General features: G+C 33.2%; 20 protein-coding genes across 23 annotated transcripts; 12 read left to right on the top strand and 8 right to left on the bottom strand.

Annotated features, from left to right (window-relative positions):
- Positions 1-22,641: 22,641 nt before the first annotated feature.
- Positions 22,642-23,640, bottom strand: LOC122592224. The gene is made up of 2 exons (XM_043764419.1): positions 23,031-23,640; positions 22,642-22,871 (listed from the first exon to the last, which is right to left on the bottom strand). The coding sequence occupies exons 1-2, from the start codon at positions 23,638-23,640 to the stop codon at positions 22,642-22,644; spliced, it is 840 nt and encodes a 279-aa protein (XP_043620354.1).
- Positions 23,641-26,216: 2,576 nt separating this feature from the next.
- Positions 26,217-28,667, top strand: LOC122593294 (U-box domain-containing protein 17). Its single transcript, XM_043765686.1, has one exon. It carries the CDS (start codon positions 26,354-26,356, stop codon positions 28,547-28,549), a length of 2,196 nt encoding a protein of 731 aa, XP_043621621.1. The 5' UTR covers positions 26,217-26,353; the 3' UTR covers positions 28,550-28,667.
- Positions 28,668-32,136: 3,469 nt separating this feature from the next.
- On the top strand, positions 32,137-33,192 carry LOC122594450 (transcription repressor OFP4-like). Its single transcript, XM_043766900.1, has one exon. The coding sequence runs from the start codon at positions 32,234-32,236 to the stop codon at positions 33,065-33,067; it is 834 nt and encodes a 277-aa protein (XP_043622835.1). The 5' UTR covers positions 32,137-32,233; the 3' UTR covers positions 33,068-33,192.
- A 741-nt stretch (positions 33,193-33,933) lies between these two features.
- Positions 33,934-37,699, bottom strand: LOC122593401 (pentatricopeptide repeat-containing protein At4g18840). 2 transcript variants are annotated; one of them, XM_043765807.1, is made up of 3 exons: positions 35,794-37,699; positions 34,466-35,226; positions 33,934-34,362 (listed from the first exon to the last, which is right to left on the bottom strand). In XM_043765807.1, exon 1 carries the CDS (start codon positions 37,684-37,686, stop codon positions 36,109-36,111), a length of 1,578 nt encoding a protein of 525 aa, XP_043621742.1. In that variant the 5' UTR covers positions 37,687-37,699; the 3' UTR covers positions 33,934-34,362; positions 34,466-35,226; positions 35,794-36,108. The 2 variants fall into 2 exon arrangements, with proteins under 2 accessions (XP_043621742.1, XP_043621741.1); XM_043765806.1 differs by having other exon boundaries at positions 33,934-35,226.
- Positions 37,700-41,348: 3,649 nt separating this feature from the next.
- Positions 41,349-43,331, bottom strand: LOC122592935 (heat stress transcription factor A-4c-like). Its single transcript, XM_043765269.1, has 3 exons — positions 43,228-43,331; positions 42,463-42,872; positions 41,349-42,355 (listed from the first exon to the last, which is right to left on the bottom strand). The coding sequence occupies exons 2-3, from the start codon at positions 42,676-42,678 to the stop codon at positions 41,504-41,506; spliced, it is 1,068 nt and encodes a 355-aa protein (XP_043621204.1). The 5' UTR covers positions 42,679-42,872; positions 43,228-43,331; the 3' UTR covers positions 41,349-41,503.
- A 1,896-nt stretch (positions 43,332-45,227) lies between these two features.
- On the bottom strand, positions 45,228-45,938 carry LOC122592223. The gene has a single exon (XM_043764418.1). The coding sequence runs from the start codon at positions 45,936-45,938 to the stop codon at positions 45,228-45,230; it is 711 nt and encodes a 236-aa protein (XP_043620353.1).
- An 11,985-nt stretch (positions 45,939-57,923) lies between these two features.
- Positions 57,924-62,486, top strand: LOC122593329 (BES1/BZR1 homolog protein 4-like). 2 transcript variants are annotated; one of them, XM_043765722.1, is made up of 3 exons: positions 57,924-58,267; positions 60,931-61,661; positions 62,146-62,486. In XM_043765722.1, the coding sequence occupies exons 1-3, from the start codon at positions 58,052-58,054 to the stop codon at positions 62,147-62,149; spliced, it is 951 nt and encodes a 316-aa protein (XP_043621657.1). In that variant the 5' UTR covers positions 57,924-58,051; the 3' UTR covers positions 62,150-62,486. The 2 variants fall into 2 exon arrangements, with proteins under 2 accessions (XP_043621657.1, XP_043621658.1); XM_043765723.1 differs by lacking the exon at positions 62,146-62,486 and having other exon boundaries at positions 60,931-61,665.
- Positions 62,487-66,752: 4,266 nt separating this feature from the next.
- Positions 66,753-68,042, top strand: LOC122592222 (aquaporin NIP1-1-like). The gene is made up of 5 exons (XM_043764417.1): positions 66,753-66,872; positions 67,074-67,295; positions 67,396-67,593; positions 67,696-67,757; positions 67,850-68,042. The coding sequence occupies exons 1-5, from the start codon at positions 66,753-66,755 to the stop codon at positions 68,040-68,042; spliced, it is 795 nt and encodes a 264-aa protein (XP_043620352.1).
- Positions 68,043-69,300: 1,258 nt separating this feature from the next.
- On the top strand, positions 69,301-70,455 carry LOC122593618 (aquaporin NIP1-1-like). Its single transcript, XM_043766043.1, has 4 exons — positions 69,301-69,587; positions 69,650-69,847; positions 70,088-70,149; positions 70,263-70,455. Exons 1-4 carry the CDS (start codon positions 69,342-69,344, stop codon positions 70,453-70,455), a joined length of 699 nt encoding a protein of 232 aa, XP_043621978.1. The 5' UTR covers positions 69,301-69,341.
- A 276-nt stretch (positions 70,456-70,731) lies between these two features.
- Positions 70,732-72,978, bottom strand: LOC122593616 (seipin-2-like). Its single transcript, XM_043766042.1, has 2 exons — positions 71,820-72,978; positions 70,732-71,531 (listed from the first exon to the last, which is right to left on the bottom strand). The coding sequence occupies exons 1-2, from the start codon at positions 72,813-72,815 to the stop codon at positions 71,055-71,057; spliced, it is 1,473 nt and encodes a 490-aa protein (XP_043621977.1). The 5' UTR covers positions 72,816-72,978; the 3' UTR covers positions 70,732-71,054.
- An 11,079-nt stretch (positions 72,979-84,057) lies between these two features.
- LOC122591129 (probable LRR receptor-like serine/threonine-protein kinase RFK1) lies at positions 84,058-91,641 on the top strand. Of its 2 annotated transcripts, XM_043763343.1 has the most exons (24): positions 84,058-84,243; positions 84,844-85,018; positions 85,581-85,652; positions 85,734-85,802; positions 85,887-85,958; positions 86,068-86,139; positions 86,237-86,308; positions 86,402-86,473; positions 86,599-86,670; positions 86,779-86,850; positions 86,924-86,995; positions 87,090-87,158; positions 87,253-87,318; positions 87,408-87,470; positions 87,731-87,778; positions 87,868-87,911; positions 88,734-89,128; positions 89,234-89,429; positions 89,526-89,669; positions 89,748-89,866; positions 89,949-90,159; positions 90,417-90,654; positions 90,759-90,909; positions 91,053-91,641. In XM_043763343.1, the coding sequence occupies exons 1-24, from the start codon at positions 84,159-84,161 to the stop codon at positions 91,431-91,433; spliced, it is 3,030 nt and encodes a 1,009-aa protein (XP_043619278.1). In that variant the 5' UTR covers positions 84,058-84,158; the 3' UTR covers positions 91,434-91,641. The 2 variants fall into 2 exon arrangements, with proteins under 2 accessions (XP_043619278.1, XP_043619279.1); XM_043763344.1 differs by lacking the exon at positions 84,058-84,243 and having other exon boundaries at positions 84,878-85,010.
- Positions 91,642-96,210: 4,569 nt separating this feature from the next.
- LOC122593104 (protein NRT1/ PTR FAMILY 4.6-like) lies at positions 96,211-100,312 on the top strand. The gene is made up of 6 exons (XM_043765459.1): positions 96,211-96,274; positions 96,350-96,449; positions 96,706-96,923; positions 98,232-98,675; positions 98,792-98,919; positions 99,014-100,312. The coding sequence occupies exons 1-6, from the start codon at positions 96,260-96,262 to the stop codon at positions 99,909-99,911; spliced, it is 1,803 nt and encodes a 600-aa protein (XP_043621394.1). The 5' UTR covers positions 96,211-96,259; the 3' UTR covers positions 99,912-100,312.
- A 1,186-nt stretch (positions 100,313-101,498) lies between these two features.
- LOC122592221 (protein NRT1/ PTR FAMILY 4.6-like) lies at positions 101,499-104,677 on the top strand. The gene is given in 5 exon segments (XM_043764416.1): positions 101,499-101,613; positions 101,723-101,940; positions 102,635-103,078; positions 103,562-103,689; positions 103,777-104,677. Coding segments are annotated over 5 exon segments (1,806 nt in total).
- Positions 104,678-105,660: 983 nt separating this feature from the next.
- LOC122594678 (oil body-associated protein 2A-like) lies at positions 105,661-106,843 on the top strand. The gene is made up of 4 exons (XM_043767104.1): positions 105,661-105,947; positions 106,217-106,299; positions 106,392-106,506; positions 106,596-106,843. The coding sequence occupies exons 1-4, from the start codon at positions 105,665-105,667 to the stop codon at positions 106,841-106,843; spliced, it is 729 nt and encodes a 242-aa protein (XP_043623039.1). The 5' UTR covers positions 105,661-105,664.
- Positions 106,844-107,285: 442 nt separating this feature from the next.
- On the bottom strand, positions 107,286-108,265 carry LOC122592220 (oil body-associated protein 2A-like). Its single transcript, XM_043764415.1, has 2 exons — positions 107,903-108,265; positions 107,286-107,657 (listed from the first exon to the last, which is right to left on the bottom strand). The coding sequence occupies exons 1-2, from the start codon at positions 108,263-108,265 to the stop codon at positions 107,286-107,288; spliced, it is 735 nt and encodes a 244-aa protein (XP_043620350.1).
- Positions 108,266-110,159: 1,894 nt separating this feature from the next.
- LOC122593304 (cyclic phosphodiesterase) lies at positions 110,160-112,279 on the top strand. The gene is made up of 3 exons (XM_043765696.1): positions 110,160-110,634; positions 111,812-111,866; positions 111,949-112,279. The coding sequence occupies exons 1-3, from the start codon at positions 110,233-110,235 to the stop codon at positions 112,152-112,154; spliced, it is 663 nt and encodes a 220-aa protein (XP_043621631.1). The 5' UTR covers positions 110,160-110,232; the 3' UTR covers positions 112,155-112,279.
- A 641-nt stretch (positions 112,280-112,920) lies between these two features.
- Positions 112,921-113,494, bottom strand: LOC122593305 (monothiol glutaredoxin-S1-like). The gene has a single exon (XM_043765697.1). It carries the CDS (start codon positions 113,448-113,450, stop codon positions 113,142-113,144), a length of 309 nt encoding a protein of 102 aa, XP_043621632.1. The 5' UTR covers positions 113,451-113,494; the 3' UTR covers positions 112,921-113,141.
- A 4,597-nt stretch (positions 113,495-118,091) lies between these two features.
- On the bottom strand, positions 118,092-118,400 carry LOC122592219 (monothiol glutaredoxin-S1-like). The gene has a single exon (XM_043764414.1). It carries the CDS (start codon positions 118,398-118,400, stop codon positions 118,092-118,094), a length of 309 nt encoding a protein of 102 aa, XP_043620349.1.
- Positions 118,401-128,725: 10,325 nt separating this feature from the next.
- On the top strand, positions 128,726-133,276 carry LOC122593767 (integrin-linked protein kinase 1-like). Its single transcript, XM_043766212.1, has 12 exons — positions 128,726-129,155; positions 129,500-129,574; positions 129,805-129,900; positions 130,000-130,085; positions 130,168-130,288; positions 130,382-130,461; positions 131,304-131,366; positions 131,487-131,605; positions 132,080-132,165; positions 132,330-132,451; positions 132,683-132,794; positions 132,976-133,276. The coding sequence occupies exons 1-12, from the start codon at positions 128,820-128,822 to the stop codon at positions 133,066-133,068; spliced, it is 1,389 nt and encodes a 462-aa protein (XP_043622147.1). The 5' UTR covers positions 128,726-128,819; the 3' UTR covers positions 133,069-133,276.
- Positions 133,277-138,314: 5,038 nt separating this feature from the next.
- On the top strand, positions 138,315-143,681 carry LOC122590646 (floral homeotic protein AGAMOUS-like). The gene is made up of 7 exons (XM_043762825.1): positions 138,315-138,601; positions 141,987-142,068; positions 142,675-142,736; positions 142,861-142,972; positions 143,096-143,137; positions 143,346-143,387; positions 143,481-143,681. Exons 1-7 carry the CDS (start codon positions 138,315-138,317, stop codon positions 143,679-143,681), a joined length of 828 nt encoding a protein of 275 aa, XP_043618760.1.
- Positions 143,682-144,179: the final 498 nt, after the last annotated feature.

The following is a 144,179-nucleotide window of genomic DNA, read 5'->3' as shown; positions in this document are numbered from 1 at the left end:
GGAAAATCGGTTTTTCTATTTTCTAAATATAGCAACAATTATAAAAAGCACTAAAATGAAAAGGACTTACCAAGATAAACCTTAAATCGATGCATAAAAATTGGTAGTTAGCTAGACTTCCTCGAGGTACAACTTTAACATAAATGTATTTTACATAGATATACAGCAAGTAGGCCCCATATAGATCCAAAATGGTATCGCCAATCATGCGAGCATGTGGAATCCTTCCCAAGCCAAAGAAGACCAGAACACACACGGCAGAGTACGCTAAAGGTGTTCTAAAAATATACGCTACTTCAAACCTCATACCAAGATGTCTGAGATACCAGACATGAGTTGCAATCATTTTCATTGTCCCGACCAATATAGCTGTCTGAGATACCCCATATAGTACCAACCAATTCAAACGGCTATATTTGTTGGGACAATGAAAATGATTGTAACTCATGTCTGGTATCTCAGACAGTTTGGTATGAGGTTTGAATTGGCGTATACTTTTGGAACTCCTTTAGCGTACTCTGTCGTGTGTGTTCTGGTCTTCTTTGGCTCTGGAAGGATTCCACTTGCTCGCGTGATTGGCGATACCATTATGGATCTATATGGGGCCTGCTTGCTGTACATCTATGTACGATACCTCAACAACATTTATACCAAAGTTGTACCTCGGGGAAGTCTAGCTAACTACTAATTTTTATGCATCGATTTAAGGTTTATCTTGGCAAGTCCTTTTCATTTTAGTGCCTTTTATAATTGTAGCTATATTTAGAAAAAATAATAACCGGTTTTCCTTTTTTAAACGGCCCCAACGGGTTACTTTTTCTTTTAGGTTGCTTCCTTGGTTGCGCCGAGCAATCACACAGTACATTGCCATCAGAGCTATATGCTTTCTTGTTTTACTAGGGTTAGAAATACGGTTTGGTGACACGGATTCCCCACGTTGGCTCGTTGTTGTGGTCAAAGTGTTTACGGGAATAGCTAAAGGAGTCCCGACTTATTTAGTTGTGTTGTTTAGAGCTGAAGTAAAGAGTCATGTTGGTCTTTTCATGTCGGAACTGGCTACTACCTAATAGTTTGGATACTACGGCTGGCAGGTCTTCAGGTTAGTCTTTCATGCCAGTGCTCATCCAATTGTTTAGTTTCATGTCTCTTTAACTTTAGGGATAAGTGCCCCGGAATGCAGTCAACTAATGCTCAAAATTTATTATGTGCACGAACTCTAGGTCAGCTTTATTGTGTTCAGGAAACTTGAAATTATGTTTATTGTGAACATATTACGGGATTATGGCTATGTGGGACCGGTTACTTCACGTTTACCCGTTAACTGCTTACGTGGCATGCACACAATAAATTTTTGGGATTAGTTTATGCATACAATTAAAATAAACAGATAATTTTTTCCAAACTCGCCGGAAACTGCAGATACTCGCCGGAAAACTTAAAATCCGATTAAACCTTCATTTTTCGAATTAGACCACGAAATTAGCACCAAAATACTCAAAAATCAGCCGCCAACAAAAGTTAAATCGATTGTGTGTATATATATTACATCAAAAAGAAGTTTGTGGCAGTGGTTGTGAATAAAAATGTTGAGAAACACTAAAAGGTTTTGACGGTTACTATTTCCAACGAGAATCGTTTTTCCGGCAAGGATCTGATTGAGATTGTTTTGAGTTAGGATTTGTGCGAACGTCAAATTTGAGCAATTTGGTGTTGGTTTGAAGTCGAAACTCGAAAAAACAACAAAGTTATGGCGATTTTAATTTTCCCAGCGAGTTAGTGAATTTTCCGGCGAGTCTCAATCGGTTTAACTTTTGCTAGCGGCTGATTTTTGAATATTTTGGTGCGAATTTCGTGGTCTAATTCGAAGAAACGAAGAATTAATCGGACTTTTAAGTTTTTCGGCGAGTATTTGCAGTTTCCGGCAAGTTTGAAAAAAAAATCTTTTTTTTAATTGTATGCATAAACTAATCCCAAAAAGTTATTGTGTGCATGCCACGTAAGCAGTCAATGGGTCAACGTAAAAGTGGTGACCGACTAACTTTTGACCCGGTCACTTTTGTATGCTATAGAACTATTGAACAAGTTTCCTAAATACAATAAAGCTGACCTAAAGTTCGTGCACACAATATTTTTGAGCATTAGTTGACTGCATTTCGGGGCACTTATCCCTTAATTTTATGCTTACATATTTTCTCAACTGCAGCCTCAGTTTTTAATGTTTTTCAGATGGGTCTCAACAAAACTGGTCAAACAATATCGCTTTACATATATGCCGCCCAATGTTCAGTTTTTTTTTTCTGGAAATGAATTATTGAACACTCACAGTTGTTTAGTGATATTGGAAATGCTCATTATCCATTTGGTGATGCTCTTCCGGTATGAAGACAGAGACCATGGCCATCATCGTCGTCCGTTGGCCACTCTTACACATAATCGACATGCTTCTGATACCCTAGTGGCTCCTTCTGACCATAATACTTCTTCTGTTGGTCAACCTTTTCCTCGTGAGAATACTGCAGCTTCTAATGGCCCGGATCCTCTTTCTGCTTGTGTTAATGATGACGATGTCACAGTCTCTCTCTTCAACCATACTGGTGATGCCCAACTTATTATTTCAGATCAAGTTACCGATGGTTCCCCGGATTCTCTGTCTGACCATACTGCTGATGCCCAACCTACAGTTTTTGATCAAGCTACTTATAATGATGATTCTTCGGTCTCTCTTTCAGACCATACTGCTATGTGATTGTTGCGCTGTAGTTGAATGTATTCAACTATGTGACTTACCAAATGCATTGTGAATTAAATTAATATGCAATTAATTTTGATGCAAAATGGAAGTTATTATCTATATTGTAAGTCCCCTTGACGCGGATCGTTAATAGTTTGATCCCGAAATCCAGAGGTGCGGAATCCCTCTTCATAACGTGGTGATTCACAACGAAAGCCCCTAGATCACCTGCTGTCTCTCGGGTCTTCTTCGGGCTAGCGGAACGACCTTTGACCTATTAACCTGCACAAATATGTTTGATAATTCGACAAATGTTCGACCCTAATCTCTGTTAGGGTTCTGGTATTTATAGGAAACACCCGAATGGATTTCCAGTGAGTTGGCCTCGCAAATCCAAGCCTAGCCCGTCACTTTTACGAGGTCGTAATTGTGATTGGCCTCGTATTTGACCCTGCAAATACGGGGTCGTATTCCTATAGGCCACCTCGTAATTGTCCCTGCAATTACGAGGTCGTAATCCCTCTCACGCAGATTAATTATACATTCAATACTCAAACTTAATCTAGCATTCTATGCATAATACAAAGTTCATTAATGACAATTACAATGACAAAGACATATTACAATATAAGTCCAAACAATCTAGACTGCTATTGACATAGACGTACACTTACATCTATATATTATCGCTGGTTTTATTTTTCTGTTTGAATTTCTTATGATCGTAATTAAGAATAATAAATAGGGATTAGTTTCCTGGAATGTAAGAAACTTTGAACGAATGTCTATAGTAGGAAATAACTAAAGTTGTATGTATTGTATGTAAACAACTCGAAATAATGTTTATTGTATGTAAGAAATTCGTTTCAGCCAATTAAAATCTGACAAGTGGCACCTGTATATGGTTGTCACGTATGTTTTCGTACATACAATAAACATTTTTTCGAGCTGCTTACATACAATACACACAACTTTAGTTTTTTTCCTACTATAGACATTCGGTCAAAGATAGTTACATTTCAGGAAACTAATCCCTAATAAATATGTAGGTATATTATTGGTTAACCTATGAAACAACCCATTTTACTATAACGTTTGCATTATAAAAATAAAAATCTATCTACAAGGCTCAAAACGAGGCAAGCTCAAGTTTAGACGAGCCCGAGCTCGGCCCGGGCTTGTTTTTAGCCCCACAAAATCATAACATCCCACGATCATATTCATACCAAAACCTACTATAAGGATTGTATCGTTATTTTAATGTATGAGAAAGTGGGAACTTTTGAAGTTGCGATGCCAGTTTGATTAGGAGAGGAAGTTGCTAAGGATATTTGGGAGACTAACAGGAATTTTCTCTATCAACAACAAATAACAGAGCAAATTATCCTTTTTGATGAAAAATGCAAGCTTCAAAGCCGAATTAAGTTATGCAATATTGCAATATAAATCTGGTATATATTCTATGTCAAACTCTGTTAGCAGTTTGCTAGTTTCAAAATATACTTACTTAAGAGGTTCCATACTTCACATTGCAAACGTTTTATTATAGCCATTCTGTCCAGTACTGTTTCTAGTTACTGTATTGTGACAAGAGATCCCCACGAACTAACATTTGATACCCCCTTATGCCTTTGGCCTAATTTCTGCGGCTCCAATCTCATCTTTTAGATGCTAATTACCATTTGTCTCCGGTTTTGGTAGTTTTTGGATTCACTGGAATAGACCACTTCAGACTAGGGGATTGACATTCAATTGAAATACTAATCCAAATAATGGTGTGGTCTAATGGTGGTTGAACAAGTAACGTTTCTTTTTAAAGATATGAGCAATACGTGTGGAAGGTCACATATTGAAATCCTAATCCAAATAAGAAATCCACTTCAAGAAAATTCATTTCTACTGTTGTGTTTAATTACAACTTATTATAGCCGTTGAACACTACTATTACAAGGCCAAAACTACCTATTTAAATAATGAAATTCGTGTAAATATTGTCTTCACGTGATTCGTCAACAAGAAAAAAACTAACAGCTATATATAGCTTATATATGGGATAAATAAACAAACAATAATTTCTTGCTTTCAAAATGGTTATCAACATACCATTTTTTTAAAACCAAATTTTATCAATAGAAGGCTATGATGAATTTTATTTTTTTACTTTTGTATCTAGTTTCGTTCTATTTTTTAACTTTCAGATTTAATTCAAGATCAAATTTTATTTTTATATTCTTTTTCTTTTCTTTTTTTTGAAAAACGACATATTATTTTACTCTACTCCTGTATTACATGAATGCTTGAAATGAAAACTAGTTTTTTTTTATAAAAAAAAACCCATATTAATTCACTCTCATAATTGTGGGATTAGGTTTCGAACCCATTCACATTTACTTAATTTCATGGCTAAAGGATTAAATTTCAAAGTTATAAAATCTAATTTTAATGATAATTGATGTAACCTTCAATTTGTGTACATGGCACACCGCCATCTTTCATGATCTAAGGCCTGGGGACACCCCCCAGATCTTGGATATAAACATCTTACTTACAATGTCCTTAACTAGATCAAGAGCTTTCCCTCTTACCTTATATGTTCATCTACTGTAATCATGAACACATGATCAATATTTATATAGGTAACACTCCGGTAATAACAGTCTTAAAATAAGAACAGTGAGAACACTTAAAATCATCGTTTTCATGCATTAAAAGTCCAAAAAACTAACATAGTGTATAACTAGTTATCATTATTTAAATGTTTAACAATACATTGGTCGGTCAAAATCGAGAAAATCATGTTTTTGTTTTGTGCATCCATCTTGGATGCATATTCATCAAAATGATGCATCCACCAAAAAACGTGATTCGAGAAAATCACTACTACCTGCTTCTTTTGACTTTCTCTTTGTATCTTGACCTTTTAGCTTTCGGATAATCTGATCCAGAGTCTAAGTACTAAATTCGGGATTTTGCTAGATAGAAGTAACAAACCATTCCCACTTAGCTGGAAGAGAATCCAACAACTCCTCGATCACTTCATCTGAATCAAGCTTGTACCCAAAATATACAAGCTCAACTAGCAGATGACTGTAACGAATCAATGTCTCATCAAGAGATTCATCCTTGAAGCTTGTGAAAACGTAATACTGTTTCTTCAAGAAGTCATTCTTTCTCTTCTTGAGATCTTTGTCACCTTCACAATGCTCTTTGAGTGCATCCCAAAAGCCTTTTGCACTTTCATACTTTTCAAACAAGTGCAAGAATTCCACTTGGAGAGCTATTCTGAGTGATCCTAAAGCCTTACTTTCAGCCTCATAGTCCTTTTGATCGACATTCATTTGCTCATAAGTAGCTACTTTCCTACCACTCAAACTAGAAGTATCCTCGTCATTTGTGACATCAGGATGAACATAACCATTGACAATACAAATCCACATCCTGACATCCTTAAGTCTACAATATGACTCGAATCTGCCCTTCCAATTGAAATATATGTCCAGGCTTATCAACTTGGGCGGTGAATTGGCCTTTCCGGTTTCATGATCCAACAGAATCAATTGATTCAGCAAAGCTTGATAGTTTGCTGGTAACTCAGACGTCATTTTCTCCGAGCTACCAAAATTATACGAAATGTTCAAAAATAAACGAGGTCTCAAATTTAAACGAGGTTGTAAGAAATAGGAGGTCGCAATTAGAAATCGAGGTCGTAATTGAACTGGCGATGTCTTAAAGAGCTCACGAGGTCGCAAACGAAATACGAGGTCGCAATTGAACTTGCGAGGTCGTAAATTAGCTACCAGGTCGCAAAAGCAAGCTGGATGAGGTCATACGAGCTGGCGAGGTCGCAAACGATGTTGTATCCTTTAATTCTCTTGAATTCGAAACCCTAATACCCAACAAAGCACCTACGACTGCTGCAAACACCAAAAGTGGTCACAAAACAGGTTTTCGATCGTAAACTCGTGAAAGAATCACATATAAATGACCCTAAACCAATGTTGTCTGTCACCAACAAACTATAATCTTCTGATATGAAACCAAGAGGCTCTGATACCACTTGTAAGTCCCATTGAAACGGATCGTTAAAAGTTTGCTCTAGTTATTTTGAGATGCGGAATCCCTCACTATAACTTGGTGATTCACAACAAGCCTTCAGATTATCTGCTGCCTCGCAGATCTTCATGTTCAAAGTGGAGGTTAGTTTTTCACATTTCACTTATACTCTTATGAAAGTTGTTATTATTATTTCTAGTTTTTTTGCAAAATAACAATAGAACATCCTGTAAGTGGGCTCCCTTTCTCTTAATGAGAGCTTCTAATGAGCTAAAATGTATATGAAATAAAGATGATGTGAATAAGATATGAGACTTTCTTGATGAGAGCTTTGCAAAGTAAAAAGAGTAAATTACATGTATTATGGTACTTAAAGTATACTCGAAATTATTTATTTTGTAACAACCGCCGTACGAATATTCTAATTAAGTTCTTAGATCATACTTTCGCCATCTGAACGGCTAGACAGTCCAATCTATTTAAGTTCTTGACGTACTTTAGACTTAAAATATGTGCTTATTTGAAGGTCAATTTGATCTTAAATCTTGATTTATGTGACGGATTATGAATTAATTTGATAAAATATGAAGGTTCGGTTCATAAATGTTCATGCCCATAATTGTTCTAGTGCAAAATGTTCACAAATAGTCCCTTGGAAATACCTAGTGCATTCATTTGGAAAAGGTATAAATAGAATATTGTAGTGTGAGAAAATTCACTATTCATTCATCACCTCCAAACACCTCTCTCTCCCTCTAAAAACACATAGTCAGACATATAAACACACAAAATCACCACCTTGATTTTGGGTTGTTTGAGTGAAATCGTTTGTACTTTCGGGTTCCTTGTGACGATCAAAACACGTTTCTAGAATCAAATCACAGGTAATAACAACATCTTTTTGAGAATTTGATCAAAATAGAAGTGTACTTTTATGTTCTTGTTCTTAATGATTTGGTCCGATTTTTGTTAAGAAATCATGTTTATAAGCAATGGGTTTGTGTCTAAATGTGTTTAACATCATTTTGGTGAACAAATTTGGGTCATAACGTGATTAAATTGCAAAACCCATTTTTCAAATATGAACATAACTTGTTCTTGAAACCACCAAGTATTCATGTGTTAGTTTGATTCTGAAATCTGGAAATGTGATAAGAGAGTAGTGTTATTATGATAATATATACTAATAAAAATGTTCTAACACGTTCCAAGATCGACTTAGACCTCTATAGACTTGATTTCTTGGTTGGTTGGGCTCATGTTCATGTTCTTGAGCTGCTATTGCTGCTGCTCGTTGTTGTTATGGTTCAAGTGTGGTTCGGTCTTGGTTCACATAGGGGTAACTGATCAATGATCGGTTTTGCTCAACTATTATTTTGAAAACGATCTTGTTTTGTTTACGAATTGGGTAAAACGACCTAAGAGCTTTGACAGTAAAACGATCTAAATGGCTGAATTGTGGAACGACCTAAACTGATGAGAGGTGAAACGATCTAAACTTGTGAGCATGAAACGATCTAAACTTGTGAGCATGAAACGATCTAAACTTGTGAGCATGAAACAATCTAAACTTGTGAGCATGAAACGATCTTATTGACCTGAACCAAAACGATCTAAATAGGCTATGCAAGTGAAACGACCTAGATGGTTAAGCAGAGGGACGATCTAATTGAGCCACACTAAAACGATCTAAGTTGTGCAACAATGGGACGATCTAAATAACAAATTTGAGACGATTTTGTGCATTGGACTTGAATTAATTTGCTTACATAAAACCCCAGTCGATCCTGTTCCTAATCTCTCTAAAATGATCTTAGTTCTTAAACCCTAATTCAATCAAGATGCACACTTGATTAAGTATGTTCCAGACTATAGCTTGACGACAAAGCTAGTTCATAAATCGAGCCAAACAACGTTCAATGTACAAACCCTATGTAAGTGCACCAAAAACATAAGTTGTTTTCGATTATCAAAGTGAGAGTGCTATGAACAAATAACTGAGTTCTTAAGACTAAAAGTTCATTATCTAAGACTTGCTCAACTCATTGACACAATAAGTACTAGTGTGTGAGTTCTATAACGTCCAGTTCGAGTCAAGTACACGTACTTAAAGTTCATTTAAACTCTTTTGAGTCAAAATGTTCAAAGATCTTCATTGGACCCAAATCATCGGATCATCAAGAACATTTTTGTGATTAATTAATCACCAAGTCTAATATATATATACGTATCATGTGTTCAACAACGTGTACTTAGGTTTCTGTCAAGGTGTGCTTGGATCTTGATAGATATAACCTATCTATCTCTGTGCGTGCTCTTTGTGCTCGATAACTGTTTGTATACCTGATCACTGTGAGTTCACTTATCCCCTTTTCGTACATTTTGTTCAAAGTTCTTTATCGGGGACTGAAAAGCATGAAAACTATTTTGTACTTAAATATGTATATAAATACATATATGTTCTTAAACTGTTCTACGTACTATTTTATGATCGTATGAAATGCTTATGAAATAATTCTGAATTATCCTCTAAAGTGTATTTAGATCTTGAATGGGCAGGATCTTGAATACATTTATATTACTACAAAGGTTCTCTATTATGTACTTACTGATTTATGTACGAGATCTACTTTTACTGCTATCAATTCATATCCCACAGTTCAGGGAATGAACCGTAGGTAATTATGGACAGCGCTGTTAGGGTACGCCCACCCTCATTCTCTACAGTTCTGGAGGATGCATATTATTTGTACTTGTTCTGATCTAGATCATATTTAGCTCCTTGGTTATGTGAGCTTACTGGTATCTTATTGTTCATCATTGGCCAATCGGGTTAGCAGTAATTCTCTACATACATACAAAGTGCATTATTCGTTCCTAAACTATTCTTACTATTATAAAAGTACTTCTGACTTACGTGCAGGCACATAACTTGTTCCTAATATACATATTGTTATTATGTATATCTATTAAGTTCTTTATGTGAACCCCACCAACTACTTTCATAGTTGACCCTTTTGAACTTACATGCTTTTCAGGCTAGGCTATTAGATCCTTTAGCATAGGAGTCTTCCCTCTCTCAGCTCATTCCTTTGGTGATTGTTCGTACGTTCAAGATCAGTAGCTGTGAAGACTTCCTTTTGCTCATTTCAGTACAAGACTTGGTTCTGTAAAAACAATTGATCCGTCTTTTTGACATTGACTATTCTGGGTATACCCCATGTTCTGTAACGACTTATGATACTACTTATCTTTTAATGTTATTGGCTGTGTTTGAACTTGTACTGTGCGTGCTTGTGCTTACCTGTGCATCCCGCATATTCCGCTTTAGCGGGGTGTTACATATTTAATACAAAACTTTGAAATTTTATTTAGATCATACCAAAACTTACACTTTTCCTTTTGTACTATATTTATGGGTGTGACTGGTGTTATATTAAAGTTGATAACTTTTATAGTAAATTACACAAATGAGACATGTGGGTACAGTTCAAGTGGAAACATGCAAGTTTGGGTATATGGTGTAACGCCCCAACTAAGGCGCAACAATGAGATCTACAAAAAGTCAAGTATTCAAAACAAAGGATGATAAATAAATATTCACCATAGCTTAATTTGATAAAAAGAGTTTACAAACGCACAAGCAGGTGAACCAATCCCCAAGTACCATGCGTCCACCGTACTTAGATATTAAGTCCACGGAACAAATAACAAATACATGAAATGATATATTACAATGGTCAAGGCGGATTCCATTGCCCATCACAAGGTTTGATCTTTGACTCCAAAGTGCAATGCAAACAATCATGATGCATATAATTCCTCATAGCTTATGCTAAATCCTGAAAAGCATGAAGAAAAAGTGTACGAAAACGTAGTCGGTGAGTGCATAGGTTTTTAACTAAATCTCGTTACATAACCATTTTAAACTCTTAGAAAACATGTTATTAGATGTCAACATACCCAAACCACATTACCGACAAAATTTACATATCATATTATCAAGTTTAGCTTGAGCCACTACTAAGACCCTTTCACGTCGCAAACCAACATAATATATCCCATCGATATAACCATAAAGCACATGTTGTCAATCACGTGCGTTAACCATAATTGGGTCGTGCCATGGAGACGACCAATAATAAAAAGTAGATTAGAGCACCCCTAGGTCGGCAGCCGTTGAGGGCAGCCACGTAGGCGGCCCATCAACCTGTCACCATCTTCGTGAGTGAGGGAACGAATCCTAGTTGCGCAACTCTTTAACTACAGGCCTCAATGAGTTAATAGTAGTGTAGCGGGACTAGACTTTGACAATACTCAAGCTCATCATATAACATAGATCACATTGAACATACAACATATATTCCTTATCATAAACATCCTTTCAAAATATCATTTCACAAAAGAAAACAATTTTATTTATCATGCTTTTCACCCCAAAAGTAAAACACATAAAAGAGTTTGAAAAGGGGCTATGACTCACATGATTTGAGAGTGATAAGGGCTGATCAAATACGAGTCCTTCGCCTAGTTTTGTTGCTTCCCAAGCAAGCCTAAACCATAATATGTATATATTCACGACGTAAGTGCGTGTGACATAAACTAGTGAGCTAGATCATGAGATGTATACTAGTAGACTTGCCCATCTTTGGTTGTTGTTAGATTATGAAACTGTGAGTGCATTATATTGCTCACTCATTTGATTAGAAGAGATTTGGTGGAGAAAGTCATTTTCTCATTTTACGTATTTATACGTTTGTTGGAATTTCGGTAACTTGGCTTTATCTGTCATGGTTTCCATTGTATGCTTTGCTTATTCATAATATTTGACATTAGTAATCTTATATTATTGGTATTTATGTATATTTTCTGATTTATAATCATTTATTTTATTTAATATTATTTAATTAGTTATTTACCCATTTTATAGATTTATTAATTAAATAATTCCTTAAAAATACTTTTAAGTGTCATATTTGTCTTTGTAAATTATGATTAATTGTATTTGACTTATATTATGATTTTTATACTTTTTAACTTATAATATTATGCTTTATATATTATTTATGAAAATTTTCCATTAATATAATAATAGTGATTAATTGGTGATTTTTAGTTAATTATATACCTTTAAATTATGTAACACTTGTTTCTTGACTTTTAATCATTTCACTATAGTAGGTCTTAGTTATTTTCATAATTGGTTATGAAGTTTAAACCAAATTCATGATTTACATAATTTATTTTTTATATATCTTTTAATTACTATTTAAATTCAATAAATCATGGAAATTCTTAGAAATTACCACACAACCTTATGAACAAAAATCTCAGGCCTTTTAGGCAACTTTTATCAAGATAAATTCATATCAATTCAACCTCTTTTGTGTCTTCCTTATTTTGAGAACTTTAAGCTTGAAAATCATTTATCAAAATAGTGATTTTAGCCTCATTTCTTAATTAATTAAAGTGCTTCAAAATGGATTTCATCCTTGTTTCAATATTTACAGAAAGTTAATCATATTTTAGTGTTCCAAGTCCTGATGGTGGTGATGGTTTGATATGTGCAACTTAGAGCTTTTGATTAGTAATTATTTGACCCGAAAAGGTAATTTTTGAGCTTATTATTGCAATGATATTATTGCAATGAACCATACAAGTTGAGTTTTTATAATATTTATATCACTCTTTCACAGTAACTTTGTGATATTTTGATGATTCTTTGAATATGGTGCATGTGTGTGTTAAAAATGCATTATGAATGATTTCGGTTTATGATTTCTAGCTTATTTTAACATGTTTTCTCCAAGCTTCATATCTTTGATATTTCATCAATTTTTCCAGAATATTATCATCAAGATTAACATATTTTTCACTCAAAACAAGTCCATATTCATCTCATAATCCAACAAAAGATCCAACTTTCTTAAAACTAGCATGTATGCATTCATCTCATCATTTTCAATACAAATCTTTGTAGGTCTTTAATCTAACAACATAAAAGCTTTACTTTATGAAAATTCCAGAAATATATTCATTAAAATATATAAAAAAATATATATAACAATCTTTCTAAGGAAAAATCACTTTAAAAGCTACTAATCTATAACAACACTTTTGGGTCTTAAACTTGTTGAATCCTTGAATCTTCCTTCAAGATTTCAACATGCATGAGCATGAGGAAGGAGATTCTATCAACTTTCCCTCATTAAGTTTGTTTTTCAAAGAAATCAAGAAGAAAACATAAGCTCTTTATAAAGATCTTTGAATATGTACAAAAACAAGATTAATCTAGTAAAGAAATAAATTTATTCCCTTCAAAAACTCGGTTTTGGAGATGTTTTTGGGCAGATTTTCGTGACCCTCTAAGCTCCTAATAACCCTTATACCTTGCTTGTAATAACCCTTAATCTTATCTTGACTCAACCCTTGATTATCCTATCATAAACCCTTATTATTATTATTATTATTATTATTATTATTATTATTATTATTATTATTATTATTATTATTATTTTAGATTGATTTTTGGTCCTTGTTTTCTTCCTTTTTCCATGAGCCGTGAAAAACAAGAAGAAAAAGAAAAGAATGGAGTGTTTTGAGAGAGAGAAATGTGTTTGTGTGTGTATGGAAAAGTGTAAGAGTGATTATGTGTGTTTAAGGAATGTTGAGTGTAATGTGGGGGTGGTGTACCTTGGAAGTGTAAGGAATAAAAATTGATATAGGTACAATTGCATGCAAAATTCAAAAGAAGCATGTGTTTTGGGAATGGTTTTGGGAATGGGGGAAGGAGCCGTAAATTGCATGCAAAATTCAAAAGAAGTATGTGTTTTGGTAGTTGTTTTGTATGTGTATATGTACAATATGTACAAATAAAGTACTAGTGCTTGAGGCTTTTAGGTACAAAGGCATGTTCCCACATGTATTTATATGTGTATATTTTTTTGTGTTTTTAATTAGTCACTTAATTTTTTGTTTATAAACTTGTATTTATTTTAGTTATATATGCACTTATTATTATTCATGCATTTTTATGTGTCTATTAATTTATAAATATATATTTGAGATAGTCATTTATTTTAGATTTAATTACTGAAATGGTACTTAATGTTTGCGTCATATTACTGGTTTCATACCTTTCCTTTCGAAATTACGCTAATCATACCCAACGTATGCAAATTTCCATTTGTACCATACTAGAGGCTAACGACGTCACGTGGCCGTTAAAAACCCCCCATGTGACTTGCATGTGGGGGGTAAAGATGTAATATCACGTTTCTTAATTACTCAAATGTTATCTAACGTTTGCACGATATTGTAGGTTTCATACCTAATGTTTCTTAATTACTTACATGGTACCTAATGTTTAATTATTAATTTTTGTTTTCTTTTGAAAGGTGAATTCCATTTTAACCCAATGTCTTAAAAATTGGTATTTTAGTCATACTGGTGTGTAAAAATTTCTGGTATTATCGGTATTACCGAAAATACTGGCTCGTACGACTATTTTTAATTTGTTTTATTTTTTCTTTTATGAAAATTTTCCAAAACTTGATACAATTTAACGAAAATAATCAAAATGCACTTATAATCCAATTAAAAATAATACCAAATAGGTTTTTCATAACAAAATATACGTTTAAATTCACAAATAACCAAAAATAGCAATAAAGTATCATAAAGATAATTTTATAAAAAATTCAAATTTTCATTTTTGAAAATATTGGGAATACCGCAACGGCAATACTAGAAACATCCAAGAATACCTGAAATATCGGCCGGTATTTACCGGTATTTAAAACATTGCTTTAAGCTTCATGTCGCAGTAAATACTGATCGGTATTTCTGGTATTCCTGGAATATTCCGGTATTACCATTGCGGTATTTCCGATATTTTCGAAAAAGAAAATTTGAAATTTTTTTAAAATTATTTTTATGATAATTTATTGCTATTTTCGTTAAACTGTAACAAGTTTTGAAAAATTTTCATAAAAGAAAAATAAAACAAATTAAAAATAGTCGTATCGGCCAGTGTTTTTGGTAATACCGAAACTTTTTCCACACCAGTATGACTAAAATAACAATTTTTAAGACATTGGCTTAAAACGGAATTCACTTTTCAAAATTAAAAAAAAAATTAATAACTAAACATTAGTGCCATTTAAGTAAATTAAGAAACATTAGGTATGAAACCAGCAATATCGTGCAAACGTTAGATACCATTTAAGTAATTAATAAACGCGATATTACATCTTTACCCCTCACGTGCAAGTCACGTGGGGGGGGGGGGTTAACGGCCACGTAATGTCGTTAGCCTCCAGTATCGTCCGAGTGAAAATTTGCATACGTTGGGTATGATCAGCGTAATTTTGAAAGGAAAGGTATGAAACCAGTAATATGGCGCAAACGTTAAGTACCATTTCAGTAATTAACTCTTTTTTTATTATTATTTTCATGTCATATTTGCTTAAACTTTGCTTATGAGACTTACATTATCACTTATATAACTTGATTGATTAACAAGAAATTTTTATTCAATAGTATTATTATTTCTTTTATTATTAAATTTAATTTAGAACTAAATAATAGCTTTAGTATTGCTAATTTAGAGACATTATCTATTAGCTTCTAATATAACTATGACTTGCGGGATCATAGGCAACCTAACTAGTACATATATAATATATAAAAATGAGGGTTGTTACAGTCTTGAATGACTATAGTTTTGTTTATGGCATTTATAAGGCAACTACCTTTCTTTTGGCATTCTATTGAAGTAGAGGGCAAATATCACCATGCCCTAAATGTCTAGAAGGTCAATTCTCTTATAATGCATGCATGATATATAGATGAACAGTAGTCATTAAGCTATATTACCATATCGTCGCTCGTGTTATTTCACATTAAGCACCCGATAATCCATATTTGTTGGTTCGCTCAATACGAACAAAGGTAAGTTGTATCTTGTACCTGCAATTTATGGTAAAAGTGAACCAAGGTCGTAAAATTGTGTTTACGTATGAATACATATAAATTCAAATACATAAGTGGACGGGTTGATTGATTTTTCTTGGATCATAGGAGTTAAGTGGGCTATGGGCTCCCTCCGTTCGCCATTGAATTGAAGCGCCACGTGCAGAGTGCCCAACAGTATATTAGTTGACAGTGTCATAAAAAAAAAAGAAGATAGTATTAATTAGCCTATATATGGAGACTTTAAGATATTACCACAATCATCATAGCAGACGGACATGTCTTGATTCCCTAGTCTGATTTTATGATCATCGATAAGTTTTTGTGCAATTAGTAAATCGCTCTCAGTGGCTTCTTTAAGTGCTTCCCAAATCTCTAACAATCATCATCAAACAAAAATTCTTAAATTTCTTTCATAACCATTATATATAACGTCAACTATAGCTAGAGGTTGAATTGAAGCTAGCTAACTAACTAACTTCATAAATTTGGCCAATCATAGATAATACCCGGTCGGCTGCTAGATCGTATAACATTTTGCCAGAACTCATTACGCATCTCTTGAAGCTCAGCCTGAGATAGCGGACCACCAAGATACCGCCAAGGCATAGGTCTTCTAACTATGTTCGGCCGCATATCAAATCTGGTGTCGGGAGTTTCTGGGTCCAAAAACAATTAAACAACCCAATATATTAAGCTCAATATACTTGCATTCTCAGTATAGATTTAAGCAATTTACTTTATATTTAATAAAGCAACAAAGTGTTAACACAATTGAAAGATCCTTAAATATTGATAAGACTAACCGAAGCCATTGGCACTTGATGATGACATAACACAACCCATTTATGATCGTGAATTAATTGTATATAGAAACGGAATTTCAGTATTATGAACAATGTCATATTAATTAGTAATAACCTACATGTCCAATTTCAAAGCTAATTAAGGTTCCTACATAGCTGCACAACCCTACAAACCAGGACAAAAGTAGGATTCATTCAAATTAAAATTAATATACAGTCAATATATAGTATTAGAAAAATCCACGTCAACACATTAGTATTTTGAAGAAAGATGAGCACGTTTGAGCCACAAAATATATATTAGGGCTAAAAAACAAATTAAATTTCCTTGAGGGATTTAATTTATGCTGTTATCATACTAAATTCTAGGAATTTTATATATATATCCCTTCTACTAGATGACTACTTTTTACAAACTCATCATTCATAGTTTTTAACCTTCTTTTTTATCATTGTAATTATCTACTTTTTTTCTTCACTTACAAGTTACAACCCAACACATGCAAACAGCGCACGGTGTTTAAGACTCATTCATTCATGAAATAACAATTACACAGCCCAAGCTGTTATTGGGACTAACATATTTACAACCCGGTTTATCCTGTCCAATTCATCTGAACTCGAAGAACCCAAGTTCTTACTTACTTTTTCTTTAAACGGCCCGCTTATGAATAGCTTTTAATATTTTATGACATCTTTGATCTTATCAAATACCAATTGTACACATAATAGTGATAACTAGTGAGGTTTGCCCCGCTTTGCGGGGCTTCAATTGTCGTGTTAATGCGGGTTTATTATTATAGTCTACCTGAGAACACAAAAACAAGAAAATTATGGAAAAAATCAAGATAAAACCCCAAATGGGATCCGATATGACAAAGTGATGTTAAATATATGATGAACCAACAGAATATAACACAAAAGCAAAAAAATTGTACAATAAATTAAGCAAAACCGAAAGAAAAAAAATGAACGGGATCCGATATGACAAAATTTGAGTAGTAACGCGGAGTGTGTAGAAAAGTGTAACTTGGCGGTGGTTGAGAACACAAAAGCAAAAAAAAAAAAAACTATGAAAAAAATGAAGAAAAAACAAAAAGGAAAATAAAAACCTAAATGGAATCCGATATGACAAAATCCAAATATTGATGCAGGATATAAAATAACTCAATCAAAAAGAACACAAAAGACAAAAAAAATTTGCATGAAACCAAGAAAAAAGGGGGGGGAAGCCGAACAGGATCTGGTATGACAAAGTTTGAAACCAAAATAAAAAATCTAAACAGGATCTAATATGGAAAATTCCAAATAATAATGTAGGGTTATAAGACGAACCAATAGAGAAGCACACAAAAGCAAAAGAAAATATTTTTTGCAAGAAACCAAGAAAAACCGAAAAGAAAAAATATCAATCCAAAACCGAAAGGAAAAAACTACAAACAGGATTTGATATGGCAAAATCCAAATGATGATGTTGGGTTATAAGACGAACCAATAGAAAAGAACACAAAAGAAACTTTTTTTTGCAAGAAACCAAAGTATACCGAAAAGAAAAAAAATCAAACCGGATCCGATATAACAAAATCCGAATATTAACGCGGAGTATACGTGGGCTAATAGAACAGTGCCACTTGGTGGTGACACTGTTCATTAGCACCACCGTTAATGATATTACAATACATGTATACACAATACGAAAGACACTTTTGATGAAGAAATGATTAAGGGTATGTTTGGCAAAATTAGCTGATAGCTGGTGACTGTAAGTTGGTAACTGGTAACTGTAGCTAAAAACTGGTAACTGCAGTTGTTTAGATGTATTTATGTGTTTGGCAGAGTAGCTTGAGCTTTTAGTAAAGTGTGTAAATGACAAACATGGACAAAGTAAAAAGAACTTAATACTAAACATATAATTATTATATATTATATACATATTTTTTTTTATCCTATCTTCTATATAAAATTTATTTAACTTTTAACCCATGATAATATTTGTCACACTACACTGAGTGTGGTGTAATATGCGTAAGACATATATTATATGATATTTGTAATAAAAGGTTTTATTATATTATTTATTTGAGCATATCTATTAATATTGATGACAATAACAAATTGGAAGTGTGGATGACATTTTCTTTTAAGTTCATCCATACCCAACAAAAGCAACACCGAAATTGCTAATAAAATCTTGGAAGGGTGTTGAAGTAATTTAATAAAACAAAAGCTTTCAGCTAGTGTCAAACGCTACAATGCTACATAAATGAGCGTTCAAATAAGCTTTTAGTCCAAACCTGAAAGCTTCAAGCACTTTTAACCAAATAAAGTTTTTCATTAGATAAAAGTTTTTTCATAAAAGCTCTTGAAAGCTTTTAAAAACTCTTTGCTAAACATACCTTAAAAGTTAATTTCTATCCAACTAAATTTAAAGGAGTAATAAATAAGAAATTTTTGAATTTTTTTTTAATGAGCCGTATAAAATAACGAAAGAAAGGATTTGATCATAATTAATGTTAAATTGTACATGACACATCTACATCTACATTATATATATATATATATATATATATAACAAGGTCCTAAAATATTTTATAATATTTATAATCTATTTTTAATAAATATAATATAATATAATAAGAAATCTTATTTAAAAATAGCTATATATTAAAAACCTCAATTGGACTCTGATGAAATTTTTAAAAAAAACTTTCAAAATTTATTGCATAACATAATAATTACAAAAGGTTTAAAAAATAATTATATTGATAATATAGTCGCACATAAGATTATGATTGAATATATGATATATGATACATTATAGCATGATACAAATTAACCAAAATACTAATTAATATATAACATCATTTGTTTATATTTGTCAATTTATGATATCATAATAATTTTATGTCGATAAATATATATCTTTACTCATGTATTACGCGGGATAATAATCTAGTTATTAATTAAAAGAAAGAGAAAGAACATTTTTCATTTAATATAGATAAGGAGTTTCTGAAAATATAATTTTAAAATTTCTCAACCTGTATTCTAAACTTTTTGATAATTTAAAATAGATATAAGGTAACTTTGTAATTGAAAGTTTTTCTGTTTTACATTTTTAAAGAGTAATATAACAAATAGTACAATTACCGTCTCCCCGACTATTAAACCATGTGTAAAATTGCATAGAAATTCGTTGGAGCATACCAATATCAATTATCTATATCCACTGCAAAACCAACAATCTAAGTCGATCTGTTGATAGTTACCGAGTAATGATATAAATTAATTCTAAACGAACTCACTGTTAGTTAAAGTGTTAATTACTCTTTTAGAGGACCCAACGATGAAACTTAAATCATTGTCAATTTGTGTACCCAATAGGGACATCAGATCTTTACCGAATTAAGACATCTTACAGTTTCCATCACGAAATTTCTATTAATTATTTTTTATAAATATAATAATATGTCACCGCCGGGGTTTTGACGTTTAACACCGTCTTTGACAGAGTCTCTCATAAGACTTGTTTACACACACACAGACAAGACACCCATTACGTGGTCTATTTTAACCGGTCTCCTTATCCCTCTCCTTGTTTTTTTTTTTCTTCTTCCCTTTTGTCATTATTTTTAACTTATTATTTTGTCCTTTTATAGACTTCCTACAACTAGTACTAGACTACTACTTTCTTCTTTCATCACCACATACAAGCTTCTATTTCACATATAGGATATATATATATATATATATAGCTAAACTATACCTAGAACAATACTCCGTATAATGATACTATACACCGGATTAGTGAAATAAACTAAACTATTTTAGATTGTTTGACTGTTAGCATCGTAGTCAACATTTGTGTTGATTTTGGAAGCGTGGTGACAAATGTTTAAATGAGATTGTAGAATATAAATTACTACACCAAATTGTCAAAAATAATGTATGCCTCTAACTTAATTTCGAATGATTCAATTTAACTTTTCTTATAGTTTATTTTTATTAAACTTTTTATGTCGATTATTATTAAGCCAATAGGGTTGGTGGTCATTGTTAAGGTCTTTGACCTTGGAAGATCTATCTGGGTTCGAGTCCCACTTTCAACAGTTGTGGAGTGGATTAATACGGATTTTTCAAGAAGTCTTAGATTTCATCTCAGGCATGCGTGTAATTTAGGATTATAAATAGATTAGAATGTCGTTCTAAAAATAAAAATAATAAATATATAACAAAATTTAGAAGTTCCGCCAATCTTGTTAATGAATTGTCTATAACTAATTATAAGAAACTATGTGTCATGAAAGTCCATTTACCACCGATCAACGAGATTAAGAAATTAATGTATGAGTGCGGAAATTCTAATACAAAAGCAATCAACAACATGAATATGAATATGAACTGGAAGCGTATATTACTTCAATAGATGCAATTACAAGTAAAATACCGAGTTCAAAAACTGAAATACCAAAACAATACGACTGAGAGATTAACCCTTAAACATAAGGTTAAACCTGTATTTATACTAAACTAATGGGTCTCTCGAGTTTCTTGGTCCATGGGCCGAACCCAAAACGTCTGATCATCCGAGCTCGTGCAGGTCAACACGAGTTTGACCAACTCGAGTTTGATTTATTACATGGTAAGACTTAACGTTTGACTTTATTACATAAACTAAAGACTCAAAACTATATTTTTTGAATGTTGTTGTCATTAGAAAATGCACCAACATGTCACAAGAATCGTATATATGAAGATGTAGTATTCTCTGCATATTTTTATAAATAGTGATATTCATATATTTTTTTTTATCTATCATAATATACAACTTATACGCAAACCGTATAAGTTGCTAATGCAGTAGTGTGGTAGATGTATTATAAACAGTGGTACATTATCGTCCCATTGGGTCCATGATTAAATTAAGCCCACGTTATTGTTTGAAGAGTGTAGATAGATGAAGAATATATATTCAAAGTGTCGATAAAGTCTTAAGCTCAAAGCATTAATTAATTGAGCTCATTAGGCCCACCTAGACTCGATTTGGAGAAAGACCGTGGATTTGGGGACCTAGACATGGATGAAATTGTATGTGATTCTAATTTTATTTAATATTGTATTATTGTATTTAATGATATTTGTATATGATCATTTTCTTCTCCTTTTAGACACGTGTTTTAGAATATTAAAAGTTTACGTATAGTGTTTTAGACTGTTTGCGGCAATCTCGAATCACACATCATCAAGTTGAACTTTGAAACATATTCAATACTTAAAGCTTATTTATACATTTCGATGCCTGGTATAATAATTTATTTATTAACATGCATTTCCATAATAATAGTCGACGTATAGGTTAAGTCTACATTAAACATACTATTTGACTACGAATCTTAATTAATTATTGGGTGGTGGTGTATACATTAACAAACTTTGTCATATGCCACTAAAATTAGGTGGTGTTGAATATGTTAAATATGAAAAATAAAAAATTTATAATACACTATTTATAAGGGGGGTGGGAGTGATTTCTCCAACCCCAAACTTCTCTAAATATCCACATCACCATCTTCCAATAAAAACTCTCCACCTCAAACTTCTCCAATTCACCCCAAATCACCCTAAAATGGTGGCGCCATTTACCCCAACCCCAATTTCCACATCATCCTTTTTATTTCCATTTATTTTTACTTAACAAATTCACAAACTATATTAAAATTAAAAAACATACCCTTTTATTATATTAAAAACTAAAAAACATTACATAATACTTAAAAAAAAAACATTACATAATACTTAAAAAAAAGAAACATTACATAATACTAAAAAAAACTAATCATCGAGATACGCCAAATCTTGAGCCCATACGTGCTCCGTAAGATCATATCGAAGGCGATGGTGAACTTCTTCGTCTATCAACTCCGCATACACACTTTCATCGTACACCGGTTGCACTGGCGGGTCCATTATATGGACCGGTGAGATTGTCCTCCCGTCCCTCTTAATGATCATGTTGTGTAAAATAATACATGTATGAACATACTTCCCAATTTTGTCTTTCGTTTGAGGTCGAAGAGGTCATTGAAGAATTTTCCATTTACCTTTGAGAACACCAAAAGCTCGCTCGACATCCATTCTAGCCGCCTCTTGCAATTTCTTGAATCTTTTTTCCTTAGGGTCGGTTGGATACGGGTATGCTTTAACAAGTGTTGACCACTTGTTGTAGATCCCATCACTAAGATAGTAGCCACATTTATAATCTCGGCCATTCACGGTGAATGAAGAGTCTGAAGCCGTTCCGTTACGCGCTGTGACATACAAATCGGATGTATTCAACACGTTGATGTCGTTGTCCGACCCCGGGACACCGAAAAAAGCATGTCAAATCCACAAATCTTGTGACGCGGTGATTTCAAGCATAATAGTTGGACCGTTGTGGTCACCCCTCGTGTATTGCTCTCTCAAACATCTAGGACATGCCGACCACTCGACATGTGTGCAATCGATCCTACCAAGCATCCTGGGCATATGATGTCGAAGCTCATGGGCCTCGAAGATGCGCGCAACGTCGTGTGACGTTGGCCTGCGTAGGTACTCTCGGCTATACAACCGAATGATGACATCACAAAAATAATCAAGAGTTTCGCGTGCGGTTCTGGTTGCCATGCACAAATACTCGTCGTACTCGTCTGGTGTGTTACCCGTCGCGAGTTGCCTAACGGCGGATGTGCATTTCTGTATCGCCGTAAAACTTTTTCTTTTTCTTGCATCGTAACCTTCTTGGAAATACGGGAAGTTTGCTTCAATGTTACGCACGATATCTAAAAACATGGTCTTGTCCATTCGAAACTTCTTACGAAAGTAATCGTCTTCGTATTTTGGTTCTGGAACGAACCAATCGTTCATAAGGGTGACAAGACCAATTTCCCGACGCCGGTCCGTATACCGGCGAGTTTGAGGATCACTAGAACTTGTCGTATCTTCAAGAAAGTCTAACGCTTTAAGAAAGAATTGCATAGAACTATCATTTGATTCGTCGGGAGAGTCGCTCGAATTATCCAAATTACCGGAAGCCATATTTTTTTTTATGGATGTAAGAATTTAGTGATGAAAAGGTTAGGGTGTTTGAATTTTTATAAAAATGTAGTGAAAATAGGAGTAGTTGGGTGTTGTTTTGGGAAGAAAAAAGTGTATATATATAGAAAAAGAGGTAAAGATTAAAAAAAAAAAATTCAAAAACACCCCGAACGGCTAGTACCCCGCTCCCCTCGCCACGTGTCCAACCCCCATTCGCCATTTTCCTGCACGCGGTCCCCACCTTTTCTTCTCTCTCCTCGGGCTCACTACACCAATTCCCTTCCATTTTACCCCACCCCAAACCCCTGGCGGAGGTGTGCCCACGCGGGGCCGGGGTTCCCCGCATCCACTCCCACCCCTCTAACTGTATTATATCTCATATACATTATACAATTTTTGTTACAAATTTTGATAAACAAAATTGATGATATATGAGCTATAAGTTTGGCAATTTTTAGCCATCTATATATATTATTTACTGAGGCTGTATTAAACGTCGTTACAGTAGTCTAAATAAATTACTATCCCAACAAGTATTGTAAAAGCCAGAGGCATTCATTTATCATGAGTCTATGCAGCAAAGACGATTCGTGCCAGCTCTTCTCTTCTTTAACTGGTTACATGAATTAAAATATTGGGCTAGTTTACTGAGCTTAATTTCAGTCTACATAAACTTTATTCAAGTCTTAATTTAACAAGAAAGGGAAATGGGCTTACTATTGTTTGAGCTGTTCTAGAGTCAGTAGTTTGATCAAATGGGAAGGTCATCCCATGCCTCCCTTGTTCCCATTCGCTACTCCAGCTCGTTGAGGAGATTCCAGCCTAGCTACAGTCAAATTCAGGGTCGGAAAGAGTGACAGGAATAATAAGACAAGTAGCCCTAAGGTAAGTGACTTCAAGAGAGTCTTAATTCTTTGCATATGGGCAAATTACAGTTTAATACGATTAGTATTTAAACTACTACCCGCATGTGAGTTGTCATTAATCTTAACGTTTTAAGGCCATTAATATTAATTCTTTTTTTCTCTCATAATATTCATATTTTTCTGTTGATCCTTTTAAGTTTATAAGGGTCTACATAGCCTACCCTCAACGGTGATTAGTTAGTGTGCATTCAACGATGTTTTAAGCATACGCATCGAAAAATGGATGATCCACAATCCGGAACCTGTGTGAGCACAAGCTTTCAATTTGCAAAGGTAGGTGAAATATGAGAAATTCGAGGGGGTTTCCCTCACCTCCACCAATGTTTTTTTTCCTATGCATATTTTTAAAAATATTAAAAGTGGATGAAAGATGGATGTTTTGTATTTCGTGGTGGATGAGGTTAAAGGTTTACGATTATGTAAGAAAGGGAGTGTGAAAGATGAAAAGGGAGCTTAAAGGTTTACTATTGATTTCTACCTTTAAATGCACCGAGTGAGAATAATTTTGTTTAAATACAATATGCTCTTTTTTTTTTATTTCAACTAAATATATAATGATAAATTGTATTTTATTTTATTCTCTATTTGTCTATATCTTGACTAATAGTTTATCTATAACCCTAACAACTATATATGTTAACTAGTTTTGCACCCACACGATGCGACGAGATATAGAAAAAAAACGATGGTTAATTAGCGGTACCCACTCGATTACCGAATCGCAGTACTTATGGCTATGTGTGTTTTAGACAACAAAGACGACGACGGTTCTGGGGGCGGTGACTATGTGTGTTTTAGAGGGATCGCAGTACTTATGGCTATGTATGTGTGTATTTTGTTGGGGGGGGGGGGTATGGGTGTGTTTTTTGGTATAATATGTGAGCAGCTTCAGGGGAAGGGAAGGGAGACAAATTGGGCGCAAAGTTTTCTTAAGAGTATTTTTGATATTTCAGGATTAAAGTGTTTGGTGGTAGTGTAAATTAAAAAGGTAAAATAAGGAATTTAAAGGTAAATTGTTTAATTTAGAGAGAGATAGTTTGTTTATATAAAGAGTATAAATATAGATGAAATAAGAAAAAATTGTTATGTTAATGTAACAGAAACAAGTTTTGGTTGGATAGTAACTAATCGTTTTTATTTCCTTTTTGAGTGGCTTATAATTTGCACTTAATTTCTTAAATGGTTAACTTAAATGAGTCAATCATGTTTACACCTTTTAGCCGTTACACATAATTACATATAAACTTTCTTTTTACAACCTGACGAATGATATTCAAAAAGGAGAAAATTATCTAAAAAGGAAACTTAATAATCTGCTCTTATTTACTTTCCAAAATTTATTAATTTACATGAGTCAAACATGTTTAATATAAATCATAAAATACTTTATTTTGTTTTAAGGGCTGTTACTAACAACATATTACATGCTTAAAAACTTGTACATTATATATTAAAAACCGCCCCTGATTTTTCTAACAGCAAGGTATAAGTTTTAATGCACCCAATTAGTTTTTACCGACAACCCTAAAGGCTGTCACCAACAAAAAATAATAATAATAATAATAATAAATTTAAAAAAAAAAAAAAAAAAGGAAGGAAAAGCCATAAATTTTTCCATAGAAAACACTTCATCTCCCCTCTTCTTCCTTCCATATGGTCTTACTTCCTTCACGCGGATTCTCACACCAATTAATAATCCCACCCAAAATTCCATAAATTCAATCCACAATTTTATTTCACAAAATTTAACCCCAAAATCTTTAAAAAGCATTTAGCAGCTTTTTTCCATGGCATCAGCTGCTATCTTTTCATCATTACGCCGGAGCCGTTCGCCGTCGTTAGACGCCTTTTTAGCACCGGTAGATCTAGAAAACGACGTCGTCGGACTCCTCAAAACCTTAACAACAATCTCATCACAGCTCATCACATCTTTCTCCAACAAAACGCTGTCGTTTCAGAAGAAAAACACAAGATCTTTGCTTAGGAAAATCCAGCTTTTTTACATCTTGTTGGATTCCTTTCAAGATTCATCAACAGGTGAGTCAAAGTCAAACCTACCGTCAACGGTTGTTTTGTGCTTTAAAGAGTTGTACCTTTTGCTTTATAGGTCTAAAATCTTGCTTGATTATTGTGCACAATCTAGTAAGTTATGGCTTTTACTTCAAAACCCATCGATTTCTGGCCATTTTCATGATCTTGATCAAGAAGTTTCAACCCTTTTAGATGTGTTCCCTGTTACCAGTTTAGAAGATATAGTTAGTATTGATGTTATAGAACAAATTGACTTGTTAAAGGGTCAATCAAGAAAAGATGATAAATTGTTTATTGATACCCATGATGAAAATTCAAGATTGATGCTGTTTAAGATGTTAGATGATATTGGGTGTGGAAAGATCCCAACTTTACAAGAATTTCATGATTTTTTTGTTAAGAAGTTGGGAATTATAGATGCTAGGGCTTGCAGGATTGAAATTGAGTATTTGGAAGAACAAATAGTTAGTCATGAGAGTGATCTTGAACCATCAAGTTCAATACTTGGTGGGTTTATAGCTATGATTAGGTATTGTAGGTTTCTGTTGTTCGGATTTGATGAAGATGAAGTTGAAGCTCTCAAGGGGATGAAAAGGGTCAAAAGAGGGGGTAGGAAAAAAGGGTTGATCTCGAAAGAGATTGCGGATACTTTTGTAAGCATTCCTAAGGATTTTTGCTGCCCGATTTCGTTGGATTTGATGATGGATCCTGTTATTATATCGACTGGGCAGACTTTTGATAGAGGATCGATTTCTAGGTGGATTGAAGAAGGGCATTGTAGCTGTCCGAAGACTGGGCAAGTTCTTGTGCACAAGAATCTTGTCCCAAATAGGGCACTTAGAAATCTGATTATGCAATGGTGTATGGCGCATAAGATACCTTATACTCCTCCAGAAAGTTTGGACCCTGGATCCGAATCATTTCTGGCAGCTCCGGCTAGCCGGGCGGCAGTTGAGGCTAACAAGGCAACTGTTCGGCTTCTGATTCAACAGTTTGAAAATGGGTCAGATTGTGGGAAGACAATTGCTGCACGTGAAATCCGTTTATTGGCAAAAACAGGGAGAGAAAACCGTGGATTTATAGCTGAATCGGGTGTGATTCCTCATTTGAAGAGTTTGCTTTCTTCACGAAGTGCGGTAGCACAGGAGAATGCCGTGACTGCAATTTTGAATCTTTCAATCTATGAAAAGAATAAAACATTAATTATGGACGAAGAAGGTTGTTTGAGATCGATTGTGAGCGTTTTAAGATTTGGGCAAACGATTGAGGCAAAAGAAAATGCAGCTGCTGCGTTGTTTAGTCTTTCTGCAGTTCATGATTACAAGACAATGATAGCAGATGAGGAAGGTGCGTTATCTACATTAGCGGGTTTATTAAAAGATGGGACGCCAAGAGGCAAGAAAGATGCTGTTACCGCCTTGTTTAATCTCTCAACGCATACAGCAAACTGTGTGAACATGATTGAAAATGGGGTTGTTAAAGTTTTAGTCGAGGCCTTGGAATGTGAAAATGTGGCTGAAGAAGCTTCTGGTGCGTTGGCGTTAATAGTACGACAACCTGTCGGTGTCGAAGCCGTCGGAAATGAGGAAAAAGTGGTGATCGGTCTGATTGGAGTAATGAGGTGTGGGACACCTAGAGGTAAAGAAAACGCAGTGGCGGCGTTGCTTGAGCTTTGTCGGAGTGGTGGGGCGCACACCACCGAACGTGTCTTGAAAGCTCCAGCATTGGCGGGTTTGATACAAAGCTTGTTGTTTACTGGGACAAAACGGGCTAGGAGGAAGGCAGCATCACTGGCACGGGTTTTCCAACGTTGTCATTATGATACGTTGCATTTCAATGGTTTTCGATTAGGGTATGGTTTTGCCGGAAACTCTACTACTGGAAATCTAGATTCGGGCTTTTCAGCAGAGACAGTTTCGGTTTCAATGTCTATGTCTGTTTCGGTTTCATAGCATGGTAACATGTTTTATCAAGATCCAAAGCCTCATCTGTTATTCCAAATATATTCATTGTTATGTTAATCTGTTATTTATAAATTATAATTAAAAGATTCATTCATTTAACCCTGTTTATCTAGTCTACTTGTATTTTATGCTACAATAGTTGTATCTTTCTTTCGTGACTTTCCCCATTAAATATGCCACAGTTTTGCATGCTTCATGCTGCAACCTGTCTCTGCCTATTTTGCTTCTCTTCTAGGTCAAAAATAGTACAAAAAAGTTGTTTATTTTACACAGTAAATTAAGTTGTATCTTACATATCAAAAAGTTGTAGTGCTTCTTTTGGATTCCCATATGAACATATATAAAGGTCATATTCTCATTTTTGCAAATGTTACTTTAGCTTAAGCATGCTGTGTCTTTGCATGTTTCTGTTTTTGTGCGAATTCTTCTTTGGGGAATGGAATAAAATAGCCAACTTCATCAATGAATATAAATACTTGCAAGGCATTGTAACTAATATAATATCCTATTTAATTTAAAAAGTGTACCAATCTTTTTTGGTAACAACATTAATATTAACAAGTCTACCATATGTCCATATAGATAGTGGTCGTTTCTGAACTAGTCTCCTACAAAGTGTTTATATAACGAGATTCTAACGATAAGATGTTGAGATTTCTTGTACGGATATCGTGACGTATGACCACTAGTCTCCCTGGCGATGGTTGTCTCTACTTCTACGTTTTATGCATTAAAATTTTGCCTGCCTTAGATTCAACAAATATGACAACACTCAGAGATGCGTGTTACATCTTAAAGGTAAGTTTTTTTAACGGTCAATTTGGGCGCAACGACATGTCTCTTTATATATCCAATTCCGCACTTTAACTGTACAAATCTTTATCCACATGGTACAACATAGAAAAGCAATACTGTATATGGGAAGATGGTTGATTCTATGATTCTGTATATATGTAGAACTTTTGTGGGCAGTAAAAGACAGGGATAATGCACATAGTGGACTTTGGATATACAGTTGTCGACTAACAAAAGGTCAAAATCTTTAAATGATGGCAAACAGAGCACCAAATTTGCCTCTTTGTGTGGCCTAAAATCATAGCAATACTAAAGTGGTTGTGTATCACTCGATTTTGTCAAATAAAATAAATAAAGGGTTATCATGTCATGCCGAGTTTCGAGTCAAACAATTTTATCAAAAAACAGGATACGAATTTTAGGTTTGTCATGACATGTAACATGTTTAGTTTGATATTCTTTTTTCTAACACGCCCTGGGCCTTGCATAGGTACTGTAAGGCTGCATCTAAGCCAAAACATATTTTCATTTGAATCCTTACAGGTTGGAAAAGACATATTACACCCTCCATTTATTCTTTACTGAATTACTGTACGTAATCTTTGATAACTGCATGAATAAGTTCCCACCCAATACCTAGTAATAGTCCTCCAAATGCACAATAATACCAGGAAAAAACTTTGTAAAGACTTGAACTTGAGATTCCACATTCTACTTGGTATAAAGTAATGACTAGCTTCCTTACCATTGGGCTATTAACCGAATGGTGAATAAGTTCCCTCTTAAGTTTACTTAAATTGTATAATTTTGCTAATGTACTAAAACGTTCAATACCGCATGGTATTAATTTGCAGATTTTGCTAAACAACGACGTATTACTAATACATAGATTTCTTGAATATAACATATATATAGCAATCTTATCCTTTATATAATGGTAAAACTTAGATTTCTTGAACATAACATATATATAGCAATCTTATCCTTTATATAATGGTAAAACTTATGGTAAATGTAACCATTTAGAATATAACATTTATATATATTTTTAACTAAAAAAGGCCGGTGTTAATTTCAGTAGCGGCAACATATCTTGACGAGATGCGCAAATCAGACCTAAAGTCGACATACATGTGGATTTACATCGAAGCTAAACGTATCGATATGTCTGACCATTTTATATAAATCTAAACCCTAAAAGTGTTGTTGCTCAATGAGCTCAATTCACATGGGTTTAAGTAATTCCAACCCACCAATCGCCAACATGAACCCGACACGATTGCAGCCCCTACTTGGTAAGATAAAACAGCTTGTTGATGATATATATTTGAAAGCAGATGCGTAGTTCACTGAATCACTGCTATCCTAAGTTCCTAAATTATTTTTCCAAAGACAAATGTGAAAGTAAAAATTCAACCAACATGTTCAATATTAAATTCATCAACTTGTTAAGATCTTTAATCAAACCTGCAATGAAAGTTCCAAGAAATGAAATGTTGAAAAACATGACATTTACTCGTACTTGATTGATTCAACAATTTGTTTACATTCACTGTTGATGCTGGAACCCTTGAAAAACATAATATGTACTTGAATATTTACATTTTCATTCACTTTATTGTGAATGCCATGCTTGCCCTGCAACCCTGCCTTGCCTGCTAACTCATCATAAAGCTGGATACAAAAATGTTAATTCAGTACAAATTACATCACATGTTATTGCAATTCACATGTCTCTAGTACATGCTAATTCCTATTCACAATCTAAGTAATGGCATAATCAATCAATTTACTCCTAGGCCCATATCATAAAATTTCTTAAATAACTTACGTTTTGTGTGTTTTACCCATTTGTATCTTACTACAATTTGCATATGCATACAGGAGGTTTGAAACTTGCAGGAAAGATTAGATGCAAGTAGACATGGTGTATTAGGCCAAAGATGAAAAGAACTTTAATGCAACTTAACGATGGTGTATGCCGTAGGTAGGGGTACCATAACCTGTTGTCAAAGCATACACAACTTAGCTCCTGAAATTGGGTTTTAAGTACAAAAGACTAAACTCTCCAGTAAGATTCCTAAATACATCTAATCAAAGGGTCATTTAGAGATACGTTAGGTCATCACATTAATGTCTATTAGAGTAAATAAACACATTGGTGTATAGGAAAGGAACCTCATCCTTAAAATAGAACAGAAATTCGTCTGTAATTAACCAAATACAAGAAGGATTTAACCCGATGTTCCTTATCCAACAAGAGAGCAAATACTGAGTTGAACGAGATACCATTTAAAGAAATCAGCGTAAAACACAAGACTCCTTTTCGAAATTTGGTTTAGTGTGTCACAAACCTGTTATAATGGTGATCCCTTGGTCCTGCCTAGGACATGACACACATACTTGACCAAATGGGCCAAGCAAAGAACTTTTATGGTAAACACAGAAAAAAACAACATTTTTCTAAAGTCATTCTACAGTCTACACCAGAAACCCAAGAATTTATAACAAAAATAAAATCTTAAATTATGTGAGGCAGGCACACTAAAATAGGGCCTTAAGTCATGCCTAGCAAAGAAAAGGGAAATGACAAAAATGGTCCCCTTTATTTATGACAACCAGGCTACAAAAAGCAAAGGACAACCTTCAAATAAAAATGAAAAAGTGAAGTAAAGTGGTCACAAGATCTATGGCGGGCCTTTCTTTTAAACTTCAAAAAATAACAACTACAGTAGTCAAATAGTCCACATTGCTACTATCCATTTAAGTTCATCCTTTCTAGCAATCAATATTCAATACATACATTCTCACAATAATTCTGTATCTTCCATCCAAAAAAAAAAAAAAAAAGAGAGAGGCCAACTAGAAGAATCCAAAATGATCAAGTGGGGAAGAAAGAAAACAATTCAGACAGCATCTTCGAATGAATCTCTAAAAAGTTGGAGTTTGACGTCCATGAAGATGAAAAATGTTGCAAAACCCGAACCAGAATACGCGCGTTTTGATGATTGGAATGAAAGATGGTGCGGAAATGAAGAGAATTTGTACAATTCAGATAATAGGCTCAATGTTTCGCCATCAAGCTCTACAAGTTTTAAGAAAATGGTGTCAATGAGAGAGTTCATTAATGCAGAGCAGAAATCAAGAGAAAGGGGAATTGGTTCTACAGCGCTAGTAGAGAAGGTTGTGTTTGAAAATATATCGGACGTCATAATTCAGAAACATCACTTGAAGGCGGATTCAACCACACGACGAATCAAGGTGGATTCGAGCTTGGAGAAAGAGTGGCAAAAGCTGAAAGACATGAAAATCAATGAGGCTATTTTAAAGAATGATAATAAGGATAGAAAATGTGTTGATGCAAGCAATAGAAAAAGGTCAAAGCATGGTCGTAAAGTCAACTGTCATTCTCCGCGGATCAAAGCTCTTGAAGACGTCATGAAGAGAACAAGAATCAGGATGAATAAGGAGATAGCAATCAAAGATGCATTCAGAACTTATCTCGGTAGCTTTGCGATCATTAAAAGTTCATATGATCCAGAACAAGACTTTAGAAACTCGATGATAGAGATGATCATAGAGAATGGAATCAGACAACGAGACGAGCTCGAGGAACTCTTGGCTTGCTATCTCACCTTGAATTGCGATGAATACCATCAGCTTATTGTTAAGGTCTTTCAAGAGGTTTGGTTAGAATTAAGTAAAGGTTAACTTTGTTCCATATTTTCACATTGCCTGGATATATGGCTTTTGATGAAATTGTAAATTTGTAGTAGTAATAATTTCTACAATGTTTGATCTCTCTAGTAATCATATTTTCAAATAAACAAACATCAACTGACAATCTTTTACTTTTTTTTATCTTTATCTTTTTTGACTTTTACCATTTTTAATCAATACAAACTCTATCCCATCACAATGGTAACTTTAGTTTTGACAATGCCCCATGGGAATGTCCGAAGTTTCCTATGCTATGCAAAATTTTCAATCCAAAATTTCTAGGCAAACCCATGCAATTGTGAACTATTAGAATTTTCTATGCAAAATCTAGTCTTTATACTACTCACACGGACCACACTCGAAAAACTTGTCGTGTAAGCACCACGCTGAACATCACACTGAAGGTGGTGTTGTATCAGTTTGTGATATCTCCATCAGGGCTTGGAACCACGCCCGCACGGTTCATCATTACCACACACACATACATACATTCTGGTTATCAAATCAAACACTCAATTCAACTAAATATGTAGCCAACAGCCAAGTGTTATGAATTTCACGGAACAGAGCAAAATTCAGAGTCTGTTTATAGTACTCACCGGATCAGGTTAGCTGACCTAATTAGTTTTGGTCCAAAACTATAGCTTATTCAAATAATTAATGTGTCAATGTTAACTTTGAGTTTTAGTTTATCCAATACTCTAATAGTATTCTATCCAAAGACTGATTTAGAATGTCTTAACCGTTAGAAACAAATTTACACTTCAAACATGTTTTAGCCCGTTTAACTTGTTTCCTTTCAACCTGCATTCTTTTTCTCTCATTTACTTGTTTGACCTGCTTTTTTGGGTCATGGGTTATCCCGATGACTTTATATAACAACATTCATCAGAAGTTTAGTACAAGTAGTGTGATTGAATAACACACTACTTTATATATGTGACACACCACAAATATAATAACCAGCATAACTATATCTTAGTCAACACCACTAGTCTACTGTCTACCTATATGCCAACGGAAACACAACCAATACATATAAAGTAGCAAGAAGAACAGCTAAAACAATCACTCATCCATATTGCAACGTTTGATCAGCTACAATACCCCAGTCAGCGAGCCATTGCTCCACACGAGCAGTCTTCTTTAGCTTCAAAGTCATTAACTTTAGTCGCACCATCAATTTGATTATGTCACACAGCACATCAGATGGCCGCATCAGATTTTTGAATATCCTGTTCTTGCCATATGAAATAAACTTGTTTGACCTGTTAAATGAAAATAACCTGAATTGACTCATTTAGTAAATCAGTCGATATTAAGACCTATAGATATGTCAGAGACAGGATTCGGTAAATGGGTGTGCTAAGTATATCATATAAATGTTACCCGTAAGCATCACTTCATGACAGAAAATACTAAAATCCAGAATTCATGCTACATGATTGGGATAGGATCGGGATTTGGGACATTTTGCTCATGTCTAGAGTCTGGATCCAACTCAAGAATCGTTACCCGTAAGCATCAATTACATGACTGGGATAGGATCAGAATTTGAGTCTTTTTGCTCATGTCTAGAGTCTGGATCCAACTCAAGAATCGTTTTGGTGACACACTCTAACACATATAATTCGCAAGCACCGTCAAAGAGACTCCTCTCTCTTGCAAGTTTATCGGCCTCATCTAACAATCCAAACGGATCAATCAAGTCTACCATAAATCCATAATGCCCAAATGTAGGCTCAATCTTGTGAGTGTGCACCAATCAAACATTTTGTAACCTGCGTCTAGTAGGCGAGAATGACTACAAGCTGATACGACGTTAACTAATCTGATCTCATTACGCTTCCCCTGCCACTATTCATAGTAGAAAATAATTCAAATGCGTGTTCACCATAGTCATGGTGGCCTAATCAGTAATAACTGAATTCCATGTACTTATAACCTTCTTTAAAGTTTTCTGGAATATTTCCCGGTGCCTTTTCGATACATCCACACATTCAGCAGATAACCACAAGCGTAGTTGCTAGAAACCATCCATTTCAATCATGAACTTGTCAATTTAAGCATGAATTCATTCACCGTTGTTTAAACCCTCAAGGTGGCACAACATAGCACGTAAACAAGTGTGTAATCATTGGCCATCATCACTAGAAATCATCAAAAAGAAAAAACCCAACATTAATCCCTAACCTAGCGATATGATAAATTCACAGACTCTACACTTCATCAAACAACCGACGGACTAAACCCTTCATCCCCACCCCCACATTTGTTGATCATGTCTCTAGTTTTGTTGTTGACCCCTACTTGTTGTATGCAATTACTGACACGGTCTAAGACCATTTATCGCATATGCGATATCTATCCTTAGATGCGTTGTTATCTTGTTCATTCCCTCATATCAAGTTGTACGTATATGTCATGCGTTGGCCAATATTTTGATGAATGTAACATGTGTAAGTAAATGCAAGTAATTTAAAGTTTCATTGTATTCAAAATAGATAGACAATAGCAAACTTAATAGATCAGAAACTTACGAAATGAAAAATCAAATAATAGGCATGAAAACCGAAGAGTCATCACCAAACGTCTATAAGTGCAGGTTAAACATTTTTTGGTGATTTTTGATAGGTTTATACAACATGTTTAAACTATAATTATAAATACATATGTTATACGTTTTATATATAAGGATTAAAAACAGTAAATATTACCATTAGGCTTGCAAGCTTCACGAGTTAGTCATATTGAGATAACTATAGTTATTTGACTCATTACAGATGACATAACCGGAATCAACCATTTAGTAGTAAATGGCTTAGATTGCGTCTTCTAGATATGTCATATAGAACACCTGTATATAATTTGGCCATAGCCGGTTCCCCATTTCAGTCCTTTAAAGAAGGGATTCACTTTATATTCTTAAAGCATCCTTTCATGACATATACCAAGCTTCATGCCACTTGAGTTAGCGATTGCCTCTTTTGTCCCAAAATATAGAGAGATTTTACTGGATGAAGGTGTTCTGGCTACAACACCATTCCTTCACCAGCTAAGAACTGGTGAACAGTTCCATCAACTTCAATCATGCTACAACCAGGAGCTTTATAGACACCTTGTGCCTTCATCTTCCTCCTCAACTCTATTGCATCACTAAATCTCCCTTTATATGCATGAACATTTGACAACTGAACATAACCAGCACTGTCCTGTGGATCTAATTCAAGAAGCTTTTTAGTGACACGCTCTGCCATTTCAACGTCATTGTGACTTCTGCAAGCTCCCAAAAGAGACTCCCAGACAATCTGAGCTTCTTCAAACGGAACTTCTTTTGCAAGTTTTTCAGCCTCGTTTAACAATCCAAATCGACCAAGCAAGTCTACCATACATCCGTAATGCTCAATTGTAGGCTTGATCTTGTGAGTGTGCACCATAAGTTCAAACATATTGCAACCTTCATCTAGTAATCCAGAACGGCTGCAAGCTGATAAAATGCCAACAAACGTGACCTCATTGGGCTTAAGTCCCTCTGCCACTAGTTTATGGAACAATTCTAATGCAGGTTCACCAAAGCCATGGAGGCCTAATCCAGTAATCATTGAATTCCATGTACTAATATCCTTGTTTTTAGTTTCATGAAATACTTCCAATGCCTTATCGAGACATCCGCATTTTGAGTACATATCCACCAGCGCAGTGGCTAAAAACCCTCCCACTTCAATCCCGTTCTTATCAATATAACCATGAACCCATTCCCCTTGGTTCAAACCACTCACACTAGCACAACAAGACAACACGTTAACAAGTGTATAATCATCAGGCACCATCCCAGCCTTTCTCATATCTTCAAAAAGCCGAAACACTTCATCAAAATCCCCATCACGAGCATACCCCGTTATAATCCCATTCCAAGAAACAACATCTTTCACTAACATCCCATCAAATATACGTCTCGCCTCAACAACCAACCCATCCTTAACATACCCAGAAATCATAAAATTCCCAGACTCCACATTCCTCTCAGGCATTTCATCAAACAACCGACGCGCCAATTCCATCATACCCATATCAACATAAGCACTCAAAATCGCATTCCACGAAATTACATCTCTCTCAGACATTTCATCAAGCACCTTACGAGCAATCTCAAAAAAACCTCCTTTTGCATACATATGAATCAAAGTATTACAAACATACACATCATCATCAACCCCACATTTTATCACAAGCCCATGAACCTGTTTTCCAAAACCAACACTTTTAGCAGCTGCACAAGCTTTCAATACAAATGTGTATGTATATTTATCTGGGTCAACTTTAAAGTCAAACAACATCTTGATAAAAAGATCGAATGAGGTTTCGGGTGTGGGGCTGTTGGCATATGCGCGGATTAAGGCGTTGTAAGAATATGAATTTGGGTTTTCTAAGTGTGTGAAAATGGAGTGTGCGTATGAGAGAGAATGTGGTGGTGATACAGCAGTGGCGGAGGATATTAGACGGCCGGCGGAAAATGGGTCGCTAATGAGACCGGTTTTGATAAAGTGAGCGTGGGATTGCCGGAGCTCCGATATAGAGGTGATTGGTGGGGGAAAAAAGTTTGTTGCCATTTTTGTAAGTTGTGATGATTCTTTGAATTTTACACATTAAATGTCACTTTTTTAGTTTTTTTTTATATTGAAGTATATTTTCAGGGTATTTCTAATAACAATTTAAAAAATTGTCATTAACATGTGTAACTTGGTGGTTGTTTTACCATAAAATTTAGAACGTGAACATTTAATATAAGAGAGACAATTTTAATTTTGAGCATAACATTCATCACGTGACTTGCTATGGGAGATAAACTATAAATTCAAGATAGATTGATGAGATGATACATCTCAAAAAGTCATAATAAGACACCGTAAAAGTACGGTGGTGTGGAGTATACGCTTATATGAATTGAATTATGATCGAAACCCTTAAGAAATGGTAGTCCTAGGCAGCGCCCGATGCAGGGTCCAAAGCATGGTTTAAGGAGCAGAGTCCCAGGCTAGGTACAAAATATTTTTAATTTCTGATTGTATCTGATTGAGTAATTTGGGATGAACCACCGAAATAACTTAATATAAAGGTGTTTCACACCTATAGAAACTAAACGCATATCCAATATTTTTTTGTGTTTTACTATATATCTCCTACAAATTGTGTATTCTATGTGGAAAACAATTGATACTATGGGTTACTTGTTTTTCAGTTGTGATCATTCTAGCTACATTTGGAATGAGATGAATGTAATCATAGAGGATAAAGATGCTCATAATAGATGGCAAGATATTGAAAGATCTGTTTTAGTAACAAGAAAAGCAATAATATATAGGATGGCTAGTGTAGTTCAAAAACTTAGCCTTGCAGCATGTGTTTATATTAGGGGTGAATACGGTTTGGTTTGGTTCGGTTTTTAACTAAATCAAAACTGAACCATTATAATTCGGTTTTTGAAAATTAAAACCATTGGGTTTCGGTTTTTTCGGTTTTGTTTTTTCAGTTTTGGTCTATTTCGGTTCGGTTTTTCGGTTTTAATCGGTTTTTAATCACTTGTGGTTTGGATCAAATTGAGCTTCAAAAGTTTATAAGTTTATACCATATAATTACACCTTAATTAATTTCGACAAGTTTTCAAAACAATATTAGTAACAATAACACAACAATAATGACAACAAATCTATAAAAGTGAGTTGTACAAACTTCAAACAAATTTTATATATAACTATTTATATCTTTTACGCATTGTTTAATTATACAATTATTAAAACAAATTAATTTTGTTGTGTATTTTCACTTAAAACATATAAATGATATTATTATATACACCTAAAAATGCAAATATAATAACATATTTATCAAAAATTAATAATAAAATGATATAAATATAAAATAAAGTAAAAATATATATTTTTGGTTAGGTTCGGTTTTTATGGTTCGGTTTTTCATTAGAAACTAAAACCGAACCACAACTTTTTGTTTTTAGAAAACCAAAACCAATGGTTTTTTGTTTTTTCGGTTTTCGGTTTTTTTGGTTTTTATGATTTTTTTGGTTTGGTTTTTGCTCACCCCTGGTTTATATGAAGGGGTGTTTGGGGTGAACCACCGAAATAATTCAATATGAAAGTGTTTCACGCCTTTAGAGACTAAACGCATATCCAAATTTTTATTTTTATTTTGTATTTTACTATATATCTCCCACAATTTGTGCACTCTATGTGGAAAACAACTGATTCAATGGGTTACTTGTTTTTTGGTTGTGATTATTTTAGCTACATTTGGATTGAGATGAACGTAATCATGAAGGATAAAGATGCTCATACAGATGACAAGATATTGAAAGAATTGTTTTAGTAACAAGAAAAGCAATAATAGAGTGGCTAGTGTAGTTTAAAACCTTAGTCTTGCAGCTTATGTTTATACGGTGTGGAAAGAGAGGAATGTAATAAATTTCGATAGGAATCAAATTCCTAAAGAGAAGCTAACAGAACAAATGATGGAAGTCATTAAATTTAGTTTGATGAGACAACAGTTTAAAAGGGAAGAACTTATATGAGATTGAAACAAACATGGAAGTTGTGAATACAAAACTAAGGAAATGGAGCATAGACTATCAGATAAGTATAGATATGAAGAGTAGGAAATGATAGAGGTAGATGTAATATTAGGATATAGAATAGATAAAGAGATAAATAGAGATGTATATGTATATGTAAACTTGGGAAATGTCTAGGGTCGCGTTTGATAAAAAAATTGATGAAATCTGATGGAATTGGAATTAAATTATATTTTTTAGTGCGTTTGGTTGTTCAAATAAGGGAAGATCTCATTTGTAGGAATGTAAACATTCTATTCTATCATTTGATAAATCTCTATTTCTTGTGGATATATGGAGGAAGGAATTTAACTTCTTCCGTCACTTGGATTTTCAAAAAGTCAAAAACATTCCGTCAAATTTCATTTATTCAAATCCCAATTCTTTATAAGATTTCATTCTTTTCAAAAAACATTCCGTGAACCAAACGCACCCTAAGTCTTTACAAAATACGATGATTATAAAACTTGGACGAAAAAAATAAAATAGAATAATAGCCAAAAAAAAAAAGCAAAAAAATAAATAAATAAAAAATACATCATCTCTCCATAGTTCCTCGTCCTTCTCCATAGTAGGTAGTCTAATATCTCGCTTTAAAGATTTAAAGGTTGTGACCATGCCATGAATATATAATATTAAGATAATTCAAGGGATAAGGCGGTGATTATGACGTGATGATGTTAAAAAATCTCCATAGTAATTGATCAGAGGCATGTTTCCTAAACAATTAATATTAACCGGTGTCCATTGTTAATTGACCTCATATTTCATTGGAAAGTCTCTATCAAAATTATCAATCACAAATATATATTATGAACATTGATCTATGTTAACCACCAAAGCTAGTCAATGGGCAATTCTGGATCGAGTCGGACCATATCCATAAACTAACATGACTTGAAAATTGACATTGTAACAACGAGATTTGAAATCCAAAATACAACACTTTATTAACATGATAGGAAAAGAATCAAGTTTGAACTTTAGAAACATTTGTGAAAAAGAATTGATATACTTACCACTTTTTTTGCTACATTCTTTGCTATATTTACATAATGTACAACTGGAACAGTAAAGTATAAATCAATCATCCATAATTATGATAAATTTATCGAAATAATTGGTATTTTTGTGCTCTCCCCCTTTCGTGAAAAGAGTGTGTGGAATTGAGGACTTGATTAAACACTAAACAAACGATACAAACAATATTTCGAGACTATTGTCAAAATGTCAAATTACCAAAAAATGGTAAAACGCCAATCAATGCAGCTGTACCAAAAAAAGAACACAAGTAAATTATTTAATAAAAAGTAACTCTCAATGTCGTCTTTCACGGGTTTTGGGTCCCAATACCGTCTTCGATGGTGTATGAGGAGGTTGATATGTAGACAACCTTACCCCTACCAAAGGTAGAGAGACTGCTTCCATGTTCTACCATAAGTCCAAGAAAAGGACCTCCAGCCTTGCTGGACATGAGGATCGATATTATTTAATAGGAATCCATATTAGTACCATACTTTTTTATCTATGTATCATTTGGTACAATTTTAATAGCACATGATATGAATAGGATTGATAGATCGATCAAAAGTTATGATACGATTAGTTATGATACGATTATGAATTCCCTTATTTAATGGATGAACAAAGTAAAAATAAAAATATGATTTGAATTTCAATGTCTTTGTATCTGCATACATCTAATGCACTAAGAAATGTCTCTGCCAACCCCTAACATTTACAGGCACCCCCCATAAGGGAACATCATACTTCTACACCAAAACTCAAAAACATAAACAAATCTTTTAAGTTGTTTCTGCAAGACTATTTACATTCCTTGTGTTCCACAAAAATTTACCGTATAGATCAAACCCTTTGCGATCGTTATCTGTCATTGAACCACCAGGATTCTCCGTCAAGAACTGTTCCCAAAACCCGTCGTTTACACTTGTCTGCTCAGATTTTAAATTCTCTGTTTCTTGCTCTTCGTCTGTGACAACGGTCTTGAACGTCTCAGAATTCATGTCAATCTCATAATTATCCTTTGATCCTGTTTTTTGAGTTATTAGTAGCTCATGATCCAACTTAGGTTGTACAAAAGCATCATGATATTCAATCAATATATCCTCCCAAAACATAAGAGAAGACTCCAACTGATCCACCAATTCCAAATCTAACGCTAAAAGGGCGTCTGTAGTTAGCCTGTCGTCAGAAATATCAACGTTAAAGGAGTTGTTAACTTCAGCAGTAGAAAGCCTTCTCTTTCGATCAGTTTTCTCCAAATTAACTAGAGCCGTTTGGTGTGAAGTATTATCTAAGGCACACAATATATCTTTCTGATGCTCTCCAGCAATCTTTAAACACTCAGTCAACGCACGTGCTGCTAATTCAATCTCTTTTTGTTCTTGTTCGTGCTTTTGAAACTCTATTGATAGCGATTCTTTCTCGTAACGCAGCCTGTGTATCTCTTTTTTGTATCGAGTTCTTTCTGATTCAGTCAATGGAGAAGATGTAGAAGCTCCATTCGTCTTAACGTTCTGCATTGAATGACTGTGAACGGGCTTTCTCCTATAGATATTCTTCAAAAGATGCGGTTGGCCTCTTATAAAGTCTTCATTCGCAAATTCCCATTGTTCTGGATCGATCTTTCTAAAACCCTACAAGATTAAACCATAAAAAAATAAATTAAAATCACCTAACAATTACATATATATATATATAGAAAAAGAGGATACAAATTAGAACCCATGAAAGCATTACTCACATATGTATTAAGTTGCCTGATAAAGCTCGAGAAGTTATTGTGCTTGAAGAATCTTGGAAGCAACTCGCCTGAAAACTCAGGCGGGTTCCACACGATGAAACTTCGATTGTTATGACTCCACGACACGATATGATCGGTCAAAGGGTCATCGACCATTTCATAAGTCTTGGCGATAAATGGGGGCAAACTATTGGCATTACTTTGAGCATCACTCATTCTAAACCCAGCTACTAAAATCTCACCTCAAATTTCAAAATCTTTAAACTATTACCAAAATCTTGTTACTAACTCAAGTTTCAAAATCTTTAACAAAACTTACTAGAAAATGAACTTTTTTTTTTACTAGAATCACGAAACATGATTAACTAAAAATGGCTAAAATACGACACGCCAGATGTTTGATGCTTCACCTGAAACACGAACAATCAACAAAAAAATGAGTGCCTTATTAGTATCTATCCCTTTATACATATATAATCAGTACAATTACAAAACTAAAATTATATCAAAATTTAGTCACTATATGATCAAGTCACTGTTGTCCTATTTGTACTACTTCAAAAAGAAAACAGTTCCTTTTAAGTCATAATTACATTATTAAGAAAAAGAAAACCAAACATCAAAGTCGTTAAAAATAGCAACCCATTTCCGGAAAAACTTAAAGCAAAAGAAAACCCACTTTAAACAAATCTTAAAAACCAGGCAAAATATATACGTACAAGATCAACAAAAAAGAAACTGCACACCAAGTGTTCGATCAATTACCTGAGAGAAAAATAAAACATCCGAAGATCAAATATTCGAATATGGGTTTGTTAATGTTTTGAAAACAATGATGTGATACAATTTGCAGGAACCACGTTGGATGATTATCTTTTTGATGATGTATTTCTATTTTTTTTTATAACGTGGGCTTTATTTATATTAATGACTTCTGTAGAAAATATTGATAGCGTGACGTATGGGCTTCGGTAGGCATTGACCCTTTGTTCGATTATTGTTCTCGAAGTTTTTTTTTTTTTAAGTCACAACGTAGAAGTATTTGCAACTCACACCCTTATAGTTATGGCTTTATTACCTTTTAAACCTTAATCATATATACAATAATAATTCGCATTCGCATGGAGAAGTTGATAGGATTGCAAGATAATCAGCACCGGACTAATCTAGAATTTAGGGGGTGTTTGTTATTGTGATTATAATATAGATTTTGCGTTTTCAAAATAAATTATGCATTTTCAAAACTGCGTTTTGAAAAAGCAGATAGGTACATGCTTCTTCAAAACTGCGTTTTCATAGCAGATAATCACTTTTTCACACAAACACTTTTTTAGATTATTTGCGTTTTACGAACGTAATAATCAGATAATTACTTCAAAACGCATTCCCAAACACCCTCTTAGAAAGGGAGATCCTCTTAATAATCCTGTTAATCATAAGATCATGACAAATGGAAAGATCAAGGGGTGAAAAGATGAAAGATAATAAGTGTGTTACACATGTCAAATTTTAAAACATTTAGTAAGATTATTAGGCTAAAGTTTAGAAGGATAAATCATTTCCCATTTAGAAAATTTAATTAATCGGATGAGATTTCTCTTCAACGTTTCAGCAATTACAAACTTTTTAGCCCAATGTTGTAACTTGATATTCTCGTGATCATTTTCGAACTATTTTTCTATTACCCTTAACATGTTTACATGGTTGAGGGGAGAGAGATCTTTTGAAAGATCTCATGCTTATGTCGACCATCTTGTCAATTTAAATATTTGCTTAAAGATTTAATAAATAACGTGAGTAATTAAAATCGTTAAGATTGAGAAATTTATCAATCAATGGGCTATAACTTGGATTTGATATTAAGGGGTTGGTTGCTTGATTGAGAAAAATTGATTAGAATAGATTTTTTATTTTTTTTTTGGTAAAGTTAGTTTCGATTCATACATGTTGAAGACAATTTTAACCAGCGAGTTGTTGGACCTCCAACCCCTCATAGAAAATACCTTGAGATGAGAAACTCAAGACTCGAACCTGATACCTTGGGAAAAACTCACCTCTGATGTCCACATAGTGGATTTAAAAGATACTTCTAGCCAACCCACTTAAGTGGGGTTGGTTAATTGATTATAATAGATAATATTGACTTTAAATTTATAAAGAAAATAACTTAAATAAGAAATTATGACCTTTAGAAAGGACTTAACATTCTATAGGCTTATTAGCTCCATCTTTTCATACGCAACGGTTTAAGTTTATGCTCATACAACTATTGATAGGCGTAGGCGGAGCTAAGATTTGATATTTAGAAAGAAATAGCGTTGATTTAACATTTAATATTAAAATAACTTAAATAAGAAGTTATGTTAATTGAAAAGGAATTAGCATCCTCTAGGCCCGATTAGCTCCATTTCTTCATACGCATACGATTTAAGTTAATGCTCATATATACAACTATTGATGTGTATTGTTTGGCTCCGTTGAAAGTTGAAACTCAAACTAATAACCTAAAGTCCTAGACACCTAATGGTAGCTTGTTAGCGGTATCTAACTGTTGCATTGAATGCCATTACACTAAAGTTCTACGACAAACTTTATAAATTTTTTTTTTTTTGAAAAGTAAACTTTTATTTCACACAACCCCGGCAAATTACCGGCGGTTTATATACAACAAACTATACAAACTTAAAATTACACCAATCTTCCCAAGTTATACCCTTGTTCTTTGTGCGACTCCTAAACCACAAATACCCGAAAGACTTAATGTCTTAAATTATTCCAGTCGCATCGCGCTTAATCATTTCAAACTTGATCTCGTTTCTCGCTTTCCAAATACTCCAGCAGCTTGTCATTATAATACCCTTGATGACCATCTTTTCAAGTTTGCTTTTCCCCTTAATTTCATGATATTTCAAAAGGTCTTTGACAGAGAAAATAAAGAAAGGAGGAGACTTACACCAATCACTTATATATTGCCACACTCTAGCCGCTATTATGCACTCATAGAAAATATGCTCGACTTTCTCAATTCCTTCCCCACAGAAAACACATTCCGGATTATCAAAAAAGCAGTTTCTTGCTTGCAGAGCAGTCGATGTAGGTATCCGATCCATAACAGCTCTCCACATAAAAACGTTACATTTTTTTGGAACCCATTTACACCAATCGAAAACATACCTGTCAGTGAAATCTCTGTTACTTATGATCAGGTCCTTTACAATGCTAACCGACATCACCTTGTCTTTGGCGCCCATCCACACCCATTTATCTTGCATGTTCGACAGACCCGTACCATCCAGCAGGTTTACTAGGCTCGAAAGCTCACACAGTTCCTCCGAAGTGTACGGAGATCTGGTCCAATTCCAAGACCCATTAAAAGCCATCTCCTCCTGATTAAACCGATCAGCTGCACAAACCTTCTTATCCCATATATCAATCCAAAATTTGATATTCGTTCCCATCCCCAACTCGCCTTTCATCATTCTATCAATCCCTTTCCCTGTCACTTTAATCTCTTCCAAACATTATAACTAATACTCGGATGTTCGTTAAGTTTGTTATTTTTTTAACCATTAAGTATCTGAATTAATAAAGTGATTAAATAGATAAATAATATTTATATAAATTAAGTCAATTCAATTATTTTTTTTTAAAAAAAAATTATTAAGTAAAAAAAAAACATTTCTAGTGACTTAATATGGATTAAGTATTTTCTTATTTAGACATGATTTTTTAACTAAGAGAATAAACATACAATACCTTAGTTTATTTTAATTTGTATAATAACGTGCCGCAAAAGTATATGACCAACCAAATCAATTCTCAAGACCCCAACCCCAAGGGGAACTGGATGTCTGGATTTAATACGTGTACTAATTGCTTGGTCCCAAATCGTACCCACCGAGTATAACTTCGGACAAGTGATTAATGATGTCATGAACTATTTTTTAACACATTTCTAATTAAGAAGTCATCATCTTCAACTTCTGTTATCTTTGAATTGTGATGGTGGCATTGTATCAATTATGAGCTAAACAAAAGTTGATAAAAAGATCGAAGAGGCGAAAGCGATTAATATAAAAGAATAAATTAACAATCAAAATATTGAAATATGGTTAGAGTTATTGGTCATATTTTACACTATACAAGTACATTACTTTTCAACTGATAAAAGCTCTAGTGGACCATCATATTGATCAACTTCTAGAATCCCGTTTAGTTCCAAGCGCAATGCTCCAATATGCATGCCATTGTGTTAATTAGATAACGAATATAATGTTTGTGAAGCCAAACCAGTTGCGTGTCTTTATGGTATATGGTTGAGATTTACCGGTAAATGATATCCAACGTTTATCCCTATTATTCCCTAACCAAATGCTTTCGATTTCGAAGTCCCACTTGTAGCAAAGTTATATTAAAAATGTACCATGTGAGGTAGTGTGTGTGATTTTCTAATCTAAATTAAAGTATTTCATAATATATAAACTATCATATAATTAATGTCATGAACATGATGTGAATGAAAATTTTTGAGATCACGAGAACAAGAACTAGAGAAAAGTATAGTAACATAGTTAGACCATCCGTAAGTCCGACACATAGTGCTAGCGTTTTACCCTGAACACGTTGACACGTCGGTGCATTTTGCATTGACCCACATATGTTGTTGGAATGAAATAAAAATAATAGAGTTAATTACAGAAATCCTGGTGTGGTACCCATTTTGCAGGTTTCATCCCTAACTTTCAAAAACTATAGTTTTAGTCCAAAAAATTTTGCTCCGTCAACAGTTTTAGTCATGGCCATAAACGTCCGTTTAAAACCAAATCACGTGATTCACACGTGATGGGTAATCTCGTAAATTGACTTAATAAGACCCAGAGTTAATTACAGAAATCGTTCGTGTTGTAGACGGTCACTTGCAACTTTCATCCCTAACTTTCAAAATATTACAATTTTGGTCCAAAATTTTTATCCTCAATCTATATGAAAAGAAATATCTACACACCCAAAAAAAATCCTAATTATCCAACTTCTTCTATTTCTATCAGATATAAATTCACAAACAATCTTAACTCACACCCTACTCTTTTTTTGAAAACTAGAGATTCAGACTCTCTTTCATTTAAGTGTTTATGGGTTTTAAGTAATTGATATATTTTTTTTACTTAGTTTTATTTTTGTTTTGTGAACTTATAAAAACAGAGGAAGAGCTAAGAATAATTAAGACGGTGAGATTTTTCTATGATTTTTTTGTTTGTGAGTTAGTTGTATATAAAGAATAGATCCAATATATATAATTATACGAGCATGATACCCGCACAATGCGGCGGTGATGATTGCGGTAAAATGGTGACGACAAATGATGATGGTGGTGACGGCAAGTATAGGTAATTGATGTAAAGATGTTTGATTTAAAGTGGGTAGTAGAGATATTTTATAATATAAGGGGATAATGGTGTAATTTAAAATTAAAGGTGGTATTGATTTAATTCATTAAGGATAATTTAGTCATTTTGTATGTCCCATTGTTGTAAACTTTCAACATAAGAGGATAATTTTTATATAGTAGTATAGATATTATGTTTGTATACAGATCATGTATTGATATGAAAGTAATGAGATTTGGAGTTTCATTATATTTTGGATTTTAAATTTGTGTTTGATTTTGGATCTGGGATTAATTGTATGATTTGTATCTGTGATATATGTTATGCATTAGAAATCCAAATGATTTTGTGTTTAATTTTATTTTGGATTTTTGACCAAAACTGTAATTTTTTTGAAAGTTAGGGATGAAAGTTGCAAGTGACTGCCCACAAAAGAGACGATTTCTGTAATTAACTCTGGGTATTATTAAGTCAGTTTACGAGATTACCCATCACGTGCGAATCACGTGACCTAATTTTAAACGGACGTTTATGGCCAAGACTAAAACTGTTGACGAAGCAAAGTTTTTTAGACTAAAACTGTAATTTTTGAAAGTTAGGGATGAAACCTGTAAGCTAGGTACCACGACAGGGACGATTTCTGTAATTAACTCAAAAGAATATATAGAAGAGGCATTATGTTTGTTTTATTATTAGTGTTATTTAGAATCGAATGAAATGAAAATTTTATATATAATATATAAAAAAGACGCTACACAACAGATGACATTTAGTAACTGAAGCTTTTTCTGACTAATCCGATTAACAATCACAAAAGCCTTTTTTACAGGGTAATTTAACAATTCTGATTACTATGGAGTAGTAAATATAAATCAATTTATAAAAAGGTCATAAAAGATTTCTCTCTAATAAAGTAATAATATATTTCTCTCCGGCACTCACTTGTCTCAACGATTCTCCATATATTGACAGTCCATGAAATTATAAAAAGATCACAAAAAAATACCTTACAATTTTATATATTTTTTTTCAAAAAATTTTATTTTATTTATGATGTCATATTTAATATTGAATATTTTTAAAGATAAATTCATTAAATACTTATTTTAAATTTCTATTTTTATTTAAAAATATTTTTATGTTTTATTAATGCAATAGGTACCCATATATTTATAATCCCTTATAAAATATATTGGACTCCTTATTTTAGAAATTTAACAATCTATTCAATATCCTCATATTGCCCCTAATTCACACGTTACCTCTAATTCTATATCTCTAAACAAGATCTAACACACAGTCACTTCTTTCTCTCCTTCCTATTTACAGACACGCATATCGATTCCCCCACTGTTTTGTATTATTATCACCGTTTAACCGTCGCAACGCGCGGACACCAAACCTCGTATATATAAATTATGTTAGTCAATTTAATATCTTCAAACCAAGTTATAATATGTCAATAACAAAAATTACATATATTTTTTTATATAATTTTTTTGCTTTTAAAAGTTTTAGTTAAAATACCCGAGTTAAACCCGAGTTTATTAGCTAATATGTTATAACATAATAACAAAGGTTTTTATGTAATTTTGATTCCATTTCAAGATAGTATGGTAAAAAAAATCAACCATGTCCATGAAATTAAAATGATACTGTAACTATTTTAAAGAATGAGATTTCTTAAGTAATAGATTACAAATTATCCACCAAACACTTAATTTTCTCCATTCCAATTAAATGCATCATTATTTCATTATGTAGTCTATCAAACCCAACCTTAGATTCTTTGAATAAAACGGCTTCTAAATAGTCATTAACAAGCAACTTCATACGGCCAACACCATGATTTATACGCAGCTGCATAATTGCATATCAACATTATCTCCAAAACATCACTGTTTGCGAAGACAACATAGATATATGAACTAGTAACATGATTTAAGACCATCAACAGTACTAGTAGTTGGTGACGATCGAACACTTGTCGCTAATATTGTAAACAAGAGTAGCCGTTGACGAATATCACTTGTCGTGGTGCCTTAAAGAGGACAACCATACGTACATATCTACTTTGAACATTTATCCTTTTACATACTTGTCACTGTAGAGGTTTAAACCCACAACCTCTTGATGCTTGGCCATCTTATTACACCGAGTCATTTCCCACTTAATTTATGCCACTATTTTAATCTTATTCCCAAAATATACTTGTTTTTGTAACAATAGAAAAATCTATATCAATTTTTAAATCATGTTCTTATCTTATGCTTTTTCTCCTATATATATATGATTAAACTTTCTTTGAAAAAGTCTTAATTTAACTAATTTTTTATATACAATACTTTAATATTTCTTTTTAGTGATATTAATTACTTCTTTAGTTTTCTACTTACTACACATTACCACGTTACATGAATAAATGAAAGAAAATTTTTAATTAAAACTAGAATTTTTCACCCAAGATCAAGAAAAGATCAAGAAAACTTGTATGAGCTTGTGGATTTAACTCTTTTTGAGAATGGTTTTCCATTTTTACATGAACTAAAGAAAAAGATAAGTAATGATAATAGAGATGGAATAATGTATATAATGAACGATTATTGTAGTTAGATTTAATAAATGGTGAATGCCAGCATAGCATATAGCCTTCATTACTATATTTTCATTAAATTATATATATATATATATATATATATTCATGTAATGTGTAGTAAGTAGAAAAAAAAAGATGTAATTAATATTACTAAAAAGAAATAGTATTAAATGTTATTTATAAAAAGATAGTTAAAGAAGTAAATGAAATTGATAATTTAGGTAAAACTTTTTTAAAGAAAATTTAATTAGGAAGCATAAAATGGGAAGAAAAAAAAAAGGTTTAAAAGTGGTATAGATTTTCTAGTGTTTTAAAAAGAGGCATATTTGGGGAAGAAGATTAAAAAAATAAAAATAAAAAGCATAATGTGGGAATGTTAAGTTATTACATATATAATCTATTTAGATTTTATTATGCCAAAAGGCCTATTTGTATAGAAAGTACCAGCATGAATGTTAAGTTATTACATATATAATCTATTTATAGATTTTATTATGGGTCCGAATCATATCGAACATATTCTTAAAAAATAATAGAATTGGAGATCGATCGAGCCATCAGATCAGATTATAAAATATAAATAGAGCTGGGGGGACAATAAAATAATACAACGGGTGTTGTAAAGCCGCCTCAAAAATCCTCAATTTCACGCCATATGGTACCATCAATATCACCATCTATCCATGTCATCTTTGGCTCATCATTACCGTCCACATAATTAAGAGGGAAAGTATATATATAAGTTAACCAACGGTCAAGGTGGTGGCCAGGGTTGAGCCCAACCCCACCGGGTCCATCAGGATGGCCCTCTACTTAGCCTCTGCATGGTCGTTTTCGGGTCGCCAAACCGGCGAGGGTAATACCACCAACGTGAAATTTTAGGAGTTTTATTTTTTTTACCGCGTATTTTAGGTGTATATATTGTCAAATATTTAGGGGATTATTGGATCAAATTTAATTTGTCACGAGTGTAATGTGGTTGACTGGTGTTGCTGACGTGGTGGATAACTTGGGTCGTTGGTGTTGTATTGTTATTGATATAAATAACTTCTTGACATGATTATGGGTTCAAGTCTCGTACACATCAATTTAAATTTCTCGGTTTGTTAGTATATGGTGCTAACATTTGATGTTTCAAATATTTCTTTGGGCTTATAAAGAAATTCTATGACGTTCTTTGTTATCGGGGATCGATAATCAATTATAAAAAAAAATTACAAGTAAAATTTGACGAGACCATTGCTAATAGCCTAATATATACAAATTAAAATGATATATTGACGTGACGGATCGAAATTTTTAAGAGTTACTATAGGTGTTCACATTTCGGGTTTTCTTTTTTTTTTTTAAACAGCAAATAAAGTAAAACTGTATTTTTATTAACTTTCTAAATTTAGAAGTCGGCTAGCCAATTTGAAGGTTGTATTTAAAACCCAGTTGTTTTTTTTTTTTTTTTAAGAAACTAGAAATTTAAAGTCCATGAACCATTCAGCCTATGGTAGAGGTGGCATCAGTCAACGTGACAAAAAACCGGTTCTGAACCGGTTTTTGGTCAAAGTTTGATTTTTTTTTTGGGTTTTTCCAATTCGCAACAGGTTTGGAACCGATTGGAACCAGGAAGGAACCGATTTTGGATCCAAAAGTGGAACCAGTTCCTATCTATCGGTTCTTGAGGAACCGGTTTCGGTTTTAAGATTATCCAAATTGGTTTTTTTTAGAACCAGTTTTTTTTCCCGCGTGTAGCCTAAGGTTACAAACTTATTTAGAGTTTTAGACCCACCTGAGATAATGCTTTTAACAAACCCGGCTGTCAATAAGGCCCATTGGGCCTTTGACGTTTTATAATGGAGATTGGAGATTGTAAGTTTGTAACGTAACTACACAAAGTGCATAACCGTGATTCTCCTATCGGTCTGGCATTGAATGTTGCTGTTGTGAAAGCATAACTGTGGTCCAAAATACTTCGTCTATACCATTTCCTTGATTCAAAGTTTGATATCACAATTTAAATTTTTTTTGTTGTCCTCAAATTAAAAACTACTCCATGGCACATGCATTTAATCGTATTTATAAATTAAATTTTAAATAGCATTGGAAGGCAAATTGACAATTAGTTACGTCGTTAATTCTTTTTGTATATCAATATTATGACGTTTAAAAACTATATTCATAAAAATAGATTGATAACATTGTTTTTGAGCAATGATTTAGACCCACCAGATATAATTCTTTTAACAAACCCGGCTGTCAAATAAGGCCCATTGGACCTTTGATGTTTTATAATGGAGAATTGGACTATTGGATATTGTAACGTAAGTGCATAACCGTGATTCTCCAATCTCCTATGATCCTATCGGTCTGGCAATGAATGTTGCTGTTGTGAAAGCATAACTGTGGTCCAAAATATTTCGTCTATGGTCTATACCGTTTTTAAAAAAAAATTCCTTCATTCAAAGTTTAATATCACAATTTAAAATTTTTTTGTCTTTAAATAAAAACTACTTCATCGCACATGCATTTAATCTTATTTATATATTAAATTTTACATAGAATTGGAAGGCAAACTGACAATAAGTTACGTCGATAATTTTTTTTATTTATCAATATTATGATGTTTAATATATATATTCATATATATAGATTCACTACATTGAACTGGAACATTGTTTTTAGCATATGCAATCAAAGGAAACAAGCTCCAAGCACCCAGTTTTAGACTTTTAGACATTATACGTGATGAACTATGAGTGGCAATTTGAAGTAAAATATTGAGGACTATTTAAGCAGATATGCCACCTAATGGCTAATGGTTAAATGTATTTATTTATGAAAAAAAAAAAATCGTATTAATTATTGTAAGGGCACATGAGTTGTCCAATATCATATGGTGGTCTTAGGATTTTGCCAAATGGATGAGGCGACTTCTCACCCTACATCTACAATTCTCCATTTTATATCGAATAAATACATCCCATGTGAAGATATGCATATTTATCAAAACAATAATATTTGCAATATGAATATGGATTATAAAAATAAGAATAATCAAAGATAAATGTATTTGGATGCATATTACTGTAATGCAAATTCGACCGTAGAAAACAAGAAAAATATTCTGGTATAATGTTTTTTTTTAATGTAAACATTTAGCCAATGTGGGGTTAGCCCACTTGGTAGAGGCTTTTGCCTCTTGGGGTAGAGACTAGGGCTGTAAACGGTTCGGTTTGCTTCAGTTAACTAGAAATTTCGAACCGTTTTTTGAGTTTCGGTTCGGTTAGTTAGAAATTTTGAACCGTTAGGTTCGGTTACCCGAAAAAATCGGTTAATTTCGGTTTACCATTTATTAAAGTTATGCTAATATAAAATTTAAGTTTTAATTACAATAGTCAATTTACATTACATTAATTAATTTTTTTATATATATAATAGTTATTTAACTACATTAATATTTTGTTTCATAAATAAATATACATTTTATCTAATTGTGAATTATTTTTTTCTAACGTTTTATTTATACAACGCAAGTTTCTATCTAAGAGTATCATAATTTACTACTTAAAATGTCTTTTATATGATATTACTAATGTTTTTGATAAATATCTTAAACAAAGTTAACAACTTTTCTTAAAAATAGTATATATATATAAGAAAATTACTTATAATATTCAAAATTAATTATAGATTGTAAAATAAAGTTAGTAAAATTGTTAATATCTTAGACAACAAATACAAAAATTTAGCTAAAGAGATATGTAAATGATGTATTTATGGAATACATATATGTGTAAATATACATATATATGATTATATGTAGGTATATATCAAAATTCGGTTCGGTTAACCGCGGGTAATGAATATTGAAAACCGTAACCGAACCGTTACACTTCGGTTTTTTAGGTTTTCGATTTTTTCCGGTTTCGGTTTTTTGGGTTTCGGATCACGCGGTTCGGACCGGTTTTTCAGTTTTCCGGTTCATTTTTTACACCCCTAGTAGAGACCAATGTTCAATCCTTAGCATTGGGGTAGTTGTAGATTATTTGGTGTATTAGTATTTGTTTGAGCATAGATTTTTGAGCTCAATCACAATGGGGTTTTAACCGTGTTATCCTTTTAATCTTCTCAATTATAAAATGCAAATCTACTCGTATTATATAATGTAATGTAATATAATATAACACTAGTAAATTTGCTCGCGCGTTGCTAGGGGGCATGCTTGGTAAACACAATTTCTAACAAACACACAAGATGTGGACGTAAATATATAATATAATGTCTCAAAGTAGGGATGTGCAAATGGCCCGACCCGGCCTGAACTGTGAAAACCCGGCCCACGGCCCGCAAGTACATGAAAATCGGAACCGTGACCCGGCCCGTGATGGTTTGGGTCAAGTCGGGTCGGGTTCAGGCTGGTCACGGGTTTCCTTCACCTTTTTTCGCTTTTTGGCTTGACCCGACCCGGCCCGCGCAACATGTGACCCGAAAATGCAACAAAAGCTTGACCCGTGACCCGCCCCGTTAACCCTTTGTGCAGGGTAGGGTCGGGCCGGTTCCTGGTCGGGTCACGGGTTTCGATTTTTTTTCTCATCCCTATCCCAAAGTGATATATTAAGAACATATCTCAAAGTGACTACACAAAAGTCTTGGTTTATGTTTAAGAGAGTTATGTCAATTATATATAAGAAGTAATATATGTGTAATACAAACACGTTTTTGTCAAATCTTCGAACTCGAAGTTGGAGTGAGAAAAGAAAAGCAAACAAACACGAAAAAATACTTATAAAATCATGCATGTGTGAAAGTTTTTACACAAACGTAAGAATAACAGTGATAAAAATTACATATATTAAAAGGGGGAGTAAAGGATAATAAAATCAAATGGTAAGAAAATGTGAGGGTGAGAATCGTAAGATTATAAAGTTCGAAAGTTCGAAAGAAAGCGAAACAAACGAATAAAAACTTCTCATCGTAAATATGTGTGAAATTTGTGTGATAAAAACAAGAGATCATAAAAGTTTGTTGTTAGTAAAATGAAAATAAAAACTTGTGAGGTCAAATGTTAAACGCTAAAAACAATAAGGGTAAATTTAAAAAGATAAGAAAAGATCGATAGGTTAAATATGAATACATTAGCTATGTTGTACTTTATGCAAACTAACTTGTAATTTTCAACTTAGTATATACGAGTAATATATATATATATATATATATATAAAAGATAAACCTTAATTTCATACTGTAGAAGTTTGAACCTTTGAATAAAACTCAACTTGTATTTGGAACCGATGTCATTTACTTTTTATAACTTTTTTTTTAATTTAATAAGTTTAAATATGGTTATTAATTATAGAAAGCAAGTTTCTATATTTTATAATTATAGAAAGTAATTAATTTAATGATATAATTATGAAAGCTAATTCATAAATTTTATATTTTTAAAAAAAATTAACTTTTTTGATTTTTTTAATTGTTATTAAATTATGAGTTTATATATGTTTTTATCATATAACGTAATAATTATTGGTTATAACTATAAGTATTTAACTTTACATTGTTAATATTTTATGATATTTAGATAAAACATATATCTAATCTATATATAGCTTATAGAATAATTAAAAAATGAAAAGTTATAAAATGACGACATTGTCAAATTTTCAACATTTACAATTTGTCAATACGGGTATGTTTGACACAAAAGATTCGAGTTGGGGTTGTGGTTCGGGGCTTGCAGTTGGAGGTTAGAAATGGGGGTTGAGACTTCTATTTCAATCCTTGTTACACAAGATTTTACTTTAAAGAACTTTCAGGGTTTTTAGGAGCTTTTCAAGACTTAGACTTTTAAATTCAAATGTTTTTTCAAACAGAGCTATAGTTTTAATAGGAGCTTATATTTATAAGCTCAAAGCTTTTATGCTCCTAAAAGTCCTTAAAAGACCCTTGCGAAGCAAACACATCACCATAAAATGTTAGTATTTTATAAGTTATATGTGTTTATCCGCGTATTACGCGGAATATAATCTAGTATAGATAATACCTTATTAGAGTATTAATGAAATCTGACGCCAACAATAGAAAGGGAATTAAACGCGTTATCACTCTTGCAATGCACGTGCACGTTTTGTGCTATCCCGTGGGTGAGGACCCCACCCATTTCATCCCTAGAGATTTTGTGCAAATTACGACTACGCCCCTCAATTTGTACAAACTAAAAATTGTTTTGGAGTTAATCTTTTTATCTTCGGCGAAAATAATTTGTTAACTCTATTATTGTTTGATTTTTTATTTTATGTTTGAATTACCAGAATTATACATTTTATGTTTTGTTCTAATTAATTATAATTTACACTCTAAACTTTTATTTTAACAATTTAAGCTTTAATTTTTTTTTATTTATAATTTTCACTATCATAATTACATCAACCTACACCACTTGACACCACCACTACCACCAATAGTACCATCACCGACACCACTATACCGCCTTTTCCACCACTGCCGCCGAATTACGCGGGTAATACTCGTTATTAATAGGATGAAAATATAAAATATGGGATGATAGTCGCTGACTTTTATTACGTTGGTGATATGATGGATTATTTTCAACTCCATTTATATCACATATTCAAAAATGTTTAATTTAATATAGTTTTAGTATTCTTTTAGATTTTGTATTTTTGGTGGTTATTCCATAGTGAATTTATAGTTATGGTTTATTATCAATTCATATATAATTAGTTCTTTTTGTTTTTTAAATTTTTTTTTTTGAACGGCTATAATTAGTTTTTACACCCCACAATGTTAATTAATAATATGAGAAGACAAATACACTGTCAGTTCTTTTTCAGATGGTTGTTGGACGAACAACTGCCTATAGGTGGTAAAAGGAAAATTTAAAGCTCGATGGTGGGCATGGACTATTATCTTATTATCTTCTTCGATACATGTTATAAAAAATAACACTGGGGTAAAAACAACATTGGGTTTACTCACTAATGTACTCTTTCTTTTGTACATTATTGCACGTTAAACTCGTTTATTGATATATATATATATAAATATATATATATTGAAAAGTTATTTTGAGAACCTTTTTTTTGCGAGAACCTTTGACAACTTTTCAAATCAAGCCCAACCGATGATTATTATTTACATGAAAATTGTTTTTTGATTATTTTTTGAATAACTTATGTGTAATTTTGACATTTATAATTGTGTGGAGACATGGATTATCATCTGTTATATAATTATGTGGAGATTTGAATTTTTTTCACATCTGCACAAATATTGCTATGATTACATGTGATCGACTTGTATACATGTGAACATAACGATAATCATGGTCTAAACACGTGCGCCATCCGCATTTTGGGAAACAAAAAAACCCATCAGTGGCATTGTCGTAATTAATCTGAAGTCCATGGCCAGTACTTTAAACAAAAAAGTCTTGCCATTATATTTTCTCTCTCCCACCACTCACAAGAAACACACAAACCTCTTCTTTCTTTCTTTCTTCTTCTGTTTTATTCCTTCAGCCGGCCATCAAAGGCAAATACATATATATATAGAGAAAGAGAGAGAGAGAGAGGTGGGGGGTGGGGGGTTAGAGATGACATCAGGAACTCGGTTACCAACATGGAAGGAAAGAGAGAACAACAAAAGAAGAGAAAGGAGAAGGCGTGCAATAGCAGCAAAAATATTCGCAGGGCTTCGAGTGTATGGTAATTATAAACTTCCAAAACACTGTGATAATAACGAAGTCTTAAAAGCCCTTTGTAATGAAGCTGGTTGGATCGTTGAAGAAGATGGTACCACTTACCGCAAGGTAATTCATCCATCCATTCTTTCTTTCTTTCTTTAATTAAATCCGGCCCTTTTATCTTTTTCATTTTTTTTTTTAGATCTTCTAAACTATATTGTGAAAATTGTTAAGGAGTAAATCTTTAAGGATGTAAATTGTTAAGTTGTAATTTTGATTGAAGTAACTAAATATGTTTATGGATCTAGCTAGCTAGAGTCTAAATATGTTTTTCTCTCTCTTTTGATTTACCATGAGTATGCAATACTTACCTGTATAGTATAGTTTTACTTCGTTGTAACAACAGAAATTCCTTTTAAAAATAAAAATAAAAATTAAATTGGATGGACATATATACGAAAGACTTGAACAAGACATCACAAATATAGTTATTTCATTGTATTATCATTTAGTTAGAAAAGTTGATAAACTAAAAAATTAAAAAAAAACTAAAAAGACAAGTGCAAGTAGAAAATAGTCGGGATGAATTAAGAAGATTGACATATTAGTTTTAACAAGTTTGTAGATGAGGCCATGAGGGGTGCAAAATATATATAAAAACCTTTTATTTTTTGGTAAATTAATTAAATGTGTCCTTTTTTCAGGAGTACTATTAGATGTTGTTACTGGGTTCATGTGAATGTTCACGCAACACGAAAGATTCTTTTTTTCCTTATCTATTTACAATTCATTTATGAACTGAAAAAGTGACACTTACGCTTTTCTATTACTCTAAATTAATCAAATTTCTTGATTTTATTTTAACCCATGGTCAGGCACATGTCAAAAAATTTTATATCAATTTTTCTTGTCTTAATAATAGCTCAAATAATACAATGATTATATTAACAAACAAATTAGCAATATAAATAAGAAGCAAATGTAAAAAATATATATTACGACTAGTTTCAATATAATAGAAATGCATTCAAGTCGATTATTTGGAACCAGATTAAAAAATAAATAGCATCTAGTAATAATAAAAATTACGTATAACAATAACGTAAATAATTAATAATATAAAGGTATAAAAACATATAACAATAACTACATTAAAATAACGTCACTCCGACAACGGTGATATAATATAATTTCTTGCTATAAATATTAAGGGTTAACACACATGAAAAATTCCGCCCTAAATGGTAATGGGCTTGGGTTATGAACTTATTTAACAAAACGGGGGAAATAATTCTCAAGAAGTAAAAGCGTAAATGTGTGAAAGTTGTGCGACGGAAACATGAGAACCCAAAAGTTTTGTGTCGAAAATATGAAATGAAAACTCTGGTTGGGGCAAAAATAAGAAGGTAGACACTTTAGTGGTAAAATTATGAAGCAAAAAAAGGTTACTATTCGATGAACAATAACCTTTGGTAAATTGATTGGTAATTTTTGACTAATGTTAAACGTTACTTGGTGATTAAAATGGGAAAGAGGAAAGGTTACTGACTTACTGCTCAGTGAACAATAAGCTTTGGTAAATGTGGCTATACTAATTCTAACAATGCATTCATGACATCATTGATAGGTCTTTATGCACGAAATGGGCTTTGATGTTTAGGATTTGGAGGTGCTGTAACTTGTAAGGTTTGGGTCAATGTTCAATATATATGCACATAAATAACACGTTGGGTGCCTTAAAAGATCGGGGCCTAAATTCCTCACTTTAGCTGCTTAACCTAGAGGCACCACTGACCATACTGAATGAATCTTGCTAAGATTTTTAACTTAATGCCACACTTACAAACAAAATGTTACAAAATGACGTCACACATTAAGTGGCCCAGCCACGTTACTTTTGTGTTCTAGGATGTCTGCTCCAAAATTATAAGAACATGACAATCTCAATGAAACTCAGAATTAGTTGCCATGTCACCCTACAGGTTCAGGTAAAGCGTTTATACTCAAATTTATTTCTACAAGGTATAGTCACAATTGAATATTTTTAAGTTTCATGCAAAATGTTTTTGAAAAGCACATTTGAACACATTTTATGTTTTCCTTGAAATTTTTCTACAAAACACTTTCAGTATTCTACAACAAAATGCACCTTAAGTCTCTATCTCTTTCTGTTATTTCTCTTGGAGTCTAACCAGCTGAAGGGTTATATCAAATACCCCGCTTTTTACTGTGTATTAGTTGGTGGTTTCCTCATATCTTTCAGGAACAACAATCAAACTGCATTCTTACTTAGACACAAGTGTATAACTAGTTGTCTAGATTAATGTATTGTGCGAGATGTTGCTTACCATATGGTTACCTATATTTTTTAAGAGCACTACAATTTGATAAACATATAGACAACATTCATTACTACGTGAATTGAAAATGCCACTCAATTCACTCAGATATCATATCATATTAAGCAACTATGTACGCTGAAGCCAACCTAGTATTTTATGACTAATTGTATTTGTTAATCATGCACGATAATATACTTATATACATAATTACATACACCCATACATCTCTACATATACAATAGTTTTACATACAGACTAATTTTGCTACTGCTCGAGTTAGGAGATCTTCCATATGATCTAACTGAATGCACAACTATGTACATACATATCCATATCATTTATATTTCATTTGTTAAAAACAAACATTGAACTAGATAATCTTCTTAAATTATATTTAATATTGTGTACCTGCAGTACCTGTTTGCTTAATCTAATTGTCTTGTGTAGGGTTGTAAACCGGCACGTGTGGAGGCTACAGGCGGATCAGCATCAGCCAGTCCATGCTCATCATATCAACCTAGTCCAAATACTTCTTACAGTTTGAACCCTAGTTCATCATCTTATCCTAGTTCTATATCGTCTCTTTATGTTGGTAATGGAAATGCGGATCCTAATTCTCTTATACCATGGCTAAAGAATCTTTCATCTGGTTCACCCCCTTCGTCTAATTTCCCTCACCATCTCTACATACCTGGTGGTTCGATAAGTGCTCCAGTCACTCCACCTTTAAGCTCACCCACCTGTCAAACACCTAGAATGAACGACATGGACCCAGCATGGGCCGGGCAGCATTACCCTTTCTTACCCTCTTCAACCCCTCAAAGTCCTGGCAATCAAACACCACCTGATTCGGGATGGCTTTCGGGCGTCCAAACACCCCAAGAAGGACCATCATCTCCCACATTTAGTCTTGTTGCGACAAGCCCGTTTGGGTTTAAAGAAGCACTTTCAGGTACAGGATCTCGAATGTGGACCCCTGGGCAAAGTGGGACTTGTTCACCTGCCATCACCGCTAGCTTTGACCAAACAGCAGATGTCCCTATGTCTGATGCAATGGCATCTGAGTTTGCTTTTGGTAGTAACATGAAAGGTCTAGTAAAACCTTGGGAAGGCGAGAGGATACATGAAGAATGTGTTTCTGATGATCTTGAGCTCACCCTCGGGAACCCTAGCACCAGGTAACTATGAGTAAATCACTTCTCTTTGAGGTGGCAAAATGAACGGGGTTTGCCAGGTTGGGTAACTAATCGAAACTAGTACTCCCTAACTATATGTACTGGTTGAAATTTTCCGGCGTTGGCTGACAGAAAACACTTTCTTTATTCTTACTTGCTTAAAACTGTAGTAACTATTTAGTGTGTCAAATATGATTACAATACTTTTATTTCAATTAGAAATATAGTAATCACTTTTGATATGATATAATTAAGAGGTTACTTCTATTCACTTTAGAAAACATATTGGGAAACTTCTGCACTATTTTGACCAGCTTTCGCTTAAGTTGGTCTTTTTTTCCCTTTTCGACCCATTAGAGATAAAGCGCAGCCCGGATTGACATGTCTAAGTAAATGGGTTTCTGTTGCCACGAGTGATATCTTAACAAATATGGTGTTAGCCTCTCGTCACTATATACTTAGAACATGTTTTTCTCCTTAATTGCAGATAAAAGTAGTGCTAAATGAACGATGGTGCAATTTGCAATTATATTAATTTGGTTTATGTGTTTGCCGATCTCTTTCTAATTCAAAGGTAAACATGCGGGGTTCTCAATCAGATACTAAAGGATCATCAGTTGATTTTCTTTCTTAAGAAGTTATCATTTTTTGTTTTTTCAAAAAGGGAGAGAAATTCATAGTAAAGTATAGGGTTGATAGTTCATGTATGGTGGCTTCTGTAAGAATTTTTCTATTATATTTTTCCTAACATCGACACACCGAATACATAATTTATTTATTTATTTATTTGTTGTATTTTCAAGTATGAAATTAGACTTCAATCTCTCATACCATGTCTGGAACAGGATTGTTTATCGTTGTTGTAAGTGAGCCGTCAATCTCCAAATTATTACTCTTTTTTTTTTTAGCTATATGATTCTTTTTCATTCTTGAAGTGAAAATTTACTACTGTGTTTACATACCATACGCCAAGCAACAGTACTCTAACTCGGTAATCTCGTAGAGCATGGCAATCTGTTTGAAGCTAACAAGATTTCGATACAATTGTTTGACATAAAATGAGTCTTCAAACGCAACATTGAGAAGTGTAGAGTTTATGGTATGATGCTGCCAAATCGCGCGTGCATTCTGTTGCCCACAGGGGAATACTTATGTTCATGTGTTATTCAATGTATATGTTACTTGTTTCGGTACCCTATCATACCGATTTCCCTAATGTGGTAGTTAGTCTCCAAATGGATCATAATTTTTCATCCCACCTAAGAACTTCTATTGAACTGACACAATTCCAACATTTTGCAGCCTAGTTTCCAACTCTCATATCTTTTGAGATGTATGAAACAACCAGAGAATGGAATTTAAGTTATAAATTTGTTATTGTTGTGGCATTTGGAATCAGATTGGGAGGTTTATTAACAGCATTGGAATTTGTTCAGTTATATAATTTCATGAGTTATAAATATCTGTCATGCGTTTCAAAAAAACAACCTTAACCGTTTTTACGCGGTCAGAACATCGAGAGTGCTACACTTCAATACTTCATCACTTCATCAAAATGCCACACCGTTTAGGATCACACTGGATTTTTAGGAATAAAAAGGATGGAAACACACACACACAGACCAAAAATCAATTTTTTTACAAAAACTGCTTGGATTTTCATTATGAAGACCTAAATACTAAATAGTACATTCCAGAAAGGAGAACAAAATTAACGTATTTTTTTGGACGAAAAAGACTTGGTTATATAATCACTATATACAACATTATGAAGACCAGGCCGGGGGGCTATTATTCCAACTAAGGAGTGTGCAACCACACCAAAGTCAAGCCATGTTGTTTAACATCCTAAGACTATCTCCAATGGGTATGTTTTTGGACGCCCTTGGGTGTCCTTGGATATCCTTTGCAGTTGAAGCTTGTCCAAAACTAAAGATTTTTTGATGCATGCCCTTACTCAAGGGCATGCCCTTAGGTGCCCTTACTTATATTTTTTTTGTTTTTAGTGGAGTTAAAGGATATGTAAGGATGTTTATATGGTTGAAGATAAAATTATAGGATTTTAAGAATTTATAAGGATGTGTAAGGATTTGTAAGGATATGATGTGGCAGCTCAAGGACGCCTAAGGGCGTCCTTAGCATTGGAGATAGCCTAAGATCATATATAATATTTCCAATTCCAATGTGTATCATAACTGTTACATGACAATATTTAGCCATTTAGGCGGTGATAAGAAAAAATAAGTTATTCTTGTCAAACATTGTTAACCAATCTTATTAGCTCAAAAAAAATAGTCAATAGATAGTGGACCAAACCCGTAGCTAGATGGATGTCGGTTTTTGGGCAACTAATTTCATGTGAGTTTAGCGACTTCTATCACCGACGGAATTTGTTCACGCGTTTATTCTTGCTGAACTATAACAGATAAATTAAGTTTTTTTTTTTTTACGAATTCCAAATCCTTGGCTATATATTTTAAGATCGTATTTAAAAGAATTCGAATATAAAATCTCTTTTAAAAATATCTGGACCTCTTACTGCAAAATGTTATTGTGGTCTGAAACTATGTATGAATCTCAAATAATCATATCCAAATGCTATCATATAAAAGAGAATAATTTCATAAACACAACAAAAAACTATAAAAGTTATTTAAAAAAAGAAAAATACCTAAACAACGTCTAAAGTAGCCTAATGATTATCATACTAGACTAGTAGACTTCATTAAAAGTGGTTTCAGGTTTGAATCATTTAGGTACAATTGTCAAAAGTGGCCATGTAAAGATTAAAAACGGTCACATAATTTTTTATCAGACGGGATACACCAGAATATAAAATACTCGTCTTCCTTAATTAACTCGAATAGGGATAACTACATATGTTTATCAAACCATGCCTAATCTATTTCAAGTTAGATACACATTATTCGGTTGTAATTGTCTAGGAAATTTCAGTTATATATGTTTATAAATTGCCAATACATGAAGATAATCTACATGTAAGTTTGTAGAGTTTAGCGAATCAAACCTTTTTGAAAAACTATGCTTTATTATGTTGTTTTACATTATAGGTTTTGCCGTAGAATCATTTTCAGCTACTAGTGGAATAAATATAATCTTGTTAAAGACCGTCTAAAAGTGCCTTTGCTTGCTTCTTCAAGTTTAATATTTCTAAATTCTAGTTTTTTTTCTTCCCATTTTACTATAAATAACTAATTCGAAGCTTGCTGTTTTCATATTTCTACTTATTAGGTACGTGGTCGATCTTAACGTGGATTTATGACACGACAATAAAAACGTGTCATTTGTTAAACATATAATGTTTGAGTTTAATAGAAATGCATGCTAAAATATTACTACATTTATAAATTAATGTGGATAAATTGTTAGCATAGTAATGTATACAAAGATGCAATATCCCTAAGCTTAAATTTGCTGTTAAAAATAATTACACTTGCGATCGTATAGGAAAATTTTCAAAAAGTTCCTATTAACCAACGTGTGTACACTCATAAAACTTTCGTATCTCAAATTGACAAATAAATTTATTACATGTATCTTTACAAGAGAAAGACCAGAGGAAATGTATTATCATAACTGATTTTTCACATCTAAGTATAAAAAGCTACTATGTTTATTCATATAAGAAAGTGCACATGCATATTTGTTAATTGTAAATATGAATAGGAAAATAACGGAGTATATAAGTTAAAAGATTTCGGAAGAGTTCCTTAGAAAACCTCTCCAGAGTTTTTTTTTTTTTAAGGCGTGGATCATTTGCTCGCAAAAGGGGATCTAAATTATATTGTCTTAACCGGGTCCGCGCTAAAAAGCCCCATCACCCTCAATACCTAGTAGGAGAAGAAATTCCCGACTAAACCGCATGAAGGCACGACATTGAATTGGGATAAAACTTTGTCCCCTTTGCAGGACTCAAATCTGTTTCACTGGAAGACTTTATTGTGATATTCCTTCAAATTTACTTTCCATGTCTCAAACTCGAAACTTCCAGCATGAAAAACTGATGCTTAACCACTGAGCTATAATGAGAAGTACCTCTCCAGAGTTGTTATATTTGTTAGTTTTGGAGTTGTTTTATATAAAATAGCAGCCAATATTAATTAACATCTGTGTACGTCATAAGTATAATTGTGAAAAAGTTAAACACATCATACATATACCTTCTGTTAAAAACTTAGTTTGTCTTTTTTTTCTTTTTAAGTTGCAAAATATTTATTTTCCGGCCAGATAAATTATTTGCCGAAACAAAGTTTTACTTACCAAAGCATAAAACTAGTGTCCAATAAGTAAAATTTTTCCTAAATTATTCAACCTTGAAATCCGGATTGATATTCTCTGGGGCTTTCTTGTTTTTTGGTATATACTTAATTTTAACAATTATAATAACTTTCGATTTACTAGCTAGAAGATGGTCTGATTAAAGTTCAAACTGAGTATAGATTTTTAGATATGTAGAGTACCACGTCATATTTGTCATGAACGATATGTATTAGAATATTCCACCATTTACATCTTCGGCTTTGTCCATTATTATCATTTAAAAAAAAAAGAAGATAGTAGCGGTATCCAAGGACGATTACGATATGTGCTTCGTGGTCTGTATGGAGATTCTAAAACGAGAACGCATTTGATAGTCATGATCCATGAAATGAGTCCTAATCAGTTATTTGATTCGGTTGTCAATTTTTATTTTTTATTTTCTTATGGTATTCGTCTAGATATAAGAACTTTTGTAAATTTCGTACATATTCGTCAAGGTGTAAATCTGTATTTCGTGGGTGAAATGGAACATATCTGGTTTTAACATAGAGTTCAACAACAGTCGCAAAGAGTGAAAATATTGTCGTGTAATTAACTCTTAATTATCTAAAACTACTTATGCTTATATACTGTTTCATAATGCATGCTAAAATATTTTTAATAAATATATATATATATATATACTACTGTATACATTTTGCCACTTGTACCTTAGATATTCACTATATATTCTCGACTTCTATAAATACTTGATATGCCAACTCTTGTTTTCCCCAGAATCATCATCACTCTTAATTAATTATAAAGTGAATAATGGCTACGGAGGATGTTGGCAGCTCTCCAAATGGGCACCATGGAATCACCATTATGGACATCCAAAAAGATCACCCCAAAACTTCTTCCTTCACTTTCACTCGTGCATTTTCCCAAAAGGTTTTTCTTCTAATATTGTTCTACATATTATTTCATAATATTAATAAAACACATTGTATATATCGATCTCATTCTTTGTTAAGAAACATATCAATATTATTGCAAATTAAAAGAAAAACTAAGAAGTTTACGGGATTAATTAGCTTAACAAATCAACGATTTTAATAATTAATTATGCATATGGTTTTGGGATTTTGACAGTTAATGGCAGAGTTGTTTGCTACATACTTCTTGGTATTTGCGGGTTGTGGGGTGATCATGGTAAACATTGACAAGAGCCTCGTGGGTATGCCTGGAGTCGCCATTGTATGGGGGGCAGCGGTTATGGTGATGGTTTACGCTGTGGGACATGTATCTGGTGCACATATGAACCCTGCTGTCACTATTGCTTTCGCCTCTTGCAAAAGGTTCCCTTGGAAAGAGGTGATACACTTATGATGATTATGTTTATTCGGATTTAAACTTTAACATTATTCTCTTGATCTTGATCGAATCAATTAACGTACATGCCTGATCATTTTAGGTTCCCGGGTACATGGTAGCCCAACTCCTAGCAGCAACCCTAGCAAGTGCAACTCTACGGTTAATATTCAGCGGGAATCATGTTCACTTTGTTGGAAACACCCCTCCCGGGTCTGACCTCCAATCCTTGGTGATGGAAATTATTATTACTTTCTACCTCATGTTTGTTATCACTGCAGTCGCCACAGATGACCGAGCTGTTAGTACTACTATCTTGATAGTTTTCTTTTCCCTTATTCCAGTTTATATATTGCATTTCATAGGTTTAATTAATAATGATAATATTATTTACACAATGCAGACCGGGCAACTAGCCGGGGTTGCCATCGGATCAACCATTCTTCTTAATGCGATGTTCGCGGGGTATGATCCAAATACAGTGTTAATAAGTTTGTTTATTATAGGTAAGTTTGGACTTGTGCTTTATAAGATGTATGTATATATTTTGAATGCAGCCCTGTATCAGGGGCGTCAATGAACCCCGCAAGAAGCATAGGGCCAGCGCTAGTGTGGAACAAGTATGAGGGGCTATGGGTTTACATTCTGGGACCGACAATTGGAGCCATAGGTGGTGCATGGGGGTACAACTCCTTAAGGTTCACCGATAAGTCTTTGAGTGAGGTAGCCAAGGGTGAATCTGAACAATGATTTATATATATACGGTTGTATGTTTGTTTTAATATATGGATCTCTTTGCATGACACACAATACTAGTATATGTAAACCAAATAAGTCATTACGAGTGATATAATACGTACATTGTGTATCTGCTTAAAGTATATCTTTTTATAAGAGGGAACTTTTCATGTTATCTTGTCATACACGTTGTTATACATTTACTCTGTTTTTGATAGTTGATATATACGAGAGGGTTTATTCTTTTGATACTTGATACAACCTATATACGTATAGTGGATTTTTTTTTTATGTATTTTATTTTTCAATACTGGTATTGACTAGTGACCAAGCATTGATATGTACGTTTGGCCTTTTAAACATCCGAATAATCAGCTGATTTGGGATCGAATATACATCCTAAAATTCAATTAATCATTTACAAAGCTTAAATTTTTTATTGGCCACTCAGAAATTTCGATCTACCTAAAAACTAGTCTTTCCTAATTAACAAAATCCTCTACAGGCAACCTAAAATTTAACTTACCTAACGCATCCATATTTCATATTTGCTTGACTGTGTCTAATTAAAATTTGAAACTCAAAGATAATCAGTATTTAAGCACAAGAGGGGGGTTTATATAAAACTAGAGGATGTAAACAAGTAAAGTCGAGCTTGAACCATACCCCTCATATATGATAAGCGCTCAACCGACTACACATAGTGGTGTGAATACCAACTTCATTATAAACATCATAAAACTGATCTACATCTATATCAAGCGCGTTTAATACCCATCCAATGGAGACTCAACTATTCAAAACTAGAAGAACTATAGGATAAATCAGATTAAGGGGTGCAAATATTAACTCCCTTTTTTAATAGGTCTGACATTCTCTCTCTCTCTCTCTCTCTCTCTCTATATATATATATATATATAACTTGTGTATATGTCTTCCAAGAGCATACACAAACCGGTGTCCATTTTCATCCTCTGGCATCACAGCTGAGCTTATTTGCTTTTAAAAGCACACTGGTTGTGTTTGTGTGTATGGCAGACATAGGTGAAGTGCCATCCAATGGACACCTTGGGGAGACGGTTGAAATAAAAGATGAAACAGATTCTACAAATCATCAAACCTCTCTTTTATCTATTCCTTTTTTCCAAAAGGTGATTAGCTTCTTCTTAATTTCATCAACTCTCGAGCTGCCATGAAGACTCATGTGCTTTTGCTTGTTACTTGCAAAAGATAAAAATAGAAATCGTTCTTCATCAAATATAAATCTACCTTTAAAAGAAAAATGGTTCAGTAATTATTTATTAATTGGCTATGTTTTTAACTTTAAGGCAGTTCATAGCAGAGCTTTTGGGTACATACTTCATGGTATTCGCAGGTTGTGGTGTGGTGGTGGTGGATACTGAGAAGAACAACTTAATCGGTCAACCTGGAATAGCCATCGTATGGGGGTTGGTAGTTATGGTGAATGTATACTCGGTTGGGCACATTTCTGGCGCCCATTTCAACTCTGCCGTAACCATTGCTTTTGCATCTTGCAAGAGATTTCCTTTGAAAAGTGTAAGTTATGAATTCATCAAACTTTCAAGTATGCTGACTAAAACTTCATTATCTTTCTGTAGGTGCCTGGTTACATCATTGCACAAGTACTCGGATCAACCCTAGCATGTGGAACCTTAAGGTTATTATTCCATAAAAAAAGCAACAACCTAGGAGCAACCATCCCTATGGGATCAGACCTCCAGTCTTTGGTGTTGGAATTCATCATCACATTCTTTCTCATGTTTGTTATTTCCAGTGTTGCAACGGATGATCGAGCTGTGAGTATTATATTTCAGATTTCTTTATTATTGATAATTATTTATACATTTAATAGAGTTGTAGAATGAACAAATCCACATATACTTTGAGTTGACTTTTTAATTTCGATTTAATACAGCTTAACCATATTTAATCTTAAATTAAGGTTGACTTTAATATGATATGTTTGATAACTAAGGGAAACTTTATAAATTAAAGATTTTCAGAATATTCCTTGATTTTTAATTACGATGACGCAGGTAGGAGAAGCAGCAGGACTTGTCATTGGATCAACAATTTTACTCAATGCCATGTTTGCGGGGTATAAGGACACATTGTCAAGAGCTTGTTGCTTTATATTATTTATTATTTTAACCTCTTTGCAAATGATTTATACCCTTAAGAGAATTTAAAATATATCTTTTGTTGGTGAAGACCAATATCAGGGGCTTCAATGAACCCAGCCAGAACCCTAGGCCCAGCCATTGTGTCAAATGAATACCGAGGTTTATGGGTTTATATGTTGGGACCAACTGCAGGAGCCGTGGCTGGTGCATGGGCATACAACATCATAAGGTTCACCGATAAGCCTCTATGTGAGATCGTCAAGAGTTCATCTTTCCTCTAAAGAATGGATAGAGGACAAGCACAAAGAAGATATTTTAAAATCGTTTTCGATTTGAAATGGATATCTATATAATGTGTGTTTATATTTAATTTTTACAAATGATATCTCATGTATATTTGTCATTTCCTGTATTGTTTCTGAGCTTTGATTCTTTTTTTATGTTGTATACTCTAATTGATATATGTAAAATTGTGTCAAAAATGAAACAATACATAACAAGTTGAGATCGAGGTTGATATGAGATTAAGTGGGTGACTAGTGTGAACAGAGTAGATCTTCAGAACATAATAGGTCTGTGAAAAAATACAAAATGTAACCACAAAGACCTATTTTTTACATTGATATTGATTTCAGTATCTGAACCAACAATATACAAATCAGCTTACACACAATAAAAGTTGAAAAGGTAAAATTTATAAACTAGCCCCCACAAAAATGATAAACATGAATCACGAAAAAAGCTTAGAAGCAATAAATATTTGCTCTTGACAGCTTTTACTTATTCCATTCATTTTATCATCCAGACACACAAAGGACTGAAGGAGAGTAAAAGTACAGTTGCGTACCAGGAAAAGATATGATCATATCGGCAGCTTCAATCAGAAGGAGGTATTGCGGGATGCATTGTTATTTAAAGAACTGCCCATATGCCGAACGCGTGGAAATATGATGGGTATACAACATAGTAGTGTCAACAGCAGCTCCATCATAAATATCATAAAAGCAATCCAAGTGTATATCAAGCCCTTAGAATACCACATCATCCTCTTCAGGAATGGAAGTTGAGACTCTAGTTTCAGAGATGCAGAGTATATTTCAGGAACACCACCCCCTCTTGCAAATTCTGCTCGTTGTTCAATCACAACCCTTGTGCAGGAAGTATGGACATCTTTTTCCGAATACCCACTAAACCTTATGTCCAAAGTTTGTGTTTCAGATGAATATCCGGTGAGAAGAGAAGCCAACTTAAGAAAAGTTGACAAAAGGTGGATAGTCTGACTTTTGAATTGCAACATACAGGGTTGCCTTATACTTGCTAGAAGTTTACCGGCATCAGATAGGAAATCTACCCTCACCTTCAATGAAAATTAACACATGTTTCAGAACTCAATTGTGGCTAAATATAGGGCACAGTTTAATTTTCCATTTTCAAACTCGGATGATCAGATAATCAGGTTCTTTCATAGCAAGTTCTTATATATTTCTCTTAAGTCTCCTAAATTTTAAACAAAGTACCATATTCTCAAATGTAAACCCATAAATGATAATGAATACAAGTCTCAATGATTCTTTATATGCACATCCAAACACCACCATCATCAAAACCAGAAACGATAAGCTACTGCAAAATCTATATCACATACCTGAAAAATCCCAAGATTTCTGTTGTAGTCCGACTCTGGCAGCGTTAAAAAAACAGTCGCCTGCAGTTCATGACCAAAAGGAACTACCTGTGGCTCGAAGAATTTCCCAACATTACTCACTTTCCCATGTTCCAAAGACAACGACTCCGAACAAGAAACAATAGGCACAAAAGCCATGGGAGTATCCCTAGTATAATCGAACGTCAACTGTTCCGTTACCTGCAACGGCTCCTCTACAACCCATTTCGTCACCATTCCACTAACAAGGAAAGCCGGAATAATTAAAGCAACACAAACAACACCACAGTAAAACAACCACAACAACCCCTTCCCGACCCGAAAACACAATTTCCAAGCAGCCTCATGATTTCCATCATATATATACCTAACCAACTTAAAAAAACTACAACAAATCCCCCATATATCATACACATTCCCAAATATATAATCCCTCCCAAGCTTAATAATGCCATTCGGTTCGGTCACTAACAAGTACGAAAAACGCATCAACAATACAGGAAATGTAACAGAACTAGCTAAAAACTTTGTTTGATAACCAATTACTCTAAATAACAATTCAACTAATATATATAGTAAATTCGACGGCGAATTCACGGACTCTTCTTCTCCGTCGCTAATTCGCTCACTAGTTACCGCAGAGCTGTCATCGGTTTCACCGTTGACTTTATTTGACTTCAATTTACCGTTTGATTTTACTGCAGGGTTAAAATCTCTCAGTCCATCTGGATTGTTGATGAAAAACTGAGATTGAGTGGAGTCTTTGGAGCTCCGGCGCCGGTTACGGAGTCCGGCAGACGAAGGAGATGATGGAGAGTCCGGTGAGTGGTCTGATATGACGGAAACGGTGGAATCATCGCCGGAATCGGAATCGAAGGAATTTGAGGCGTCGGAAAACGGGAAATCGTTGTCGGCGTCATGGAATTCGGATTCAGGTAGCTTGATTACGTCGTGATTGTTGATTGATTGGTTGTCCATTTGAGAGAATTTTGAAAGTTCATACAGGGCTAGGGTTAGGGTTAGGGTTTTATAATTGGGGATTTTGCAGTATTGTGTAAGGAACGAATGATTCGTTTCATTTTTGCGTTTTTTAATGTGTGTGCTAAAACGTATGATTCCTTTTTAAATTTTTTAATTATAAAAATAGTACAGCAACCTGAAAATGCAAAGAGAAAAATATTAAATAACTCGAAAATACAAAGGAAAAGTAGAGAAGAGTATGTTTTTTTCTTACTTTTCTAAATGATACAGCAAAATAACGATTTTTCAAAAAGTCGAAAAGAACACAAAATAAGAAAAAAATTTACCTGAATATTATGTTCGTTATACCTACCGTCAAGTTAACAGCATTCATGAACCCTGATGGTAACTTATTGAATGAACAACTTATTAGATGATACTCGAAGATAACTTTTAAAAACATAAAATGTGAGAGACATTGTAATTATTGTATGTTTTATAGAGTTAAATCTAACTATAGGTAATTATACAACCCACACAAAGGATCCTATTTATCCACTTAAAAGTCGAAAGATTAGTTTTTGAATAATCATAGTATTAAAAATTAGTTCGAACTGGTTGGTCGGATTAATTTGAGCTAGTTTTTTAAAAATGATTGCTTTTTTAAGTCTCGATTTTTTACTCGAACTATTCAGTTATTGAGCGTCTGAGCCCATCAATATTATGGTTTTTTTTATGGATAATAATTATATACTTGTCGATGAACCCTCACAAGATACTCTTTCCATGCATACCTTTGTAGATCAAAAAAAACTACAAAAACCATTGTACTAATTGTTGGAATAAACATGATTCGATTCGAGTGATAAAACATCTCAGATCATCCTGTGGAACCTGTAAGAGTATAAAGCATAATTGCTATTGATTTCGGGTTTCCATAACAAGGTAATTAAGTAATAATGGGATGAGCAATTCGGCTGTAACTTGATGCACGAATTTAGAGATGAGAGACACACGAAATTATGGTATTACGTGCGTAGGGATTAACCTTAACTTAAGGTTAATAACTCTCTATATATAAGAAAAATATTTACACTTTAAACCTCATTGGTGTTTAATGTGTGCACCATTAGTTTTCTTAATTACAATCACCTAATGGAAAACCCTATACTACGTTTTTAAGAGTAGTATAGGGGTTTCAGTTATCGTTAATTATCATATCAGGAATGATACATGATCAGTGACGGCCACATTAACGTGGTTCCAACACTAATTCCTTCTTGTTAAGTTGGAACAAGAAAAGCAACCAAACACTTACAAAACTGATTAAATGACTTTCATTTCTTTTTTAATTTCAACATAAATACCTAAACCTTACCTTCGGCATTTTGTTGGAATTAACCTCTTTTTTATGCTCGATTTTCTTATGTTTTGGGTATTCAACACCTGATTAGCCCTAATTCACCAAGAAACCCTACAACACTGGCTACAAATTTAATTCAACTAACAATTAGAAATACATGAAAAAAGCCACATATATACGATTAGTTTAAACATAAAACTTGCTTCATTGATTTAAGTTTTTCAATTAATTTTACAATGGTAGAATAATTTGGCCCTCACCCCTCCACTTTATATGAAACAGGGGGAAGTTCAGGATTCGAAATTCTAGTTTATTACGAATTCAACTTCACTAGACAATTTATACCATACTCGTTTTACGTGTATTGTATCCAATTTTTAAACCAACTTACATAGTTTAGTTATATTTTAACTCAAACTTACATTTAATGCTAAAAGCAATTTTACAAATAACATTTTTACATAGTTTTTCTAATAAAGGAACATTAAATATTTTGCACAAATAAAGAAGCATTATTTTATAAACAAAACTTTGGAGTATTTGCTATTTTGCTTTTAAATATGTTGGATTGTATACTTTTTAAAAAAAATATTAAAATTGTAATCGTTTTTTTTAAGTATATATTGAGCTTCAAAACAATTTTTTTTTTCAAAGTTTTTTTAGACTATTAATCTATGATATATTCAGATCAAGACATAAAATATTATTATTATTATCAGAGACGGAGCCAGAATTGTTTTTACGCGGGGGGAAATATTGAAGTTGTATGTCATACTTAGTTGTACAACCTGTATTTGATGGTGAGACCGTGTTCGTCAAAAGATGTACTTATTAAACTTGTAAATTCATAACCCACCAATATTTTAGAGTGCCTAATAGTCAACCTAGCAAATCTTTGCTCCAAAGTTAGTTCTTTAGAAACAAAAATGAAATTGTAGCTAAATAAAGCCACAAACTAGTATGAATTAAATAATATTAATAATATTTCAAAACGAGTATGACATTGAAGTCGATAACCCCTAATTCACTACTCAAACTAATATCATGATAGTACAGTAGATAAAGATTATTAAATGTGTATACTATCATTTTTTCATATACATTTTAAGAGTGAAAAGTTCATTGCATATATTTGTTTAGAAGTTTATGTTCATATAATGATTAATATCCTATAAATAATCTTTATAGAGTAAAATAAAAGATTTGAATGTTTGATTAAGATAGTTATGATTTGGATTTTACCAAAACATATTGTATAAACTATGATAAGATTAATCAAATATTTTGATTTAGAGTTCCAAAACCAGATATACATATACTATCAATTTAAGGGGAAAAAGTGTAAACATAATAAAACAATAGTGGTTAATTGCAAATAAATGACAAGAAGACAAATATCAACATCATCTCTTTAACTTTGTCTATCTTCTCCATTTCTCAACGGCAAAAAATTTCCGGCCACAACTTTCAGATTTCAAGCATTAAAATTCCAAATAAATTCATAAAAAAAATCTCCATTTTACCAAAATTAGAGTGGGGGCAGTGTGCTAGATCCGTCCCTGATTATTATTAAATTGTGCAAAATCAATAGCCAAAAGATTGTTTGATTGCAAAAATCATATCTAATGATAGACAATCAAATTTGGAGAGAGGAGTATGATAAAGATGATCATTGTTGGCATTAGGGATGAGCAAAAGACCCAGAAACCCACGCCTGAACCGGAACTGGCCTGAAGCGACCTGCCTGAAGTTCTAACGGGTCGGGTTATGGGTCACGTTTTTAGTGCATTGCGGGTCACGGGTTAAACGGGTCGGACCGGACCGGGTGAAGCAAAAAACCAAAAAATTATGAAAGAAACCCGTGACCCGCTCGAACCCGAACCTTCACGGACCGGGTCACAGTTCCATTTTTCATGCTCTCGCGGGTTGTAGGTTATCCGATTTGGGCCGAGTTTTGACCCGTGCACATCCCTAGTTGGTATGATCATGAAAGATATGTGTGTATTCGTATCTTAATCTTCTGAATGAAAGTATATATACAAGGTAATTTTTTGTATCATCTTTGGTTTCTTTAATATTCTTTTTTATCCAAACTTTTACGATAAACTTCTTTTTTTTTTTTTCTTTTTCTTTTTTTTTTAATAGTTGAATTATTCAAAAGGCAAAAAAACCACCATTACAAACACCAAAAACGTATGTACACCCCAAAATAAAAACAAGTCACAGAAAAGAAAAATTGATCTAAGATGATCAAGAGATAGAAACTTTTACAGGAAACTTGAACATTATTATTTAATCCATTAGATAGAAACTTTTACGGGGAACTTGAACACTATTACTTAATCCATTAAGTCAGACAACATTGTTTGTATTTGACTTGATAAATTAAAAAACAACCGTATTCAATTAATACATTCAGACATTATTTAACATCTAGTCATTTAATCTATTTAGACACTTAATGGTTAAAAAAACAAGCATACCTTTTGTAAACATATTACATATATAAGAACAAAATCAACCAAGTTAATATTACTTATTTGAACAAATTTACGTTCTTTAGAAAACCATATGTATTTAATTTCTTCAAAATGTTCTCTTAATCTACATATTTTCTGATATTCTTTAGGGACAGTTCTTCCTTATTTCAACAAAAATATACTTGAAAGATGACATGTTTGAAAATAAACAAGAATAGGAAAAAAGAAGCTTAACGGAATAATCAATAATTGGTCATCGCGTGTCGCACTTGAGTTCAATAAAAATAATATAAAAATAGAAGTAGCCCACATCAATACTTTAATGTACGTATTAACTTTATTTAATTCGTTAATGACCTAATTTCTAACGTCTTTATCTATATTTAGAGGTCACATTAAGATGTACCTCATATATAGCTTGAATAACAGAATATTGGCATATTATTATTAATATTACTATTACTATTACTATCATATAATATAATATAATATTATATAATCTTAATCTTAATCTTAATCTATGCTATAAGATAGTTAAACTAATGACTTATTAACAATTCAAATCGCTCAATTTTATCAAATTGACTTCTGTTTATGTCCTCATTTAATTAAATTATAAATTAAAAATCATAATAATAATTATTATCCAGATACATTATTATATTAGTATTAGTATTTATAGAAGAAATCTTATTAATTTAAACTTTTTTGTTTCCCATCAATAATTTTCACTTTTTAGCCATAAATACTTAATTTATATTTATTTTTAATCATCAACTTAAGACAATTTTTAAAATTTTTTCAAAATACTTAATTAATTAAAAAAATTCAACATATGAAATATTGTCTTTAAAAAATTATTTCAAAAGATGAAATATTATATATATGTTAAATGTTCAATAAGTATTTGTTTTAAATTTGTTTTTACTTATATTTTTTATATTTAAATTTATATATTTAATAATTTAACTTATCTTTAAAATGTTATAAACAATCCGCATAATAACATCTTTTGATTTTCTCAAATTTTCAGTTTTGACTTTTATTTACTTTTTATTATATAAATATATATAGATTTACACATTTAAATATCAATGTCGACTACATGACTAAAGATGAATATTAACTTATAAGAAAATATTATAAATTGATACCTATAAACTTCATACATTGGTGTCCCAATACATTATTGATAATGTCGTTCAATTTAAATATATATTAGATTATATTTTTATAAATTATAATTATTAATATTTAATTTAATATTTAATACAAACAAACTTTAGATACTTATCTCAAACACAATAACAGATGACGAACATCCTTATCCTAAAAACAACAGAAATCACAGAACAAAACACGATTTATAATACAAGGTTACTTGAATCCTAAATCCAAATTAATATGAACTTCATTCAATATTCATTTTATATCTCAATAAAAAAGGTACACAATTTTCTCTTTTTTTATACATATATATATTAAGTTTGCATATTAATGTTCAAGGTTACAATTATCACTCAAATAAAGAGTCTTAATTAAGTAGTTGTTATCAAAGAATATGAAAAAATCTTAATTGTTATCTAATTATCATAGGACATATGATTGAAATAAATTTATTCATATTATGGGTCTGCATCATGATCAAAGACATATACTTGAATGTCAAGTACATGATCACAAGTATATTTATATTTTAATTCTTAATTATCTTTCATAATAATATCACACTATGAGTACAACTAGTTTCAAAACTTTTTATGATAGAAGAATTATTGTAGCATGTTCCTTATGAAATGACTACGACAAACAATTCATCAATATCTCTCAGCTAATAATGACGGTGATGAACATGTGACTATTGTACATAACTTGCAAAGTATAATACTTGAAGTTGTATATTTTCAAAATTATAATCTTTGATCACTTAAATGTATTAAGATTTAATATTGATAATATCGTAAGCCTCGTGTCTAGTGTTGGACACGAGTCAAAAATCTAATTATAATATAATGATAATCCTAAAAGAAGTGTTATTTTTATTTGAGAACCTTTAAAAAAAACGTGATAACTATCTTAAGCCACACGTTTGTAAATTGTATACTTTCTACAATATATAACCATCACTTTTCATATGTGTAAGAAAATAAAAATACTTGGTTATAATAATTACTTAATTAGAAGGTGAGCAGAAAGATGAATAATATCTTAATATATACTATAAGACAGTTGAACTAATGACTAATTAACCAATCATATCGTTCGATTTCATTAAATTGACTTTTGATGATGTCATCATTTAGATAAACTACAAATTAAAAATCATAATAATCATTATCCAAATATATTATTATATTAATATTTATATTAATTTGTAGAAAAAGTCTCATTAATTTACACTTTTTTGTTTTCCATCAATAATTTACACTTTTTAGCCTTGAATACTTCATTTATATTTATTTTTAGCCATCAACTTGAGAGAATTTTTTTAAAATTTACAATCATTTAATTAAACAAAAAAAAATTTAACATATGAAATATTTTTTACAAAAAATAATTTGAAAACCTAATGACTTATTAACAAATATTAGAAGAGTCCTAATCGTTATCAAATAATATAAAAATAATCCTAATTGTTATCATATTATCATAGAACAAATGATTGAAAATAAACATATGCGTGTTATGAACGTGCATCATGATTAAATACATATACTTGAGTGTCAAGTACAGGATCACAAATATGTTTATATTTTAATTCTTAATTATTTTTCTTAATAATATCAAATTATGAGTACATCTGTTTCAAAATATTCTATAATGGAGAAATTATTATATATAGCATGTGCCTTGTGGAATGACTACGGCAAACAATTTCACCAATATGTCTAGGCTAATAATAACAGTGAGGAACCTATGATTATTGTACTACAACTTGTAAAATATAACACTTAAAACCGTATTTTTTTAAAATTGTAAGCTTTTATGACTTAAATGTATGGAGATCTAATATTGTTAATATCGTAAATCCCGTGTCCAGTGTTGGACACGGGTCTAAAATCTAGTTTGTAACTATGCTATAATAACAATCTGAATATAATCTCAATATTTTAAGAAACTGTATTAAAGGTTTGATGCCGATGACAATCGAAAAGTACGATATGCATCTTATAAACAAATTTTAAAAGTTATTTGAGCAACTAAAGTAATAGAAATATTTGTGATGAACGTTGCACAATAATAAAAACATGTCGTTAGTTCATGCCATTATTTCTAAACGATTTGGTAAAGTATGTATTTTACCTAGAAAATTTTTGCTTATAATTTGTTTAGTAGTGAAATAAATAAAAATAAAAATAAAAATAAAACTATATACAACACTTAATAAACACTGATTTGAAGTTTTGAAGTGTTCAAAATACTTTTACGTAATCGTCTAAGGAAAGTAAAGAACTCATGTATACTTTAAAAATTAAAAGTAATATTCAATAGTTCGATAGTATGGCATGCTATTATGCTACTTTTAAAATTCAAAATTACGCACAAATGAAATATCAATTAATAATTGGTATATACTCGACTAGATTAATATCCGGTCGGTGACCGAGTTACCAACTAAACCTATACAGCAATGTATCACGCATTGTGAAAAATATACGCCTTGTAGTATATTATAGTAAAGTTTATTATGAAATCGGGCATATGTTAAGATAACAAATCTTGTACTTTTTTGGGTATAACATATATGAAGTCGGTTTTATATATACTCGACCTTACATGAAATTCGACTTGAAACTAACCTGGAAAAATTAGGTTAGGGTTATGAAATCTCGACCCCAACTTGATTTTTTGGGTCTTGATCGGGTTGACCTTTTGGATTAATAGATCAAACCGTCAACCCAAAAATATTTTAAATTTATATAAAAAACTATAATAAATCGAACCATCAACTCATTTGATCAGACAACTCACAACCCATTTACTTGAAATCAATCTGCCAACCACCAACCGTATCACCTGAAATTAACCCACCAAACCATTTAACTCGTAAACTTTAGTTTTGTTGGTTGGTGCTTGGGTTTGTGTTGACGAACTGACAGAATGACAGGTTTTGGTTGAGAAATTTAAATTTAAATTATAATTATATACCGACATTTCGAAACCATTAACTCGAACCTGAGATAATTATACTTATATTTATTTTAATTGTTGTTCTATATAAAGTTATTTATTCTTTCATAAAAAATTTTAAATTATATAATAACTTGCTATAAACTTTTAAAGTACATTTTAGATGACTAAAACATCATGTTAAGCATATTTTTAAACATTATATTGTACTTTATCTATATAAAAATTATATATGTAGGCAACATAATTTAAAACATTATTATATATCTATAAAATTTAAAATCAAATATCTTAATAACTATATGTTGTAAAACTATATGACGGTAAATATGATTGAATTAATAAAATAACATATGAATATTCAGAATAATATAAATCTAACAAAAGTAATGGATGTAAAATTTTGGACTAGACTCGTAGGGTGAGTTATCATGAAAACCTCTAAAAATCTAAAATTTAGGTATCACGACTATCTTGTTCAATTTTCTTAAAAAAACACTTTTACGTATTAAATACATTAATTAAAAATTAAAGTAATAATATATTTTTCCTTTTTTCCCCCTAAAATAAATTAGTTTATGATTTTTAATTAATTTAAAAATCATTTTTTAGTTTTTCTTGTTGTTCAAATATAAACTCTTAAATAATTTGTATTACATATATATATTTCACCTCCATTTGAATAACAAGATATTACCACTAATCATAGCTAGATTCACCCTCCTCTTCCTTTTCACCTAAACAAACAAACATATAAACTTTTGATATCATTATGCCCGTAATGGTATTTTATAGCTGAGATGTGGTATTCTCATATTTGTCTAATTATCAAGATCTACATCGACCTTCCCATCCCGTCAGCCACCATCTCCGGGTAGACCTTCCCGTCGAGAACAACCATCATGTGGTTGAGAGTTAATGAATGAGAATAAAGGGTAGGTGAAAATTGAATAGAAATGAATAGTTGTGTAATGACATTGACAACCCGTTTTAAAAAATGGTTGGAAATAACGATATTTTTATTCCAACCATTTTTAAAATATTTTTATTTTTTATGTTGAATTTAATTTTTAAAATTTTGTTTTCTAATTCATAATGATAAACTAACCCTAATGCAACTTTCGTGAATAGTAAGTTACATAATTATTCGTTTAATCAGGTCACTGATCGAATATTAAGCTAGTTTTTAATTATTATAAAAAATGACATGTTTGAAAATGGGTTAAAAATGAGAAAAAAAATACTAAAATGTTGGCAAATGAGAGATAGGAAAAGACGAAATAAATTTTAAACATGTTACCATATATATATAAATCACACATTTAATATAATTAATTAGTTACCATATCTAGATTTTTAATTTCAAGAGCTCAGATTGATTTATAAAACTAATTTCAATGGTTCAGATCACAAGTTAATTTTTTTTTTTTCCACTCTGTTCTACCGGCAATATATATATTTATAATTATTGAAAGAATAAACAAATAAGTATATATATATGTAATGTCAAAGGAATGCCACATTCAAATTAAAAAGTTATGTTTCTCGGCCTACGTTAATTCCAAAAACAAACAATTTTAATCGAAATAAATCAAATAACTAAATAATAAATGTATTAGTTATTATTAAAATATATATGTAAGAAGGATATGTTTTGACAAATCATATAAAGTGAAAGTATTAATATTGTTATTTAATAAAGATAAAATAATTTAATTTAATCTACTGGTTCTAAATTAAAGTTGAAGCTCATCCAAGGATTCTTGTTTGTTTAAGATTGAATATAAGATACTCAATTCAACTAGAGTTTTATTTTTTTTTTTACTTAATAAACTTAATAATTAACTTGGTCAAATTTAATGTTTCTTTTCTGACTTAATAAACAAAAATCACAGTTAATTACCTATATTTTATTAATACATACAAACATTATTTATTCATTCAACCACTTAAAAAAACCCGCAAGGGTTACTATATAAACGAAAATGTAAATATATATCACCAAGGGTTAAGAAGCATTTAATAAAGTCCGACTTTTATAAAATATGAAAATATGTATTAATTATTCATTTAAAAATAAATATTGTTAGATTAAATTAATACACATTAAATATATTTTTGATTAATAAGGAAATAGCGAGTTTATTAAATGTTTTTTAACTGTGTACTAACGGCACTAGTTCATAAAATCTCTATTATAAAAACGAAAATTGATTTATAACCAAAAAGGAAAAGTAGAAAGAAATTACCAAAGGGTTACTATAAAAAACGAATATGAAAATATATCACGTAGATCGATCAATCAAGAAAGTTGGATAGCATAATGCCATGCTGATTTTGGGACCCAAAAGCAGACGAATTGAAAGATGTCTCCTCATAGTTATGTCTACTATACTATAAAATATAAGTAATATTATAGCAAGTTGATTAGTTTTACACATGATTTCTTGGTCAAATATGGAATATATAATGATTTCTTGGTCAAATATGGAATATATATGTAACCAAAAATATATTTTAGACCTTTGAAAAATATGGTCAGATAAAAGTGAACTGAAATTCAATATTTGCAAAGATGAACAATCTTAGCTCTTTTGAGTCGCAATTTTATGTGTTTGGAACTTAGATACACTGGTTCAACCAGAAACCTTTTTTTTTTTTTTTTTTTTTTCGAATCTAGAATTTTTTTCTTTTAAAGTAAGTCAAATAGTTATTAGACACGCATAAATCTGAGGGATAGTTTACTCGGTGTTATATAATTAATTTTAATTTTATCATTATTAGTAGTCATCTTTTCAAAAAAAGTAGTCATCTTTATAATAAAGTAGATGGATGCCCGCAAAATACGTCAGCGATCGTAGCAGCAGTGACGGTGATGACGACAACGAATGGTGGCAGCGGTGAGCATTGTAGTTATTGATGTAAAAATGGTAGAATAATTGTTTTTGGAGTTAAGTGAGTCACTAATATTTCAAATCATATTTTATGAAATAAAATAAAGTATAATGTTCTATCATACACTAATATAAATATTCTAAATTAAATTAATCCTTAGATGTATCATATTTCAAATAAGAATTTTCTTATAAACAAATATTTACTAAATAAAATTTTCCCAATACCAGTGAGTCAAAGAGATCCAAAATGAATCTATTGTTTTCATGTGTGACTACTTTAAAAGTTTTTAACTAGAGAAGAAAGAGATTTTATGGCATATCCTATTCTAACTTGATTTAGACCTGCACATATATAATACTAAAAATTTTCAAGAGTTGCAGCATTTTTGTCATTTGTCTCCACATAATTTCACACCAATCTATCAATCCATCTCATCTATCTTTTCCTCTTCCCCCCCCAACCCAACTCAAACTTTTCAACTGTGCAACAATGACACCTGAATTCTTGCTCTTTCTAACATTCCCTTTTGTCATCTTTCTAAGCTTTTCTGAATCTGTTGTGCCACCCCAAGAAGGTAACACACAAAAAGTTTCTTTCTTTTTCTTGTGTATGTGGAGTCTTGTTTTTTTAGCTGTTCTTCATTTTTTGCTTTTGTTTCTTAAGAATCTTGATTTGGATGCCCTGTAATTTTTTTGCATTTGGGACTTAAAATTTTGGAACTGTGCCTTGTATGCTTGTTGGATTGAAGAATAAATAATGAGTTTTGTTACATAAAGTTATGTCATATTTATACTTGTTACCAGGTTTAGTATATATATTACTCCCATGTATTTTTGTACTTTTTTAGATTTTATGTATATAATAGTGGAGTTGAAAGTTTAGCTGGTTTGTCTTTAAGGGTCAAAACTGTAACTTTTTTCATGATTTGGGAGTTTAATAACATTTTCTATGCATAATGATGATGATTATGATTTATAAGACAAATATTGAAATCCCACATGAGTGGTTTGACTTTTCTTTATGTTTTGACTTACATCATTAACATGAAAAGTGATATTGAGATATATACTGAGATATAACTAGTGTACTTGCCAAATTATCATTTAGTATCTTCCTTTTAACTTCGGTTTATAAAAATTCATTATTTTCTCTAATAACATTTAATTTGATTTAGTGCAAGCTGTTGGAAGGATTCTTGCTGCTATGAATGCAACTAGTTGGAGGTTTAATGGTGACACTTGCATTCTTGATACTATTACTGAAGTAACAAGGATATCCCAGGAAGCTAATGCTAGTATCGGATGCGACTGCAACATTGGAAATGATACAGATTGTCATGTCGTAAGGATGTATAGAGTTCTGTCTTTTAGTGCTGTTCATTTAGTATTATAATTTGGTTTGGAAATATTGCCAAAGGATGTTATGATCCGATATCATGCCTACCCTGATGGTTTTCCCCATTGTGTGCGTACTATCTGCCTGCATCTATGTTTTGAAATACTTTCAGACGGAATGTTATAACACCTGCAGTCAGTCAAGACTATTATCTAAGTCAACCTGTTTTGTGATGAGTTGGGAACATGTTATCTTGGTATGCAGTAAAAACAGATATATTTTGTCTCTGAACAAGATTATATTCACTACTTTGTAAAAATGAATACTTTTTCTCTATGGAAAATAGTAGACTTTGACCTTTGAAGTCAAAACTTGCATTTCTGTAGGAATGTATGTATTTTCTTTACAAGACCATGAATAGCTTCTGATGTTTAGACTGCATTTTCTGCAATTCTCTACAGTTTTTATCAACTTGATGTTCAAGTTAGCATACCTTTGACCTCAAAGTCAATGTTATTTTATTCCAACTGCCATGTGTCTTGAAATTTATCTGATCTTGTCATATATGCAATGCAGCACACACAAGTTTTATAGTCTTGACGGGGTACTCTCACCCGAAATAGCAAAGCTTCCTTATCTCCAGTCCATGTAAGCCTCTTGTAATCACACAGATACTTCATTTAATTTAAAGAATGAAACTGAAGTATATCTTATTCTATCAATTTGTAGTGATTTTGCTTATAATTATCTAAGAGGTTCAATACCGCCTGAATGGGGTTCAACACAGTTACATGACATGTAAGATCTCATTTTACCCATTATATTCTTTTCTGTATGAGAACTTAAAGCTGTAAAGTTAATGTCTTATCCTTCCAAATGCAGCTCTCTTCTTGGAAACCGAATTACTGGAGAAATTCCAGGAGAACTCGGCAATATCACCACTCTCACAAAACTGTAAGTTAATTTAGTTTATCTTGTTCTGCGGTTCCTTTTGGTATACTTTAAGTTTTGTTTTTGTTTTAATATGGTTTTACATACTCATCTTGCTTAAATTGTTGGTCAGGGATCTTGAAGCAAACCAGCTTTCAGGAACTGTTCCCCCTGAATTTGGAAGATTAATAAACTTGAACTCTTTGTAAGCTTGATCAAGTTTTTTGAACACAACCTATCTTTGATCAAATGTTTTCTCTAGAACCCCCTGAGTTTATTTACTTAATGATACTAAATTTCAGGATGCTGTCTTCAAACCGGTTGACAGGGAGGCTGCCAACGACCCTTGGTCAACTAGGAAATCTAACAAATTTGTAAAATCTTTTACTGTAATTCATTAGTCGAAGTTGTTTAATTTCACCGTTATTCTGAGGCTAAAGTGAGAAGTATCTCTGTATATAATGCAGTAGGATAAACGAAAATAACTTCAGCGGGTCGATACCTGATTTTATACAGAATTGGAGGCAACTTACTAGATTGTAAGATGTTATATGTTTTCTTCGTAGTATTATAATTTGTTACTGGATACATTATGTTACACGTTTAAGTAATTGCACTGCACATTTGAACTCATCATGACTCTACTCTTTGGATGCTATTGAAGAGAGATCGTGGCTAGTGGACTCACGGGACCTATTCCTTCCAACATATCGCTTCTTGAGAACCTACTCGATCTGTAAGTGTTAAATCTCTTCTTAAATCCATTTCTAGAGCTTTTAAGTTATGCTTTTATATCTTTAGATGTCAAGAAAGGGAGTAAGTCATGGTGACCTGTCTTATGCAGGAGAATCAGTGACATAACTGGACCGACTCAAGGGTTTCCTCAGCTCGCTAAAGCCAGTGGATTGATAAGATTGTATGTAGATGATTTTGACATCTACATTTGTTATAAATTGTATGAAGTCTGACAATTTTATTCATCAATTCAGGATACTGAGAAATTGCAACCTTTCTGGAGAAATACCAGATTATATTTGGCAAGTGAGACAACTTGAAATGTTGTAAGTAGTTAAGCTTACACTAATGGGTTGTTACTCAACTAATTCTTCAGAATATATTAATTTAATGACATTCATTCCCGCTTGAATTTGTTAGGGATGCAAGTTTTAATAGGCTAGTAGGCACAATAACTGAAGATATCCTGGGGAGGAGCTTGCGATTACTGTAAGTGCTAGTAATTCTCAATAATTTTAGTGCTTCATATAGTATTATGAAGCTATGTGTTACTAAATAAGTATCTTGGCGTGGTTTTGAAAAGGTTTTTAACTGGTAACATGCTAAGTGGTGAGATACCGAGTACACTTTTGATAAACGGAGCTAGTATGTAAGTATGTTTCTTGAGTAATTATGTTATAATTTTATGCGGCATGCTTTTTAAGAAATTAACAAATATATTCAACTAATGTCATGCAGTGATCTTTCCTACAACAATTTTACATGGCAAGGACCTAATCAACCTACATGCCGAGAGAACACGTAAGAACTGTTCTTTAGTTGTGGGTACATATATATTTCCACCACCGTTATAGCTCAACTGAAGGTTATTGTCAGCCTGTTAGTTTGGGGTTGATGTGTTACAGTTTAAGCCATTAGACATGTAAAAGATAGCATGTTGATAAACGAGTGACAAAGTGTGAAATTTAATGTAAAATATGTTTCAGATGACGCTTTGTGTGCTACTTGGACCTTCTTAAAAAATTGTTAACCTTTTATTTTTTCCGTTTGTGTCTACTTAGGAATACATATGTAAACTTGTTCAGAAGCTCTTCAACAGGAAACCCAATGTAAGATAGTTTCTATACAAGCATTGTTTTTAGCAATACTCTTCACAACCATTTGATGTTTGTTGTTCTTTTGATGATATTTCTGACAGACAGGATGTGCTTCCGTGTACCAACAATGTCAAGTGTCCTAGATGTGAGTATTCTTGAACTTTGAAGACAAATATTTTTCTGTAGGTGTGGGAGTTCCATACTGATTATGTGAAATCTGGTCGATTTTCTTTCTATGCTAACAGGTCAAATGAATTATTGTAGCCCATGACATATAACATCAACAATTGTTTGATTAAAAAACTATTTCATCATTATTGTGTTGTATAGTCATACATCGTATATCAACTAGTTAAAAAACTTAAGTAATGACAAAAATGTCAGTGGGTTAAATCAAACTGTCTTGTTTTGACATGGGACCCACCCTATCCAACCCATGTCATTAATTAAGTGCTTCCATGCTTGGTGAAGAGTACATGCTATGAAATATAGATGAATGAACCACATTTTCTTGTTGAATATGTTTTCCTTGCCTTAAACGGAGAAACTACATCTTTTCTGAATAAGAGAGATAGTTTGACTACATGGATCCTATCAGATTACTTTCGCCTCCATAGCTGATATAAGTTTTTGTAGATTTTCAAGAAAAGTTCAATACCAAGTTTAAACTTTAATAGCAGATGGTCCAAATCACATTAGATGGCGCTAAACCACCAACAAATCCACTTCAAATCTGATGTTTTGGGAATGCTATTTCTGACTCAAAAGTTAAAGCTAATCGCTTTCACCAGTAAATGATGGTATACAGTAAATGAACAATGATACTTATGTCTAGAAAGGTGCCTAACTCATTATATGTTAGACACATGCATTAGTCATCCTAATTCTTCTAAATATATAAACCTAAAAGTATGGCCTTACATAATGTTATTAGTTTTTATATATTTAACTATCGAGTTCATGGCAGATGCGTGTTCTATGCATGTTAACTGTGGTGGGGATGATATGATGATTAGAGAAAGTAACGGGCAGTCGGTGCTTTATGAAGGAGATGCAAATGTGGATGGTGGTGCTGCCAGATTGTATGAAGCAGCCAAAAAAAATTGGGGAATTAGTAGCACTGGAGACTTCATGGATGACAACATATTTTCAAACACCCGATATGTAGAATCTTTACTGGGAAGTACGAGCTTACCACCGCTGTATGCAACTGCTCGGCTCTCACCACTTACACTCACTTACTTTGGATATTGCTTAGAAAATGGTGAATATGCTGTTAATCTGCACTTTGCAGAGATTCAATTCACTAATGATAGCACATATCGTAGCCTTGGACGGCGGGTCTTTGATATTTATATTCAGGTGATAAAAATACTAAAATTAGTATATCATCAAGATTCTGATGGGTCAATCCAATGGCTATTGAATGTGTTATCAGGATTACTTATCAATCTTTACATGATTTAGGGAAGACTGGTTAGAAGAGATTTTAATATTGAAAACGAGGCTGGTGGGGTTGGAAGGCCGGTGGTCGTACTATTTAATGCTAGTGTGACTGATAACATCTTGGAGATACGCTTTTATTGGGCGGGTAAAGGGACGACCCGTTTTCCTAGAAGAGGAGTTTATGGACCTCTTGTTTCAGCAATTGATGTTGACCCATGTAAGTCTTGCCATGGTTCATGTTTTTGAACCAAAAAGTTGACTTTTCTTGTTTTCAATTTTTGGTGGTATTCATCATGTCAACTTTATTGTGCAGATTTTAAGACTTGTTCAGTCGACGGAAAAAAGAAGAACAAAGGAGTTTATATAGGTGTTGGGATTGGTGTTCCGCTTCTTTTGTTGATCTTGGTCTTTTTGTGGTGGAAAAAATGTTCAAAACGCAGTAAAACAAAGGACAAAGGTGTAGACTTGTTTTGTGACTTTCTCGATCAAATTTAAATAAACTGATTATTCATGTAAAGTGATTTTTCTTAAACAGATTTTGAAGGAATGGAGCTGAACACACTTTCGTTTTCTTTAAAACAACTAAAGACTGCGACCAACAATTTCAATGCTTCGAACAAAATAGGAGAAGGAGGTTTTGGGCCTGTTTACAAGGTTGTAAACTGTAATCTTGCACAGAAGTCATTCGGGTGATTTTGGTTTTGTGTTTATTGATGCGTTTCTGTAATGTTTACAGGGTACATTGGCCGATGGCACAGTTGTAGCTGTGAAGCAGCTTTCTTCTCACTCGAAGCAGGGAAACCGTGAGTTCTTGAATGAGATTGGTGTGATTTCTTGTTTACAACACCCAAATCTTGTTAAACTTCATGGATGCTGCATTGAAGGAGACCAGTTGTTGCTCGTCTATGAGTATTTGGAAAATAATAGCCTTGCAAATGCTTTGTTTGGTGAGCGTCCAGGTTACTCATGTTTCTTGCACTTTCAGTTATAGGGTTAACCATTCACTCAATTAAAATTTAAAGCTTTTAATAAAGTTTACTCTTCCCATCTGTCGAACATGTTATGCCGTTGTTTTGGATTTGAATAACCTGACAAGTTACTATTAGTTAGGAGGTTTAAACGTACTCCATTTGACAGAGTACGTTTAGTTTTTCCTCTTTCACAAATCACAATGCATGTTATTGATCGGTTGTTCTTAATATAGATTTGGGTAAAACTCGATTAATGCTGGATTGGCCGACAAGGTTCAAGATATCTATTGGGATTGCTCGAGGTTTAGCTTTTTTACATGAAGAATCAAGGATCAAGATCGTTCACAGGGACATCAAAGCCACAAATGTGCTGCTTGATAAAAATCTCAACCCAAAAATATCAGATTTTGGGTTGGCAAGGCTAAATGAGGATGAATTGACTCACGTTAGCACCCGAGTTGCTGGAACAATGTAAACCCCCAACACCTGCACAAACCGTACACTACATATATTCATTTCACCAATCATTTTCCAGTCCTGACAGTTTTTTTTTTTTTTGGATCATGAATTTGTAGTGGATACATGGCACCTGAGTATGCACTTTGGGGCTACTTGAGTGACAAGGCAGATGTTTACAGCTATGGAGTCGTGTTGCTAGAAATTGTTAGTGGCAAGAACAACACCAGTTACATTCCAACTAACGACTGCATTTGTCTTCTAGACTGGGTATGCTTCCAGCTTACATGGTCAAAACTTATAACTTCTATCCAAACACTAAAAAAAAATAAAAAATCTCCAATGTGTAACATACATTTTATTTGCAAGTACATACAGACACCTAATGAACCCTTTTTGAAACAAATTTGCAGGCTTGTCGACTGGAAACAAGTAAACAATACCAAGAGCTTTTTGATGAAAAACTGGAGTCTACAATCAACAAAGAAGAAGCAGAAATCGTGGTGAAAGTAGCCCTTTTGTGCACGAATGGCTCACCGTCAATGAGACCAACAATGTCAGAAGTTGTAAATATGCTTGAAGGAAAAACGTATGTGCCAGAAATAATACCGGAAGCAAGTGGTTACACCGAAGATTTGAGATTTAAAGCAATGAGGGACTTTCGAGGTCAGATGAAAAGTCAAACAGGCAGTCATACGCAGACACAAAACAAAATGCGTACAGATACGAATTATTCATTAACATCGTCGGATGATGCGTTTGAGATCCAGTCTGTCGATACAAGATCGTACTGACCTGTAAAATGTTGTAATCTGCTCAATACTGGTATTCTTTTGTGCTTTTGTGTATTTTTAATCTTTTCTGCTTATAATATACCATGTACAACAGTTAAGGAAATTTTGTATATTAAATGTAAGTATAGAGATGAATATAGACAAAGCCGACAAGTAATTATATTTTGAAGAGTAAATTACAATAATCATCCCCGTGGTTTGTTCAAAACAGCCTAAAAGCTTTGATGAATGAGCTTCGTTGTTAAACTCTTTCGAAATTGTAGTTTATTCAAAACGAGTTTATATAATATTATATCCCGGACTCCCGGTTCCTAGCATTTATAATAATTTATGTTGCATGTGGTAAAATTTTGTATTCGATGCCCATTTGTCAACACTGTCTTTTTCTGTTTAGCTGTTTGCTTACCATTTTAAGTAGGAGCTAACAGATACGGTCGTGCTAACATGTCGGATTCGAAGACAGAATAGATCTCACTAACTAATCCAGGTGAATATGAAAATGCAAAAAGGTACTTAACTTGGTTAGATAGGTAGTCACATACTCACATGTGATGTGATTTATCTTCGTTCTATTATAAAAATGATTGGTAAAAACTAATAAATGAAAAGTTATTTTAAGAATCTTTAAAATGTCAGGAATTTTTATGAACCTTTTAAATCAAGCTCGACCAATGATTGTTTTTTACATGATAATTTATTTTTGAATAATATACTGTGTAATTTTGAATTTTACAATTATATAGAGATATGGAGTATCATCCGTTATACAATTATGTAGAGATATAGATTCTTGATCACATGTGCACGAATATTGCTATGATCCAATGTATGCAAGTAGATCACATGTATGCAAATTTTTTTGTAAATAAAATTTCCATGAGATAGATTGCGATCAAATATACATAGATAGTCATATGAACATGTGTAAGCAATTATGTAGTCATATGAACATGTGTAAGCAATCATATAATAATTTTTTAAAATTTAAAGTAGGTTCCTAAAGGTTCTTGTGTTTTCAGGGGTTCCTAAAATAAATTTAGTAATTTACCAAGACCTAAAATATTAAAGTAAAACAAATAAGACAAGTATATATATTGATGCACGATAATTTTCAGTGGAAAAAAACCCTATTGTTTTATTTGATTTACTTTAATACTTATTTTATTTTAACTAAAACCCAATTATCTATCCATATATATAGTCATATATAGTCAGTATACTAACAAAAAGTTGGGACACGACATTTTTATAATCTTGTAGAATGACCAATCTAAAACCATCATGAGTCATGACCCTAGAGATTATAATGATAGACCGGTACATGACCTTAATGATCATATAAAATTACTTCCATAATAAACATAAAAGATATCACTGGTTGATATTTATATCATACAATTTGATTAAATTACCATAACTATATATTAAATACTTGTATAGTTTTAGATGTCTACACTGTAATAAATTTATCATAATACAAATATCAGTTCTCATAAGATAAATCATCAACAAATGAAACTTTATTGAAAGCACCAAAGTTTTGACTAAAAGTAAATCAGTTAATTTTAATTTTTTAATATATATGTCCGGGACTCCGGCTTATACAAACCAGTCAAAGGTTTCACTTGGGAACGACATATATATATATATATATATTTCTTTCAATAGATAATAGCATCCTCTACTTTTTTTTTTTTTTTTTTTTTTATGGTGTATGACGACATGCAAATATAACTTTAGATATAAATATAAATAAATGCAGGACGTCGATTTCTTGTGGCAATTTTTATATGATTTTTGCAAAAACGAGTTCATATATATTATTCTAGTAAAATGGTATGTAACTTTCTTTCTTTAATTTACAGGGCCTCCTTTATCTTTTTTAGCTAACAACCAACGAATAACGTTAAGGATTTGCCATTTTGGAATAAAGATTTGTTTCATATTTACCCACTCTATGTAACTCTATCTATTTAAACCTTTTATGTATTTTGATTTAACTAGTCTTAATACCCATACGATGTACAATAGTTATATAAATTGTATAGTAAAGAAATTGGAATATGCCTTACATGATTCGTGAGTATGAAATAAATTGTGGTTAAAGTAAACCAATTATCGAAGCTAAATTATAATAAACAATAATGATAAATATAATATATGTTTGGTTACAGTTTTGGATTTACTTAAATTTTTAAAATCACATCAAAATCGGAACTCATCAGCATAGTGAATGACGACAAATAGCTTTGTGAGTTCGGATCGTAAACTCAAAATTTTGAAATCTTCATGTTAATAACTTATTTTATAAGTAATATAAGTAATATGAGTTAAAAAATTGAGAAAGAAAAAGTAAACAATTATTAATGAGAAAACGATCAATCAAATAAAGTTATAATGTCTTTTGTATTAATAAGTCAAAAGTTAGAGTTTAATTCCAAGTCTAATAAGGAAACTGAATCTATATACAATTAAAGAAATTAATTTAATAAAATAAATAAATTAAAAGGACACGTGGCGTACACGTGTCAATCAAGGATTACGTCACGTATTGTTTCAAGAACATCTCAATCCTGTTTTAGTTTATTGATAGATATGTCATCATGTATGAATATCATACGCTGAAACAATGTCATTTTTAGTGTCACATCATCTGCTACCATTTCATTAGTGTCGGACCGGTATGAACTCCAAAACGACGTAAAATGTTAAACATCATTTTACTCATTTTTTTGTGATTAATTAAATTTAAAGAACGGTAGATTGATAGGAAACGCTTGATCCCATGTACCAGATTGGTATCAACATGACCCTCCGCAGGGATAGTAGCAAGGTAACTTAACCACTTAAATTCAATTCTGCCTCTAGCAAGATTCAAACCAAAGTTGTTCCTAAAAAGTGGCAGCTGGTGGCCAACTTTTCAACGAAGAGTTGGTTATGATTAATTAAATTTTAACTAGATAAAAGTTATATTTCTAACATGTTACTTTTTAAATTTTATATTGAATTAAAATGTAGTATCACTACAACAAAAATGTCAATTGCTCATATTTATTTCCTCGCATTTCTAAAAAGTGTGAAAAAATATGTTAATTTATTCACATTTAAATTGTATAAAAAAAATTCACACTTAGAAGTGTGAAAAAATTAAAAAAATAATACTTTTTTCACAAATATAAATGTATAAACAAAATGTTCACACTTAAAAGTGTGAAAAAATGTCAAACATTTTCACAATTAAAAATGTGAGAGCTAATTTGTTATACTCAAATTCCCCACACTTTTTCTTGTGTGAGAAAATTTGGTGTCACAAATTACTTCCACACTTTAAAGTGTGAACAATTATATATTTTTACACACTTAAAAATGTGAACTTTTTATTTCTACATATATAATTGTGAAAAAATTTTGATTCTTTAACTTTTTCACACTTATAAATGTGAGTTCTTTTCACACATTTATAAGTGTGAACAAATTATCAGTTATTTTAATATTTTTTAAAAATGCGAAGAAATGAGTGTTAATAAATAACATATTTGTTGTAGGGTATATTTAATAATTCAAAGTTTAGAAACTCAATTATCATATATTAAAGATTGTAACATAATAAGAAAAATACCAAAAGATTATTTTGAAAGTAAAAAAATAAAATTATCTAGAAGTAGTGTTATAGTATATAGTGATTGGAAAGCATTTACCTTTAGAAGGGAAATCGGCATTATTTTGGCTAATCATAGTTTTGGTTTTGTTTCTCCCAAAATCGAACAAATTGGTTTGAGTTTTTGTTTTAAACCAAAATAACTGATTGAAAACCTAACGTGTCGTTTTAACTTTTGCTTTTAGGCCAAAACAACCGATCAAAATTTGGTACATGCCTATCCCTTATGTTTGGTGTACAACTTATAGAGTTATTGTTATAAAATGCCCGTGTGGTTGACAAAATTATAGCTATAAGCCTTATTCGTTTTTTTTTTCTCTTTTCACCGAAATATGATTTTCATTGTCGGCCGTTCTCCTACAAACTACTACTCCCTATTAGGGACGGAGTCAAGCCGGCGTGTTGAAACACCGCCACTGCGGGTTGAGGGCAGGTTGAGAATCAACGGGTTCTTAAGCCGTTGGAAAGAGATGGAAGGAGAGAGAGAGAGAGAGATGCCCAATCCAACGGTCATTTACCGTTTGAAGTGTTGTAATTTTTTTTGAAGATTTAACTGAATATTGTGAAAAGAGAGAGCGAGTGAATTTTTTTTCCTCATGGTGTGAAAATATAAAGGAAGAAGAAGACGATGATTTCATACAGTGTATTGTATTTATATTAGTGTTTCATATTTCACCTTTAAACTATTACAATGTTTACAAATATCTATATTATTTTTGATAATAATTAATTTATTTCCTTAATCTATTACATTTATAAGTTTTGTATTATGTTAATGTTATTATTAATACAAAATTTTAATTAATGTATTTTTTAATTAAATATAATGTTTGTTTAATATCGAATACTTCAAAAGGGTTAGAAAAATCATGGGCGTCAGTTGGAGAGGAGGTTAAATAAATAGGCAAAATTTTATTGGTGGAATTTGGAAATTTTAGAAGTCATGTCCTCCCTTAATTGATTAATTATTTGACTTTTTATAAAAAAAAATGGTTAATTAATTTACTCTTTTGCCCCCATCAGTTAGATTCTTGTGAATCACTACAGTATGTAGTATAACCTTTTTCTATATACGAGGTCCTATATATATATGGCCTCCACTCTTACTAAAACTTGGAATTGAGCTCTATATATCTTGTAGAGTGCAGTCTCAAGAACCATAACTATCATGGACCTTGCAGCTGTAAGCATTACATATATCTTAATGTTTCGAGCTTTTGGTTTATTTCCATTTTTCGTAACCTCAACTTATTATCAGGTGGAAAAAGACGTGCTCATTGAAGGTAAGGTGGACTGGAAAGGAAGAGTTGCAGAAAAGAATAAGCATGGAGGCATGCGAGCGGCATTCTTCATACTAGGTACAATATATATATATATATATATATAGGGACACTTTATTTGAGAACCCATTATTTTGTATCATTTCACATGTAAATGAACTAAAATATATGTGATCCAATACATAATTTAAAACTTCTTATGGCTATTGCAAAAAAAAAATGGTTCTTAAGATAAGGAAGGTATATATACGTCAATTAGCTAGGTAGCTAGGATTCCAAATTAATCTAATCTAGTTTTAATTAATTATGTTGATCGATTTAATTTGTGTTGCAGCAACCTTTGCATTTGAAAACATGGCAACGTTTGCGCTGTCAGTGAGCTTCGCAACATACTTTAATGAGATAATGCATTATGATCTACCGGACGCAGCAAACCATGTAACAAATTACTTGGGCACCAATTATATGCTTTCAATCGTCATGGCTTGTCTTGCTGATTCCTACTTGGGTCGTTTTAGAACTGTTCTCATTGCTGCCTTTGTAGAATGTGTGGTAAGTAGTGCGTACTACTACTCTTGGTTGATCGATCTGCAGCTTGCTCCGTTTATTTATCAAAAAAAAAATTTTAGAAAAAAAAAGGAAGCAAATGCATGCAATTAATATAGAAAATAAGAGTCACATAATCCAGTTGTACAACGAGCACATTTATAATTACATTACTTGGTGGGATTTATTACCCCGATATAGAGATTATCGATTAATTCTCACAAACCTTGAACCAATTTGTAAGTCTTATAATATCTAGTATGCTAGCTGACTTGTAAGTACGCCAAAAATAACCCTTACGATTATTTGTTTGTATCCAAAACTGTAAGCTAGAAAACTTCCTACCACACACCTATTCCTACTGGCTAGTCAACATTTGTGAGCTATAAGGAAAGTCATGGAAAAGTAATCACAAAAAAGAGAAAGAGCCCAAACTAATTTATTTGTTTGATGTGTCTACACGTACCTGGCCCCCTCTATTTATAGAGGGAGGTAATTAACTAGAAAATTAACTCCTTGCTTAATTATACTAGCTATTCTAATCTATCTAGGAATACATAGGAATAGGATAGTCTTTTTTTTTTTAACAATCGAAAAATACATTATAAGTTTAAAAAACTAATTATATCTCTAAACCAACTAAGTACACAATAAACCATTATACACAAAATCATTACACCAATACGCACATCTTCATATCTTTAACTACTCGTAGACAACATCCATCTTCACATTTCAGACAGTTGATTTAGTCTGTTTGACCAGTTTGACCACCATTCAGTCAACGCATATTATGATAAGTCAACATATCTGCAATTCATAATTAACCTAGCTTCATAACGAAATTAATCCTATAGTCTTATAACCACATCAAACATCATCCATGATCAAACCTATCATATCCATAATCCAATACATTACTACTTCATGTAGCTTCCCACTCAAGTAGGGACGGGCAAACAAACCCGGATCCGATGGAGAAATTCAAAACCCGATATTTTGGGTCCGGGGGTATAGGGATCGTTTCAATACTTTTACCGGGTCTGGGTACGGTTTTAAATGAAAACCCGCATACCTGACCCCTATACCCGAAACAACCCCTGAACCGTATGCCCGATTCGTATATACTACGTTACATAAATAATAATATTATGTTTACATTTTAAGCATATTCCTATAGGTTCTCCAAAAACATTTAGTTGAATCAACAAAATACCAAGTTAAACACTTCAGATATTTCATTCAAAAACGGAATTCGGTCAAGTTATAGTAACCAATTTTCTTGTTTCTAACTAGAAGTGACTTATCGTGTAGGCGCTAGGATTGCTGACATTCCAAGCTCACTATCCAGATCTCAAACCACCTATTTGTAACATTTTTATACCAACATCACACTGTGAGAAAGTGAGCGGAAGAAATGAGGCGCTATTATTGACTACAATCTACTTGCTGGCTGTTGGGGGCGCGGGTGTAAAAGCAGCATTGCCAGCACATGGAGCAGACCAATTTGAGGCAAAGGATCCGAAAGAGGCTACACAAATGTCAACTTTTTTCAATTATTTGTTATTAAGCCTTGCGTTAGGCGCTTTGATTGGCTTTACATTTTTTGTTTGGGTGCAAGACAACAAAGGTTTTGACAAGGGATTTGGACTTTCGTTGATAGCCATGTTCTTGGGTGCGGTCATGTTTATTTTAGGATTACCGTTGTATCGTATCTATGTTGTGCAAGGAAGTAGTGCAATTACAGATATTATACAGGTTTGTCCAAACATCAAATTAATTTTCAATACTTGAGATCATATATTGTATCAAGTGTCATTTAATTTACAAAGATTATTTAACTCGTATTATGTCATAACAATACATTGTTTCAGGTTTACGTAGCAGCTATTAGAAACAGGAACCTTCAACTTCCCAAGGATCCTTCTGAATTACATGAGATCCCATTAGACAAAGAAGCTGCAATTCACCAAGAATTTTTACCTCATAGAGATGTCCACAGGTTATCTTTAATTACTTTTTAGCTTCTATTTGTTGTTTGATTTATGTGGTAATTTCTCGGCTAACATATAAATTGTTACCCATTCTAAATATAGGTGGCTTGACAAAGCAGCAATCCGAGCCAATAATGATGAATCTCCAAGTCCATGGAAACTTTGTAGGGTAACACAAGTGGAAAATGCAAAAATCTTACTAGCAATGCTTCCAATTTTCTTGTGTAGCATTATCATGACACTTTGCTTAGCCCAACTTCAGACATTTTCAATTCAACAAGGAGTCACCATGGATATTAAACTCTCAGACTCTTTCAACATGCCACCTGCGTCCCTTCCGTTTATTCCTATATCCTTCATGATCATTCTAATCCCAATTTATGACCGAATATTTGTACCTGCAATGCGTAAAGTTACTGGCATACCCACTGGAATCACTCACTTACAAAGAGTGGGAGTGGGTCTTCTTCTCTCTTCATTATCAATGGCAATTGCCGGTATAATGGAAATAAAACGTAAAAACGTCGCTAAGGACCACAATATGCTAGACGCTATCCCTGTGCTTCAACCGTTGCCCATTAGTGTCTTCTGGTTATCGTTCCAGTATTTTGTGTTCGGTATAGCTGAGATGTTCACGTATGTGGGTTTACTAGAGTTTTTCTATTCACAAGCACCAAAATCTATCAAATCGATCTCTTCTTGCTTTCTTTGGTGCGCAATGGCACTTGGATATTTCATGAGTAGTGTAATGGTGAAGATAGTGAACCATGCAACAAAAGGGGTTACGAAAAGCAAAGGATGGTTGGCTGGAAACAACATAAATCGTAATCATTTGGATAACTTTTACTGGCTCCTTTCGATATTGAGTTTGATCAATTTCACAGTTTATCTATTTGTTTCAATGAGGTACAAGTATAGGCCACAAAGTCTTGATGTTGATAATGAAAGTGAGGTACATGAGTTGAAGGAATTGAACAATCCAACTACAGAGAATCAGTAACGTATGAAATGTTGAGACCTCTGCATATTAGAGTCCCCAAGTTTGAGTGTCTACTTTTTTTTTTCTTTTTTTTCTTTTTTTATGGTTATAAGTTATCTGATTTTCTTTTTAATTAGGCTTTTGATCTTATTGTGTAGGATTGTGTCTTAAGTTATTGTTTATTAATTAATGGGTTGCTTAGTTGATTAATGAACTACTAAGCAACTTTTGAATTCTGTAAGAAACAAAGCACGGGAGGATGACAATAAATATAAGTGTGGCAAGACTTGTGTATTTGGTTAGTCCAATAGTTTTAATTGTAGTAGTTGGTATTAGGCACCACTGAAGTTGGACTTCAAGTCTTCAACAGGTGTAGAGCTTTGTGCAAACTTCAAAATGCATAGTGATTTTGGTTGAGAAAAGTGGACACTCGGGCCTCGGGCCCAACAGCTCTGTTTTCACTTTTTACTTTCTAAGTTGAGTATTTGGATTCAATTGGGCCCATACAAATAAAACAGAAAGAAACCAAAAGGCCAAGTCCAATAATGAGTGTTTTTCTCTAAAAGACTAAAACCTTACTAATTCTTTTTAAATCATTAAAAATTTGACACATTGTCTTAATTAAATTATTAGTAATTTAAGTTATTTGGGTAAAAATGTTATACTAATAATCAGTAGGAGAGGGATACATGATTTATCTTTATATATGCAATATTAATCATAAGGTTAACAACTATCAAAATTCTAAAAGTAAAACTCGAGGCAAGTACAACAAACTAAGTTAAACCTGAGAAAACATGAATGGGAAGTAAATGGATTGATGCTTAACCAATAACGACCTTTATTATAATAAATATTTATAATATATGGTTCTTTCAGAAAATGAAATATATGAAAGAGAGTTTCCTATGGTCGCATTCATGCTATGTCAAAAACAAAACAGGCGTTCGAATCAAGTATACAATATTAAACTCAAGTGTTTATAATTACTCTAATTGAAGTACCCTAAATTACAAAGAAATCAAAGCCAATAAACAACTAAGATATAGGTATCTTTTTGATCATTTCCTCTGTATGTATCCTCTTAATTTCCTTGTCTCCTTGTTTGAGTTCACACAATTGCTTTCTCCAAGGCGGCAACTTAAGCTTATTGCCTTCTCTTGAAAAAGAGAGATCAGGCGGCAACAGATATTTTATTTTTGCGATACTTTTCTCATGCGGGCCAGGAACAGGACATCATAAACTACGACGAGAATGAAACGATAAATTATGTATGTATGCTTCAGTTCACTTGGCTATATCACCTATTTGTCTCTAGCTAATAATTGATTATTTCAACTACCCCTTACATATATACACAATAATTTGCAGATACACACTTTTATGCCTATGTCACCTAGATTCTCATAGAAACGGCACAACATATACTTTTCTATATATATGGTTGAAGCCTACGTTCCGACTAAACATTGTCATAAAGTTATTTCTTTGTAGCACTCTCAAGCTAGAACCCAAAGTTATCATGGATTTCACTGTAATATAGCTTTAACTTATTTATATTGATGTTTATGCTTGTGGTTATTAATCCCTTTACATCTAACTACTTTCATGTTTATCACATAATAGGAAAAAGATGTGCTCATTGAAGGTAAGGTGGACTGGAAAGGAAGAGCTGCTACAAAGCGGAAACATGGAGGGATGCGAGCCGCGCTTATCATTTTAAGTAAGATTTATTACGTTTTCAATTCATAAAGGTTAATCTAGGTATATCTATACATTGTTCTTAAGAATTTGAGAAGTTGACATTAAGAACTTTTGTCAATTGGTTGCAGCGGCGTTTGCATTTGAAAACATGGCAAATTTGGCTCTCGCGGTGAACTTAGCGACATATTTCAATTCAGTAATGCATTTTGACATTTCTGACGCAGCAAACTACCTAACAAACTTTATGGGCACTAGCTACATTCTTTCCATTCTTATGGCTTGTCTTGCCGATGCCTACATAGGCCGATTTAGAACAGTTCTTATCGCCACCATTGTAGAATGTTTGGTAAGTTATTTTGATTAATTACGATTTGCAGTATGCATGCATACTATAAACATGTCGTAGCATGACCATTTCAACATGTTGAAAGACGTTACAAAACTACTTATATTATGGTCGTACCAAGCTAATCACAAAGTTTTCCATTTTTTTTTCTAGAAAAAATAGAATCAATGTTATTGACTTTCTTTCATGCGTACTCAATATAATGTTCATAATCAATATAATTGGTTCATATATGAGTGATGGCTAAATCAAATTTTGAGCTAAAGATGAATACTGAAAAAATATATAATCCGTATATATTAATAGCCCAACTTTCAGATACAAAAAGCTTCGTCTCTTAAAAGTAATGTCATTTATAAAAATTTTCTAGTTTGACTTTTAAAGTTTTTTAAGTATAACTTTGAACATAAATATTTTTATTTGTATTATATAATAGTCTATGAAAGTTATATAAATGAAAAACACATTTAAAACTTAATCCGTTCATATATTCTATATCAGTGTGACATATATACAAACAAAAATATTTATGGTCAAATCGAAAGAAAAAGACTCAGAAACTCAAACCATAACATTTAAAATGAGATGGAGTATAATACTTACAAGTATATGTCAATTGTAATGAAGAGTTTATTGCTTCTGAATGATGAATTCTGATTGACTATAATATTGATTGATTTATATATTTTTGTAGGGATTTGCATTACTCACATTACAAGCTCACTACAAAAAGCTCAAACCACCTGAGTGTAACATCTTTTTGCCAACAGCCAACTGTGAGAAAGTGAGCGGAGGAAATTCCGTGTTGTTGTTCTTCGGGGTCTATCTGCTGGCTCTTGGTTGTGGGGGTGTGAAAGCAGCATTGCCATCACATGGCGCGGATCAATTCGACCAAAAAGATCCCAAGGAGTCTGCCCAGATGTCAACTTTCTTTAACTGGTTGCTACTAGGCGTTGCAGTGGGTGGTTCCGTTAGTTTAACTTGCTTCGTTTGGGTGCAAGACAATAAAGGTTTTGATCGGGGTTTTGGGCTGTCGTTGATCGCGATGATCTTGGGTTCAATCATCTTGGTTTTTGGATTGCCATTGTATCGGATACATGTTGCAAAGGGAAGCAGTGTCATTACAGAAGTTATACAGGTTTGTATGGGCCCGAAGGCGCCATCTTACAGAAAGATTTGTTATCAAGTGTTTCAAATGGGTTTAGGTGAACACGACTAACACGTATAATATAGGGGTTGGTTTTGGATTAGTCTTTGTAAGCCGTTTACAACCGGCCAACCCATATAGATAAATCTACATATAAGAAAACTAAATATACTCGTATTATGTTTGCTTATAACCGCTGGGTCAAACTTATTATGTAAATTCAAATTATAAAGAACTTCAACTTATAGATTTTATGATCATCTTGGTTTTGATTTAGTTGATATGACTAACCTGTTAATTAAAGTGGGTTGGGTTTGGCCGTTTGGGTTCAAACTTTCAACACGATATTGAACGGGTTGGTTTGGGTTAACGTATATAAACCCGCCCGCAACCTATTAATCCAAACACGACACGATTGCCTCCCCTAGCTAGTTTCAATAGTTCTAAAGGAAGAAAACCTGTTTTACTGTTCAGGTTTACGTTGCAGCCATCAGAAATAGAAACCTTCAACTTCCAGGGGACTCTTCTGGGCTACATGAGATCCCAATGGACAAAGAAGCTGCAACTCGTCAAGAATTCTTACCCCATAGAGATGTCCACAGGTTAACTTTTACTCCTCTGTCATTTGAAACTACTGCTGTCAATTTGTGTGCAACTAAACAATAAGCGGTTTTGCATTGTATATGTAGGTGGCTAGACAAAGCGGCAGTCCGATCTGATAGCACTGATCAATCTCCAAGTCCATGGAAACTTTGTGGGGTTACACAAGTCGAAAATGCAAAAATCTTACTAGCCATGGTTCCAGTTTTTTTGTGTAGCATCATTATGACACTTTGCTTAGCCCAACTTCAAACATTTTCAGTTCAACAAGGCATCACCATGGATATTAGGCTCACAAACTCTTTCAATATGCCACCTGCATCCCTCCCGATTATTCCTGTAGCATTTCTCCTCATTTTAATCCCGATCTATGACCAAATATTTGTACCCGTGGTGCGTAGATTTACTGGTATCCCTACGGGCATAACTTACTTGCAAAGAATAGGAGTTGGACTTATCTTGTCTGCGATATCAATGGCAATCGCCGGTTTCATGGAAGTGAAGCGAAAAAATGTTGCAAAAGACAAAAACATGTTAGACGCGATCCCTATCCTTCAACCGTTGCCCATCAGTGTGTTCTGGTTATCATTCCAGTATTTTGTGTTCGGTGTAGCAGATATGTTCACGTACGTGGGGCTACTCGAGTTTTTCTACTCACAAGCACCAAAATCAATCAAATCCATCTCTTCTTGCTTCCTCTGGAGCTCAATGGCTCTTGGGTATTACTTGAGTAGTATCATGGTTCAGATAGTGAACCATGCAACAAAAGGGGACACGAAAAGCGGTGGATGGTTGGCTGGAAACAACATAAACCGGAATCATCTGGAAGACTTTTACTGGCTGCTTGCTATTTTGAGTACCATCAATTTCGTGATTTATCTATTTGTTGCAAATAGGTACAAGTATAGGCCAGAAAGTCTTGAAGCTGAGGAAGAGTATGAGGTGCATCAGTTGATTAAGTCATCGGATGGTTCGATGGAGAAACTATAATAACATGTGATGAAAGTTAGATCGAGAACATGATTACTAAATATATATCTGCAGTAGGGCTCTAAAGTTTGAGCTATTTCATCTTATTTATCTTCTTGCATTCAATCTGTATGATTTTTATTTTCTATATGTAAGTACTTTTTAAGTTAATGCGATTGTGTGCGAGTGTGTTTCAATTTATTTATCAACAGTTGTACTTCTAGCGGGTTAATTAACCACAAACATCCTTTTGCAACGCTTTGAATTGAAATTTCCATTTTGATTGTAGACCAAATACAATTACGATCACTTTTTATTTTTAAATCCAATTCTATGGTACAAGGTCTCATCCTTATGTTTTTTATGTGCTCTTATGATTGGTCGTAGTGAATTCGTTTACGGTTGTCACACCGAAACGCTACTTCTGCTTCATCAGTCAGATTCTATCGCCTCGTTCGTAGCTAACATGGAGATGTTGACAATGTGATGCTTTAATCCTCGGTGATTATGATCTATGTGTTTTATTCGTAAACCTCTTTTCCCTATTACTCTATTAGTATTATTTTTGTTATAGTTATTGATATTAATGAAATTATCATGTTGATATGGTTTTGTTATACTCGTATTAATATACTTGGGGCAAACAAAATCCTTAGCTAGCTAGCTAATTAATACTGTATAAAATAATATACTCGTAATACTCTTGATGTATATCCTTAATAATAATAATAATAATAATAATATATTTGGTGTAAAAAATATACCGATCGCGAAACCCGGCTCCCTAAAAGATCACTAGTTTCTTGTTTTGGTACGGAAGAAGAATAATTCATAGTGTCCTAACACCTGGCTCGAAAGAAGTTAGGCAAAAAGTCAGCAATGGACAAATGTCACCCGGCCTTTGAATTAAATCACCACTTCATCATGCATATCAAACAAAATTAACTTCTCCGACCGACGAAAGATAACCAAAAACGAAAAACCGTAGGTAAAGTAGTGTATCCCCCCATGGCTTCTAGTGACAAAGCTCCTGATTCAATGCCGGTGGGCGATGGATCCGTCCCACCGGGAAAGCCCATGACGATGGGTGATCAGGTGATTGACAAAAGTTCTCAGATGTTACAAACATTGAAACCTATCAAACAAATAAGCCAGCATGTTTGCACATTCTCTGTTTATGGTCATGATATGAGTCGCCAGATCGAGTGTCATCATTTTGTGACTCGAGTGAATCAGGATTTCCTTCAGTGTGCTGTTTACGACTCCAACGAACCTTCGGCTCACCTTATAGGTATTCATTACATCTACATTATATTCATGAGCATAAATCACAAAACAGAATATATTATAGTAAAATAAAAATACATTCGATCTGTATCTTGCGATTTGGGACTAAATTATACAACCCAATTAGATAGACAGTATTTTTTATTTGATTGTTGACTTGAAACTGTATAAGACAGTATTTTCTCTAAAAGTACTTGTTGGGAATTGGGATGCACGGGATCAGGGTGAAATATGATCAATCTGGGTAATGACTGACAACTATTAATTTTTCAGGGGTTGAATACATTGTATCTGATAGGATCTTTGATACTCTGCCACACGATGAACAGAAGCTATGGCATTCCCATGATCATGAGGTTAATTAATTTTTTTTCTTATATCTTGCACTAAGCTTTTATTATGTACGTACGTAGCTGATGTACGTACGTTAATAATCCGATCCATTCAGGTTACATCAGGATTATGGGTGAGTCCAGGTGTTCCGGAGATGATACAGAGGAAGGATCTTGAAAATATCGCACATACTTATGGGAAGTTTTGGTGCACTTGGCAAGTCGATAGAGGCAAGCTAGCTAGCGATGATAATAGCTAGTAACGGGCAGCTAGTAAGTATATATTAAACCCCGCCTAATCAATTGGTTGGCATGTGTAGGTGATCGGCTTCCTCTAGGTGCACCAGCACTGATGATGTCACCGCAAGCGGTAAACATGGGAATTATAAAGCCCGAGCTAGTCCATGTTCGGGATAACAAGTTAAAGATATCAACCGATGAGCTCAGGGCATCCAGGGCTAACATCCCTCCCTCTAAGCCAGGGAATGCTCGAGTAGCGGATTACTGGATGCATACTGGCAAAGGTTTCGCCATCGACATAGAACAGGCGGAAATGAAGACGCTTTAATTACACGCGCCACACTTTCCATATATATATATATATGGACGGTTTTGATCTACAAAATAACGTACAGTCGATCTACTTGTTAACATTCTGTTCATTGTGAATTAAATAACAGTACGTCTACTTGTTGACATTCGGTCACTCGATCCCTCCTATATTAGGTACTTCACATTTGTTTTCATAAATATATAAACTCGATCAATTAATTTTTTTGGTTACGTCTTAAACTAGCTAGAAAGTAATTTGCGTTTGTTTTGGTGATCGATCGTCATTAATTATGTAAACCCCTCGATCACCACCATATATATTTTATTACACACAAAAAGTATCTACAAACTTATTCAAGTAGAACTGTATTTGCCCGCATAGTTACAGTCTGCATTTAACACCACAAACACAAATATACATACAATATATTCTGGCGGCCTAATTAATTAAACTACGATCATGGGAACACGGTCAGCTTTTTCATCTCGGCCCTTTCAACATCGACGGCAAAACAGTTTTTGTGCTCTCTCCAGTAATCAGCCATTCCATGCAACCTCCCTGGCCCCATAATATCAGTTCTCGACCCCCGAATCGCATCGGTTGAAATGTTGTACTTGTCATCTCTCTTTTTCACCAACTCGGGTTTCACCCTGCATTCGACTTCCTCTTGGGGCGACGTCATTAGCGATGGTGGCCCGATCGGCAACTTATCACCCCTATCGGTTTGCCACGTGCACCAAAACTTGCCATATGTTTTGGCTAAGTTTTCCAGCTCTGGTTTCGCTACCATTTCCGGAACCCTTGGATGCACTAGTAGCCCTGATTGCACCTGCATTTTTATTTCATACACGATATATTATATATGCCTTGACAGTGAATTTAGTTATTTCACTTCGAACCTTGCTAGTGCATTTACTATAAAAAATAATATATTTCTTTTTTACCGGGTTTAAACTATGAAAAAAGTTATATGGTTCACGTGCACACATAAACTTTTGCACCTGGGTTGAAACATATTCAATGAACAAAAGATATGTAAAACACTTGTTTTTTTTTTATGGCGAGTTAAACAACCTCATAAGCATGAGAGTGCCACAATTTCTGTTCATCGGGTGGCAAAGTATCAAAAATACGATCCGAAACTATATATTCGACGCCAATGAGTTTGCCAGAGGAGTCATCGGAGTCGTAAACAGCACACTGAAGAAAATCCTGGTTGATTCGTGTGACGAAGTGGTGAGTCTCGATTTGACGAGACATGTCTTGGCTATACGAAGCAAAAGTACATGCATGTTGACTCATTTCCTTGATGGGTTTTAATGACTGAAGCATCTTAGCTCCTTTGTCCAGCATCATTGTCCCCAACCCCATTGGTTTTCCCGGTGGTCCGCCGTTCTTCTCGCCGGTGTTGCCGTCTGTTGGATATGTGGAAGTCATTTTGTTGGTTGGGTCGGTAAATACTTGGTTCAAGTCAAGTTATATATATATTTTTTTTCTTTTTGATCGAAAAGATGTTAGGATGGCTAATACATACACGAATGATGGTACGGTGTAGTCGGTGGAGAGATGGTGAGTCAGTGTAGACGTGGCTGCCAGATGGCGAAGATAGTGGACACTTGTGAATTGAAGTGGCTGTCTGAGGTTGAGTTTCATCTACATCTCTTTGTTTTGGTTGGTCAAAGTCAAACCTATCAATTTTTTGTGTCATCATCCAAGTACTTCAAATTCAGTTTTGTAAAACAACGAACTAACATATAGATTTTTTTTCTGTTAAAAAAAAAACATATAGATTTTTTATACAGTAAAAATATAAGGAGATTTACATATATCCTTTACGGCACAAATTGCACACATATTTTTCCAAAATATGTTTAAATCATTAAATTTATATATTGAAAATTTACATCATAGAGAAAGAAATATGTAATTATTATATCTTAAAACTTTAAAAGTGAGAGATATATGTAAATTTTTTAAATAAATTATATTATGTAGAAGCTTGATTTTTAGTTTAATTAAAACTGAATATATGAAAAGACATGTTAATTAACTTAAATTCATCCTTAAAGAAAATATATATATATATATATATAGGGTAGGGTTAACGTGAAACCACAAATATGAAGAGAACCGTGAGAACGACTAGTTTCCCTCTCTCTTTCTTCTTTTTTGTGTGTTTTTTTTTTTTTTTAATTTTAATTTTTTATTTTTTGAAATTTTTTTTTATTTTTTATTTTATTTTAACAAAAACTCATTTCAAAAAAAAAAAATAATAATAAAAAAATAATTTTTTTTGTAAAAAATCATATGGGTTACGTGTTAAGAAAACGTATGGATACGGTACGGGCATTGACCTACATCCGTTCTAAAGGGGTTGTCACTGGACGTATATGAGAATGGTATGGATTTGATGGGCTGCGAGCCAAGAGATGGTGACGGTTGTTACGGTACGGGCATAACCCTTAATTCTAAGGGCAAAGCCCTTAGAGATGATTTTTCAATTATTTTTACGGTTCTCACCATATATATTGGTTCTCACTTGATCTTTTTACTCTTTCTCTATATATATATTTCTAATTCGACTTTAATTTTAAATAAATCATATATAAAAAGTCATCTACCAATTATATAATGATTTTGGGAAAATCAAAAAACTTAAAATAAGATTGAAATAGAATTGGTTTTTTATTTAGTTTTGCTTATGATTTTTTTAAAAATAAGTTAGAAAAATTAATTATTTTTTTATTACATACTTGTATTAGATAAAGATATATTTTAATCTTATCACTAAAAAGATTTTTATCAACTGAAGAACTTTAAATATATCAATCCTTAAATCCGGAATTTTTAGGCATTCCAAGTTATTTTAGGTTTGTTAAAAAACTTAATAACCATAGTTACAATGACAAATACTTTTATAGGAATTGTTTATCTGGAAAATCAAAATTAAATTACTAATTAATCAATCATAATAAAAAAAAAAAGACGGCAATGGTGGTAGCGGTTGTATGGTGGTGACGGCGGCGGTGGTGGTGTGGTGGTGGTGTGACGGGTGGTGTCGACGTAGTTATTTTAGTAGTTAATGGATCGATGTTGTAAATTATTTCATTAAGGGTATTATAAGTATTTTAAGTGAAGATGTTTAAATTAATAAATAAAAAAAGGAGATGAATTAATTAATTATGAATAGAATAGTCATTTCGCATGGTGACACTTTTATCAGAGAGAGTGTTAAAAAATATTGATAGAATGACATATACTTTAGAGAATCATTTATCTCGAAAATCGGGACTAATTACGAGTACTAATTAATCAATCATAATTAAAAAAAAAAATCAATAAAATAAAATGGCATATACGAAGTACATCTTCTCGATTCCCGATTCGTACAACCCGATCATCACATGAATGTGTATCACATCTCTCCAAACCCACGTTTAATCCTTCTCTCTATAATCTGTATCATATCTGTATCTATTTTCTTCATTTCAAAATCCTCCTTCTCAATGGAAGATATACATAAAGAACCCAAGAAAGACGTTTATTCCGTGTGGGCACTTCCATCGGAAGACGTATCAGACCGGGTCAAGAAACTCATGGTGGGTCTCCGATCAGAGTTTGGTGGACCCCAGTTTGAGCCTCACGTGACTGTTGTTGGGGCTATCAGCTTGACTGAAGATGAGGCACGTGACAAGTTCAAGAAAGCTTGTCAAGGTTTGAAAGCTTATAATGCAAGTGTTGACAAAGTCGATACTGGTACCTTTTTTTATCAGTGTGTTTTTTTGCTGCTAAATCCCACTACCGAGGTTAGTTTTTTTTAACTTTTGACTTTTGAGAAAAAGTCAAACTTTATGGTTTTGGATTTTTGAAATTATATGTTATGTGATCATGATTTTTAGATTTTACTTGGTATTTTTGAAAATAGTTGTTATGAATTAAAAAAGATTAGTGATCAATTTTGAAATCTGTAAGTAATGGGTTTGAATTTAAAGGGTCAAAAATTCTAGATTTTGACTTCATAATTCATGTGGCTTGTTTAAGTTTTTAGCTTTAACTGTTATTTTTGTGTGACTATGTTACTTATAATTGTAAAGGCATCATAACATTTGTTCCCTTTAATAGGTTATAGATCAAAATTTGAAATTTGTCAAGTGTTAGTTTGACTTTCCAGAAGTCAAAAATCGACTTTATTATAGTACTTTTATTTTTTCATATAGGAGAAATGTGATAAAGCATACTTGAAAGATTATGGGATTCTGATTAGTTTTAAAAGTTCTTTTTGTTTAAAAGATGAATGTTTCAGAAAGCAGCCTGCTTTTTCAATCGGAGTAACTCTGTTTGGTCAAGGTGGTAGATTGATTATGTAGAAATAGGCTAGCAGGGTACATGATTATTTTTGTTGACATAGGTGATATGATGCTCAATTATCTCACAAGAGGTCTTACCTCGAATCCTACCTTAGGGCAACACTAAGGAGCTGTTTGGTTCGTGGAATGCAATGAAATTGGAATTGAAAATTTTTACCTTCAAAATTGTTCTAAGTTGGGTAATGAAGGAATGTGAATTTGAATGAATTTCTATAATCAATAGAATTTTGTACTAATTCAACATTCCTTAGAAATCCTTCATTTTAATGAAGGAAAGAATTTTGAAGGTAAAAGTTTCCAATTCCAGTTCCATTATATTCCACGAACTAAACGGCTCATTAAGGATGACTAGGATTTGAAATGGCCAGAGGAAATAAAACCCGGTTAGGCGGCTACATCTAAGCCAAAAAGCGGTTCACCATCCACGGGTAACCCGAACAGGAAAACTCTCCTCAGAATACCTATTTTGTTGATGATATAATCTTTTAGTCAGTGTACACATAAGATAGTCTATACAAGAAATTGTATTTCTTGAAATTCGAAGTTATATATAATTTTCACATCTACTTTGCAATGGATATATGTGACATTTGGGTTACAAACTTTATTATTTTAGGTCATGGAAACTGGGGCACACTGCTGGTCTCATTTTGGGTTCAAGAGTTCAACTCGTACGGAATTTGATCTCTGACTTAATCAATTTTAGGTGATTTCATTTTTGATTTTAACATTTTTCTTGTGTTATATTTGCAGCTTATATGCCACACTTGAGCATTCTGTATGCAGATTTAACTGATGAAGAAAAGAAGAGAGCTCAAGAAAAAGCTAATGCTCTTGATGAAAGTATTAAAAGCTTGAACTTTCCAATAACCCGTCTTGCTTTGTACAAAACTGACACGGAAGACATAACCCTCAAGTCTTGGGAGAAGGTGGCTGACATCACTCTACAGCAGAACTAGTTCTGTCTGTGTTGTATTCCCTAGTGAACCTTGTAAGTACTTTTCTCAACTATTTGCTCCAAATAAATGTGAATTTCACATATTAGCTTCCACAGCGTTTATAAACTGTACACTTTCAATCATCAGATTTCGCGTCCCTTTGGAAAGACGCAGATATTGTCACTTGATGTAGATTTGACCTTGACACCCAATAAGTTCGGCTTGCTTGTTTCTTATCTTTAGAGGTCTCAAAACTGGCAGGTCGGATCACAAATGGGTAATGTTTTGGTATGAGTCACTGAGTCAGAATGTGCTGCATTGGGTTGGGTTCCGAAACACTTTTAATCCAATTCTTTTTCTTCATATTCAGTGTGTTAACTGTTAATTATAATTACAGCAATTATATTACTTTAGTGACGAATTAGATTTTAAATAGTTTAATGCAGTAAAAGTGAACCCTGGATTTCGACCTCCATTTGACCCATCTGATTCATTATCCTTCAATGTGAAATTCTAATGTTTCCCATTTGACCAGTTGAAGATGAAACATAACCCGAATTGACCCATTCATAAGCAGATGCTCCAGAATTGCCACCCTTTCTGATCTTATACTATACTTGACCTAAATATTTCCAGAACCCCAACTATAAAACCTTATGACCTTAACTTTTGATTAAGTTTTATTAGGCTATGTTATACGGCAATTATTTTCAGATTCATACCAAGATTTTGTTTGCTAATTGGGTGTCCCATACTGCTCATCATTCAATGCATAACGTTCATTTCGTTTACTAAAAAAGCTGAATCATCCATGATCCATTACTTTAAGATAGAGTACAATCTGACATTACTCATAACTCATTAGAGAAGCTGCCCTTGGTGCTAGTTTACAAGAACAGGTTACAGGACCTAGTATACGCCATGTATACCGTACCGTAAAATACTTTATATTATTATATTTGAAAAGACTCTAGTAATATATATGAGGCACACCAGTGTAGTTGTTTACTACATCCATATAGCATTAGCATTGATAAGTAGCGGTTTAAGCTTGCCTTCCAAGTTGAGAGTGATCAGCTCATTAGCCCCCCCAATTAGTTTCTTCCCTATGAATACAGCTGGTACGCTAGGGTCGCATCCTAACTCCATTAATTCTCTCTCTATTCCACGCCCGTTAGAAAGCTCATCAAGCTCATAAATAGTAGGATTAGCTCCAAATTTTCTCACTAGTGCTATGATTGAGTGGCTTATACAACATGTTGTTTTGCTGAAAATCACCACTGGATTCTCAGATAACAGACTTGTGACCGTGGTCATCTTTTATTCTACAGAACAGGAGTATATATGTAAAGATATGTATAGTTTGAGCCCTACTATGGTTTATTTATACCCGTTTTTTTGGTGATGGTGGAATTTATCCTTTCCGATATCACCACCTTTGTTTCATGTAACATCACATCACAAAACTGAATATCTGAATAGTGTTGTGCACAATGTGACTATTCTATTGACCTTACCAAATAACCACAATATACAGATGGGTTTAGTATCTAAAAGCGTAAGGAACTTTTACACATTTCCTATTGTATGAATGAAACTTACATTTGGTGCATTGTAGGAAGAAACTTTGTAAAACTGTTCAAATAATGTAACATTTTTATATGCACGAATCAGAAACTTACACGTGGCAGCTCATATCATTTTCCACGTATACCAATTTACATTATTTGAACAATTTTCGAAAGTTTCTTCCTACAATACACCAAATATAAGTTACATTCATACAATAGTAAAAATATAAAAGTTTCTTTCACTCCTAAATACTAAACCCTATACAGATTTAGTACATCTAGTTAAGCTGATGGTAATGATACACGGCAAGTTGTATGCTTTAGTCTTTCATATCGTGCAATTATTTTGAGTTGCTGTGATGATAGAGTGACATCTAGTTAGCTGATGTTTGCATTTGTAGCACATATGATCTCAGCACATTATTACATGAGCTTCTTACAGCACCACAATTTATGACATGATTAAGTATAGCACTTGATCAATTACATGCATATATGTGTAGAAGGCGCTCTCAAATGTGCGGCATAGCCAAAACTGTTGCGACCTTGCTACAATATTATGCACTTCCTTAGACACAACACAAAATAATTGAAGACTATTGGTTTGAGGAGCTCTTGGACCTTGGGTTCATGATGGTGGGGAACCTATCTTTGACATTCTTTAGATGCCCTTTATCCATATGCCAATCTTTCCATATATAGAATATAAAGTTGAGTTGTATACTACACAAGATACTACTTATCTTGTGTTATATATGCCTTTCTTTGGATTAGAAAAGAATATAAGTTTTTAGCTAATGAATAACACGAGTTGCTAATATTCGAATCCCAGAAACAAAAAGATAGCTATGATGCACGACATGATGTGCCCATTTGATGGGTTTGAGATTCTCATGTCGTTTTAGTTAATGTGGTCGATTAGTTGTTCGAAAGATTGTCTTGCAGCATGTCACTCATTTGAGCATGTCTATTTAACTCATTTACCTCAAGTGAAGGTTGTGTTATCGACCTTGCCCTTGAGTCTACTTCACGTTTGGCATATGTTCATGTTTTGTTATTAACCGGAGACCAAGAGAAAGTACATGTCCAGGCTTTGCGTATATGAGAATTGAGCGGCAAGCTTTAAACGTCTGCCAAGTATTATCTCGCTCCGTAGGTTTGTATAGTTATTCGGTTAACCATCGAAACCTAGCTGTGGCTAAATGTATAGTTTCATTTGAAAGACAAAGTGCCTTCCTTCCTCTCAATTTACGGCATTATTTTGTTAGATATTCCCTTCTATCTATTATCTATCTATAACAACTTATAAAACATTTTGGGGTTTATTACTTTTAGATTGCCATAAATTTCAGGTTTTTAAGGGTCCACATTATTATTCTTGCATATTTACATCATAAATTTTCTCTTAAAATGCATACACTAGTCCCTTTTACATCAATTACTAACATTAGTATCAATTACTTACATTAGTAGATGTCATCGCCGTCACCATCAATTGCCGCCACCATCACACAACCATTGTCACTATTGCATTGCGCGAGTACTCTCTAATTTAGTTCAACCTTAATCGATACAAGCTAAGGGTGAATTAAGAGTAGTTCAACCTTAATCGATACAAGCCAAGGGTGCATTAAGAGTGAATATATAGCGAGGGAATATATTAAGCCATATGTTATACTCAAAGCATATTATAAGGTAAATAAACTCAAATCATGCATGACACACATATTAAAACTGCTATATATATAAACGACTCTTCGTAGTTTTCAATGGGTAGGATCTTCATTATTCTTTTCGTCTCTAATTTAACAGCGTCGCTTACTTGTCTATTTTTTCTTTCCTTATATGTAGGGGTCGTAACACTTTTTTTTTTTTTTTTTAATTTTTAAAATAAATGCTAAGAACCCTTTAGTTTTGTAGAGAAAATTTTCTTTTCAAACTAGCGACGAGGTAACGTTGTCTGGCGGTGAAATTCAATTAACCTTGGTTAGTTAGAATATGTTTTTGCAAGATCATAACACTTTTCCAGTGAATTTTAATGCAGACTTATACATATTTGCTTATCATAATTTATTCTTATTAAGGTTTATCTGTAATTTATATATTAGAACTTTTCTCAATGGATCTGATTATCTGAACAAGAATCAATTTTTAAGTATATTTGTTTTCTCAAGAAACTCTTTTAAGGAATAATAAAATTAATGCATACTTGTATGATACTAGTATATCATGTATCATATATGACGGCTTTTATTTTTTTTATTTTATTTTGAGTAACAATCAAAACTGATATTATAAATATGGAACCATTAGCAAGATGGCTAGAGGATACATAACTTTATTTTATAATTGACATATATCCTCTTTCATTTCAAAACAATTTTCTTAATTTTAAATGTTATAATTATCACTTTTTTTGTTTAATATATTATTAATAATATATTAGTTAATTTAGATATACACAACTTACCGATGTGGTACATAATTAATTGTTATTTACTTTTTTATGATATGACTTTTTAAAAAAATTATAAATGAAAATAAGCATATGCTTCAAAACTCAATCTTAAGTTTGTTAAAACTTGGTTGGTTATTTTTATATATATAAAAAAAAACTTGGTTGGTTTTTTAAGAGAATATGTAAATCAAATTTTTTCTCATATATAATTTTCTTTTCATGATTTGTTTGATTATTTTAATTTTTATATATTGTACGTAATTAATGCACACCTATCTTAAGAACATAAAAAAAAAAAAAGTAACTGCTCAGTGTCGTTTTCGGTGGGTTTTGAGCCCAATACCTCGATGGTGTATGAGGAGGTTAAGATGTAGGCAGACTTTACCTCTACCTAAGTAGAGAGGCTGTTTCCAGTTTCTACCTAAATGGTAGAAAATGCTCTCCAACCTTTGGATGGGATGATGATCGAACCCATGACCTCTGTCTCCAGAGACAAGAGTATTTACCACTGATCCAACCATGTTGCTTACCTATCTTAAGAACATCCACCTTAATAAAACACGCTATACTATTGTTTAAAAAAAAAGCAAAACAAAAAGCGCTATACTGTTGATTTTTAAGTTTTCAAAAGAATTGAGTCGATCAAATTATACTTTTATGGGTTGCATATTTCTGCCTCAAAAAGATTGTTTGTTTTTTTTTATATAATTTATTTCATTTAGCTTTAACCTTAATTAAATTTTTATGTTATATAATATTTGATGTAAAATATGTGATTGGATAGAAATTTAAATGTATTTTCATTTGTAGTACTTTTACCAAGTTTTATATAATCTATACTTCTATATTACTATATAAAAATTATAACTTCCATGTTGAAAGTTTATAAAAATGGGACATGCGAATTGACTAAAATACCCTTATTAAATTAAATCACCATCAACCTTTCATATTAAATTATAGCATTAGTCAATTATATTATAAAATATCTCTACAAACCCCTTTAAATCAAATATTTTTACCCACACCAATAGATGTCGCAACCACTGTTATCGTCGGCTAGCCGCCGCATTGTGCGGGTATCATGCTCGTAATACATACAAATTTATTCAAGATCAAAAACGGAAAGAAAATTCTTTTTTGTTAAAAAGAATCAAAGGTAAAAAAGTTTTGTACTTAAAACACGTGGGTAATCACACGTAGCACTCTTTTTCATAAGTATCAAACAATAGAAGAACAATTTAAGTGGCCGGCTTAAGATGCTGATAGATATAATTATCAGATTCTCATTCTCTATCATGTTGGACCCCTCGACATTTCTAGTCACATTCCCCTGTCGTACGGCCTTATTAGTTACCAAATAAAGGTAATGGGGGTGAATCTTTTCATCGTACATACCATCTATGTATGTTTGGTTGATGAAGCAACTCGACTGTTTATATATATATATATCATTAATTTATCTGGTTTTGATACAATAGACTGAAGCATCACGTTAAGATTCTGAACGAAACCAACATTTGTTTGTTATGTTTTGAAATGAATTGCTAAAAGTTTTGTTTGTATGACTTGATTAACATCATATCATGTCAGGATGAAATCGTGGTCATCAACTTAATAACAAGGGAACATCATACCAAATTATATTACCACTACATCATTTGCTGGGATGGTTAAGGATATGAAGATAATGTCTCCTTCAGGGAAAAAAGTATAGATTTCATGCAAGATTACGATCTTATAAATTACCACGTACACACTCTACTCTTGGGGTCAAATTAATTTGTATTATTCAAAATTAATCCCAAACAAAAGAAGAAAAAACATTATTTAAAGGTGCCCTTGCATATATGATATATGTAATGTCTTATTCCACCATACATGTGAATAATTAAATTAACGTTGCATTATTATGGCTCTATATTAGTACTAGAGCCATATAGCATTAGCCTTGATTAATAGGGGCTTGAGCTCGCTTCTCATATTAAGGCTCATAACCTCGTTAGAACCTCCAACCAATTTCTTACCTATGTAAACAACTGGGACACTTGGACTGCAACCTAGCCCTAGTAACTCTCCCTCAACTTGTTGCCCATTCGGAATTTCATCGAGCTCATATATAGCCGCGTTAGCCCCAAAACTTTTCATGAGTGCTTTGATGGAGTAGCTTATTGAACAAGTAGTTTTGCTAAAGATTACCAAAGGGTTATCAGCTACCAGGGTCTTGACTGTACCCATTGATATTAGGAATTGTGTTGTCCGATAGAGCTCTTTTGGACCTTTCTATGAAGTGTATTTATAGTTGATTTAACTAGGTGGAGTTTTGAAAAGATTCCATAATATATGTGCTCAAGAACGCATAGTAATTGTAATTCTCTTGGGTACATTATTTGATTGTACGGTCTGACTAGCTTATAGCATATTTTTAGGAAGTGATGGCTAGATGATTTAGCCTATCGATCCGTAGGATATCAATTCGATATGTAGAATAACTGCAAAGTCAAGTATCTTCTTTTAGATCAAGTATAGATTCTATACAAGGACTTATGGTTAACATTTTTGTGGCTTCTACTCAGGCGTCGATTTTACGGGCCCTACTCAATAAGTAAAAGATAAGCCTTTTGTACATGAAAATTTTGCATATAACAATTAAGCAATTAAGCAATTAAGCAAATTAACTATTTATATATAAAACTAAAAAATAGTTTGAATAACAAAATAAAAGAAAATGAAAAATAACGCAAATTTGCTGTTAAAAATGAAAAGTATATACTAGTATATAGAGTATCTTTAGGACTCAGTTAACAGTGGAATAATTTCTTTGATTTGTGATTTTGAATATAAACTATTTAAATTAAATTAAAGTAAGAAAGGTTTTTGAATATATTATTAATGTTTTATGAACGACGAGTGTTTTAGCATAAAAAATATTGGGAAATGATGACATACCCCTAGCGGTACACAGGACATACCGCTAGGAACTGCGATACGAAGGGTTGTCCGTAACGAAGGTTTCCGCTGTAAGATAAAGAGATAGGAATTGTTCCCATATAATTCAGGGATTCGGTCTTATCTCTTAGTCCATTAAAGAAGGAAACGATCCTCCTGGACTCTTATTTCCTAAGACTTAGGGAAACCCTAAAAAGTCTTTAGCTTTTCCTCCAAGATAAAGTCTCCTTATAAAATGACACTCATAAGACCTCACGAAGGCATTCGAATCATTATTCACACACACACACGATCAATCAGGTCTAAAAACATAATCATCGGCACGATCCCAATCGGCCATATATCAATCATACTCGAATCGGCGTAAAAAGACTAACTCTACTTTCGGGAAATCACCAACAAACAACCAAAAACAACTATCATCTCTCTTTTCTAAACCTAATCTCGGTTTGGTGTACAATCATTTGGCGCCATCTGTGGGACCCGCTCGCTCTATAAAAAGAATTCCGTAAGCCCACCAGAGATGGTAAAGAAAAACAAAGGCGGACCCTTGAGCCGCAGGAGGCCCACCTTGGCAATCGGCTAAAGAGCTGCCCGCCACTTAAGCCCAGTAAAGAACCTGAAGGAAGGTTTTTATTTCCCACCGTTAGGAGGAGATAAACCTTCCAATGACCCACTTATCATCCAAGCCTTAATATTCAATATCGAAGTACGCAGGGTTTATCTGGATAGCGGAAGTGAATGTGATGTGATATTCGAACATTGCTTTCTCAAACTTTCGGAGGCTCTAAGGGCCCGACGAACGGCCCCTTGGTCGGTTTCTCCGGAGAGCATGCATGGCCACTAGGAGAACTCGATCTAGATGTCACTATCAAAGACGGGGAATACGAAAGGACCGAAACATTGGACCTATCGATAGTACGATCCCCCTCACTTTATAATATCATTTTGGGAAGAACAGCGATGCGGAAGATGGAAATGGTCCCCTCAGTGATCCATAGGCTTGTTAAGTTCCAATCAAAGAACGGGATAGGCACGATCCGCTCGTCCTATGAGCAAACAAAACAAATTAACGACGTTAAAAGAGTGGAAGAGGAGGTTAAGTCCCTAAAAGAACCTTCGGAGGAAGAGAATATCGTTAAAATCATGGTTAATCCAGGATTTCCGGATCAGACCATTTCCATAGGTGCCCAGCTCTCCGATGAGTGTAAACGGAAACTCCAAAAATTACTACAATCGAATATGGACATATTCGCGTGGAAATACGCGGACATGACTGGAGTCCCAAGGGTCATTACGCTGGAGGGTAAAACCATCGTAACAGAGCATCGCTTAAATGAACGAAAGCACATAGAACCGACCCATCAGAAGAAACGAAGCCTCCCCGCTGATAGGGACGAAGCGGCAAGAAAAGAGGTAGAAGAACTACTAAAAGCAGGAATAATAAGAGAGTCAGTATATCCGATCTGGATTGCAAACCCCGTAATGGTCAAAAAAGGAGACGGAGGGTGGCGGATGTGTGTCGATTTCACCAACATAAACAAAGCATGCCCGAAAGATTGTACCCTGTTACCCGAAATAGATTGGAAAGTGGAGTCGCTAGCAGGACACAAGTTGAAAGGTTTTTTGGACGCATACAAAGGCTACCATCAAATACATATGGCAGAAGAAGATGAAGACAAAACTACGTTCTACACCAGCAAGGGGACCTACTGTTATCGAAAGATGCCTTTCGGTCTGAAGAACGCAGGAGCTACGTATCAAAGGCTCGTGGACAAAGCTTTCGCGACACAGATAGGAAGAAATCTGGAAACTTATGTCAATGACATGGTTATCAAGAGCAGAAATGAAGAAAACCTCATAGAAGATATTCACGAGACCTTTGGAAATCTCCGGAGAATCAACATGAAGCTTAATCCCAAAAAATGTTCTTTCAGGATAGAAGAGGGGAAATTCCTGGGATACTACGTAAGCAACAAGGGCATTCATGCAAACCCGTCGAAAGTAAACAAGTTGAAACAAATATCAGCACCCAAAACAATCAAAGAAGCTCAAAGCCTAAATGGTAAACTTGCGGCCCTCAGCCGTTTTCTCTCTCGAGGGGCCGACAGACAGCTACCCTTCTTTAAAACACTGAAGGGGTGTGTCACAAACAAAGACTTCAGGTGGACGGAAGAAGCAGGAAAAGCCCTAGAGCAAATGAAAGAATATATCGCTGACCTACCGACACTCACAACCCCGGAACCCAAGGAAACACTCTTTGTGTACCTAGCAGCTTCAGCAGAATGCGTAAGTGCTGTGTTAACAGCCGAAAGAGAAAGGCAGTAGATACCGATTTACTTCGTAAGCAGAGTTTTGCAAGGAGCCGAGACCAATTACCCAGAACTAGAAAAATTAGCTCTCGCATTAGTACATGCGGCACGAAGGCTGCGCAGGTACTTTCAGGCTCATCTTATTGTTGTGCTATCCGACAAACCTATAAAGCAGATATTGTCAAAACCTAAAATGTCGAGGAGAGTAGCCAAATGGGCTATCGAGCTAGGGGAACACGACATAGAGTTCAGAGCACGACATGCAATTAAAGGGCAAGTACTGGCAGATTTTATCAGCGAGGTACACGAAGGCAACAACTCCATGACACACTCTGTGTCGCTAGAGGTAATGGGAAGTGTCGAAAATGACACCTGGAAACTATATACCGACGGAGTCGCTAGCTCCGATGGTTGCGGAGCCGGACTTATGTTAATCAGCCTGGAAGAGAAAGAATTCACCTATGCACTCAGGTTCGAATTCGAAGTGACCAATAATGAGGTTGAGTACGAGGCACTGTTGGCAGGGCTTCGTATCGCAAGGGATATGAAGATACGGAACATCCAGGTATATGTTGACTCCCAACTAGTGGCGTACCAAGTGAAAGGGACATACGAGGCAAAACAAGGTACCACGAAGCTATACCTACAGAAGGTACATGAGTTAATAGAATACTTTAGCCACTTCGAAATAGAGCATATAAGAAGAAATCAGAACAAAAAGGCAGACGCCCTGAGCAAGTTGGCATCTCTTACGTTCGGGCATCTGGGAAAACAAGTGCTAGTGGAAGTTAGGAAAGCAAGGTCAATCGGAGAAAAACAGATATCAGATCTCGTAGAAGAGGAGGGCAAAACATGGATGACCCCCATCTACGAATAACTTGTAAGTGGGATACTCCCGGCCAATAGGAGTGAGGCTCGCAAGATAAGGGTCAAAGCCCCGCAATATAAGATACTGGATAAAAAGCTATACAAAAAAGGTTTTGTTACACCTTGGCTTCGTTGCATAGGGCCTAAGCAAGCGGAGATGATCATCCGCGAGATACATGAGGGAATTTGCGGTGCCCATTCAGGAGCAAGATCTGTCTCTACGAAGGCCATGCGACTCGGATATTTTGGGCCAACAATGCACCAAGACTCCACAGGCTTGTTAAAGAGCTGCGAAGCTTGTCAACTGCACGCTAATGTTCCGTGACAACCGAAAAATGATATGATTTCAGTAACCTCAGCATGGCCATTCATGCAATGGGGAATCGACCTCGTGGGACCCCTTCCCGAAGGTCAAAACAAAAAGAAATTCTTGGTCGTAGCCATTGATTACTTCACTAAGTGGGTGGAAGCAAAGCCACTTGCCACAACAAACGGGGACCAGTTAAAAAAATTCATATGGGAACATATCATATGTAGGTTCGGGGTACCACATACAATAATATCTGACAATGGCCCACAATTCGCAAAGGGTGTCTTCCCTGAATTTTGTAACAATATGCAGATAAAACAATCGTTCACATCTGTATATCATCCCCAAGGAAATAGGCAAGTAGAGGTGACCAACAGGGAAATAATAAAAGGTATAGAAAAGAGACTCGGACGAAGTCATAAAGGATAAATAGATGAACTACCATTGGTCCTTTGGACCAATAGAACAACACCCAAAAGAAGCAATGGGCAAACCCCCTTCAGTTTAGCGTATGGGACGGAGGCTGTAGCACCTGCAGAGTTCCAAGTCTCCACATATAGGACACTGAATACCGAAGGAAACTCGGAAGAATTGAGGGTTGACCTCGACCTATTGGAGGAACGACGAGAAATCGCAGCTATCAGAGAAGCTGCCTTCAAAAAGAAGATTGAAGGATACTACAATAGAAGGGTAAACCCTACAACATTCAAAATAGGGGACTATGTACTGCGGTTAAATAGCGCAAGTGAGAAGGAATACACTGGAAAGTTAGGCCTAACATGGGAAGGCCCATATCGGGTGCGAACAGCGTTCGGGAACGGAGCATATAAACTGGAAACACTCGAAGAGCCCCGGTAGACAAAACTTGAACAGTTCGAACCTAAAAAAATTCTACTGTTAGATTTTCTCTCTTCTCACATAAGCATTTTTTATGTATTTTATATAAAGCAGAAATCCTGCAATAAAAAAGGACCAGTAGTCTTCAAATAAGAGACGGTTATAGTCTTACACATATATGGTCACGAACCATATTAAAGCCCCACATACAAAAAGACTAATCATTTACAAATAAGAGGATCGCAACCTCATAAAGGGAAAAAGCTGACAGGGACGCCTGAACAGACGACCCTATAAATACATAAATATAACGGAATCCAAGTAGAGGGCATACAAGTCTGATACAACTAAATTCCATACAGCTAATCAAAACGGGGCTTAACAACAAGAAAGTAATACACCCCGGGATCACGAAGATGAGTGATATCATGAATATAGTTACTATGATAACTTGCCAGCTTAAAAATGGATTGGTTGAATGCCTCCTTTGCCTTCAAGTATTCTGGAGACTCTTCGGAATGGGTAGCAAAGAGAATCCCTTTCTTCTTGGACGCATTCACAACAGCATCAATCAAAGCAACAGCCTCGGGACCCGTTGCAAGAGTTTCGCAGACGTGAGGAATCACCTTCTTCACAAATGCCTCCACTTCCTCCCGTAGACACATGTTCTACAGATCCTTCTGCAAGAACCCGTCATGACGCCTTCTTAAACTAGCCCGGAGCGCTTTTACCTCCACGTCCTGTTCCGACAACCGCTTTTCAAGAACGACGATTTTGTCAAGTAAATTCCCAGCCATCGACTGCGACTCTTTCAACATATCTTGAGAATACTCGTATTCTTGGCATAACCCACGGACCAATAAGTTTTTCCGTTCACTCATTTCTTCTGATGCCAGTTCTTTCTCCATAAACTCACGAGATGAATTACCTGAAAAAGATATGGGGGGAACAATAGTAACACCTTTTCCCTTCTTTGCCAGAGCATCATCCATAGGAGCAGCCGATGATCCAACCTCTGCCGCCTTTCTTTTTGAAGTCATGACAGTGGAGGACGATAGAAATTAAGCAAGAAAGGTATGATAGCACGATAGAGAAATAAGAAAAAAGCAAAACAAAGTTATTTAAAGTGACGGTTGTATACTTTTATGAGGGAACAGTCAGGAAACCCTAACCGTCGATCCAGCACTTTGGGATACGTGCACTGACAACGAGGACTTTAGGTTTTCCCACTTTTTCACAAACACCCCCTGAGCAAATATAACAACTTCCGAATAAGTCCAATGCAATGATTGTTTGGCAAAAGTCATCACCTTGGACTGGGGGGCTTGATGACATACCCCTATCGGTACACAGGACATACCGCTAGGAACTGCGATACGAAGGGTTGTCCGTAACGAAGGCTTCCGCTGTAAGATAAAGAGATAGGAATTGTTCCCCTATAATTCAGGGTATCTCTTAGTCCATTAAAGAAGGAAACGATCCTCCTGGACTCTTATTTTTTAAGACTTAGGGAAACCCTAAAAAGTCTTTAGCTTTTCCTCCAAGATAAAGTCTCCTTATAAAATGAAACTCATAAGACCTCACAAAGGCATTCGAACCATTATTCATACACACACGATCAATCAGGTCTAAAAACATAATCATTGGCACGATCCCAATCGGCCATATATCAATCATACTCGAATCGACGTAAAGAGACTAACTCTACCTTCGGAGAATCGCCAACAAACAACTAAAAACACCTATCATCTCTCCTTTCTAAACCTAATTTCGGTTTGGTGTACAATCAGGAAAATCATGTGAACATAAAACAAATACTGTATCCTATCTTCCTTGAACTCTAATTTACTAGTATTGAACCATTGATAAAATTTGTAAAATCTAATTCTTGAATGGGCCTTACAAGATAACGATAACGAAATAAAAGAATAGGCCTTTTTAAGGATGTGGGCTCTGTTCTCTTAAACAGTTTGCACACCGTAAGCTTCGGGCCTGTCACTTCTACTTTATATCGTGGCATCATTACATGCATACTTTGCATACGCTTTTCTAGAGGTGGGCATTGGATCAGAATTGGTTCGTAACCGGAACCGGTTCCAGCCAACGTGATGAAGAACCGGTTTCTTCAAGAACCGGAATCGGTTCTTGATCAAAGTTTGACCGCTTTTTTCCGGTTTTTTTTGTTTGGAATCGGGAAGGAACCGATTTTTGGATCCAAAAGTGGAACCGGTTCCAATCAGTTTCGGTTCTAAGATTATACAATTCGGTTTTTTTGGAACCGGTTTTTTTTGCCCACGTCTACGCTTTTCCGAAAGCCCCACATGAACACCTACCACTTGTCTTCAACCGGAGGGGTTATTGCACAAAAGCACCAGAGCGCAGGCTCCCGGAGAGGGAAGCTCCACAAATGTCAAATGCAAAGCCCCGCACCTCATTAAGATCATATTGACATAGTCTCCTTAAAAAACAGCAGACCCCATTGAACACAAAGTAAGGTACAACAAGACCATTTTTGTCCACCCCTTCTCACGAAGGCGTACATGGACATCACCACTCATATAACTACCAGCTAAGCAGTTAGCCTTCTGTTATAAGGAGTGGAAATGTGAGTGAATCAACATCAAATACTTTTTCTCTTTTCAGTAATAACATGATAAGAGCATCCTCTTCACAAAAACCTACAACCCACCACCCCCCCACCCCACCCCTTACCCCCTACCCCCGCACGCCTTGCGCGCCTTTACTTGTCACTTCAGCACCTTGTGATTTTTGAGAAGATCATTATTATCCCTATCCAATAAAAAAATTTTCTTTTGAAAAGATTTTATGCACCCTAGTTGTATGACGAAAATCCAGTAGCCGAAAACATCACTTGCTTAAACTCTGATGCGAGTAACATGGGGCACATAAAATCCCGTGTGATTTAGGAACGACCACTTTACAAGGCTAAATACTTTTGGACAGTAACAAAATAGTACTGTGAGGGAAGGTTGAAAAGAACCCCATCGGGGAGCGCGTTAAATTGAACATCAAACTCTAAATCTGTAAGCTTGTTTTAGAAAAAAGAATTGAAAACTACTCTTTAGCGAGGATATTATTTTAACTCACCTGTTGCAACGACAGATCTTCTATTTACTATAATTATTTATTATGTTAGATAAATAATGGGATTACTATATTAGAATATAAACAACTTTACACGAATTGTCATTATTTGTATTGAACTTTGATCTTGTGCATTATATGTAATGAACTTTTAAATCTTGTGCATTGTATGTAATCGACTATATGTGGCAACCATATAAAGTTTTTGATTGGTTGGATACATACAATGCACAATATTTGAAAGTTCATTACATACAATGCACAAGATTGGAGTTCGATACACAATATGACAAATCGTGTAAAATTGTTTACATTACGAGATATTAATCTATAAATAATTATCAAAATTACTACTTTTTTTTGTCGACAACAACGTACAGAGACGACATTGTCTTTACATAGTTTTTGTTTGACCTAGAATATAAAAAAAGTGAAAAGTACACATCTTCTATTATGTGCTAGAACAATTCTTATAGTTTGATTATTGTTTCTGAAGTAATACTTATACTATACCATAAGTAAAACGAAACATTTGAGGTAATTAAGTAGCTAGCTAGAAGTATTTGTATTTGAATACAAAACAAAGGGATTATTACTTTAAAATGTAAACAATTTTACACGAATTATCATAATGTGTATCAAACTTTAATCCTATGCATTGTATCTAATCAACTATCAAATTCTGTGCATTGTATGTATTCGACCAATAAAAAACTTACAAGTGACAGCGTATGTGATTGCCACATATATTTGGATACATACAATGTACAAGATTTGAAATTTTGTTACATATAATTGAAGTTCGATATATACTATAACAATTTATGTAAATTTGTTTACATTTTGAAGTACTAATCCATCTCTTCTTCTGTATTCAAAGACAAATACTTCTAGCTAGCTACTTAGTTACCTCAAATTATCTGTTTTACTTATGGTATAGTATAAGTTAGGGTTTAGTATCTGGAAGTGTAAGAAATTTTTACAATTTTTCTATTGTATGAATATAACTTAGATCTGGTGCATTGTAGAAAGAAACTTTATTAAACTGTTCAAATAATGTAAAAGTGTATACGTGACAAATTATATGAGCTAGCACGTGTAACTTTTCGATTGGTGCATGTCAAAATGTAACATTATTTGAACAGTTTTATAAAGTTTTTTTATACAATGCACCAAATGTAACTTACATTCATACAATAGAAAAAATATATAAGTTCGTTACACTTCTAAATACTAAACTCTATAAGTTATAAAGTTTACACCTGCGTGTCTTGGCATCTTGGCTAATTATCATAGATAGTGCATAACTCCAATATTCGAATTTAAAGTTCTTCTGTTGCAACATGCAAATCTTAACCATTTTTAACAAATTCTGATTGGGATTATTCTGCGATTTGATTCATTGTGTACGTACAAAATGAAGGATTACTTTGTTTATTTGGTAATCTATCAACTAATAGTTCTTGGGACGCTTGTGGACAGATACTAGAAACAAATCTGTTCATAGAATTTGTAAAAGTTCAACTACTTAGGTTGATACCTTTAAATCAAAACATTGGCTTCTTTATATGACTTTTCGTTTTTCTCAACGGATTAGTTGTTAGATAGTTAAAAAATTTAGGGTTTTCTCCCACGCTACATTCATTACTAAAAATAATACTCGTAAACTAAAAAGTTCAACTTATGATGTAAAATTGTCATAATTTATTTTTTGAGACGACCCAAAATAATAAACTAAAAAATTCAACTTATAATAGAAGGAAATATAGAATATCTATGAAATTCATTGAAAAAGTTGTTATATATAATTTGAATCAAATTAATACACTTTTTGAGAAAATAAAATAGTATAAAAACCCTCAAAAAATTCATTTTAATTTTAATGTATTATAATTCCATAAAATTAACATAATTTATAATTACTTATTATTGTTAAAAATATTTAACAACACAGATCTATCAAAATTTAATAAAATCACATTTTTAATTTTATTCATCCATCTGTATCAAATATATATAAATTAATAGAAATTTGTATTTTGATTCGGGGTCAAGCCAAGTAGCCAACTAGTCCGATTTTCGATCTCACAACTAATTTTTTTTTTATTATTATTATTTTTAACACTTGTGAAAAATACCCCCTTGTGTTTCTTTTAGTTGAACGCAGCCTTTAATTGACAGTTGGTCAACCAATTTTTTGTTCATTCATCATCCTCCACACCCATTTTTATAATCTCTCCAACAATCCACTTTTCTTGCATTTAAAAAAAAAAAAAAATGGATTCAAACCCACCCCCTCAAGTGAGGTTCACTCTAGGAAGACAATCATCAATGGCACCAGACCGTGTGTCGGGTTCCGGGTCGGATTCAGATTCGGAAGAGATAGATGGGTTGGATCGGATTGACCCAAGAGTCAGATTAATGTTTTTTTCAAGCGAAGGAAATATACAAGGAATAAAAGAATTGATTGAATTAAAAACAGATGTTAACTTTAAAGATATTGATAACAGAACTGCGTTACATGTTGCCGCTTGTCAAGGCTTTTGTGACGTGGCTCTTTTGTTGTTGCAAGCTGGTGCTCATGTTGATTCTAAAGATCGTTGGGGCAGCACTGTAAGTTTTTTTTTTATTACTCCACCTTTTGTTGTTTTATGATGTTTTTTTATTTATTTATATCTTTTTGGATGAAAGGACTTATGATAATATCTTTAGAGGGCAAAATTAGGAAAGAGAATTATTGGATACCATGTCATTTTCTTATATTTTTGAGAGGATTTTTAGGCTAATTTATCATTTTTCTTGAATTAAAATTTGTATTATTCACGAACAACAATAGCATTTATTAAAATTTTGATGTATGAAGCTATCAGAAATTTATATATTCTGCTTGAGAACTTAGGTGTTTCTGTTGTATGTTTTAGACCTTTTTTCTTCGAATTCTAAAGTTATTTAAACAGCCACTTGCAGATGCAATCCATTACAAAAATCATGACATGAGTAAACTTTTGGAGAAACACGGTGCCAAACCTCTGGTAAACTTCTTATGTTTGTTGTAAACTTGTATCTTTATCTAAAATTTTCCCCATGTATATGCTAATTGTAGGTCGTTTAATATTCCGATTTCGTATTTCATTACATTAGGACGCCTCTTATTATTATTGAAAGCAGCAAAAGTCATTTTTATTACTTCCCTATGGTTTCTTTAATCTTCTTATTTTGGTGATATCGTTTCTAAATGATGTATGTACAATTATATACTTAGATGGCTCCTATGCATGTCAAAGATGCCCGTGAAGTTCCAGAATATGAAATCACTGCTACAGAACTTGATTTCACAGACAGTGTAGACATTACTAAGGCAAGTCATCTGCAGTTATGCGACATTATTTAGCTGATAACAAAAATTATTTTAGTGTTGTATTTTCTTTAATGGTTAATGTTTGTGGGAACTTTATAGGGTACCTTCACCATTGCATCATGGCGTGGAACTCAAGTTGCAGTTAAGAAGCTTAAAGATGAGCTTTTTACTGACAAGGATAAAGTGTGGGTTGTTCAGTTACCTATAATATGTTAGTGCTTTTACATAAATATATTGTTTGTTTTCTAATTCCCAATTTATCAACAGGAGAGCTTTTAGAGACGAACTTGAATTACTTCAGAAGATTCGCCATCCAAATGTGGTTCAGTTTTTGGGTGCTGTAACTCAAAGTAATCCGATGATGATCGTCACAGAATATTTACCAAAGGTATCTTTCTCTGATCATAAACCACTGCCATTACTTTCGAGATTAATTTCTTATGTTACGTTGTTATTCATATCTATTTCGTGTATATATCAGGGTGATCTTCGTCTCTTTCTCAAGAGGAAAGGAGCACTTAAGCCAATTACAGCCTTGAAATTTGCCATGGACATAGCAAGGTACACTTTTCATTTTCCATGTTCGCTAAATTAAATCCTGTTTCGATTGCCTAGTTCTTCCTGTTGTATGCTACTTTGGTTATTTTGTTCCCTACTTTTATCAATACTAGCCTTGTACCCGTGTAATGCCTCTGTAGAAGTGGGTTTTTGCTTAGGGGTGTTATATGTTTTTTGTGTGGTTATGTTGGTTTAAATATGTATGATGCAAAAAGTAAGGTGCTAATAAGATACCACAAAATAATAAGATACCACATGAGAAGTTGAAGAATATGATTGTATATATTATCAAACACAGATTGGTCGGACTCAAGTTCAAAGAAAGGGATGCTTACAGGAAACTGAAACAAAGATGGGAAATTTAGAAGTTAGACTTCGAAGAAGAATTTATATTTAGAGATTGTAAATATGTTGTGGAGAAATTGAGATAGATAGAAAAATAGTATAGATTGGAATAGATGGAATATGTTTTGATCGCTTGGGGATGTCCAGGTGATTATCTGATTGATTTGTCATTTTTGTGGGATGAATTAAATGAGTTTTACTAAAAAAAAAAAAAAAGTAAGCTGCTGATAACTAAGATAAGAAATAAAGGGTGATATTACTATATTAGATCAAGAAGAGATTTAAAGGCTCAAGTCCTATCTCTTTAGTTTTATGGCCGTGGTCTTAAATTTGGGTGAGGCCCTCAAGTTAATTGTTTTATAAAATAGTATAGATAATAATAATAATATTTATGGCTTGTAGACACAATCAGAATTGAAGCTGCAATTTCCTCTCCTAGCATCTCATGAATTTGAGTGTTCTTTTGTGAATATTTCTGATAATTTTCTTGACTTTTTCAGGGGGATGAACTATTTGCACGAGAATAAACCGGAACCAATTATTCATAGGGATCTAGAGCCTTCGTAAGTTCCATTACAAAGTTGATTTTCGAGCCTCCCCTATGCTCTTACTTTGATACGTAGTATAGTCTGTTTTTTCATCATAATCATTAATAGTTTATATTTATACGACTAAGAAAACAGGAATGTATTGCGGGCGGATTCTGGACATCTAAAAGTTGCTGACTTTGGAATCAGCGAGTTGCTGAAAGTGACTAATGAAGTCAAACAAGAAAAACTCATGTCGTATCATGAGACAACCTGTAAGTCTTGGTCTTGTAGCTTGAGCTGAATTTGAAAGTAGTAATATCTATAGTGGGAAGCTGGAAACGTTATTCTTCTAGGGTGTTTGGCACAGTAACTAAACTGGAGCTTATAAATGTGTAATGACGTAAAGGTACCCACCAAATAAAAATAAGGTAAACTTTTTGAATGGTATTTCTAGACTTTAGCATGTTATAATCTAAAGCTAGTTCTAAAAGCTACTTGAAGTATCTTATTTTTTCAATAAGCTCTAAAGAAAGCTCAAACAAGTATAAGCTCTTATAAACTTACTGCCTAACACACCCTACAACAACGGAAAGGGAAATGCTACTTATGACTAACTCCCTCTACTGTCCAGAAGCATTTACATACATATATCAACAGAGGAAGTCGAAATAGGTTAACCTTTTATCTAAATTGTGGAGTAGCATTAATCTATATCGAGTTTCTGAGTGGTTCATATCCTGTAATAGGGAGATATGTTGCTCCAGAGGTGTACAGAAATGAAGACTGTGATACCAAAGTGGACGTTTTCTCATTTGCCTTGATTTTACAAGAGGTATGGTTTTATAAGCTTCTCCCCTATAAACATGTATGTAAGGTCCATGTTATCCGCCTGGCAAATCACGAATCCTTGTATGTTGGTTAATCATTTTCATATAATTGTTTATAATGTGGATTATTGCAACTTATGATTTTGTAATATCTCTTGATCTGCAAAAGATGATTGAAGGCTGCCAACCGTTTGCCACGAAGAATGAAGAGGATGTTCCTAAAGCGTATGTTGCAAAAGAACGCCCTCCTTTTAATGCTCCACCAAAGAGTTATGCCCATGGCCTCAAAGAGTGCGTATTTTTGTTCTTTTAACTATATTTAATTATAAGAATGTACTCTGTTTCTAATGGCCGCTGTTATCTCATTGCACCCAAGCCTCCTACTACCTCCATTATTTCATTCTTGTTGCAATACAATCATGGTCTCTGTATCTCGAAGTTGATTATTAGTTTTAATGCTATTTAATGTCATGGAGAGTATATGTTTAAGTTGTTTTAATAACTCTATCTGATTTATCACAGGTTGATTGAAGAGTGTTGGCATGAGAATCCAGAGAGGAGACCAACATTTAGGAATATAATCATCCGGTTGGAATCAATTCACAATTCTATTAACCGTAGGAGGCGGTGGAAGGTATGTTGATATTGTTTTCTAGTAAAGATATATTCACAAGTATTTTGAATACACTCAAAACACTTGTAAATGTATTATACTTGATCAAACCCATGTTTGATCATCTTGTTGTTTGTTTTCGTTCCTTATTAAACTCGTCCTTCATTAGAACACACAATCATGGTTTAAAATTGTGGTTCAGGTTCGACCATTGAAATGGTTTCAGAAAATGGAGACGATATGGAAGAAAGACGATTCAGTAAGAAGTAGCCGTGATCGTTCATCTCACATCTAAGATAGTTGATGGTTTAAATGAATAGTTACGTAAACAGTATTCTTTACTCATTCTCATTTACAGACTTATTTTTTGTTGTTCATATTGTCATCTTACACATCCAATTTTTTGTTGTAAAAGTTGAGACCCCTATATTTCTCAAGAAGTCACCGACTTTTGATTCAAGATGCTAACCATTGGAGGTCGGATAAATATATGGCTTTAGACATAACCTGATTTTCTTTATGCATTGCATACAGAGAATATGCTAATTTAGTACATGTCATTTTGCATGATGTATGGACATTTCACAAATCCATTCCAACACACCTCAGTCTATCTGTGTGATAATCGGCTGCAGAATATGTTTGGTGACCATGTTCTGGTTCAATAAGTAGAACTCGGTCGTTTTAAGTGTAGCCAATTTTTATAAAGGACCATTTTTTGTAGCTTTGAAGTTGGTCTACAGAACTATATACTGTATAGTTTTATTCAAACTGTGTGAAACACTGTCTCAACATGAGGGAGGGCCCTGCCTCTTAGAAGGTGAGCTTGCCAAGCGATGGCCCTAAGATGGCTAGCCATTTGTTGAACCACAGGTATGTAACTATGTACATTACTATTTCACTGTAAGAGGTTAGCATTTGTATAGGAACATCATACACATGAAAACTGCAGCCTGACTCGTTCAATGGCTCGAACTAAAAGAGGGGTTTCATCGGCAAAGGAATGCAATATTCTTGATTGTGACGAAGAAAATCACATTAATGATTATTTTAGTATTTATACCTACATGTACCTATGGTTTAAGGTTAGAAAATCACATTAGTATATGAAAAAACATTTATAGTTGTTATACTATATTAGATGAACACAATGGTTATTGTTTTAGCAGTATTTGGAAGCTAATAAACCAAATGATCAGTGTGTGATCCTGACCTCATATAAGATAATTTGAAATCATTTTTACAAGTTTAGAACAAATAATGCATGTTATGTTCGCATTGGGATTGAAAAAGACAAAAATAAGTGATCTATCACTTACAAGTGACTATATATTAAACTTACCAAACTTTACATAAGCAAAATAGGGGTTGTGATCCGGAAAAACCAAGAAAGTTGGGGAGATCCAAGGGATTCATCTCAGTGTTTGGATCAACTAACATCAATGGTTGAAATTAAAAACAGCCTTTGGATCAACTAACATCGATGATTAAAGTTAAAAAGAGGAATTGTACAAGGGAGGGTATGTATGTCATATACTCGTAATAAATTATAATCGCATGTGCAACACAATGACACCTTTCTTCCAAAAACTTCTTTCCCCTCTTTCTTTTCCTCCTTTCTAAAGCTCTAATCAGGATACCACCACCACCACCAACAACATCACATTCAAATCGATACAAACACAACCAAAATCATCGTCATCATCATCCCCATTAGGCTTTTACCTCATAATGATCTAAATCAAGTTCAATCACATCTTCATCATCGTCAACCGATCCAGAAGATGTTAATAGCAAAGAATATTTCAATGAATGTGAATGTAATTAGTTAACATGTGATTAAATCTGTAATAACATTTGAATTTATGAGATTTTATTAGTTATTCAATTGAATTGTTGGTTGATGGAATATTGCTTACAAGGTATTTGATAAAATGGTTTAAACCAAAGTTCTTTATATATGATTTAGTATCAAATCACATTTGATTGAGACTTGCATATAAGGTGTTTGATGAAATGTCTAAACCATTGATTTGATAATATGATTTAATCACCTTTATTATTCTAAATTAAATCAAATTTGATTGGTCAAGACAACCACATATGACACAAATTACAACACATTTAAGTTTACAATCAACTTTGATTGCATAAGCAAATCAAAACACTTTACACTAACAAGGTATTAGATGAAATGTTTACATCAAACTGTTCAATATCATTATTTAAATTTCTAAGATTTATTAGTTATTCAATTTTTTGTTTCATGTAATATTGTCTAAAAGGTGTTTGATAAAATATCTAAACCAAATTTGTTGATTTGTACATTCACATGTGGTTGAATACAAAACCATTTGTGATTATAGCTTATGCTTTTATCTTGATTGTGTACACATATGATTGGTTGTTCTAATCACATTTTACACAATATTAAACACATATTAGTATAAAATCAAATTTGATTGATTAAGTTAATCAAACATGATTGATCCATTTATACACATTTGCATTGTAATATATAATTAAATTTGATTGGTCAAGACAAACACATTTAAAGCGAAATTAAACACATACGAGTATACAATCAAATTTGATTGGTTAAGGCAAACACATTATTATTCCAGTATACATACATATTTAATTGCTTAAGAGAATTTTTAAACAACAATCAAAGATACAAATTCTATTTATATAAAAAGAATAACTACATAAAATCTCACTCTAATAAATCTAAAACTTCATCATCCATTTGTTGTTGCAGCCAATAGATTGAGGTTGAGATCCAGACAGGAAGGAGCACGAGATGGCAATGGTGGTGGTGGTTGTCATTGCTAGAGTAGAAAAGAGAGACAGAAGAAGGGGGGGTGTTTTTTTTGTGTCCATGAGTGTTAGCTTTATATTTTGTAGTACGTGTTTTGTAAATTAGTATTTGTATTGTCCTTTGTGTTTATTATGTTTTGTTGAAGGGTTTATCATGTAATTAACTATGTACTTGCTTGTAATTATAAAGGGGGGTTTAAGTGCAATTTATATGCCTATATAAACCCCTTCACATGTAATGAAATCAACCTTTTAGCCATTATTTGATTCTTGTTGCAAATACCTACATTCTCTTCCAATATTTACTTTCTTTTTACACCAAAGGTTCACTACACATTTTAGCATAGTTTACAATGAGGAGAGCGGAAAAAGGGGAGGGTTAAGTTGGGGATGGTTTTTCTTTTGTCTAGTAAATTTACAAAATACCTTTACATGTTTTTTTTTAGTTAATGGATAAGTTTCAATTTAGGCATTGGATGTGAAATAAAATTAAGGATTCAAATAGATACTATAATACAAAGATTGAATCTTATAGGGCCCTCATCTGCATATCTAGGAAGCGTAATACTAATAAAAATCTACTTTGGCAGTAAACATTTTTTTTTGGTCCTAGTAAAAGTATATTACTCCTACTATTTTTTTGGTTATAAGTGCCAAATCAATATACTAATTGAAATTGTTCTACTCAAATAATTATCTTGATCTAGCTAGTGATTTAAAGGGGAAATGGAAGGCTTTGTATAAAAAATCTAGGTTCAAGTTTAAGCATGTCGGGGCTCTCCATCTCTAGGAAGATTGTCTAGGATTTAATCATTAATTTAGGGTGGTATCTAGCAGTTTCTTAAGTAGATTTAATAAAATTTCTATTAAAAAACAAAAACAATTTTTAGTGGTTTTATTTCTTTCCCGTAAACATTGTACGCTTAGAATCGAAACCAAAACAAATAAAAAGCCTTAAACAAAAACGTCAAAACCACCCGCTACCAATTTCATTTTTTTCTTCGTAGTTCAATTTCCCAAATTTTCAAGATTCATTTGGTCACAGTTTTTCATACTCGTACTAAGAGGGTATTCGGATTGGCTTATTTGGAGTTATTTACCGATAAATGTTTTTGTTGCTTAGTTTTTATGGACTTACAATGAGCTGTAATTATAAAATGAGATTATAAAAGTCTAGAAATATAAAAATTGGGACTTATTGAAAACAAATAAATTAAAGACGAACACCCCCTAGCTAAATACGGTCTATATTCTAATTGTGTTTACCTCAACAACGGAAATAGAAATTGACATGTTGATGAACATAGCTATAAACAGTAGCCTCATCTACAAAATATAAGTATACAGAAAGTTAATGAGATTTTTGTCGTTAATATAAAAATAGTTAACTTGTTTACAGTGTGAACATTTTTCTCTTCAAGACGCATATCGAAACCTAAACCATAAGTTGTTTTTTTATCCAGAAGATGAGTCAATAGTATTGTGAATGCCTTTTGATGTTTTGCATATATATACCCTTATATATATTTTATTTTTTGCAAAGTGAATTTCAATTCAGACGTACGTGTTGCAATGACACGTTGGTACCTGATATTGTTCTTTGTCGAAAGCTGTACTTGGTTTAGGTTTGTTTAGCGATGAACATTTTGATGTACTAAACTGTCTGGTAAATCAAATTATCTTACAAGATAGATGACAATAACATCAACGGGTATATCCGTATATATATGCTTGCGAAGTATATGAGTAGGTGGGTTAAGTTGTCTTCGTTTAGGCTATCTAGGAAAGATGATGAATCTTTAGCTTAGATGTATACAACCTAATCATAATATATTTCTATCATCGTTTTCGATCCTTTTCATCCCCAAGTTTAATTATGCAGAGTAAAACCTTTGAAATGTGTGACTACAAAGTCAAAATAAAGGCAACATTTCTAGCCTAATAGTAAAACAGAAGTGAAAATGGCCCATATATATATCTCTAGTAACTCACAAACTGTATATGTAGTGTATATCAAAAATTCAAGTAACATATAGATAGTGTGTAATTGTGTCCAAAGTTCATTCAACCATCATTGAGAGTCACTTCAGCTGTTTCAAAAGGTATCTCTCTCTCTCTAACTCTCACTCTTTTTCTAATTAACTCTCCCAAGTAAATTTTCTTTTTAACTTGTTAATTAACCACTAACTTTAAATAATTCAATAGTATCAAAGAATGTAGAGATGAGTGAGATCCATATATAAATAGAAATATAGTTATATCTTGTAATAAACTTCTTCAACTAATATATACCAAATCTGTAAACAGAAAAATTTGGTATCAAAGAGATTAGTTAATTAATAGCTAGAGTAGTTTGTTAATATTGTTGTCATGGACAAAGCTAATAAGGGTCATTGTCTACTTTATGAAAACTCATCATCACCCACTTCCATTTCTTTGCATCTATCTTTCCCTGTTTAGATTTGTAGCAAGTCTCTCAAGAAAGCAAAATTGAAAGAAAAATAACATCATATATATGTTCAAACTTTGATCCCTCATTAATTCATTAGTTTATATCTCTCCCCTCAATTATACATCATATCATAAACATTCATTCCCTCAAATCCCACCCATTATATGATCTTTATTAAATTTTGAGTTTTAAGTGATTTAAAAGCCATCTTAGTTAGAAACAAGCTAGTTTAGTGGTGTAATTAATTACATCAAGATATATATATACTCATGGAAAATTCTGATGCCTTTGAGCTTAATTTCAACTGCATAGATCCATCGGCCATGACGTCGTTTCCAAATGAATCTGAGGATTTGTCCCCACAAGAGAGGAAGCTAGGCAAGGGAAAGATCGAGATCAAGCGGATCGAAAACACAACGAATCGACAAGTTACCTTTTGTAAGCGCCGTAACGGGCTGCTCAAGAAAGCCTATGAGCTGTCTGTTCTCTGTGATGCTGAAGTTGCTCTCATCGTCTTCTCCAGCCGTGGCCGCCTTTATGAGTATGCTAACAACAGGTATATATTTTGTATACTAGTACGATTTTTTTTGTTGATATTTTGCTATAAAATATTATAAGTTCTTGAATAATATTGCTTTAAATTTGGGTTGCTTTAATTGTGGGTGTCATTCTTCTTCATCATAAGATGATTTTGATGACAAACTAAAAACTGATTATGTAAAAAAATTTAATCAATGATTTTAGGGTTTGAGGAAATTAATAGTACAAAAACGAATGTGAATGTCTCTGGGGAACATTTGAGAGCAAAGGACAAAATGTCTTCATAAGTTATTTATATTTTTTCCTAACTTTTTTCTTTTCGGTTGATATTGTGAAACAAAGATTCACTTGTGTCACTTACATTCGTGTGTTGTTTCTTTTCTTCAGAGCTAGCTGAGTAGATTATATTATTTTTTTTTACTATATATCCTTTTTATGATCCAATCTTTGTTTCATGTTTTGGTGCCTACAAGATCGTTTGTTAAAGATATATAGCAACATAGAAGTCACTAGTAGATAGATATGTTTTACAAAAGCCAATAAGCAAAGATTTAGTAAAGTGTATTTGCAGACCTATGAGATCAGCTTCTCTCTTTTCCTTCCCTTTCTTGTTTGACTCATGTTTTTTTTTTTTTCTTCTTTTTTTTTTTTCGTTCAAAAACTAACATATATCACAAGAAGTTCCTATAATCCTATTGCTCAAAACCCGGCGACATCATTTTTGACACTTCCTAAATAAACATATAAAGATATGTCAGTTAAACATCATCCAAAGCAAATTAAGTGAAAGGACTGATCTGAAAAGAGATATGTCATCAAAGCCTAGTCATGAAAGGAAAAATAATCTAGCTAGCAGCTAGATCAGTAATCAAAAGAAAGCTAAATTGGCTAACATTTCCTATATATGTTAATGTTAATATTGTTGTTGTATCTATTAATTAATTAATTAGAGTTAATTAAGCCAAGGCACACAAATTATGATTTTCCCGGCCAATCATCTTTTGGTGAAAACCAGTACGTCATGGGTACATTTTTTCACCTTTCTGGTCAAGATGAACCAAACTAGGGTTTAAACAAATTAAGGACAGCTTTGTTGTATTGCACATTTATTGTGGGCCGGGAAACAACTTTTTAGGTAAAACTTCAATATCTAGGGATTACTGATGCCTAACTGGTTAGTTAATTTAATTTCTTGATCGTTAATTACTTATAATATTTTTATATGTCATTTTAAATTACTAACATGAACAAAATTCTTTGCGATGTGTTATTAATCATCATATAGCTGTAAAAGTTTTTTTTAATAAGCAAGGCCCTAATTAAAGTCCTAAACAAAATTGAAGACTTTCTTGGAACAAAGTAAATTATTACGGAGTATGTGTGAAAAAGAGCATATATATTGTAAACTGACATCAACTTAAAACAGTTGACGTATATGTATATGTATATGTCTGTCTTTATTTTCTTGACAAATTAGTTGACACTGATTTATCATTTCCTTCTATTCAATTTTTTTCTTTTTTAAAGGCGCGGATAAAAGGCTAACACCCCAACTTTGATGAGCCTACGTATGCCGAGTTCGAATCTTGGCAATGCCCTGAAGGGTTTGCTCTCCCATGCATGTGTAGATGGGTATAACATTGCTAAGATCCTCTCACCACATTTGCATGTGGCAAGATTCGAACCAATGACCCCCTATGAAAAAACCACAAAGTGGAAAACTCCCCAACCACTAGGCAATCACCTTAATATATTAATTTATTTATTTTTGATATACAATATCACAAACTAAATCTTACTTTCAAGATATTTAAGCTACTGACATAATAACTCATCATAACATGTTTTTTTCACAATTTCGTAGCATCAGTTCTCAATGGTGTAAATAAAGAGGACACTAAATATAGACTTTCCTTTTGGATTGTCTATTATACACTTTTCCCAAGCTTACCATGCTGTTCAAACTAAAATAGCAACCTACAATTAAAACACTCTCTAGACCGACTAGAGAGAGACATATATATGTAAAAAAAAAAAAAAATTAGTGTCCGGCCACTAAAAAAACAAACTTTTAATTAATAGAGACAAGATCAACAATATTATTATTACCTTGTTAATTTGTACAGACGTGCTCTTAAAAATTACGAGTAGTTATTAAAAAAATTGTAGCATCTAAAATTTAGGGCATTAATCATGAATCTTGCATAGGTAAAATATATATATATATATATATATATATATATGTACATACAAGATGGAAAGAGAGATAGATAAAGTGATTATTGTATGTAATGCATGGGAGAGAGAGAGAGAAAGAAAATCCGTACAGTCATGACTACATTCATGAAATGGACGGCACTGATTGACCACAGAGTTGACAGGGAGAGACCATTTTGGATCTCTGAGGTGGGTAAAAGGGTGAGGTTACATTGGTTTATCCACTGGATGATGGGGTTTCTTACACGTGGCGAATATCTAGCCGTTGAAAGAGGTAGCCAATCATAATGATAGTTTTGTTGACTACGTGGCAGAGACAACCAATCAGTAGCTTCGACCAAAATAAGGTATTATAAAATGTGTGCTTATATGGCATCCTTAAGATCTCCGAGAAAAAGTGAGATTTTATTAACTTTAGTACAATTTTATTTCTGTTTCCTTTAAAATCAGATCATCATAACATATACTATTTGAAATACTTTAAGATTGAGTGTAAAAAGAGTACAATTCAGATCACTGTTGCGGGTGTGAATTCAACATCCATGATGCATCTATTTATCCATGGTGCAAAACCAAGAAACATATAAACACACGAAAAGAATGAAACTACTTTGTAGTTAATGGTTTTGTTAATGGGCTGTTTTATTTCTTTATTTGAAAATTTTTGTTGTGTTAATTAGGTAACAGCTGTTTTCGGCCTGGCTATAGCTGTGTCTAAAACCACTTACTAAAAAGGACATTCTAATTAAGTTGAGGTTTTATTTTTACCTAGTACTTCTTAAATTTCGGAAGATAAGTTGGGGTTTTATTTAAGACAACAAATTATTGATATGCATAATAGATGGTTTTATTTAAGCATTAGTTTTAGCTCATGTTTTGGCATAGTTTCTTCAAGTTAATGTGATTAGTTTAGTTATGAAACATATGCTTCAATCTTGTTAATTTGTCTTGTGTTCTTGATTCTGTTCTCTTCATAACATGTTAACTCGATCTGAGTCGTCCCAGAGAAATGATGCAATCCCTAAAATGCTAGGATAACATATACGTCGATGATAATGTTATCTAACACTTATATAAGTGGTTCCAAATTTTCAATACACAATGAAAATATGTTAATCTCACATTCTTACTAGCTAATCTTTATACGGCTAGTTTCTTTAAATAATCTTATGACCTTATCGCAGTGTGAGAGGGACAATAGATAGGTACAAAAAGGCTTGCTTAGATCCACCTAGTAGTGGTTCGGTTGCTGAAGCCAATGCTCTGGTACGTACTCGATCGATCTCTTTCTTACTTATATATGTACATATTCTAGTTCTACCTTACTTCAAGTCTTCAACCAAATTAGACACTTTATGTACACACTTTTGTTGACATTCTAACTTTATACACTTATATACTATGAGTACCTTATAAAGCACTTCACTCCTTTCTATTTTCTCGGGGGGGAAAAACTTGTTCTACTCAAACTATCCATTTCTTTTTTTCACTAATTTGAATATTTGCACCTAATATACCTAGCTATAATACCCTTAATAAAATTATTTACAATATGCACCACTCAATCCTTAAAATAACTACACTACCTCTTAATTTTGCCCCACTTAAATTTTTTTTTTTGCCACCGCCACATTCACCACCCGCCACCACCGCCATCACATTGCTGCATCACACGTACACTTGACTAGTACCCTTAAAACTATATTAATTCATACAAACCTGCTTGAAGGTTTTATTTCTAATCTAAATATCTTGAAGCTAGCGTCGAAAACTTTCTATATGTCTAGCTAGGCGTCTAGCTACTAGTCATTGATATCAATCTAAATAGGAATATATCTAATTACATGCTAGCACGTCTTTAATTAATTACAGTTTTACCAACAAGAAGCTCAGAAACTTCGTCAGCAAATTGCAAACCTTCAGAATCAAAATAGGTACGTACGTGTACCTCTTTCTATCCAATTAGACAATTATGTCCTTCATTCATACTTAATTATCCTTATGAACAGAATACTGTCATATATAATCAACATTAATTCTGTACTTGTACTACTGCAGGCAATTTTACAGGAACATTATGGGTGAATCTTTGGCAGACATGCCCGGGAAGGACCTTAAGAACCTTGAAAACAAGTTAGAAAAAGCAATTTCCAGAATTCGCTCCAAAAAGGTTTAATTAATTAGTAGCTTCCTTTTTTTCATTTCTAATTAACCTACCTCTAAATAATCTAAATTACATAGACTAGATATGATCGATCTGTTAAACTACTGTTTCTTTGCTCTAAACCTGCAGAATGAACTTTTATTTGCTGAAATCGAGTATATGCAAAAGAGGGTAAGTAATTATACTAGTACTATAGTTCACTGCTTTTAATTAGTATATAGTCAAGATATGTGTCGGTCATGGTTTATTTATGAACGCATGATATATATCTCAGATGCTAAAATGCAAGTCAACCTACGTCGAGTTTCTATAATTATGAATCGTTTTCCATATATTGATGACTTTTAATTATATATTAATTGTGTAATATATAATGCAGGAACTTGAGTTGCATAACAACAATCAGTTTCTTCGTGCAAAGGTATATATCTCTCGCTATTATTTTGTACACGTGTGAAACTAGCTAGATCATCAAATGATTTCTTCATTGCTGCTTAACTATTTGTTTAATTAGATAGCTGAAAACGAAAGAGCTCATCAGCAGCAGCAGCAGCAACAACACATGAGCTTGATGCCTGGAAGTAGTTCGGATTATGAGCTTGTGACACCACATCATCACCAGCCCTTTGATGGTCGAAACTACCTTCAAAACAATGAAATTCAAACCAATAACGATTACTCTTGCCAAGATCAAACCCCTCTCCAATTAGTGTAAGTACTACTACCATTCCTTTATTTGATGATGATGTAAAACATTATTGTTAACTTAATTTTGGATCTTTAATTAGTCCATTAGTTAATTTGACGTGTTAATTAATAGCATCTGGATGGCCATGTTTTATCTGCAGGTGATAACAGCAACCATGGAGACATGAGGTTTCGTGTTACTCAATTCAATTGGGGCTGTACGTAATAACCTCCTAGCTAATGATGATTATGATTATTTAACAAAGGAGTGGTAGACTTATATCTACTTAATTGCTTTAATTAGTATTAATTAATTTCTTAGCTATCCGGCCAAACATAAACTCTAAATATGTATGTGGTATTACAATGTACTCTAGTATGTATGCAACAAATTAACTAATTAATCCTGTGATATATGCAACTTATATGTTGTTTCTTGTTATATAATTGTCTTTCATCTATCTATATATATATATCTTAGTTGTTTGTCTATTGATTTCAATTTGCCACGATTTTGACATGGTAA

Source organism: Erigeron canadensis, chromosome 3 (assembly GCF_010389155.1).
Source record: "Erigeron canadensis isolate Cc75 chromosome 3, C_canadensis_v1, whole genome shotgun sequence".
NCBI lineage: Eukaryota > Viridiplantae > Streptophyta > Magnoliopsida > Asterales > Asteraceae > Erigeron > Erigeron canadensis.
The sequence above is the reverse complement of the archived record's forward strand: the minus strand, read 5'-3'. Positions and strand labels throughout refer to the sequence as shown.

Coding starts and splice junctions, on each gene's coding strand:
- LOC122592219 (XM_043764414.1), bottom strand. CDS start 118,400: ATGGGTACAGTCAAGACCCTGGTAGCTGATAACCCTTTGGTAATCTTT.
- LOC122593767 (XM_043766212.1), top strand. CDS start 128,820: ATGGATTCAAACCCACCCCCTCAAGTGAGGTTCACTCTAGGAAGACAA. Junction 129,156..129,499: donor AAGATCGTTGGGGCAGCACT/GTAAGTTTTTTT, acceptor TTATTTAAACAG/CCACTTGCAGATGCAATCCA. Junction 132,795..132,975: donor ACCGTAGGAGGCGGTGGAAG/GTATGTTGATAT, acceptor ATTGTGGTTCAG/GTTCGACCATTGAAATGGTT.
- LOC122593104 (XM_043765459.1), top strand. Junction 98,676..98,791: donor CAATTACAGATATTATACAG/GTTTGTCCAAAC, acceptor ACATTGTTTCAG/GTTTACGTAGCAGCTATTAG. Junction 98,920..99,013: donor CCTCATAGAGATGTCCACAG/GTTATCTTTAAT, acceptor TTCTAAATATAG/GTGGCTTGACAAAGCAGCAA.
- LOC122590646 (XM_043762825.1), top strand. CDS start 138,315: ATGGAAAATTCTGATGCCTTTGAGCTTAATTTCAACTGCATAGATCCA. Junction 142,069..142,674: donor TTGCTGAAGCCAATGCTCTG/GTACGTACTCGA, acceptor AATTAATTACAG/TTTTACCAACAAGAAGCTCA. Junction 143,138..143,345: donor TCGAGTATATGCAAAAGAGG/GTAAGTAATTAT, acceptor TATATAATGCAG/GAACTTGAGTTGCATAACAA.
- LOC122593294 (XM_043765686.1), top strand. CDS start 26,354: ATGGCATCAGCTGCTATCTTTTCATCATTACGCCGGAGCCGTTCGCCG.
- LOC122592222 (XM_043764417.1), top strand. CDS start 66,753: ATGGCTACGGAGGATGTTGGCAGCTCTCCAAATGGGCACCATGGAATC. Junction 67,296..67,395: donor AAAGGTTCCCTTGGAAAGAG/GTGATACACTTA, acceptor TGATCATTTTAG/GTTCCCGGGTACATGGTAGC. Junction 67,758..67,849: donor CTTAATGCGATGTTCGCGGG/GTATGATCCAAA, acceptor TTTTGAATGCAG/CCCTGTATCAGGGGCGTCAA.
- LOC122593616 (XM_043766042.1), bottom strand. CDS start 72,815: ATGGACAACCAATCAATCAACAATCACGACGTAATCAAGCTACCTGAA. Junction 71,532..71,819: donor GAAATCTTGGGATTTTTCAG/GTATGTGATATA, acceptor TTTTCATTGAAG/GTGAGGGTAGATTTCCTATC.
- LOC122592223 (XM_043764418.1), bottom strand. CDS start 45,938: ATGAAAGGCGAGTTGGGGATGGGAACGAATATCAAATTTTGGATTGAT.
- LOC122592220 (XM_043764415.1), bottom strand. CDS start 108,265: ATGACTTCCACATATCCAACAGACGGCAACACCGGCGAGAAGAACGGC. Junction 107,658..107,902: donor GGCACTCTCATGCTTATGAG/GTTGTTTAACTC, acceptor ATAAAAATGCAG/GTGCAATCAGGGCTACTAGT.
- LOC122594450 (XM_043766900.1), top strand. CDS start 32,234: ATGATCAAGTGGGGAAGAAAGAAAACAATTCAGACAGCATCTTCGAAT.
- LOC122593304 (XM_043765696.1), top strand. CDS start 110,233: ATGAATGTGTATCACATCTCTCCAAACCCACGTTTAATCCTTCTCTCT. Junction 110,635..111,811: donor TGCTAAATCCCACTACCGAG/GTTAGTTTTTTT, acceptor TTATTATTTTAG/GTCATGGAAACTGGGGCACA. Junction 111,867..111,948: donor TGGGTTCAAGAGTTCAACTC/GTACGGAATTTG, acceptor TTATATTTGCAG/CTTATATGCCACACTTGAGC.
- LOC122594678 (XM_043767104.1), top strand. CDS start 105,665: ATGGCTTCTAGTGACAAAGCTCCTGATTCAATGCCGGTGGGCGATGGA. Junction 105,948..106,216: donor ACCTTCGGCTCACCTTATAG/GTATTCATTACA, acceptor TTAATTTTTCAG/GGGTTGAATACATTGTATCT. Junction 106,300..106,391: donor GGCATTCCCATGATCATGAG/GTTAATTAATTT, acceptor CGATCCATTCAG/GTTACATCAGGATTATGGGT.
- LOC122592935 (XM_043765269.1), bottom strand. CDS start 42,678: ATGAGTGATGCTCAAAGTAATGCCAATAGTTTGCCCCCATTTATCGCC. Junction 42,356..42,462: donor TCAGGCAACTTAATACATAT/GTGAGTAATGCT, acceptor TTAATCTTGTAG/GGTTTTAGAAAGATCGATCC.
- LOC122591129 (XM_043763343.1), top strand. CDS start 84,159: ATGACACCTGAATTCTTGCTCTTTCTAACATTCCCTTTTGTCATCTTT. Junction 86,996..87,089: donor GTGAGACAACTTGAAATGTT/GTAAGTAGTTAA, acceptor TGAATTTGTTAG/GGATGCAAGTTTTAATAGGC. Junction 87,779..87,867: donor TCTTCAACAGGAAACCCAAT/GTAAGATAGTTT, acceptor TATTTCTGACAG/ACAGGATGTGCTTCCGTGTA.
- LOC122592224 (XM_043764419.1), bottom strand. CDS start 23,640: ATGGCTTCCGGTAATTTGGATAATTCGAGCGACTCTCCCGACGAATCA. Junction 22,872..23,030: donor GTGGTCGGCATGTCCTAGAT/GTTTGAGAGAGC, acceptor TGTATGTCACAG/CGCGTAACGGAACGGCTTCA.
- LOC122593618 (XM_043766043.1), top strand. CDS start 69,342: ATGTTTTTAACTTTAAGGCAGTTCATAGCAGAGCTTTTGGGTACATAC. Junction 69,848..70,087: donor TTGCAACGGATGATCGAGCT/GTGAGTATTATA, acceptor ACGATGACGCAG/GTAGGAGAAGCAGCAGGACT. Junction 70,150..70,262: donor CTCAATGCCATGTTTGCGGG/GTATAAGGACAC, acceptor TTGTTGGTGAAG/ACCAATATCAGGGGCTTCAA.
- LOC122593329 (XM_043765722.1), top strand. CDS start 58,052: ATGACATCAGGAACTCGGTTACCAACATGGAAGGAAAGAGAGAACAAC. Junction 58,268..60,930: donor ATGGTACCACTTACCGCAAG/GTAATTCATCCA, acceptor TGTCTTGTGTAG/GGTTGTAAACCGGCACGTGT.
- LOC122593401 (XM_043765806.1), bottom strand. CDS start 37,686: ATGGCAACAAACTTTTTTCCCCCACCAATCACCTCTATATCGGAGCTC.
- LOC122593305 (XM_043765697.1), bottom strand. CDS start 113,450: ATGACCACGGTCACAAGTCTGTTATCTGAGAATCCAGTGGTGATTTTC.